The sequence below is a fragment of the Rhododendron vialii genome, chromosome 3a (assembly GCF_030253575.1).
Source record: "Rhododendron vialii isolate Sample 1 chromosome 3a, ASM3025357v1".
NCBI classification, from domain to species: domain Eukaryota; kingdom Viridiplantae; phylum Streptophyta; class Magnoliopsida; order Ericales; family Ericaceae; genus Rhododendron; species Rhododendron vialii.
In genome coordinates this window covers 20,265,648-20,409,826 of record NC_080559.1, presented here as the reverse complement: position 1 = coordinate 20,409,826, position 144,179 = coordinate 20,265,648, and the positions used below count along the sequence as shown (strand labels likewise).

The 144,179-nt window shown below is 46.8% G+C and overlaps 1 long non-coding RNA gene across 1 annotated transcript; it reads right to left on the bottom strand.

Annotated features, from left to right (window-relative positions):
* Positions 1-61,319: 61,319 nt before the first annotated feature.
* On the bottom strand, positions 61,320-62,312 carry LOC131319140 (uncharacterized). Its single transcript, XR_009197904.1, has 3 exons — positions 62,106-62,312; positions 61,858-61,986; positions 61,320-61,819 (listed from the first exon to the last, which is right to left on the bottom strand). It is a non-coding gene; the product is annotated as an uncharacterized LOC131319140 (long non-coding RNA).
* Positions 62,313-144,179: the final 81,867 nt, after the last annotated feature.

Below are 144,179 nucleotides of genomic sequence, written 5' to 3'. Positions count from 1 at the left end.
ATACTGTACGAGTACATCCATACGGTACCAAACCACTCCAAAACGGTGCAATACCGTACGAGTACATCCATACGGTACCAAACCACTCCAAAACGGTGCAATACCGTACGAGTACATCCATACGGTACCAAACCACTCCAAAACGGTGCAATACCGTACGAGTACTTCGTTACGGTACCAAAGCACACCAAAACGGTGCAATACCGTACGAGTACATCAATACGGTACCAAACCACACCAAAACGGTGCAATACCGTACGAGTACATCCATACGGTACCAAACCACACCAAAACGGTGCAATACCGTACGAGTACATCCATACGGTACCAAACCACACCAAAACGGTGCAATACCGTACGAGTACATCCATATGGTACCAAACCACACCAAAACGGTGCAATTCCGTACGAGTACATCCATACGGTACCAAACCACTCTAAAACGGTGCAATACTGTACGAGAACAACCATACGGTACAAAAAACCACACCAAAACGGTGCAATACCGTACGAGTACATCCATACGGTACCAAACCACACCAAAACGGTGCAATTCCGTACGAGTACATCCATACGGTACCAAACCACTCTAAAACGGTGCAATACTGTACGAGAACAACCATACGGTACAAAACCACACCAAAACGGTGCAATACCGTACGAGTACATCCATACGGTACCAAACAACACCAAAACGGTGCAAAACCATACGAGTACATCGATACAGTACCAAACAACACCAAAACGGTGTAATACCGTACGAGTACATCGATACGGTACCAAACCACACCAAAACGGTGCAATACTGTACGAGTACATCCATACGGTACCAAACCACTCCAAAACGGTGCAATACCGTACGAGTACATCCATACGGTACCAAACCACACCAAAACGGTGCAATACCGTACGAGTACATCCATACGGTAGCAAACCACACCAAAACGGTGCAATACCGTAGGAGTACTTCGTTACGCTACGAAACCACACCAAAACGGTGCAATACCGTACGAGTACATCCATACGGTAGCAAACCACACCAAAACGGTGCAACACCTAACGAGTACATCCATACGGTACCAAACCACACCAAAACGGTGCAATACCGTACGAGTACATCCATACGGTACCAAACCACACCAAAACGGTGCAAAACCATACGAGTACATCGATACGGTACCAAACAACACCAAAACGGTGTAATACTGTACGAGAACAACCATACGGTACAAAACCGTACGAGTACATCGATACGGTACCAAACAACACCAAAACGGTGCAATACCGTACGAGTACATCGATACGGTACCAAACCACATCAAAATGGTGCAATACCGTAGGAGTACATCCATACGGTACCAAACCACTCCAAAACGGTGAAATACCGTACGAGTACATCCATACGGTACCAAACCACACCAAAACGGTGCAATACCGTACGAGTACATCCATATGGTACCAAACCACACCAAAACGGTGCAATACCGTACGAGTACTTCGTTACGGTACCAAACCAAACCAAAACGGTGCAATACCTTACAAGTACTTCGTTACGGTACCAAACCACACCAAAACGGTGCAATACCGTACGAGTACATCCATACAGTACCAAACCACACCAAAACGGTGCAATACCATACGAGTACATCCATACGGTACCAAACCACACCAAAACGGTGCAATACCGTACGAGTACATCCATAGGGTACCAAACCACTCCAAAACCAGGAAATACTGTACGAGTACTTCGTTACGGTACCAAACCACACCAAAACGGTGCAATACCGTACGAGTACATCCATACGGTACCCAACCACACCAAAACGGTGCAATACCGTACGAGTACATCCATACGGTACCAAACCACTCAAAAACCAGGCAATACGGTACGAGTACATCCAAACGGTACCAAACCACACCAAAACGGTGCAATACCGTACGAGTACATCCATACGGTACCAAACCACACCAGAACGGTGCAATACCCTACGAGTACATCCATACGGTACCAAACCACACCAAAACGGTGCAATACCGTACGAGTACATCCATAGGGTACAAAACCACTCCAAAACCAGGAAATACTGTACGAGTACTTCGTTACGGTACCAAACCACACCAAAACGGTGCAATACCGTACGAGTACATCCATACGGTACCAAACCACACCAAAACGGTCCAATATCGTACGAGTACTTCGTTACGGTACCAAACAACACCAAAACGGTGCAATACCGTACGAGTACATCCATACAGTACCAAACCACACCAAAACGGTGCAATACCGTACGAGTACATCCATACGGTACCAAACCACACCAAAACGGTGCAATACCGTACGAGTACGTCCATACGGTACCAAACCACCCCAAAACGGTGCAATATCGTACGAGTACTTCGTTACGGTACCAAACAACACCAAAACGGTGCAATACCGTACGAGTACATCCATACGGTACCCAACCACACCAAAACGGTGCAATACCGTACGAGTACATCCATACGGTACCAAACCACTCAAAAACGGTGCAATACCTTACGAGTACATCCATACGGTACCAAACCACACCAAAACGGTGCAATACCGTACGAGTACATCCATAGGGTACCAAACCACTCCAAAACCGGGAAATACTGTACGAGTACTTCGTTACGGTACCAAACCACACCAAAACGGTGCAATACCGTAAGAGTACATCCATACGGTACCAAACCACACCAAAACGGTGGAATACCGTACGAGTACATCCATACGGTACCAAACCACACCAAAACGGTGCAATACCGTACGAGTACATCCATACGGTACCAAACCACACCAAAACGGTGCAATACCGTACGAGTACATCCATACGGTACCAAACCACTCCAAAACGGTGCAATACCGTACGAGTACATCCATACGGTACCAAACCACACAAAAACGGTGCAATACCGTACGAGTACATCCATACGTTACCAAACCACACCAATACGGTGCAATACCGTACGAGTACATCCATACGGTACCAAACCACACCAAAACGGTGCAATACCGTACGAGTACATCCATACGGTAGCAAACCACACCAAAACGGTGCAATACCGTAGGAGTACTTCGTTACGGTACGAAACCACACCAAAACGGTGCAATACCGAACGAGTACATCCATACGGTAGAAAACCACACCAAAACGGTGCAACACCTAACGAGTACATCCATACGGTACCAAACCACACCAAAACGGTGCAATACCGTACGAGTACATCCATACGGTACCAAACCACACCAAAACGGTGCAAAACCATACGAGTACATCGATACGGTACCAAACAACACCAAAACGGTGTAATACCGTACGAGTACATCGATACGGTACCAAACCACACCAAAACGGTGCAATACTGTACGAGTACATCCATACGGTACCAAACCACTCCAAAACGGTGCAATACCGTACGAGTACATCCATACGGTACCAAACCACTCCAAAAGGGTGCAATACCGTACGAGTACATCCATACGGTACCAAACCACTCCAAAACGGTGCAATACCGTACGAGTACGTCCATACGGTACCAAACCACCCCAAAACGGTGCAATACCGTACGAGTACATCCATACGGTACCAAACAACACCAAAACGGTGCAATACCGTACGAGTACATCCATACGGTACCCAACCACACCAAAACGGTGCAATACCGTACGAGTACATCCATACGGTACCAAACCACTCAAAAACGGTGCAATACCTTACGAGTACATCCATACGGTACCAAACCACACCAAAACGGTGCAATACCGTACGAGTACATCCATAGGGTACCAAACCACTCCAAAACCGGGAAATACTGTACGAGTACTTCGTTACGGTACCAAACCACACCAAAACGGTGCAATACCGTACGAGTACATCCATACGGTACCAAACCACACCAAAACGGTGCAATACCGTACGAGTACATCCATACGGTACCAAACCACTCCAAAACGGTGCAATACCGTACGAGTACATCCATACGGTACCAAACGACACCAGAGTACATCCATACGGTACCAAACCACACCAAAACGGTGCAAAACCATACGAGTACATCGATACGGTACCAAACAACACCAAAACGGTGTAATACCGTACGAGTACATCGATACGGTACCAAACCACACCAAAACGGTGCAATACTGTACGAGTACATCCATACGGTACCAAACCACTCCAAAACGGTGCAATACCGTACGAGTACATCCATACGGTACCAAACCACTCCAAAACGGTGCAATACCGTACGAGTACATCCATACGGTACCAAACCACTCCAAAACGGTGCAATACCGTACGAGTACTTCGTTACGGTACCAAAGCACACCAAAACGGTGCAATACCGTACGAGTACATCAATACGGTACCAAACCACACCAAAACGGTGCAATACCGTACGAGTACATCCATACGGTACCAAACCACACCAAAACGGTGCAATACCGTACGAGTACATCCATACGGTACCAAACCACACCAAAACGGTGCAATACCGTACGAGTACATCCATATGGTACCAAACCACACCAAAACGGTGCAATTCCGTACGAGTACATCCATACGGTACCGAACCACTCTAAAACGGTGCAATACTGTACGAGAACAACCATACGGTACAAAACCACACCAAAACGGTGCAATACCGTACGAGTACATCCATACGGTACCAAACCACACCAAAACGGTGCAAAACCATACGAGTACATCGATACAGTACCAAACAACACCAAAACGGTGTAATACCGTACGAGTACATCGATACGGTACCAAACCACACCAAAACGGTGCAATACTGTACGAGTACATCCATACGGTACCAAACCACTCCAAAACGGTGCAATACCGTACGAGTACATCCATACGGTACCAAACCACACCAAAACGGTGCAATACCGTACGAGTACATCCATACGGTAGCAAACCACACCAAAACGGTGCAATACCGTAGGAGTACTTCGTTACGGTACGAAACCACACCAAAACGGTGCAATACCGTACGAGTACATCCATACGGTAGCAAACCACACCAAAACGGTGCAACACCTAACGAGTACATCCATACGGTACCAAACCACACCAAAACGGTGCAATACCGTACGAGTACATCCATACGGTACCAAACCACACCAAAACGGTGCAAAACCATACGAGTACATCGATACGGTACCAAACAACACCAAAACGGTGTAATACTGTACGAGAACAACCATACGGTACAAAACCGTACGAGTACATCGATACGGTACCAAACAACACCAAAACGGTGCAATACCGTACGAGTACATCGATACGGTACCAAACCACATCAAAATGGTGCAATACCGTAGGAGTACATCCATACGGTACCAAACCACTCCAAAACGGTGAAATACCGTACGAGTCTATCCATACGGTACCAAACCACACAAAAACGGTGCAATACCGTACGAGTACATCCATATGGTACCAAACCACACCAAAACGGTGCAATACCGTACGAGTACTTCGTTACGGTACCAAACCAAACCAAAACGGTGCAATACCTTACAAGTACTTCGTTACGGTACCAAACCACACCAAAACGGTGCAATACCGTACGAGTACATCCATACGGTACCAAACCACACCAAAACGGTGCAATACCATACGAGTACATCCATACGGTACCAAACCACACCAAAACGGTGCAATACCGTACGAGTACATCCATAGGGTACCAAACCACTCCAAAACCAGGAAATACTGTACGAGTACTTCGTTACGGTACCAAACCACACCAAAACGGTGCAATACCGTACGAGTACATCCATACGGTACCAAACCACACCAAAACGGTCCAATATCGTACGAGTACTTCGTTACGGTACCAAACAACACCAAAACGGTGCAATACCGTACGAGTACATCCATACGTTACCAAACCACACAAAAACGGTGCAATACCGTACGAGTACATCCATACGTTACCAAACCACACCAATACGGTGCAATACCGTACGAGTACATCCATACGGTACCAAACCACACCAAAACGGTGCAATACCGTACGAGTACATCCATACGGTAGCAAACCACACCAAAACGGTGCAATACCGTAGGAGTACTTCGTTACGGTACGAAACCACACCAAAACGGTGCAATACCGTACGAGTACATCCATACGGTAGCAAACCACACCAAAACGGTGCAACACCTAACGAGTACATCCATACGGTACCAAACCACACCAAAACGGTGCAATACCGTACGAGTACATCCATACGGTACCAAACCACACCAAAACGGTGCAAAACCATACGAGTACATCGATACGGTACCAAACAACACCAAAACGGTGTAATACCGTACGAGTACATCGATACGGTACCAAACCACACCAAAACGGTGCAATACTGTACGAGTACATCCATACGGTACCAAACCACTCCAAAACGGTGCAATACCGTACGAGTACATCCATACGGTACCAAACCACTCCAAAACGGTGCAATACCGTACGAGTACATCCATACGGTACCAAACCACTCCAAAACGGTGCAATACCGTACGAGTACTTCGTTACGGTACCAAAGCACACCAAAACGGTGCAATACCGTACGAGTACATCAATACGGTACCAAACCACACCAAAACGGTGCAATACCGTACGAGTACATCCATACGGTACCAAACCACACCAAAACGGTGCAATACCGTACGAGTACATCCATACGGTACCAAACCACACCAAAACGGTGCAATTCCGTACGAGTACATCCATACGGTACCAAACCACTCTAAAACGGTGCAATACTGTACGAGAACAACCATACGGTACAAAACCACACCAAAACGGTGCAATACCGTACGAGTACATCCATACGGTACCAAACCACACCAAAACGGTGCAAAACCATACGAGTACATCGATACGGTACCAAACAACACCAAAACGGTGTAATACCGTACGAGTACATCGATACGGTACCAAACCACACCAAAACGGTGCAATACTGTACGAGTACATCCATACGGTACCAAACCACTCCAAAACGGTGCAATACCGTACGAGTACATCCATACGGTAGCAAACCACACCAAAACGGTGCAATACCGTAGGAGTACTTCGTTACGGTACGAAACCACACCAAAACGGTGCAATACCGTACGAGTACATCCATACGGTAGCAAACCACACCAAAACGGTGCAACACCTAACGAGTACATCCATACGGTACCAAACCACACCAAAACGGTGCAATACCATACGAGTACATCCATACGGTACCAAACCACACCAAAACGGTGCAATACCGTACGAGTACATCCATAGGGTACCAAACCACTCCAAAACCAGGAAATACTGTACGAGTACTTCGTTACGGTACCAAACCACACCAAAACGGTGCAATACCGTACGAGTACATCCATACGGTACCAAACCACACCAAAACGGTCCAATATCGTACGAGTACTTCGTTACGGTACCAAACAACACCAAAACGGTGCAATACCGTACGAGTACATCCATACGTTACCAAACCACACAAAAACGGTGCAATACCGTACGAGTACATCCATACGTTACCAAACCACACCAATACGGTGCAATACCGTACGAGTACATCCATACGGTACCAAACCACTCCAAAACGGTGCAATACCGTACGAGTACATCGATACGGTGCCAAACAACACCAAAACGGTGCAATATCGTACGAGTACATCGATACGGTACCAAACCACACCAAAACGGTGCAATACCGTACGAGTACATCCATACGGTACCAAACCACTCTAAAACGGTGCAATACGGTACGAGAACAACCATACGGTACAAAACCACACCAAAACGGTGCAATACCGTACGAGTACATCCATACGGTACCAAACCACACCAAAACGGTGCAATACCGTACGAGTACATCCATAAGGTACCAAACCACACCAAAACCAAACCACACCAAAACGGTGCAATACCGTACGAGTACATCCATACGGTACCAAACCACACCAAAACGGTGCAAAACCGTACGAGTACATCGATACGGTACCAAACAACACCAAAACGGTGCAATACCGTACGAGTACATCGATACGGTACCAAACCACATCAAAATGGTGCAATACCGTACGAGTAAATCCATACGGTACCAAACCACACCAAAACGGTGCAATACCGTACGAGTACATCCATACGGTACCAAACCACACCAAAACGGTGCAATACCGTACGAGTACATCCATATGGTACCAAACCACACCAAAACGGTGCAATACCGTACGAGTACTTCGTTACGGTACCAAACCAAACCAAAACGGTGCAATACCTTACGAGTACTTCGTTACGGTACCAAACCACACCAAAACGGTGCAATACCGTACGAGTACATCCATACGGTTCCAAACAATACCAAAACGGTGCAATACGGTACGAGTACACCCACAGGGTACCAAACCACACCAAAACGGTGCAATACCGTACGAGTACTTCGTTACGGTACCAAACCACACCAAAACGGTGCAATACCGTACGAGTACATCCATACGGTACCAAACCACTCCAAAACGATGCAATACCGTACGAGTACATCCATACGGAACCAAACCACACCAAAACGGTGCAAAACCGTACGAGTACATCGATACGGGACCAAACAACACCAAAACGGTGCAATACCTGACAAGTACATCGATACGGTACCAAACCACACCAAAACGGTGCAATACCGTACGAGTAAATCCATACGGTACCAAACCACTCCAAAACGGTGCAATACCGTACGAGTACATCGATACGGTGCCAAACAACACCAAAACGGTGCAATATCGTACGAGTACATCGATACGGTACCAAACCACACCAAAACGGTGCAATACCGTACGAGTACATCCATACGGTACCAAACCACTCTAAAACGGTGCAATACGGTACGAGAACAACCATACGGTACAAAACCACACCAAAACGGTGCAATACCGTACGAGTACATCCATACGGTACCAAACCACACCAAAACGGTGCAATACCGTACGAGTACATCCATAAGGTACCAAACCACACCAAAACCAAACCACACCAAAACGGTGCAATACCGTACGAGTACATCCATACGGTACCAAACCACACCAAAACGGTGCAAAACCGTACGAGTACATCGATACGGTACCAAACAACACCAAAACGGTGCAATACCGTACGAGTTCATCGATACGGTACCAAACCACATCAAAATGGTGCAATACCGTACGAGTAAATCCATACGGTACCAAACCACACCAAAACGGTGCAATACCGTACGAGTACATCCATACGGTACCAAACCACACCAAAACGGTGCAATACCGTACGAGTACATCCATATGGTACCAAACCACACCAAAACGGTGCAATACCGTACGAGTACTTCGTTACGGTACCAAACCAAACCAAAACGGTGCAATACCTTACGAGTACTTCGTTACGGTACCAAACCACACCAAAACGGTGCAATACCGTACGAGTACATCCATACGGTTCCAAACAATACCAAAACGGTGCAATACGGTACGAGAACAACCATACGGTACAAAACCACACCAAAACGGTGCAATACCGTACGAGTACATCCATACGGTACCAAACCACACCAAAACGGTGCAATACCGTACGAGTACATCCATAAGGTACCAAACCACACCAAAACCAAACCACACCAAAACGGTGCAATACCGTACGAGTACATCCATACGGTACCAAACAACACCAAAACGGTGCAAAACCGTACGAGTACATCGATACGGTACCAAACAACACCAAAACGGTGCAATACCGTACGAGTACATCGATACGGTACCAAACCACATCAAAATGGTGCAATACCGTACGAGTACATCCATACGGTACCAAACCACACCAAAACGGTTCAATACCGTACGAGTACATCCATACGGTACCAAACCACTCCAAAACGATGCAATACCGTACGAGTACATCCATACGGTACCAAACCACTCCAAAACGGGGCAATACCGTACGAGTACTTCCATACGGTACCAAACCACACCAAAACGGTGCAATACCGTACGAGTACATCCATACGGTACCAAACCACACCAAAACAGTGCAATACCGTACGAGTACATCCATGCGGTACCAAACCACTCCAAAACGGTGCAATACCGTACGAGTACATCCATACGGTACCAAACCACACCAAAACGTTGCAATACCGTACGAGTACATCCATACAGTGCCAAACCACACCAAAACGGTGCAATACCGTACGAGTACATCCATATGGTACCAAACCACACCAAAACGGTGCAATACCGTACGAGTACTTCGTTACGGTACCAAACCACACCAAAACAGGGCAATACCGTACGAGTACTTCATTACGGTACCAAACCACATCAAAACGGTGCAATACCGTACGAGTACTTCGTTACGGTACCAAAGCACACCAAAACGGTGCAATACCGTACGAGTACATCAATACGGTACCAAACCACACCAAAACGGTGCAATACCGTACGAGTACATCCATACGGTACCAAACCACACCAAAACGTTGCAAAACCGTACGAGTACATCGATACGGTACCAAACAACACCAAAACGGTGCAATACCGTACGAGTACATCGATACGGTACCAAACCACATCAAAATGGTGCAATACCGTAGGAGTACATCCATACGGTACCAAACCACTCCAAAACGGTGAAATACCGTACGAGTACATCCATACGGTACCAAACCACACCAAAACGGTGCAATACCGTACGAGTACATCCATATGGTACCAAACCACACCAAAACGGTGCAATACCGTACGAGTACTTCGTTACGGTACCAAACCAAACCAAAACGGTGCAATACCTTACCAGTACTTCGTTACGGTACCAAACCACACCAAAACGGTGCAATACCGTACGAGTACATCCATACGGTTCCAAACCATACCAAAACGGTGCAATACGGTACGAGTACACCCACAGGGTACCAAACCACACCAAAACGGTGCAATACCGTACGAGTACTTCGTTACGGTACCAAACCACACCAAAACGGTGCAATACCGTACGAGTACATCCATACGGTACCAAACCACTCCAAAACGATGCAATACCGTACGAGTACATCCATACGGTACCAAACCACTCCAAAACGGGGCAATACCGTACGAGTACTTCCATACGGTACCAAACCACACCAAAACGGTGCAATACCGTACGAGTACATCCATACGGTACCAAACAACACCAAAACGGTGCAAAACCATACGAGTACATCGATCCGGTACCAAACAACACCAAAACGGTGTAATACCGTACGAGTACATCGATACGGTACCAAACCACACCAAAACGGTGCAATACTGTACGAGTACATCCATACGGTACCAAACCACTCCAAAACGGTGCAATACCGTACGAGTACATCCATACGGTACCAAACCACTCCAAAACGGTGCAATACCGTACGAGTACATCCATACGGTACCAAACCACTCCAAAACGGTGCAATACCGTACGAGTACTTTGTTACGGTACCAAAGCACACCAAAACGGTGCAATACCGTACGAGTACATCAATACGGTACCAAACCACACCAAAACGGTGCAATACCGTACGAGTACATCGATACGGTACCAAACCACACCAAAACGGTGCAATACCGTACGAGTACATCCATACGGTACCAAACCACTCTAAAACGGTGCAATACGGTACGAGAACAACCATACGGTACAAAACCACACCAAAACGGTGCAATACCGTACGAGTACATCCATACGGTACCAAACCACACCAAAACGGTGCAATACCGTACGAGTACATCCATAAGGTACCAAACCACACCAAAACCAAACCACACCAAAACGGTGCAATACCGTACGAGTACATCCATACGGTACCAAACCACACCAAAACGGTGCAAAACCGTACGAGTACATCGATACGGTACCAAACAACACCAAAACGGTGCAATACCGTACGAGTTCATCGATACGGTACCAAACCACATCAAAATGGTGCAATACCGTACGAGTAAATCCATACGGTACCAAACCACACCAAAACGGTGCAATACCGTACGAGTACATCCATACGGTACCAAACCACACCAAAACGGTGCAATACCGTACGAGTACATCCATATGGTACCAAACCACACCAAAACGGTGCAATACCGTACGAGTACTTCGTTACGGTACCAAACCAAACCAAAACGGTGCAATACCTTACGAGTACTTCGTTACGGTACCAAACCACACCAAAACGGTGCAATACCGTACGAGTACATCCATACGGTTCCAAACAATACCAAAACGGTGCAATACGGTACGAGAACAACCATACGGTACAAAACCACACCAAAACGGTGCAATACCGTACGAGTACATCCATACGGTACCAAACCACACCAAAACGGTGCAATACCGTACGAGTACATCCATAAGGTACCAAACCACACCAAAACCAAACCACACCAAAACGGTGCAATACCGTACGAGTACATCCATACGGTACCAAACAACACCAAAACGGTGCAAAACCGTACGAGTACATCGATACGGTACCAAACAACACCAAAACGGTGCAATACCGTACGAGTACATCGATACGGTACCAAACCACATCAAAATGGTGCAATACCGTACGAGTACATCCATACGGTACCAAACCACACCAAAACGGTTCAATACCGTACGAGTACATCCATACGGTACCAAACCACTCCAAAACGATGCAATACCGTACGAGTACATCCATACGGTACCAAACCACTCCAAAACGGGGCAATACCGTACGAGTACTTCCATACGGTACCAAACCACACCAAAACGGTGCAATACCGTACGAGTACATCCATACGGTACCAAACCACACCAAAACAGTGCAATACCGTACGAGTACATCCATGCGGTACCAAACCACTCCAAAACGGTGCAATACCGTACGAGTACATCCATACGGTACCAAACCACACCAAAACGTTGCAATACCGTACGAGTACATCCATACAGTGCCAAACCACACCAAAACGGTGCAATACCGTACGAGTACATCCATATGGTACCAAACCACACCAAAACGGTGCAATACCGTACGAGTACTTCGTTACGGTACCAAACCACACCAAAACAGGGCAATACCGTACGAGTACTTCATTACGGTACCAAACCACATCAAAACGGTGCAATACCGTACGAGTACTTCGTTACGGTACCAAAGCACACCAAAACGGTGCAATACCGTACGAGTACATCAATACGGTACCAAACCACACCAAAACGGTGCAATACCGTACGAGTACATCCATACGGTACCAAACCACACCAAAACGTTGCAAAACCGTACGAGTACATCGATACGGTACCAAACAACACCAAAACGGTGCAATACCGTACGAGTACATCGATACGGTACCAAACCACATCAAAATGGTGCAATACCGTAGGAGTACATCCATACGGTACCAAACCACTCCAAAACGGTGAAATACCGTACGAGTACATCCATACGGTACCAAACCACACCAAAACGGTGCAATACCGTACGAGTACATCCATATGGTACCAAACCACACCAAAACGGTGCAATACCGTACGAGTACTTCGTTACGGTACCAAACCAAACCAAAACGGTGCAATACCTTACCAGTACTTCGTTACGGTACCAAACCACACCAAAACGGTGCAATACCGTACGAGTACATCCATACGGTTCCAAACCATACCAAAACGGTGCAATACGGTACGAGTACACCCACAGGGTACCAAACCACACCAAAACGGTGCAATACCGTACGAGTACTTCGTTACGGTACCAAACCACACCAAAACGGTGCAATACCGTACGAGTACATCCATACGGTACCAAACCACTCCAAAACGATGCAATACCGTACGAGTACATCCATACGGTACCAAACCACTCCAAAACGGGGCAATACCGTACGAGTACTTCCATACGGTACCAAACCACACCAAAACGGTGCAATACCGTACGAGTACATCCATACGGTACCAAACAACACCAAAACGGTGCAAAACCATACGAGTACATCGATCCGGTACCAAACAACACCAAAACGGTGTAATACCGTACGAGTACATCGATACGGTACCAAACCACACCAAAACGGTGCAATACTGTACGAGTACATCCATACGGTACCAAACCACTCCAAAACGGTGCAATACCGTACGAGTACATCCATACGGTACCAAACCACTCCAAAACGGTGCAATACCGTACGAGTACATCCATACGGTACCAAACCACTCCAAAACGGTGCAATACCGTACGAGTACTTTGTTACGGTACCAAAGCACACCAAAACGGTGCAATACCGTACGAGTACATCAATACGGTACCAAACCACACCAAAACGGTGCAATACCGTACGAGTACATCCATACGGTACCAAACCACACCAAAACGGTGCAATACCGTACGAGTACATCCATACGGTACCAAACCACACCAAAACGGTGCAATTCCGTACGAGTACATCCATACGGTACCAAACCACTCTAAAACGGTGCAATACTGTACGAGAACAACCATACGGTACAAAACCACACCAAAACGGTGCAATACCGTACGAGTACATCCATACGGTACCAAACCACACCAAAACGGTCCAATACCGTACGAGTACACCAAACCACACCAAAACGGTGCAATACCGTACGAGTACTTCGTTACGGTACCAAACCAAACCAAAACGGTGCAATACCTTACGAGTACTTCGTTACGGTACCAAACCACACCAAAACGGTGCAATACCGTACGAGTACATCCATACGGTACCAAACCACACCAAAACAGTCCAATACCGTACGAGTACATCCATACGGTACCAAACCACACCAAAACGTTGCAAAACCGTACGAGTACATCGATACGGTACCAAACAACACCAAAACGGTGCAATACCGTACGAGTACATCGATACGGTACCAAACCACATCAAAATGGTGCAATACCGTAGGAGTACATCCATACGGTACCAAACCACTCCAAAACGGTGAAATACCGTACGAGTACATCCATACGGTACCAAACCACACCAAAACGGTTCAATACCGTACGAGTACATCCATATGGTACCAAACCACACCAAAACGGTGCAATACCGTACGAGTACTTCGTTACGGTACCAAACCAAACCAAAACGGTGCAATACCTTACAAGTACTTCGTTACGGTACCAAACCACACCAAAACGGTGCAATACCGTACGAGTACATCCATACGGTTCCAAACCATACCAAAACGGTGCAATACGGTACGAGTACACCCACAGGGTACCAAACCACACCAAAACGGTGCAATACCGTACGAGTAGTTCGTTACGGTACCAAACCACACCAAAACGGTGCAATTCCGTACGAGTACATCCATACGGTACCAAACCACTCTAAAACGGTGCAATACTGTACGAGAACAACCATACGGTACAAAACCACACCAAAACGGTGCAATACCGTACGAGTACATCCATACGGTACCAAACCACACCAAAACGGTCCAATACCGTACGAGTACACCAAACCACACCAAAACGGTGCAATACCGTACGAGTACTTCGTTACGGTACCAAACCAAACCAAAACGGTGCAATACCTTACGAGTACTTCGTTACGGTACCAAACCACACCAAAACGGTGCAATACCGTACGAGTACATCCATACGGTACCAAACCACACCAAAACGGTCCAATACCGTACGAGTACATCCATACGGTACCAAACCACACCAAAACGTTGCAAAACCGTACGAGTACATCGATACGGTACCAAACAACACCAAAACGGTGCAATACCGTACGAGTACATCGATACGGTACCAAACCACATCAAAATGGTGCAATACCGTAGGAGTACATCCATACGGTACCAAACCACTCCAAAACGGTGAAATACCGTACGAGTACATCCATACGGTACCAAACCACACCAAAACGGTGCAATACCGTACGAGTACATCCATATGGTACCAAACCACACCAAAACGGTGCAATACCGTACGAGTACTTCGTTACGGTACCAAACCAAACCAAAACGGTGCAATACCTTACAAGTACTTCGTTACGGTACCAAACCACACCAAAACGGTGCAATACCGTACGAGTACATCCATACGGTTCCAAACCATACCAAAACGGTGCAATACGGTACGAGTACACCCACAGGGTACCAAACCACACCAAAACGGTGCAATACCGTACGAGTAGTTCGTTACGGTACCAAACCACACCAAAACGGTGCAATTCCGTACGAGTACATCCATACGGTACCAAACCACTCTAAAACGGTGCAATACTGTACGAGAACAACCATACGGTACAAAACCACACCAAAACGGTGCAATACCGTACGAGTACATCCATACGGTACCAAACCACACCAAAACGGTCCAATACCGTACGAGTACACCAAACCACACCAAAACGGTGCAATACCGTACGAGTACTTCGTTACGGTACCAAACCAAACCAAAACGGTGCAATACCTTACGAGTACTTCGTTACGGTACCAAACCACACCAAAACGGTGCAATACCGTACGAGTACATCCATACGGTACCAAACCACACCAAAACGGTCCAATACCGTACGAGTACATCCATACGGTACCAAACCACACCAAAACGTTGCAAAACCGTACGAGTACATCGATACGGTACCAAACAACACCAAAACGGTGCAATACCGTACGAGTACATCGATACGGTACCAAACCACATCAAAATGGTGCAATACCGTAGGAGTACATCCATACGGTACCAAACCACTCCAAAACGGTGAAATACCGTACGAGTACATCCATACGGTACCAAACCACACCAAAACGGTGCAATACCGTACGAGTACATCCATATGGTACCAAACCACACCAAAACGGTGCAATACCGTACGAGTACTTCGTTACGGTACCAAACCAAACCAAAATGGTGCAATACCTTACAAGTACTTCGTTACGGTACCAAACCACACCAAAACGGTGCAATACCGTACGAGTACATCCATACGGTTCCAAACCATACCAAAACGGTGCAATACGGTACGAGTACACCCACAGGGTACCAAACAACACCAAAACGGTGCAATACCGTACGAGTACTTCGTTACGGTACCAAACCACACCAAAACGGTGCAATACCGTACGAGTACATCCATACGGTACCAAACCACTCTAAAACGGTGCAATACTGTACGAGAACAACCATACGGTACAAAATCACACCAAAACGGTGCAATACCGTACGAGTACATCCATACGGTACCAAACCACACCAAAACGGTCCAATACCGTACGAGTACACCAAACCACACCAAAACGGTGCAATACCGTAAGAGTACTTCGTTACGGTACCAAACCAAACCAAAACGGTGCAATACCTTACGAGTACTTCGTTACGGTACCAAACCACACCAAAACGGTGCAATACCGTACGAGTACATCGATACGGTACCAAACCACATCAAAATGGTGCAATACCGTAGGAGTACATCCATACGGTACCAAACCACACCAAAACGGTGCAATACCGTACGAGTACATCCATATGGTACCAAACCACACCAAAACGGTGCAATACCGTACGAGTACTTCGTTACGGTACCAAACCAAACCAAAACGGTGCAATACCTTACAAGTACTTCGTTACGGTACCAAACCACACCAAAACGGTGCAATACCGTACGAGTACATCCATACGGTTCCAAACCATACCAAAACGGTGCAATACGGTACGAGTACACCCACAGGGTACCAAACCACACCAAAACGGTGCAATACCGTACGAGTACTTCGTTACGGTACCAAACCACACCAAAACGGTGCAATACCGTACGAGTACATCCATACGGTACCAAACCACTCCAAAACGATGCAATACCGTACGAGTACATCCATACGGTACCAAACCACTCCAAAACGGGGCAATACCGTACGAGTACTTCCATACGGTACCAAACCACACCAAAACGGTGCAATACCGTACGAGTACATCCATACGGTACCAAACCACACCAAAACGGTGCAAAACCATACGAGTACATCGATACGGTACCAAACAACACCAAAACGGTGTAATACCGTACGAGTACATCGATACGGTACCAAACCACACCAAAACGGTGCAATACTGTACGAGTACATCCATACGGTACCAAACCACTCCAAAACGGTGCAATACCGTACGAGTACATCCATACGGTACCAAACCACTCCAAAACGGTGCAATACCGTACGAGTACATCCATACGGTACATAACCACTCCAAAACGGTGCAATACCGTACGAGTACTTCGTTACGGTACCAAAGCACACCAAAACGGTGCAATACCGTACGAGTACATCAATACGGTACCAAACCACACCAAAACGGTGCAATACCGTACGAGTACATCCATACGGTACCAAACCACACCAAAACGGTGCAATACCGTACGAGTACATCCATACGGTACCAAACCACACCAAAACGGTGCAATTCCGTACGAGTACATCCATACGGTACCAAACCACTCTAAAACGGTGCAATACTGTACGAGAACAACCATACGGTACAAAACCACACCAAAACGGTGCAATACCGTACGAGTACATCCATACGGTACCAAACCACACCAAAACGGTCCAATACCGTACGAGTACACCAAACCACACCAAAACGGGGCAATACCGTACGAGTACTTCGTTACGGTACCAAACCAAACCAAAACGGTGCAATACCTTACGAGTACTTCGTTACGGTACCAAACCACACCAAAACGGTGCAATACCGTACGAGAACATCAATACGGTACCAAACCACACCAAAACGGTCCAATACCGTACGAGTACATCCATACGGTACCAAACCACACCAAAACGTTGCAAAACCGTACGAGTACATCGATACGGTACCAAACAACACCAAAACGGTGCAATACCGTACGACTACATCGATACGGTACCAAACCACATCAAAATGGTGCAATACCGTAGGAGTACATCCATACGGTACCAAACCACTCCAAAACGGTGAAATACCGTACGAGTACATCCATACGGTACCAAACCACACCAAAACGGTGCAATACCGTACGAGTACATCCATATGGTACCAAACCACACCAAAACGGTGCAATACCGTACGAGTACTTCGTTACGGTACCAAACCAAACCAAAACGGTGCAATACCTTACAAGTACTTCGTTACGGTACCAAACCACACCAAAACGGTGCAATACCGTACGAGTACATCCATACGGTTCCAAACCATACCAAAACGGTGCAATACGGTACGAGTACACCCACAGGGTACCAAACCACACCAAAACGGTGCAATACCGTACGAGTACTTCGTTACGGTACCAAACCACACCAAAACGGTGCAATACCGTACGAGTACATCCATACGGTACCAAACCACTCCAAAACGATGCAATACCGTACGAGTACATCCATACGGTACCAAACCACTCCAAAACGGGGCAATACCGTACGAGTACTTCCATACGGTACCAAACCACACCAAAACGGTGCAATACCGTACGAGTACATCCATACGGTACCAAACCACACCAAAACCGTGCAATACCGTACGAGTACATCCATGCGGTACCAAACCACTCCAAAACGGTGCAATACCGTACGAGTACATCCATACGGTACCAAACCACACCAAAACGTTGCAATACCGTACGAGTACATCCATACAGTGCCAAACCACACCAAAACGGTGCAATACCGTACGAGTACATCCATATGGTACCAAACCACACCAAAACGGTGCAATACCGTACGAGTACTTCGTTACGGTACCAAACCACACCAAAACGGTGCAATACCGTACGAGTACATCCATACGGTACCAAACCACTCCAAAACGATGCAATACCGTACGAGTACATCCATACGGTACCAAACCACTCCAAAACGGGGCAATACCGTACGAGTACTTCCATACGGTACCAAACCACACCAAAACGGTGCAATACCGTACGAGTACATCCATACGGTACCAAACCACACCAAAACGGTGCAATACCGTACGAGTACATCCATACGGTACCAAACCACACCAAAACGGTGCAATACCGTACGAGTACATCCATACGGTACCAAACCACACCAAAACGGTCCAATACCGTACGAGTACATCCATAGGGTACCAAACCACACCAAAACGGTGCAATACCGTACGAGTACTTCGTTACGGTACCAAACCAAACCAAAACGGTGCAATACCTTACGAGTACTTCGTTACGGTACCAAACCACACCAAAACGGTGCAATACCGTACAAGTACATCCATACGGTACCAAACCACACCAAAACGGTCCAATACCGTACGAGTACATCCATACGGTACCAAACCACACCAAAACGGTGCAAAACCGTACGAGTACATCGATACGGTACCAAACAACACCAAAACGGTGCAATACCGTACGAGTACATCCATACGGTACCAAACCACACCAAAACGGTGCAATACCGTACGAGTACATCCATACGGTACCAAACCACACCAAAACGGTGCAATACCGTACGAGTACATCCATACGGTACCAAACCACTCCAAAACGATGCAATACCGTACGAGTACATCCATGCGGTTCCAAACCACTCCAAAACGGGGCAATACCGTACGAGTACTTCCATACGGTACCAAACCACACCAAAACGGTGCAATACCGTACGAGTACATCCATACGGTACCAAACCACTCCAAAACGGTGCAATACCGTACGAGTACATCCATACGGTACCAAACCACTCCAAAACGGTGCAATACCGTACGAGTACTTCGTTACAGTACCAAAGCACACCAAAACGGTGCAATACCGTACGAGTACATCAATACGGTACCAAACCACACCAAAACGGCGCAATACCGTACGAGTACATCCATACGGTACCAAACCACACCAAAACGGTGCAATTCCGTACGAGTACATCCATACGGTACCAAACCACACCAAAACGTTGCAATACCGTACGAGTACATCCATACAGTGCCAAACCACACCAAAACGGTGCAATACCGTACGAGTACATCCATATGGTACCAAACCACACCAAAACGGTGCAATACCGTACGAGTACTTCGTTACGGTACCAAACCACACCAAAACAGGGCAATACCGTACGAGTACTTCATTACGGTACCAAACCACATCAAAACGGTGCAATACCGTACGAGTACTTCGTTACGGTACCAAAGCACACCAAAACGGTGCAATACCGTACGAGTACATCAATACGGTACCAAACCACACCAAAACGGTGCAATACCGTACGAGTACATCCATACGGTACCAAACCACACCAAAACGTTGCAAAACCGTACGAGTACATCGATACGGTACCAAACAACACCAAAACGGTGCAATACCGTACGAGTACATCGATACGGTACCAAACCACATCAAAATGGTGCAATACCGTAGGAGTACATCCATACGGTACCAAACCACTCCAAAACGGTGAAATACCGTACGAGTACATCCATACGGTACCAAACCACACCAAAACGGTGCAATACCGTACGAGTACATCCATATGGTACCAAACCACACCAAAACGGTGCAATACCGTACGAGTACTTCGTTACGGTACCAAACCAAACCAAAACGGTGCAATACCTTACCAGTACTTCGTTACGGTACCAAACCACACCAAAACGGTGCAATACCGTACGAGTACATCCATACGGTTCCAAACCATACCAAAACGGTGCAATACGGTACGAGTACACCCACAGGGTACCAAACCACACCAAAACGGTGCAATACCGTACGAGTACTTCGTTACGGTACCAAACCACACCAAAACGGTGCAATACCGTACGAGTACATCCATACGGTACCAAACCACTCCAAAACGATGCAATACCGTACGAGTACATCCATACGGTACCAAACCACTCCAAAACGGGGCAATACCGTACGAGTACTTCCATACGGTACCAAACCACACCAAAACGGTGCAATACCGTACGAGTACATCCATACGGTACCAAACAACACCAAAACGGTGCAAAACCATACGAGTACATCGATCCGGTACCAAACAACACCAAAACGGTGTAATACCGTACGAGTACATCGATACGGTACCAAACCACACCAAAACGGTGCAATACTGTACGAGTACATCCATACGGTACCAAACCACTCCAAAACGGTGCAATACCGTACGAGTACATCCATACGGTACCAAACCACTCCAAAACGGTGCAATACCGTACGAGTACATCCATACGGTACCAAACCACTCCAAAACGGTGCAATACCGTACGAGTACTTTGTTACGGTACCAAAGCACACCAAAACGGTGCAATACCGTACGAGTACATCAATACGGTACCAAACCACACCAAAACGGTGCAATACCGTACGAGTACATCCATACGGTACCAAACCACACCAAAACGGTGCAATACCGTACGAGTACATCCATACGGTACCAAACCACACCAAAACGGTGCAATTCCGTACGAGTACATCCATACGGTACCAAACCACTCTAAAACGGTGCAATACTGTACGAGAACAACCATACGGTACAAAACCACACCAAAACGGTGCAATACCGTACGAGTACATCCATACGGTACCAAACCACACCAAAACGGTCCAATACCGTACGAGTACACCAAACCACACCAAAACGGTGCAATACCGTACGAGTACTTCGTTACGGTACCAAACCAAACCAAAACGGTGCAATACCTTACGAGTACTTCGTTACGGTACCAAACCACACCAAAACGGTGCAATACCGTACGAGTACATCCATACGGTACCAAACCACACCAAAACAGTCCAATACCGTACGAGTACATCCATACGGTACCAAACCACACCAAAACGTTGCAAAACCGTACGAGTACATCGATACGGTACCAAACAACACCAAAACGGTGCAATACCGTACGAGTACATCGATACGGTACCAAACCACATCAAAATGGTGCAATACCGTAGGAGTACATCCATACGGTACCAAACCACTCCAAAACGGTGAAATACCGTACGAGTACATCCATACGGTACCAAACCACACCAAAACGGTTCAATACCGTACGAGTACATCCATATGGTACCAAACCACACCAAAACGGTGCAATACCGTACGAGTACTTCGTTACGGTACCAAACCAAACCAAAACGGTGCAATACCTTACAAGTACTTCGTTACGGTACCAAACCACACCAAAACGGTGCAATACCGTACGAGTACATCCATACGGTTCCAAACCATACCAAAACGGTGCAATACGGTACGAGTACACCCACAGGGTACCAAACCACACCAAAACGGTGCAATACCGTACGAGTAGTTCGTTACGGTACCAAACCACACCAAAACGGTGCAATTCCGTACGAGTACATCCATACGGTACCAAACCACTCTAAAACGGTGCAATACTGTACGAGAACAACCATACGGTACAAAACCACACCAAAACGGTGCAATACCGTACGAGTACATCCATACGGTACCAAACCACACCAAAACGGCGCAATACCGTACGAGTACATCCATACGGTACCAAACCACACCAAAACGGTGCAATTCCGTACGAGTACATCCATACGGTACCAAACCACACCAAAACGTTGCAATACCGTACGAGTACATCCATACAGTGCCAAACCACACCAAAACGGTGCAATACCGTACGAGTACATCCATATGGTACCAAACCACACCAAAACGGTGCAATACCGTACGAGTACTTCGTTACGGTACCAAACCACACCAAAACAGGGCAATACCGTACGAGTACTTCATTACGGTACCAAACCACATCAAAACGGTGCAATACCGTACGAGTACTTCGTTACGGTACCAAAGCACACCAAAACGGTGCAATACCGTACGAGTACATCAATACGGTACCAAACCACACCAAAACGGTGCAATACCGTACGAGTACATCCATACGGTACCAAACCACACCAAAACGTTGCAAAACCGTACGAGTACATCGATACGGTACCAAACAACACCAAAACGGTGCAATACCGTACGAGTACATCGATACGGTACCAAACCACATCAAAATGGTGCAATACCGTAGGAGTACATCCATACGGTACCAAACCACTCCAAAACGGTGAAATACCGTACGAGTACATCCATACGGTACCAAACCACACCAAAACGGTGCAATACCGTACGAGTACATCCATATGGTACCAAACCACACCAAAACGGTGCAATACCGTACGAGTACTTCGTTACAGTACCAAAGCACACCAAAACGGTGCAATACCGTACGAGTACATCAATACGGTACCAAACCACACCAAAACGGCGCAATACCGTACGAGTACATCCATACGGTACCAAACCACACCAAAACGGTGCAATTCCGTACGAGTACATCCATACGGTACCAAACCACACCAAAACGTTGCAATACCGTACGAGTACATCCATACAGTGCCAAACCACACCAAAACGGTGCAATACCGTACGAGTACATCCATATGGTACCAAACCACACCAAAACGGTGCAATACCGTACGAGTACTTCGTTACGGTACCAAACCACACCAAAACAGGGCAATACCGTACGAGTACTTCATTACGGTACCAAACCACATCAAAACGGTGCAATACCGTACGAGTACTTCGTTACGGTACCAAAGCACACCAAAACGGTGCAATACCGTACGAGTACATCAATACGGTACCAAACCACACCAAAACGGTGCAATACCGTACGAGTACATCCATACGGTACCAAACCACACCAAAACGTTGCAAAACCGTACGAGTACATCGATACGGTACCAAACAACACCAAAACGGTGCAATACCGTACGAGTACATCGATACGGTACCAAACCACATCAAAATGGTGCAATACCGTAGGAGTACATCCATACGGTACCAAACCACTCCAAAACGGTGAAATACCGTACGAGTACATCCATACGGTACCAAACCACACCAAAACGGTGCAATACCGTACGAGTACATCCATATGGTACCAAACCACACCAAAACGGTGCAATACCGTACGAGTACTTCGTTACGGTACCAAACCAAACCAAAACGGTGCAATACCTTACCAGTACTTCGTTACGGTACCAAACCACACCAAAACGGTGCAATACCGTACGAGTACATCCATACGGTTCCAAACCATACCAAAACGGTGCAATACGGTACGAGTACACCCACAGGGTACCAAACCACACCAAAACGGTGCAATACCGTACGAGTACTTCGTTACGGTACCAAACCACACCAAAACGGTGCAATACCGTACGAGTACATCCATACGGTACCAAACCACTCCAAAACGATGCAATACCGTACGAGTACATCCATACGGTACCAAACCACTCCAAAACGGGGCAATACCGTACGAGTACTTCCATACGGTACCAAACCACACCAAAACGGTGCAATACCGTACGAGTACATCCATACGGTACCAAACAACACCAAAACGGTGCAAAACCATACGAGTACATCGATCCGGTACCAAACAACACCAAAACGGTGTAATACCGTACGAGTACATCGATACGGTACCAAACCACACCAAAACGGTGCAATACTGTACGAGTACATCCATACGGTACCAAACCACTCCAAAACGGTGCAATACCGTACGAGTACATCCATACGGTACCAAACCACTCCAAAACGGTGCAATACCGTACGAGTACATCCATACGGTACCAAACCACTCCAAAACGGTGCAATACCGTACGAGTACTTTGTTACGGTACCAAAGCACACCAAAACGGTGCAATACCGTACGAGTACATCAATACGGTACCAAACCACACCAAAACGGTGCAATACCGTACGAGTACATCCATACGGTACCAAACCACACCAAAACGGTGCAATACCGTACGAGTACTTCGTTACGGTACCAAAGCACACCAAAACGGTGCAATACCGTACGAGTACATCAATACGGTACCAAACCACACCAAAACGGTGCAAAACCATACGAGTACATCGATACGGTACCAAACAACACCAAAACGGTGTAATACCGTACGAGTACATCGATACGGTACCAAACCACACCAAAACGGTGCAATACTGTACGAGTACATCCATACGGTACCAAACCACTCCAAAACGGTGCAATACCGTACGAGTACATCCATACGGTACCAAACCACTCCAAAACGGTGCAATACCGTACGAGTACATCCATACGGTACATAACCACTCCAAAACGGTGCAATACCGTACGAGTACTTCGTTACGGTACCAAAGCACACCAAAACGGTGCAATACCGTACGAGTACATCAATACGGTACCAAACCACACCAAAACGGTGCAATACCGTACGAGTACATCCATACGGTACCAAACCACACCAAAACGGTGCAATACCGTACGAGTACATCCATACGGTACCAAACCACACCAAAACGGTGCAATTCCGTACGAGTACATCCATACGGTACCAAACCACTCTAAAACGGTGCAATACTGTACGAGAACAACCATACGGTACAAAACCACACCAAAACGGTGCAATACCGTACGAGTACATCCATACGGTACCAAACCACACCAAAACGGTCCAATACCGTACGAGTACACCAAACCACACCAAAACGGTGCAATACCGTACGAGTACTTCGTTACGGTACCAAACCAAACCAAAACGGTGCAATACCTTACGAGTACTTCGTTACGGTACCAAACCACACCAAAACGGTGCAATACCGTACGAGAACATCAATACGGTACCAAACCACACCAAAACGGTCCAATACCGTACGAGTACATCCATACGGTACCAAACCACACCAAAACGTTGCAAAACCGTACGAGTACATCGATACGGTACCAAACAACACCAAAACGGTGCAATACCGTACGACTACATCGATACGGTACCAAACCACATCAAAATGGTGCAATACCGTAGGAGTACATCCATACGGTACCAAACCACTCCAAAACGGTGAAATACCGTACGAGTACATCCATACGGTACCAAACCACACCAAAACGGTGCAATACCGTACGAGTACATCCATATGGTACCAAACCACACCAAAACGGTGCAATACCGTACGAGTACTTCGTTACGGTACCAAACCAAACCAAAACGGTGCAATACCTTACAAGTACTTCGTTACGGTACCAAACCACACCAAAACGGTGCAATACCGTACGAGTACATCCATACGGTTCCAAACCATACCAAAACGGTGCAATACGGTACGAGTACACCCACAGGGTACCAAACCACACCAAAACGGTGCAATACCGTACGAGTACTTCGTTACGGTACCAAACCACACCAAAACGGTGCAATACCGTACGAGTACATCCATACGGTACCAAACCACTCCAAAACGATGCAATACCGTACGAGTACATCCATACGGTACCAAACCACTCCAAAACGGGGCAATACCGTACGAGTACTTCCATACGGTACCAAACCACACCAAAACGGTGCAATACCGTACGAGTACATCCATACGGTACCAAACCACACCAAAACCGTGCAATACCGTACGAGTACATCCATGCGGTACCAAACCACTCCAAAACGGTGCAATACCGTACGAGTACATCCATACGGTACCAAACCACACCAAAACGGTCCAATACCGTACGAGTACATCCATATGGTACCAAACCACACCAAAACGGTCCAATACCGTACGAGTACATCCATATGGTACCAAACCACACCAAAACGGTGCAATACCGTACGAGTACTTCGTTACGGTACCAAACCAAACCAAAACGGTGCAATACCTTACGAGTACTTCGTTACGGTACCAAACCACACCAAAACGGTGCAATACCGTACAAGTACATCCATACGGTACCAAACCACACCAAAACGGTCCAATACCGTACGAGTACATCCATACGGTACCAAACCACACCAAAACGGTGCAAAACCGTACGAGTACATCGATACGGTACCAAACAACACCAAAACGGTGCAATACCGTACGAGTACATCCATACGGTACCAAACCACACCAAAACGGTGCAATACCGTACGAGTACATCCATACGGTACCAAACCACACCAAAACGGTGCAATACCGTACGAGTACATCCATACGGTACCAAACCACTCCAAAACGATGCAATACCGTACGAGTACATCCATGCGGTTCCAAACCACTCCAAAACGGGGCAATACCGTACGAGTACTTCCATACGGTACCAAACCACACCAAAACGGTGCAATACCGTACGAGTACATCCATACGGTACCAAACCACTCCAAAACGGTGCAATACCGTACGAGTACATCCATACGGTACCAAACCACTCCAAAACGGTGCAATACCGTACGAGTACTTCGTTACAGTACCAAAGCACACCAAAACGGTGCAATACCGTACGAGTACATCAATACGGTACCAAACCACACCAAAACGGCGCAATACCGTACGAGTACATCCATACGGTACCAAACCACACCAAAACGGTGCAATTCCGTACGAGTACATCCATACGGTACCAAACCACTCTAAAACGGTGCAATACTGTACGAGAACAACCATACGGTACAAAACCACACCAAAACGGTGCAATACCGTACGAGTACATCCATACGGTACAAAACCACACCAAAACGGTCCAATACCGTACGAGTACATCCATATGGTACCAAACCACACCAAAACGGTGCAATACCGTACGAGTACTTCGTTACGGTACCAAACCAAACCAAAACGGTGCAATACCTTACGAGTACTTCGTTACAGTACCAAACCACACCAAAACGGTGCAATACCGTACGAGTACATCCATACGGTACCAAACCACACCAAAACAGTCCAATACCGTACGAGTACATCCATACGGTACCAAACCACACCAAAACGGTGCAAAACCGTACGAGTACATCCATACGGTACCAAACAACACCAAAACGGTGCAATACCGTACGAGTACATCGATACGGTACCAAACCACATCAAAATGGTGCAATACCGTACGAGTACATCCATACGGTACCAAACCACTCCAAAACGGTGAAATACCGTACGAGTACATCCATACGGTACCAAACCACACCAAAACGGTGCAATACCGTACGAGTACATCCATACGGTACCAAACCACACCAAAACGGTGCAATACCGTACGAGTACATCCATATGGTACTAAACCACACCAAAACGGTGCAATACCGTACGAGTACTTCGTTACGGTACCAAACCAAACCAAAACGGTGCAATACCTTACGAGTACTTCGTTACGGTACCAAACCACACCAAAACGGTGCAATACCGTACGAGTACATCCATACGGTTCCAAACAATACCAAAACGGTGCAATACGGTACGAGTACACCCACAGGGTACCAGACCACACCAAAACGGTGCAATACCGTACGAGTACTTCGTTACGGTACCAAACCACACCAAAACGGTGCAATACCGTACGAGTACATCCATACGGTACCAAACCACTCCAAAACGATGCAATACCGTACGAGTACATCCATACGGTACCAAACCACTCCAAAACGGGGCAATACCGTACGAGTACTTCCATACGGTACCAAACCACACCAAAACGGTGCAATACCGTACGAGTACATCCATACGGTACCAAACCACACCAAAACGGTGCAATACCGTACGAGTACATCCATACGGTACCAAACCACACCAAAACGGTGCAATACCGTACGAGTACATCCATACGGTACCAAACCACTCCAAAACGATGCAATACCGTACGAGTACATCCATGCGGTTCCAAACCACTCCAAAACGGGGCAATACCGTACGAGTACTTCCATACGGTACCAAACCACACCAAAACGGTGCAATACCGTACGAGTACATCCATACGGTACCAAACCACTCCAAAACGGTGCAATACCGTACGAGTACATCCATACAGTACCAAACCACTCCAAAATGGTGCAATACCGTACGAGTACTTCGTTACAGTACCAAAGCACACCAAAACGGTGCAATACCGTACGAGTACATCAATACGGTACCAAACCACACCAAAACGGCGCAATACCGTACGAGTACATCCATACGGTACCAAACCACACCAAAACGGTGCAATACCGTACGAGTACATCCATACGGTACCAAACCACTCTAAAACGGTGCAATACTGTACGAGAACAACCATACGGTACAAAACCACACCAAAACGGTGCAATACCGTACGAGTACATCCATACGGTACAAAACCACACCAAAACGGTCCAATACCGTACGAGTACATCCATATGGTACCAAACCACACCAAAACGGTGCAATACCGTACGAGTACTTCGTTACGGTACCAAACCAAACCAAAACGGTGCAATACCTTACGAGTACTTCGTTACAGTACCAAACCACACCAAAACGGTGCAATACCGTACGAGTACATCCATACGGTACCAAACCACACCAAAACAGTCCAATACCGTACGAGTACATCCATACGGTACCAAACCACACCAAAACGGTGCAAAACCGTACGAGTACATCCATACGGTACCAAACAACACCAAAACGGTGCAATACCGTACGAGTACATCGATACGGTACCAAACCACATCAAAATGGTGCAATACCGTACGAGTACATCCATACGGTACCAAACCACTCCAAAACGGTGAAATACCGTACGAGTACATCCATACGGTACCAAACCACACCAAAACGGTGCAATACCGTACGAGTACATCCATACGGTACCAAACCACACCAAAACGGTGCAATACCGTACGAGTACATCCATATGGTACTAAACCACACCAAAACGGTGCAATACCGTCTGAGTACTTCGTTACGGTACCAAACCAAACCAAAACGGTGCAATACCTTACGAGTACTTCGTTACGGTACCAAACCACACCAAAACGGTGCAATACCGTACGAGTACATCCATACGGTTCCAAACAATACCAAAACGGTGCAATACGGTACGAGTACACCCACAGGGTACCAGACCACACCAAAACGGTGCAATACCGTACGAGTACTTCGTTACGGTACCAAACCACACCAAAACGGTGCAATACCGTACGAGTACATCCATACGGTACCAAACCACTCCAAAACGATGCAATACCGTACGAGTACATCCATACGGTACCAAACCACTCCAAAACGGGGCAATACCGTACGAGTACTTCCATACGGTACCAAACCACACCAAAACGGTGCAATACCGTACGAGTACATCCATACGGTACCAAACCACACCAAAACGGTGCAATACCGTACGAGTACATCCATACGGTACCAAACCACACCAAAACGGTGCAATACCGTACGAGTACATCCATACGGTACCAAACCACTCCAAAACGATGCAATACCGTACGAGTACATCCATGCGGTTCCAAACCACTCCAAAACGGGGCAATACCGTACGAGTACTTCCATACGGTACCAAACCACACCAAAACGGTGCAATACCGTACGAGTACATCCATACGGTACCAAACCACTCCAAAACGGTGCAATACCGTACGAGTACATCCATACGGTACCAAACCACTCCAAAACGGTGCAATACCGTACGAGTACTTCGTTACAGTACCAAAGCACACCAAAACGGTGCAATACCGTACGAGTACATCAATACGGTACCAAACCACACCAAAACGGCGCAATACCGTACGAGTACATCCATACGGTACCAAACCACACCAAAACGGTGCAATACCGTACGAGTACATCCATACGGTACCAAACCACACCAAAACGGTGCAATTCCGTACGAGTACATCCATACGGTACCAAACCACTCTAAAACGGTGCAATACTGTACGAGAACAACCATACGGTACAAAACCACACCAAATCGGTGCAATACCGTACGAGTACATCCATACGGTACCAAACCACACCAAAACGGTCCAATACCGTACGAGTACATCCATATGGTACCAAACCACACCAAAACGGTGCAATACCGTACGAGTACTTCGTTACGGTACCAAACCAAACCAAAACGGTGCAATACCTTACGAGTACTTCGTTACAGTACCAAACCACACCAAAACGGTGCAATACCGTACGAGTACATCCATACGGTACCAAACCACACCAAAACAGTCCAATACCGTACGAGTACATCCATACGGTACCAAACCACACCAAAACGGTGCAAAACCGTACGAGTACATCCATACGGTACCAAACAACACCAAAACGGTGCAATACCGTACGAGTACATCGATACGGTACCAAACCACATCAAAATGGTGCAATACCGTACGAGTACATCCATACGGTACCAAACAGCTCCAAAACGGTGAAATACCGTACGAGTACATCCATACGGTACCAAACCACACCAAAACGGTGCAATACCGTACGAGTACATCCATACGGTACCAAACCACACCAAAACGGTGCAATACCGTACGAGTACATCCATATGGTACTAAACCACACCAAAACGGTGCAATACCGTACGAGTACTTCGTTACGGTACCAAACCACACCAAAACGGTGCAATACCGTACGAGTACATCCATACGGTTCCAAACAATACCAAAACGGTGCAATACGGTACGAGTACACCCACAGGGTACTAGACCACACCAAAACGGTGCAATACCGTACGAGTACTTCGTTACGGTACCAAACCACACCAAAACGGTGCAATACCGTACGAGTACATCCATACGGTACCAAACCACTCCAAAACGATGCAATACCGTACGAGTACATCCATACGGTACCAAACCACTCCAAAACGGGGCAATACCGTACGAGTACTTCCATACGGTACCAAACCACACCAAAACGGTGCAATACCGTACGAGTACATCCATACGGTACCAAACCACACCAAAACGGTGCAATACCGTACGAGTACATCCATACGGTACCAAACCACACCAAAACGGTGCAATACCGTACGAGTACATCCATACGGTACCAAACCACTCCAAAACGATGCAATACCGTACGAGTACATCCATGCGGTTCCAAACCACTCCAAAACGGGGCAATACCGTACGAGTACTTCCATACGGTACCAAACCACACCAAAACGGTGCAATACCGTACGAGTACATCCATACGGTACCAAACCACTCCAAAACGGCGCAATACCGTACGAGTACATCCATACGGTACCAAACCACACCAAAACGGTGCAATACCGTACGAGTACATCCATACGGTACCAAACCACTCCAAAACGATGCAATACCGTACGAGTACATCCATGCGGTTCCAAACCACTCCAAAACGGGGCAATACCGTACGAGTACTTCCATACGGTACCAAACCACACCAAAACGGTGTAATACCGTACGAGTACATCCATACGGTACCAAACCACTCCAAAACGGTGCAATACCGTACGAGTACATCCATACGGTACCAAACCACTCCAAAACGGTGCAATACCGTACGAGTACTTCGTTACAGTACCAAAGCACACCAAAACGGTGCAATACCGTACGAGTACATCAATACGGTACCAAACCACACCAAAACGGCGCAATACCGTACGAGTACATCCATACGGTACCAAACCACACCAAAACGGTGCAATACCGTACGAGTACATCCATACGGTACCAAACCACACCAAAACGGTGCAATTCCGTACGAGTACATCCATACGGTACCAAACCACTCTAAAACGGTGCAATACTGTACGAGAACAACCATACGGTACAAAACCACACCAAAACGGTGCAATACCGTACGAGTACATCCATACGGTACCAAACCACACCAAAACGGTGCAATACCGTACGAGTACATCCATACGGTACCAAACCACACCAAAACGGTGCAATACCGTACGAGTACATCCATACGGTACCAAACCACTCCAAAACGATGCAATACCGTACGAGTACATCCATGCGGTTCCAAACCACTCCAAAACGGGGCAATACCGTACGAGTACTTCCATACGGTACCAAACCACACCAAAACGGTGCAATACCGTACGAGTACATCCATACGGTACCAAACCACTCCAAAACGGTGCAATACCGTACGAGTACATCCATACGGTACCAAACCACTCCAAAACGGTGCAATACCGTACGAGTACTTCGTTACAGTACCAAAGCACACCAAAACGGTGCAATACCGTACGAGTACATCAATACGGTACCAAACCACACCAAAACGGCGCAATACCGTACGAGTACATCCATACGGTACCAAACCACACCAAAACGGTGCAATACCGTACGAGTACATCCATACGGTACCAAACCACACCAAAACGGTGCAATTCCGTACGAGTACATCCATACGGTACCAAACCACTCTAAAACGGTGCAATACTGTACGAGAACAACCATACGGTACAAAACCACACCAAATCGGTGCAATACCGTACGAGTACATCCATACGGTACCAAACCACACCAAAACGGTCCAATACCGTACGAGTACATCCATATGGTACCAAACCACACCAAAACGGTGCAATACCGTACGAGTACTTCGTTACGGTACCAAACCAAACCAAAACGGTGCAATACCTTACGAGTACTTCGTTACAGTACCAAACCACACCAAAACGGTGCAATACCGTACGAGTACATCCATACGGTACCAAACCACACCAAAACAGTCCAATACCGTACGAGTACATCCATACGGTACCAAACCACACCAAAACGGTGCAAAACCGTACGAGTACATCCATACGGTACCAAACAACACCAAAACGGTGCAATACCGTACGAGTACATCGATACGGTACCAAACCACATCAAAATGGTGCAATACCGTACGAGTACATCCATACGGTACCAAACCACTCCAAAACGGTGAAATACCGTACGAGTACATCCATACGGTACCAAACCACACCAAAACGGTGCAATACCGTACGAGTACATCCATACGGTACCAAACCACACCAAAACGGTGCAATACCGTACGAGTACATCCATATGGTACTAAACCACACCAAAACGGTGCAATACCGTACGAGTACTTCGTTACGGTACCAAACCACACCAAAACGGTGCAATACCGTACGAGTACATCCATACGGTTCCAAACAATACCAAAACGGTGCAATACGGTACGAGTACACCCACAGGGTACTAGACCACACCAAAACGGTGCAATACCGTACGAGTACTTCGTTACGGTACCAAACCACACCAAAACGGTGCAATACCGTACGAGTACATCCATACGGTACCAAACCACTCCAAAACGATGCAATACCGTACGAGTACATCCATACGGTACCAAACCACTCCAAAACGGGGCAATACCGTACGAGTACTTCCATACGGTACCAAACCACACCAAAACGGTGCAATACCGTACGAGTACATCCATACGGTACCAAACCACACCAAAACGGTGCAATACCGTACGAGTACATCCATACGGTACCAAACCACACCAAAACGGTGCAATACCGTACGAGTACATCCATACGGTACCAAACCACTCCAAAACGATGCAATACCGTACGAGTACATCCATGCGGTTCCAAACCACTCCAAAACGGGGCAATACCGTACGAGTACTTCCATACGGTACCAAACCACACCAAAACGGTGCAATACCGTACGAGTACATCCATACGGTACCAAACCACTCCAAAACGGCGCAATACCGTACGAGTACATCCATACGGTACCAAACCACACCAAAACGGTGCAATACCGTACGAGTACATCCATACGGTACCAAACCACTCCAAAACGATGCAATACCGTACGAGTACATCCATGCGGTTCCAAACCACTCCAAAACGGGGCAATACCGTACGAGTACTTCCATACGGTACCAAACCACACCAAAACGGTGTAATACCGTACGAGTACATCCATACGGTACCAAACCACTCCAAAACGGTGCAATACCGTACGAGTACATCCATACGGTACCAAACCACTCCAAAACGGTGCAATACCGTACGAGTACTTCGTTACAGTACCAAAGCACACCAAAACGGTGCAATACCGTACGAGTACATCAATACGGTACCAAACCACACCAAAACGGCGCAATACCGTACGAGTACATCCATACGGTACCAAACCACACCAAAACGGTGCAATACCGTACGAGTACATCCATACGGTACCAAACCACACCAAAACGGTGCAATTCCGTACGAGTACATCCATACGGTACCAAACCACTCTAAAACGGTGCAATACTGTACGAGAACAACCATACGGTACAAAACCACACCAAAACGGTGCAATACCGTACGAGTACATCCATACGGTACCAAACCACACCAAAACGGTCCAATACCGTACGAGTACATCCATATGGTACCAAACCACACCAAAACGGTGCAATACCGTACGAGTACTTCGTTACGGTACCAAACCAAACCAAAACGGTGCAATACCTTACGAGTACTTCGTTACAGTACCAAACCACACCAAAACGGTGCAATACCGTACGAGTACATCCATACGGTTCCAAACAATACCAAAACGGTGCAATACGGTACGAGTACACCCACAGGGTACCAGACCACACCAAAACGGTGCAATACCGTACGAGTACTTCGTTACGGTACCAAACCACACCAAAACGGTGCAATACCGTACGAGTACATCCATACGGTACCAAACAACTCCAAAACGATGCAATACCGTACGAGTACATCCATACGGTACCAAACCACTCCAAAACGGGGCAATACCGTACGAGTACTTCCATACGGTACCAAACCACACCAAAACGGTGCAATACCGTACGAGTACATCCATACGGTACCAAACCACACCAAAACGGTGCAATACCGTACGAGTACATCCATACGGTACCAAATACATCCATACGGTACCAAACCACACCAAAACGGTGCAATACCGTACGAGTACATCCATACGGTACCAAACAACTCCAAAACGATGCAATACCGTACGAGTACATCCATGCGGTTCCAAACCACTCCAAAACGGGGCAATACCGTACGAGTACTTCCATACGGTACCAAACCACACCAAAACGGTGCAATACCGTACGAGTACATCCATACGGTACCAAACCACTCCAAAACGGCGCAATACCGTACGAGTACATCCATACGGTACCAAACCACACCAAAACGGTGCAATACCGTACGAGTACATCCATACGGTACCAAACCACACCAAAACGGTGCAATTCCGTACGAGTACATCCATACGGTACCAAACCACTCTAAAACGGTGCAATACTGTACGAGAACAACCATACGGTACAAAACCACACCAAAACGGTGCAATACCGTACGAGTACATCCATACGGTACCAAACCAATCCAAAACGGTCCAATACCGTACGAGTACATCCATATGGTACCAAACCACACCAAAACGGTGCAATACCGTACGAGTACTTCGTTACGGTACCAAACCAAACCAAAACGGTGCAATACCTTACGAGTACTTCGTTACAGTACCAAACCACACCAAAACGGTGCAATACCGTACGAGTACATCCATACGGTACCAAACCACACCAAAACAGTCCAATACCGTACGAGTACATCCATACGGTACCAAACCACACCAAAACGGTGCAAAACCGTACGAGTACATCCATACGGTACCAAACAACACCAAAACGGTGCAATACCGTACGAGTACATCGATACGGTACCAAACCACATCAAAATGGTGCAATACCGTACGAGTACATCCATACGGTACCAAACCACTCCAAAACGGTGAAATACCGTACGAGTACATCCATACGGTACCAAACCACACCAAAACGGTGCAATACCGTACGAGTACATCCATACGGTACCAAACCACACCAAAACGGTGCAATACCGTACGAGTACATCCATATGGTACTAAACCACACCAAAACGGTGCAATACCGTACGAGTACTTCGTTACGGTACCAAACCAAACCAAAACGGTGCAATACCTTACGAGTACTTCGTTACGGTACCAAAACACACCAAAACGGTGCAATACCGTACGAGTACATCCATACGGTTCCAAACAATACCAAAACGGTGCAATACGGTACGAGTACACCCACAGGGTACCAAACCACACCAAAACGGTGCAATACCGTACGAGTACTTCGTTACGGTACCAAACCACACCAAAACGGTGCAATACCGTACGAGTACATCCGTACGGTACCAAACCACTCCAAAACGATGCAATACCGTACGAGTACATCCGTACGGTACCAAACCACTCCAAAACGGGGCAATACCGTACGAGTACTTCCATACGGTACCAAACCACACCAAAACGGTGCAATACCGTACGAGTACATCCATACGGTACCAAACCACACCAAAACGGTGCAATACCGTACGAGTACATCCATACGGTACCAAACCACTCCAAAACGGTGCAGTACCGTACGAGTACATCCATGCGGTTCCAAACCACTCCAAAACGGGGCAATACCGTACGAGTACTTCCATACGGTACCAAACCACACCAAAACGGTGCAATACCGTACGAGTACATCCATACGGTACCAAACCACTCCAAAACGGTGCAATACCGTACGAGTACATCCATACGGTACCAAACCACTCCAAAACGGTGCAATACCGTACGAGTACTTCGTTACAGTACCAAAGCACACCAAAACGGTGCAATACCGTACGAGTACATCAATACGGTACCAAACCACACCAAAACGGCGCAATACCGTACGAGTACATCCATACGGTACCAAACCACACCAAAACGGTGCAATACCGTACGAGTACATCCATACGGTACCAAACCACACCAAAACGGTGCAATTCCGTACGAGTACATCCATACGGTACCAAACCACTCTAAAACGGTGCAATACTGTACGAGAACAACCATACGGTACAAAACCACACCAAAACGGTGCAATACCGTACGAGTACATCCATACGGTACCAAACCACACCAAAACGGTCCAATACCGTACGAGTACACCAAACCACACCAAAACGGTGCAATACCGTACGAGTACTTCGTTACGGTACCAAACCAAACCAAAACGGTGCAATACCTTACGAGTACTTCGTTACAGTACCAAACCACACCAAAACGGTGCAATACCGTACGAGTACATCCATACGGTTCCAAACAATACCAAAACGGTGCAATACGGTACGAGTACACCCACAGGGTACCAGACCACACCAAAACGGTGCAATACCGTACGAGTACTTCGTTACGGTACCAAACCACACCAAAACGGTGCAATACCGTACGAGTACATCCATACGGTACCAAACAACTCCAAAACGATGCAATACCGTACGAGTACATCCATACGGTACCAAACCACTCCAAAACGGTGCAATACCGTACGAGTACTTCCATACGGTACCAAACCACACCAAAACGGTGCAATACCGTACGAGTACATCCATACGGTACCAAACCACACCAAAACGGTGCAATACCGTACGAGTACATCCATACGGTACCAAACCACACCAAAACGGTGCAATACCGTACGAGTACATCCATACGGTACCAAACAACTCCAAAACGATGCAATACCGTACGAGTACATCCATGCGGTTCCAAACCACTCCAAAACGGGGCAATACCGTACGAGTACTTCCATACGGTACCAAACCACACCAAAACGGTGCAATACCGTACGAGTACATCCATACGGTACCAAACCACTCCAAAACGGCGCAATACCGTACGAGTACATCCATACGGTACCAAACCACACCAAAACGGTGCAATACCGTACGAGTACATCCATACGGTACCAAACCACACCAAAACGGTGCAATTCCGTACGAGTACATCCATACGGTACCAAACCACTCTAAAACGGTGCAATACTGTACGAGAACAACCATACGGTACAAAACCACACCAAAACGGTGCAATACCGTACGAGTACATCCATACGGTACCAAACCACACCAAAACGGTCCAATACCGTACGAGTACATCCATATGGTACCAAACCACACCAAAACGGTGCAATACCGTACGAGTACTTCGTTACGGTACCAAACCAAACCAAAACGGTGCAATACCTTACGAGTACTTCGTTACAGTACCAAACCACACCAAAACGGTGCAATACCGTACGAGTACATCCATACGGTACCAAACCACACCAAAACAGTCCAATACCGTACGAGTACATCCATACGGTACCAAACCACACCAAAACGGTGCAAAACCGTACGAGTACATCCATACGGTACCAAACAACACCAAAACGGTGCAATACCGTACGAGTACATCGATACGGTACCAAACCACATCAAAATGGTGCAATACCGTACGAGTACATCCATACGGTACCAAACCACTCCAAAACGGTTAAATACCGTACGAGTACATCCATACGGTACCAAACCACACCAAAACGGTGCAATACCGTACGAGTACATCCATACGGTACCAAACCACACCAAAACGGTGCAATACCGTACGAGTACATCCATATGGTACTAAACCACACCAAAACGGTGCAATACCGTACGAGTACTTCGTTACGGTACCAAACCAAACCAAAACGGTGCAATACCTTACGAGTACTTCGTTACGGTACCAAACCACACCAAAACGGTGCAATACCGTACGAGTACATCCATACGGTTCCAAACAATACCAAAACGGTGCAATACGGTACGAGTACACCCACAGGGTACCAAACCACACCAAAACGGTGCAATACCGTACGAGTACTTCGTTACGGTACCAAACCACACCAAAACGGTGCAATACCGTACGAGTACATCCATACGGTACCAAACCACTCCAAAACGATGCAATACCGTACGAGTACATCCATACGGTACCAAACCACTCCAAAACGGGGCAATACCGTACGAGTACTTCCATACGGTACCAAACCACACCAAAACGGTGCAATACCGTACGAGTACATCCATACGGTACCAAACCACACCAAAACGGTGCAATACCGTACGAGTACATCCATACGGTACCAAACCACACCAAAACGGTGCAATACCGTACGAGTACATCCATACGGTACCAAACCACTCCAAAACGGTGCAGTACCGTACGAGTACATCCATGCGGTTCCAAACCACTCCAAAACGGGGCAATACCGTACGAGTACTTCCATACGGTACCAAACCACACCAAAACGGTGCAATACCGTACGAGTACATCCATACGGTACCAAACCACTCCAAAACGGTGCAATACCGTACGAGTACATCCATACGGTACCAAACCACTCCAAAACGGTGCAATACCGTACGAGTACTTCGTTACAGTACCAAAGCACACCAAAACGGTGCAATACCGTACGAGTACATCAATACGGTACCAAACCACACCAAAACGGCGCAATACCGTACGAGTACATCCATACGGTACCAAACCACACCAAAACGGTGCAATACTGTACGAGTACATCCATACGGTACCAAACCACACCAAAACGGTGCAATTCCGTACGAGTACATCCATACGGTACCAAACCACTCTAAAACGGTGCAATACTGTACGAGAACAACCATACGGTACAAAACCACACCAAAACGGTGCAATACCGTACGAGTACATCCATACGGTACCAAACCACACCAAAACGGTCCAATACCGTACGAGTACACCAAACCACACCAAAACGGTGCAATACCGTACGAGTACTTCGTTACGGTACCAAACCAAACCAAAACGGTGCAATACCTTACGAGTACTTTGTTACAGTACCAAACCACACCAAAACGGTGCAATACCGTACGAGTACATCCATACGGTACCAAACCACACCAAAACAGTCCAATACCGTACGAGTACATCCATACGGTACCAAACCACACAAAAACGGTGCAAAACCGTACGAGTACATCCATACGGTACCAAACAACACCAAAACGGTGCAATACCGTACGAGTACATCGATACGGTACCAAACCACATCAAAATGGTGCAATACCGTACGAGTACATCGATACGGTACCAAACCACTCCAAAACGGTGAAATACCGTACGAGTACATCCATACGGTACCAAACCACACCAAAACGGTGCAATACCGTACGAGTACATCCATACGGTACCAAACCACACCAAAACGGTGCAATACCGTACGAGTACATCCATATGGTACTAAACCACACCAAAACGGTGCAATACCGTACGAGTACTTCGTTACGGTACCAAACCAAACCAAAACGGTGCAATACCTTACGAGTACTTCGTTACGGTACCAAACCACACCAAAACGGTGCAATACCGTACGAGTACATCCATACGGTTCCAAACAATACCAAAACGGTGCAATACGGTACGAGTACACCCACAGGGTACCAGACCACACCAAAACGGTGCAATACCGTACGAGTACTTCGTTACGGTACCAAACCACACCAAAACGGTGCAATACCGTACGAGTACATCCATACGGTACCAAACCACTCCAAAACGATGCAATACCGTACGAGTACATCCATACGGTACCAAACCACTCAAAAACGGGGCAATACCGTACGAGTACTTCCATACGGTACCAAACCACACCAAAACGGTGCAATACCGTACGAGTACATCCATACGGTACCAAACCACACCAAAACGGTGCAATACCGTACGAGTACATCCATACGGTACCAAACCACACCAAAACGGTGCAATACCGTACGAGTACATCCATACGGTACCAAACCACTCCAAAACGATGCAATACCGTACGAGTACATCCATGCGGTTCCAAACCACTCCAAAACGGGGCAATACCGTACGAGTACTTCCATACGGTACCAAACCACACCAAAACGGTGCAATACCGTACGAGTACATCCATACGGTACCAAACCACTCCAAAACGGTGCAATACCGTACGAGTACATCCATACGGTACCAAACCACTCCAAAACGGTGCAATACCGTACGAGTACTTCGTTACAGTACCAAAGCACACCAAAACGGTTCAATACCGTACGAGTACATCAATACGGTACCAAACCACACCAAAACGGCGCAATACCGTACGAGTACATCCATACGGTACCAAACCACACCAAAACGGTGCAATACCGTACGAGTACATCCATACGGTTCCAAACCACACCAAAACGGTGCAATTCCGTACGAGTACATCCATACGGTACCAAACCACTCCAAAACGGTGCAATACCGTACGAGTACTTCGTTACAGTACCAAAGCACACCAAAACGGTGCAATACCGTACGAGTACATCAGTACGGTACCAAACCACACCAAAACGGCGCAATACCGTACGAGTACATCCATACGGTACCAAACCACACCAAAACGGTGCAATACCGTACGAGTACATCGATACGGTACTAAACCACATCAAAATGGTGCAATACCGTACGAGTACATCCATACGGTACCAAACCACTCCAAAACGGTGAAATACCGTACGAGTACATCCATACGGTACCAAACCACACCAAAACGGTGCAATACCGTACGAGTACATCCATACGGTACCAAACCACACCAAAACGGTCCAATACCGTACGAGTACATCCATATGGTACCAAACCACACCAAAACGGTGCAATACCGTACGAGTACTTCGTTACGGTACCAAACCAAACCAAAACGGTGCAATACCTTACGAGTACTTCGTTACAGTACCAAACCACACCAAAACGGTGCAATACCGTACGAGTACATCCATACGGTACCAAACCACACCAAAACAGTCCAATACCGTACGAGTACATCCATACGGTACCAAACCACACCAAAACGGTGCAAAACCGTACGAGTACATCCATACGGTACCAAACAACACCAAAACGGTGCAATACCGTACGAGTACATCGATACGGTACCAAACCACATCAAAATGATGCAATACCGTACGAGTACATCGATACGGTACCAAACCACTCCAAAACGGTGAAATACCGTACGAGTACATCCATACGGTACCAAACCACACCAAAACGGTGCAATACCGTACGAGTACATCCATACGGTACCAAACCACACCAAAACGGTGCAATACCGTACGAGTACATCCATATGGTACTAAACCACACCAAAACGGTGCAATACCGTACGAGTACTTCGTTACGGTACCAAACCAAACCAAAACGGTGCAATACCTTACGAGTACTTCGTTACGGTACCAAACCACACCAAAACGGTGCAATACCGTACGAGTACATCCATACGGTTCCAAACAATACCAAAACGGTGCAATACGGTACGAGTACACCCACAGGGTACCAGACCACACCAAAACGGTGCAATACCGTACGAGTACTTCGTTACGGTACCAAACCACACCAAAACGGTGCAATACCGTACGAGTACATCCATACGGTACCAAACCACTCCAAAAGGATGCAATACCGTACGAGTACATCCATACGGTACCAAACCACTCCAAAACGGGGCAATACCGTACGAGTACTTCCATACGGTACCAAACCACACCAAAACGGTGCAATACCGTACGAGTACATCCATACGGTACCAAACCACACCAAAACGGTGCAATACCGTACGAGTACATCCATACGGTACCAAACCACACCAAAACGGTGCAATACCGTACGAGTACATCCATACGGTACCAAACCACTCCAAAACGATGCAATACCGTACGAGTACATCCATGCGGTTCCAAACCACTCCAAAACGGGGCAATACCGTACGAGTACTTCCATACGGTACCAAACCACACCAAAACGGTGCAATACCGTACGAGTACATCCATACGGTACCAAACCACTCCAAAACGGTGCAATACCGTACGAGTACATCCATACGGTACCAAACCACTCCAAAACGGTGCAATACCGTACGAGTACTTCGTTACAGTACCAAAGCACACCAAAACGGTGCAATACCGTACGAGTACATCAATACGGTACCAAACCACACCAAAACGGCGCAATACCGTACGAGTACATCCATACGGTACCAAACCACACCAAAACGGTGCAATACCGTACGAGTACATCCATACGGTACCAAACCACACCAAAACGGTGCAATTCCGTACGAGTACATCCATACGGTACCAAACCACTCTAAAACGGTGCAATACTGTACGAGAACAACCATACGGTACAAAACCACACCAAAACGGTGCAATACCGTACGAGTACATCCATACGGTACCAAACCACACCAAAACGGTCCAATACCGTACGAGTACATCCATATGGTACCAAACCACACCAAAACGGTGCAATACCGTACGAGTACTTCGTTACGGTACCAAACCAAACCAAAACGGTGCAATACCTTACGAGTACTTGTTACGGTACCAAACCACACCAAAACGGTGCAATACCGTACGAGTACATCCATACGGTACCAAACCACACCAAAACGGTCCATTACCGTACGAGTACATCCATACGGTACCAAACCACACCAAAACGGTGCAAAACCGTACGAGTACATCCATACGGTACCAAACAACACCAAAACGGTGCAATACCGTACGAGTACATCGATACGGTACCAAACCACATCAAAATGGTGCAATACCGTACGAGTACATCCATACGGTACCAAACCACTCCAAAACGGTGAAATACCGTACGAGTACATCCATACGGTACCAAACCACACCAAAACGGTGCAATACCGTACGAGTACATCCATACGGTACCAAACCACACCAAAACGGTCCATTACCGTACGAGTACATCCATACGGTACCAAACCACACCAAAACGGTGCAAAACCGTACGAGTACATCCATATGGTACCAAACCACACCAAAACGGTGCAATACCGTACGAGTACTTCGTTACGGTACCAAACCAAACCAAAACGGTGCAATACCTTACGAGTACTTCGTTACGGTACCAAACCACACCAAAACGGTGCAATACCGTACGAGTACATCCATACGGTACCAAACCACACCAAAACGGTCCATTACCGTACGAGTACATCCATACGGTACCAAACAACACCAAAACGGTGCAATACCGTACGAGTACATCGATACGGTACCAAACCACATCAAAATGGTGCAATACCGTACGAGTACATCCATACGGTACCAAACCACTCCAAAACGGTGAAATACCGTACGAGTACATCCATACGGTACCAAACCACACCAAAACGGTGCAATACCGTACGAGTACATCCATACGGTACCAAACCACACCAAAACGGTGCAATACCGTACGAGTACATCCATATGGTACTAAACCACACCAAAACGGTGCAATACCGTACGAGTACTTCGTTACGGTACCAAACCAAACCAAAACGGTGCAATACCTTACGAGTACTTCGTTACGGTACCAAACCACACCAAAACGGTGCAATACCGTACGAGTACATCCATACGGTTCCAAACCATACCAAAACGGTGCAATACGGTACGAGTACACCCACAGGGTACCAAACCACACCAAAACGGTGCAATACGGTACGAGTACTTCGTTACGGTACCAAACCACACCAAAACGGTGCAATACCGTACGAGTACATCCATACGGTACCAAACCACTCCAAAACGATGCAATACCGTACGAGAACATCCATACGGTACCAAACCACTCCAAAACGGGGCAATACCGTACGAGTACTTCCATACGGTACCAAACCACACCAAAACGGTGCAATACCGTACGAGTACATCCATACGGTACCAAACCACACCAAAACAGTGCAATACCGTACGAGTACATCCATGCGGTACCAAACCACTCCAAAACGGTGCAATACCGTACGAGTACATCCATACGGTACCAAACCACACCAAAACGTTGCAATACTGTACGAGTACATCCATACGGTACCAAACCACACCAAAACGGTGCAATACCGTACGAGTACTTCGTTACGGTACCAAACCACACCAAAACGGGGCAATACCGTACGAGTACTTCATTACGGTACCAAACCACATAAAAACGGTGCAATACCGTACGAGTACATCCATACGGTACCAAACCACACAAAAACGGTGCAATACCGTACGAGCACATCCATACGGTACCAAACCACACCAAAACTGTGCAATACCGTACGAGTACATCCATACGGTACCAAACCACACCAAAACGGTGCAATACCGTACGAGTACATCCATACGGTACCAAACCACACCAAAACGGTGCAATACCGTACGAGTACATCCATACGGTACAAAACCAAACCAAAACGGTGCAACACCGTACGAGTACATCCATACGGTACCAAACCACACCAAAACGGTGCAATACCGTACGACTACATCCATACGGTACCAAACCACTCCAAAACGGTGCAATACCGTACGAGTATATCCATAGGGTACCAAACCACACCAAAACGGTGCAATACCGTACGAGTACTTAGTTACGGTACCAAACGACACCAAAACGGTGCAATACTGTACGAGTACATCCATACGGTACCAAACCACTCCAAAACGGTGCAATACCGTACGAGTACATCCATACGGTTCCAAACCATACCAAAACGGTGCAATACGGTACGAGTACACCCACAGGGTACCAAACCACACCAAAACGGTGCAATACCGTACGAGTACTTCGTTACGGTACCAAACCACACCAAAACGGTGCAATACCGTACGAGTACATCCATACGGTACCAAACCACTCCAAAACGATGCAATACCGTACCAGTACATCCATGCGGTACCAAACCACTCCAAAACGGGGCAATACCGTACGAGTACTTCCATACGGTACCAAACCACACCAAAACGGTGCAATACCGTACGAGTACATCCATACGGTACCAAACCACACCAAAACAGTGCAATACCGTACGAGTACATCCATACGGTACCAAACCACTCCAAAACGGTGCAATACCGTACGAGTACTTCGTTACGGTACCAAAGCACACCAAAACGGTGCAATACCGTACGAGTACATCAATACGGTACCAAACCACACCAAAACGGCGCAATACCGTACGAGTACATCCATACGGTACCAAACCACACCAAAACGGTGCAATACCTTACGAGTACATCCATACGGTACCAAACCACACCAAAACGGTGCAATTCCGTACGAGTACATCCATACGGTACCAAACCACTCTAAAACAGTGCAATACTGTACGAGAACAACCATACGGTACAAAACCACACCAAAACGGTGCAATACCGTACGAGTACATCCATACGGTACCAAACCACACCAAAACGGTCCAATACCGTACGAGTACATCCATATGGTACCAAACCACACCAAAACGGTGCAATACCGTACGAGTACTTCGTTACGGTACCAAACCAAACCAAAACGGTGCAATACCTTACGAGTACTTCGTTACGGTACCAAACCACACCAAAACGGTGCAATACCGTACGAGTACATCCATACGGTACCAAACCACACCAAAACGGTCCAATACCGTACGAGTACATCCATACGGTACCAAACCACACCAAAACGGTGCAAAACCGTACGAGTACATCGATACGGTACCAAACAACACCATAACGGTGCAATACCGTACGAGTACATCGATACGGTAGCAAACCACATCAAAATGGTGCAATACCGTACGAGTACATCCATACGGTACCAAACCACACCAAAAAGGTGCAATACCGTACGAGTACATCCATACGGTACCAAACCACATCAAAACGGTGCAATACCGTACGAGTACATCCATATGGTACCAAACCACACCAAAACGGTGCAGTACCGTACGAGTACTTCGTTACGGTACCAAACCAAACCAAAACGGTGCAATACCTTACGAGTACTTCGTTACGGTACCAAACCACACCAAAACGGTGCAATACCGTACGAGTACTTCGTTACGGTACCAAACCACACCAAAACGGTGCAATACCGTACGAGTACATCCATACGGTACCAAACCACTCCAAAACGATGCAATACCGTACGAGTACATCCATACGGTACCAAACCACTCCAAAACGGGGCAATACCGTACGAGTACTTCCATACGGTACCAAACCAAACCAAAACGGTGCAATACCGTACGAGAACATCCATACGGTACCAAACCACACCAAAACGGTGCAATACCGTACGAGTACATCCATACGGTACCAAACCACACCAAAACGGTGCAATACCGTACGAGTACATCCATACGGTACCAAACCACTCCAAAACGATGCAATACCGTACGAGTACATCCATGCGGTACCAAACCACTCCAAAACGGGGCAATACCGTACGAGTACTTCCATACGGTACCAAACCACACCAAAACGGTGCAATACCGTACGAGTACATCCATACGGTACCAAACCACACCAAAACAGTGCAATACCGTACGAGTATATCCATGTGGTACCAAACCACTCCAAAACGGTGCAATACCGTACGAGTACATCCATACGGTACCAAACCACACCAAAACGTTGCAATACCGTACGAGTACATCCATACGGTACCAAACCACACCAAAACGGTGCAATACCGTACGAGTACATCCATATGGTACCAAACCACACCAAAACGGTGCAATACCGTACGAGTACTTCGTTACGGTACCAAACCACACCAAAACGGTGCAATACCGTACGAGCACATCCATACGGTACCAAACCACACCAAAACGGTGCAATACCGTACGAGTACATCCATACGGTACCAAACCACTCCAAAACGGTGCAATACCGTACGAGTACATCCATACGGTACCAAACCACACCAAAACGGTGCAATACCGTACGAGTACATCCATATGGTACCAAACCACACCAAAACGGTGCAATACCGTACGAGTACTTCGTTACGGTACCAAACCAAACCAAAACGGTGCAATACCTTACGAGTACTTCGTTACGGTACCAAACCACACCAAAACGGTGCAATACCGTACAAGTACGTCCATACGGTACCAAACCACACCAAAACGGTCCAATACCGTACGAGTACATCCATACGGTACCAAACCACACCAAAACGGTGCAAACCCGTACGAGTACATCGATACGGTACCAAACAACACCAAAACGGTGCAATACCGTACGAGTACATCGATACGGTACCAAACCACATCAAAATGGTGCAATACCGTACGAGTACATCCATACGGTACCAAACCACTCCAAAACGGTGAAATACCGTACGAGTACATCCATACGGTACCAAACTACACCAAAACGGTGCAATACCGTACGAGTACTTCGTTACGGTACCAAACCAAACCAAAACAGTGCAATACCTTACGAGTACTTCGTTACGGTACCAAACCACACCAAAACGGTGCAATACCGTACGAGTACATCCATACGGTACCAAACCACACCAAAACGGTCCAATACCGTACGAGTACATCCATACGGTACCAAACCACACCAAAACGGTGCAAAACCGTACGAGTACATCGATACGGGACCAAACAACACCAAAACGGTGCAATACCTGACGAGTACATCGATACGGTACCAAACCACACCAAAACGGTGCAATACCGTACGAGTACATCCATACGGTACCAACCCACTCCAAAACGGTGCAATACCGTACGAGTACATCGATACGGTACCAAACAACACCAAAACGGTGCAATACCGTACGAGTACATCGATACGGTACCAAACCACATCAAAATGGTGCAATACCGTACGAGTACATCCATACGGTACCAAACCACTCCAAAACGGTGAAATACCGTATGAGTACATCCATACGGTACCAAACCACACCAAAACGGTGCAATACCGTACGAGTACATCCATACGGTACCAAACCACACCAAAACGGTGCGATACCGTACGAGTACATCCATATGGTACCAAACCACACCAAAACGGTGCAATACCGTACGAGTACTTCGTTACGGTACCAAACCAAACCAAAACAGTGCAATACCTTACGAGTACTTCGTTACGGTACCAAACCACACCAAAACGGTGCAATACCGTACGAGTACATCCATACGGTACCAAACAACACCAAAACGGTCCAATACCGTACGAGTACATCCATACGGTACCAAACCACACCAAAACGGTGCAAAACCGTACGAGTACATCGATACGGGACCAAACAACACCAAAACGGTGCAATACCTGACGAGTACATCGATACGGTACCAAACCACACCAAAACGGTGCAATACCGTACGAGTACATCCATACGGTACCAAACCACTCCAAAACGGTGCAATACCGTACGAGTACATCCATACGGTACCAAACCACACCAAAACCGTGCAATACCGTACGAGTACATCCATACGGTACCAAACCACTCCAAAACGGAGCAATACCGTACGAGTACATCCATACGGTACCAAACAACACCAAAACGGTGCAATACCGTACGAGTACATCCATCCGGTACCAAACCACACAAAAACAGTGTAATACCGTACAAGTACATCCATGCGGTACCAAACCACTCCAAAACGGTGCAATACCGTACGAGTACATCCATACGGTACCAAACCACACCAAAACTGTGCAATATCGTACGAGTACATCCATACGGTACCAAAACGGTCCAATACCGTACGAGTACATGCATACGGTACCAAACCACACCAAAACGGCGCAATACGGTACGAGTACATCCATAGGGTACCAAACCACACCAAAACGGTGCAATACCGTACGAGTACATCCATATGGTACCAAACCACACCACAACGGTGCAATACCGTACGAGTACATCCATACGGTACAAAACCACTCCAAAACGGAGCAATACCGTACGAGTTCATCCATACGGTACCAAACCACACCAAAACGGTGCAATACGGTACGAGTACATCCATACGGTACCAAACCACACAAAAACGGTCCAAAACCGTACGAGTACATCCATACGGTTCCAAACCACACCAAAACGGTGCAATACCGTACGAGTACATCCATACGGTACCAAACCACACCAAAACGGTGCAATACTGTACGAGTACTTCGTTACAGTACCAAACATCACCAAAACGGTGCAATACCGTACGAGTACATCCATACGGTACCAAACCACACCAAAACGGGGAATTACCGTACGAGTACTTCGTTACGGTACCAAACCACACCAAAACGGTGCAATACCGTACGGGTACATCCATACGGTACCAAACCACACCAAAACGGTGCAATACCGTACGAGTACATCCATACGGTACCAAACCATACGAAAACGGTGCAATACCATACGAGTACTTCTTTACGGTACCAAACCACACCAAAACGGTGCAATACCGTACGAGTACATCCATACGGTACAAAACCACACCAAAACGGTGCAATACCTTACGAGTACATCCATACGGTACCAAAACACTCCAAAACGGTGCAATACCGTATGAGTACATCCATACGGTACCAAACCACACCAAAACGGTGCAATACCGTACGAGTACTTCGTTACGGTACCAAACCATACCAAAACGGTGCAATACCGTACGAGTACATCCATACGGTACAAAACCACGAAAACGGTGCAATACCGTACGAGTACATCCATACGGTACCAAACCATACCAAAACGGTGCAATACCGTACGAGTACATCCATACGGTACCAAACCACACCAAAACGGTGCAATACCGTACGAGTGCATCCATACGGTACCAAACCACACCAAAACGGTGCAATACCGTACGAGTACATCCACAGGGTACCAAACCACACCAAAACGGTGCAATACCGTACGAATACTTCGTTACGGTACCAAACCACACCAAAACGGTGCAATACCGTACGAGTACATCCATACGGTACCAAACCACCCCAAAACGGTACAATACCGTACGAGTACATCCATACGGTACCAAACCACACCAAAACGGTCCAATACCGTACGAGTACATCCATACGGTACCAAACCACACCAAAACGATACAATACCGTACGAGTACTTCGTTACGGTACCAAACCACACCAAAACGGTGCAATACAGTACGAGTACATCCACACGGTACCAAACCACACCAAAACGGTGCAATACCGTACGAGTACATCCATACGGTACCAAACCATACGAAAACGGTGCAATACCATACAAGTACTTCGTTACGGTACCAAACCACACCAAAACGGTGCAATACCGTACGAGTACATCCATACGGTACAAAACCACACCAAAACGGTGCAATACCTTACGAGAACATCCATACGGTTCCAAACCACTCCAAAACGGTGCAATACCGTACGAGTACATCCATACGGTACCAAACCACACCAAAACGGTGCAATACCGTACGAGTACTTCGTGACGGTACAAAACCACACCAAAACGGTGCAATACCTTACGAGTACATCCATACGGTACCAAACCACACCAAAACGGTGCAATACGTACGAGTACATCCATACGGTACCAAACCATACGAAAACGGTGCAATACCGTACGAGTACTTCTTTATGGTACCAAAACACACCAAAACGGTGCAATACCGTACGAGTACATCTATACGGTACAAAACCACACCAAAACGGTGCAATACCTTACGAGTACATCCATATGGTACCAAAACGGTCCAATACCGTACGAGTACATGCATACGGTACCAAACCACACCAAAACGGTGCAATACGGTACGAGTACATCCATAGGGTACCAAATCACACCAAAACGGTGCAATACCGTACGAGTACATCCATACGGTACCAAACCACACCAAAACGGTGCAATACCGTACGAGTACATCCTTACGGTACCAAACCACACCAAAACGGTGCAATACCGTACGAGTACATCCATACGGTACCAAACCACTCGAAAACGGTGCAATACCGTACGAGTACATCCATACGGTACCAAACCACCCCAAAACGGTCCAATACCGTACGAGTACATCCATACGGCACCAAACCACAACAAAACGGTCCAATACCGTTCGAGTACATCCATACAGTACCAAACCACACCAAAACGGTGCAATACCGTACGAGTACTTCGTTACAGTACCAAACAACACCAAAACGGTGCAATACCGTACGAGTACATCCATACGGTACCAAACCACACCAAAACTGTGTAATACCGTACCCACACCAAAACGGGGCAATACCGTACGAGTACTTCGTTACGGTACCAAACCACACCAAAACGGTGCAATACTGTACGAGTACATCCATACGGTACCAAACCACACGAAAACGGTGCATTACCGTACGAGTACATCTGTACGGTACCAAACCACACCAAAACGGTGCAATACCGTACGAGTACATCCATACGGGACCAAACCAAACCAAAACGGTGCAATACCTTACGAGCACATCCATACGGTACCAAACCACACGAAAACGGTGCAATACCGTACGAGTACATCCATACGGTACAAAACCACACCAAAACGGTACACCAAAACGGTGCAATACCGTACGAGTACTTCATTACGGTACCAAACCACACCAAAACGGTGCAATACCGTACGAGTACATCCATACGGTTCCAACCACACCAAAACGGTGCAATACCGTACGAGCACATCCATACGGTACCTAACCACACCAAAACGGTGCAATACTGTACGAGTACTTCGTTACAGTACCAAACATCACCAAAACGGTGCAATACCGTACGAGTACATCCATACGGTACCAAACCACACCAAAACGGGGCAATACCGTACGAGTACTTCGTTACGGTACCAAACCACACCAAAACGGTGCAATACCGTTAGGGTACATCCATACGGTACCAAACCACACCAAAACAGTGCAATACCGTACGAGTACATCCATACGGTACCAAACCATACGAAAACGGTGCAATACCATACGAGTACTTCTTTACGGTACCAAACCACACCAAAACGGTGCAATACTGTACGAGTACATCCATACGGTACAAAAACACACCAAAACGGTGCAATACCTTACGAGTACATCCATACGGTACCAAAACAATCCAAAACGGTGCAATACCGTATGAGTACATCCATACGGTACCAAACCACACCAAAACGGTGCAATACCGTACGAGTACTTCGTTACGGTACCAAACCACACCAAAACGGTTCAATACCGTACGAGTACATCCATAAGGTACAAAACCACGAAAACGGTGCAATACCGTACGAGTACAACCATACGGTACCAAACCATACCAAAACGGTGCAATACCGTACGAGTACTTCTTTACGGTACCAAACCACACCAAAACGGTGCATTACCGTATGACTACATCCATACGGTACAAAACCACACCAAAACGGTGCAATACCGTACGAGTACATCCATACGGTACCAAACCACCCCAAAACGATACAATACCGTACGAGTACATCCATACGGTACCAAACCACACCAAAACGGTCCAATACCGTACGAGTACATCCATACGGTACCAAACCACACCAAAACGGTGCAATACTGTACGAGTACTTCGTTACAGTACCAAACATCACCAAAACGGTGCAATACCGTACGAGTACATCCATACGGTACCAAACCACACCAAAACGGGGCAATACCGTACGAGTACTTCGTTACGGTACCAAACCACACCAAAACGGTGCAATACCGTACGGGTACATCCATACGGTACCAAACCACACCAAAACGGTGCAATACCGTACGAGTATATCCATACGGTACCAAACCATACGAAAACGGTGCAATACCATACGAGTACTTCTTTACGGTACCAAACCACACCAAAACGGTGCAATACCGTACGAGTACATCCATACGTTACAAAACCACACCAAAACGGTGCAATACCTTACGAGTACATCCATACGGTACCAAAACACTCCAAAACGGTCCAATATCGTACGAGTACTTTGTTACGGTACCAAACAACACCAAAACGGTGCAATACCGTACGAGTACATCCATACGGTACCAAACCACCCAAAAACGGTACAATACCGTACGAGTACATCCATACGGTTCCAAACAATACCAAAACGGTGCAATACCGTATGAGTACATCCATACGGTACCAAACCACACCAAAACGGTGCAATACCGTACGAGTACTTCGTTACGGTACCAAACCACACCAAAACGGATCAATACCGTACGAGTACATCCATACGGTACAAAACCACGAAAACGGTGCAATACCGTACGAGTACATCCATACGGTACCAAACCATACCAAAACGGTGCAATACCGTACGAGTACTTCTTTACGGTACCAAACCACACCAAAACGGTGCATTACCGTATGACTACATCCATACGGTACAAAACCACACCAAAACGGTGCAATACCGTACGAGTACATCCATACGGTACCAAACCACCCCAAAACGGTACAATACCGTACGAGTACATCCATACGGTACCAAACCACACCAAAACGGTCCAATACCGTACGAGTACATCCATACGGTACCAAACCACACCAAAACGGTGCAATACTGTACGAGTACTTCGTTACAGTACCAAACATCACCAAAACGGTGCAATACCGTACGAGTACATCCATACGGTACCAAACCACACCAAAACGGGGCAATACCGTACGAGTACTTCGTTACGGTACCAAACCACACCAAAACGGTGCAATACCGTACGGGTACATCCATACGGTACCAAACCACACCAAAACGGTGCAATACCGTACGAGTATATCCATACGGTACCAAACCATACGAAAACGGTGCAATACCATACGAGTACTTCTTTACGGTACCAAACCACACCAAAACGGTGCAATACCGTACGAGTACATCCATACGGTACAAAACCACACCAAAACGGTGCAATACCTTACGAGTACATCCATACGGTACCAAAACACTCCAAAACGGTGCAATACCGTATGAGTACATCCATACGGTACCAAACCACACCAAAACGGTGCAATACCGTACGAGTACTTCGTTACGGTACCAAACCACACCAAAACGGTGCAATACCGTACGAGTACATCCATACGGTACAAAACCACGAAAACGGTGCAATACCGTACGAGTACATCCATACGGTACCAAACCATACCAAAACGGTGCAATACCGTACGAGTACTTCTTTACGGTACCAAACCACACCAAAACGGTGCATTACCGTATGACTACATCAATACGGTACAAAACCACACCAAAACGGTGCAATACCTTACGAGTACATCCATACGGTACCAAACCACTCCAAAACGGTGCAATACCGTACGAGTACATTCATACGGTACCAAACCACACGAAAACGGTGCAATACCGTACGAGTACATCCATACGGTACCAAACCACACCAAAACGGTGCAATACCGTACGAGTACATCCATACGGTACCAAACCACACCAAAACGGTGCAATACCGTACGAGTGCATCCATACGGTACCAAACCACACCAAAACGGTGCAATACCGTACGAGTACATCCATAGGGTACCAAACCACACCAAAACGGTGCAATACCGTACGAATACTTCGTTACGGTACCAAACCACACCAAAACGGTGCAATACCGTACGAGTACATCCATACGGTACCAAACCACACCAAAACGGTGCAATAGCGTACGAGTTCATCCATACGGTACCAAACCACACTAAAACGGTGCAATACCGTACGAGTACAACCATACGATACCAAACCACACCAAAACGGTGCAATACCGTACGAGTACATCCATACGGTACCAAACCACACCAAAACGGTGCAATACCGTACGAATACATCCATACGGTACCTAACCACACCAAAACGGTGCAATACGGTACGAGTACATCCATAGGGTACCAAACCACACCAAAACGGTGCAATACCGTACGAGTACTTCCTTAGGGTACCAAACCACACCAAAACGGTGCAATACCGTACGAGTAGATCCATACGGTACCAAACCACACCAAAACGGTGCAATAGCATACGAGTTCATCCATACGGTACCAAACCACACCAAAACGGTACAATACCGTACGAGTACATCCATATGGTACCAAACCACACCAAAACGGTGCAATACCGTTCCAGTACATCCATACGGTACCAAACCACACCAAAACGGTGCAATAGCATACGAGTACATCCATACGGTACCAAACCACACCAAAACGGTACAATACCGTACGAGTACATCCATACGGTACCAAACCACACCAAAACGGTGCAATACCGTACCAGTACAGCCATACGGTACCAAACCACCCCAAAACGGTGCAATACCGTACGAGTACATCCATACGGTACCAAACCACACCAAAACGGTGCAATACCGTACGAGTACATCCATACGGTACCTAACCACACCAAAACGGTGCAATACTGTACGAGTACATCCATAGGGTACCAAACCACACCAAAACGGTGCAATACCGTACAAGTACTTCGTTACGGTACCAAACCACACCAAAACGGTGCAATACCGTACGGGTACATCCATACGGTACCAAACCACACCAAAACGGTGCAATAGCATACGAGTTCATCCATACGGTACCAAACCACACCAAAACGGTGCAATACCGTACGAGTACAACCATACGATACCAAACCACACCAAAACGGTGCAATACCGTACGAGTACATCCATACGGTACCAAACCACACCAAAACGGTGCAATACCGTACGAATACATCCATACGGTACCTAACCACACCAAAACGGTGCAATACGGTACGAGTACATCCATAGGGTACCAAACCACACCAAAACGGTGCAATACCGTACGAGTACTTCCTTAGGGTACCAAACCACACCAAAACGGTGCAATACCGTACGAGTAGATCCATACGGTACCAAACCACACCAAAACGGTGCAATAGCATACGAGTTCATCCATACGGTACCAAACCACACCAAAACGGTACAATACCGTACGAGTACATCCATACGGTACCAAACCACACCAAAACGGTGCAATATACCGTACCAGTACATCCATACGGTACCAAACCACACCAAAACGGTGCAATAGCATACGAGTTCATCCATACGGTACCAAACCACACCAAAACGGTACAATACCGTACGAGTACATCCATACGGTACCAAACCACACCAAAACGGTGCAATACCGTACCAGTACATCCATACGGTACCAAACCACCCCAAAACGGTGCAATACCGTACGAGTACATCCATACGGTACCAAACCACACCAAAACGGTGCAATACCGTACGAGTACATCCATACGGTACCTAACCACACCAAAACGGTGCAATACTGTACGAGGACATCCATAGGGTACCAAACCACACCAAAACGGTGCAATACCGTACAAGTACTTCGTTACGGTACCAAACCACACCAAAACGGTGCAATACCGTACGGGTACATCCATACGGTACCAAACCACACCAAAACGGTGCAATAGCATACGAGTTCATCCATACGGTACCAAACCACACCAAAACGGTACAATACCGTACGAGTACATCCATACGGTACCAAACCACACCAAAACGGTGCAATACCGTACCAGTACATCCATACGGTACCAAACCACACCAAAACGGTGCAATAGCATACGAGTACATCCATACGGTACCAAACCACACCAAAACGGTACAATACCGTACGAGTACATCCATACGGTACCAAACCACACCAAAACGGTGCAATACCGTACCAGTACATCCATACGGTACCAAACCACCCCAAAACGGTGCAATACCGTACGAGTACATCCATACGGTACCAAACCACACCAAAACGGTGCCATACCGTACGATTACATCCATACGGTACCTAACCACACCAAAACGGTGCAATACCGTACGAGTACATCCATACGGTACCATACTACTCCAAAACGGTGCAATACCGTACGAGTACATGCATACGGTACCAAACCACTCCAAAACGGTGCAATACCGTACGAGTACATCCATACGGTACCAAACCACTCCAAAACGGTGCAATACCGTACGAGTACATCCATACGGTACCAAACCACTCCAAAACGGTGCAATACCGTACAAGTACATCCATACGGTACCAAACCACACCAAAACGGTGCAATACCGTACGAGTACGTCCATACGGTACCAAACCACTCCAAAACGGTGCAATACCGTACGAGTACATCCATACGTTACCCAACCACACCAAAACGGTGCAATACCGTACGAGTACTTCCATACGGTACCAAACCACTCCAAAACGGTGCAATACCGTACGAGTACATCCATACGGGACCAAACCAAACCAAAACGGTGCAATACCGTACGAGTACATCAATACGTAGGGGTGTCAAACGTGCCTGTCGTGCCGTGCCGTGCCATTCTACTTCCGTGCCAACCGTGCTTCGTGTCGTGCCGTGTCGTGCCCATTTACTTCATCGTGCCATGTCGTGCCGTGCCGTGCCGTGCCCGTGCCGTGCTGTAGTGGGCTATTTTGCTTTGTCGGGCCGTGTCGGGCCGTGCCTTTTTTAAATCGTGTCGTGTCGTGCCGTGCCCGATTAATTAATCGTGCCGCATCGTGCCGTGCCTTTTTTTGTCGGGTCGTGTCGTGTCGTGCCTTTTTTGTCGGGTCGTGCTGTGCCGTGCCCCTTTTTGTCGGGTCGGGCCGTGTCGGGTCATGTTTTTTTAAATCGTGTCGTGTCTTGCCGTGTCCGATTAATTAATCATGATGTGCCCTTTTTTATCGTGTCATGCCGTGCCGGCCCGTTTACTTAATCGTGTGTCGTGCCGTGCCTTTTTAAATCGTGTCGGGCCGTGTTGCCATCGATTTTAGCAAGACCCTCTGGTATAATTCCCCACTCTAAACAACCGCTCACCCCCAAGAATTCAAGTCCATAGCATAGCTTCTCATGAAGAGGAACATACGGAGCAAATAACAATCGCGTAAAACATTTTAAAGTACCAGACAATTTCAATCACTCAACGCCAGGAGTCCTGCTTAAATATCCTATCCTGTTTTCACCTAAAATGATTTTGTCATGTGTCATTCAGATAAGCACCATTAAATAGTTGTACTGAAAGTGAAAAGTTCCTAATTCTCGTGGCTGCAACTAACATGGATGACATGGTCCCATCCTGGAAGAACCCAAATACATGGCTTTCCTTACAAGCCAGTGAATGAGCTCGTAGGACTATTCTATCTCTTTCATATGATGTTTCCTCCCCGGCAATCAAAATAAAGATTGAAAGCTATGCATTAGACATGAAACCACAACGGGAAAAATGAAAAAAAAAAAAATTCAGTATCAATTTCTTTGAGGAATAACATCAAAGACTTGGTGCCCAACAACCGCAACATACTTGTTTCAACCCGCAACCGCTTCATTCACCGAGTATTGCAATCACACCCACACAAAAAACCCAACTGTTAAAACAGATCAAACCAACAATTCGGTTAAAAAAAAAGAAGGAAAAAAAGAAACATACAGAAGAGAAGGGCTTTGTCCCATCTTACCGGCTTTGGTACGAGTAGTACAGATCCCATCTTACCGGCTTTGAGGAGCACAGATCAATGGCAATTCTGAATCAAGTCTGATAACGTTTGGATACTGATTGCCATTGTGCACTGCATAAATTGAGCCATAGAACAGAGTTGCGCAAAGTGATACAAGAGCAAGGAGTAAACAACTTGCGGGGTGTTTAATTGAAATGCAGTACCCAATAAGCAAATTTAGATTACTCCAACATTATAAAACAACAAAAAAAATACACTAAGTGCCCAATCCCACAGAGAATATTTACAGAATAGATCCCAACGAGCAGATTTAGATATACACATCATTTCGTTGGGATTGGGGGTCATAAATGGGTCGAACAGTTAATTGTTCGAGTTTGATTTGAAACTTAACGAGCTTCAAAACATGTTCAATTTTAAGCTTGTTTATGCGATGAGCCGATCTTGAACGAGCTTTATCGAGCCATAGACGATCTCGAGTATCTCGGAAATTTTTATACATCACAAGCCAAAGGAGCCGAGTAGTAGCTTTTTTGAGCTTGCTATGAAAGCTTAAATGAGCTTTAGAAAAATGTTCAAGCTTGCTTTATCTATGTACCAAACTGATCTTGAACGAGCTTTTAAGGAACAAGCACCAACTCGAACTCAAGCAGCCTGGGTTTTTTATCAGCCCTAACTAGAACGAAACCAAATTCCAATTCATGATGTATATAAATCTCCACTAAGAACTATCAACTTTACCTCTCGCAAAACCCACAATGGTTCTGAACCTCGGTAGTGACAACGGAAACCCACAATGGTTCTGAACCTCGATAGTGACGACAGAAGAGCCGAAACACCCATTACGGAAATCGCCCCTTTTTTGCATAAAACTGTGGTATTGATACTTGTGTGTTGCAAAGAAGCCATTCCAGCTGCCTTTCCTTCCTTGTATCCACTAATTTTTTGGCCATGGACAGTGGGTAAGCAACCAAACGTATTGGAGAAGATGATATGGAGAGATGCGAAAAAGATAAACCTCTTGTAATTATGCAAAAAATTGTTCGAAATGGTTACCTGGTAGTACTGCAAGAGATGATGAATGATGCAAAGCTGAAGGAAAATGGGGTTTTGAGTGGCCCAACTTGAGCGAGAGAGACGCTGAGAGTGAGAGAGAGAGACGTTGAGAGAGTCAGAGACTCAGAGAGAGGCGTTGAGATGAGAGTGAGAGATACCGAGAGGAGTGAGTGGGCTGCTAGGGCTTGCGCCTCTCATCTCTTTCTATTTATAGTAGCGCGTGATCATATGCAACAGTCGCACCATAATTCATATGCACTTAATAAAGAAAAATTCTCGTAAAATCCTATAATGCACCACTTGAGAGTCGCCCGAGTTGTTTTTTGAAAATCGGAACCGTCTACCTTTTATGTGGGAGTGATTATATTATTCGTGCGAAAAATAAAATAAATTGGTTACCGTTATATACTTGATCGCACATAACAAAAAAAATTCTATTAATAATCTACGTCCCGATGAGAAGGCTTCCAAAACCCGATAGATCCGAAAAATTGCAAAAGTGATTAAAACACCAAGAACAATGAAATTAACAGTATGGATCGTCATACTTGTGTTGCAATCGTGTGGCTAGTATACATTGAACTATAGCGGAATACAATGGTTTAGAACTAGATAAGTTAGATGTATAGATTTGAAAGATAGCTACAGACTCATGTTTTCAAATATTCGATCTAAACCGTTACGATTTAAGATCTTATTAAATTTATCATTCTCCCCAAAATAGGTGATAGTCAGATGTCGGAAACCACGTGATCAGAACACATTCTGTGCTTCCAAAGACATTAAAGTCCTATAATGCACCACTTTAGGGCCACCCGAGTTGTTTTTTGAAAATCGGAACCGTCTACCTTTTCTGTGGGAGTGGTTATATCATTCGTGCAAAAAATGAAGTAAATTGGTTATCGTTATATATTTGATCGCACAGAACAAAAAAAATTCTATTTATAAATTTACGTCCTGATGAGAGGGCTTCCAAAACCTGATAGACCCGAAAATTTGCAAAAGTGATTAAAACACCAAGAACAATGAAATGAACGGTATGGATCGTCATACTTGTGTCGCAATCGTGTGGCTAGCGTATAAGAGGCCCGTTTTTATAAAATAGAATTATATAATATATATTACTTGTTCTAATAATAAACACAAATAGATTGTTGGTTTTGGTGGTTTGAGATGTGTGTCAAGTCCCCAAGAACTTGGGTTTGAACCCCATAGAGATTATTTTTTTAAAAACCAATTTTTTTTAAATTATTATTTTTTCTTATTTATTTTCTATATATATATATATATATATATATATATATATATATTTAAAAATCTTTATAAGATAATACGCATTATATATCAATATATGTGTAGTAATTGGTATATTATCATGTTTGAATTTTGATTCAAAACAAAATTCAAACATGATAATATCTTGATCATATAAAATATTTTAAAAGCTTATTTTACTTAAATAAAAGGAAAAGATTAATAAATTATTGGACTATCAAAAAATACACAGAAATAAACTAAACTATAATATGAAATCCCTTGTTTATTTAATAGCATATATATATTTTTGGTTTTTCCATACCTCGTGTCGTACCCGTGCCGTGCCGTGCCGTGCCTAACTAGAACTGTGTCGTGACTCGTGCCCGTCTAAGACCGTGTCGTGCCGTCCCGTGCCAAGCCAACTTCCGTGCCGTGCCCGTGTTGTTCCCCCTCACTTCCGTGCCCGTACCGTGCCGTGTGCCTATGTCGTGCCGTGCCGTGTCTGGCTAGAACCGTGTCGTGCCGTGTCGTAACTCGTGCCCCATCCCACTTCCGTGCCGTGCTTGTGCCGTGCCCATCTAAGACCGTGTCGTGCCGTGCCGTGCCAGGCCAACTTTCGTGCCGTGCCCGTGTCGTTCCCATTCACTTTCGTGCCCGTGCCGTGCCTCGTGCCCACTAAGACCGTGTCGTTCCCGTGCCGTGCCAGGATTAATCCGTGCCCGTGCCGTGCCGTGCCGCCTTCAAACGTGCCGTGCCCGTGCCGTGCCCGTGCCGGCCCGACCCATTTTACACCTCTATCAATACGGTACCAAACCACACCAAAACGGTGCAATACCGTACGAGTACATCCATACGGTACCAAACCACACCAAAACGGTGCAATACCGTACGAGTACATCCATACGGTACCTAACCACACCAAAACGGTGCAATACTGTACGAGTACATCCATAGGGTACCAAACCACACCAAAACGGTGCAATACCGTACAAGTACTTCGTTACGGTACCAAACCACACCAAAACGGTGCAATACCGTACGGGTACATCCATACGGTACCAAACCACACCAAAACGGTGCAATAGCATACGAGTTCATCCATACGGTACCAAACCACACCAAAACGGTACAATACCGTACGCGTACATCCATACGGTACCAAACCACACCAAAACGGTGCAATACCGTACCAGTACATCCATACGGTACCAAACCACACCAAAACGGTGCAATAGCATACGAGTACATCCATACGTTACCAAACCACACCAAAACGGTACAATACCGTACGAGTACATCCATACGGTACCAAACCACACCAAAACGGTGCAATACCGTACCAGTACATCCATACGGTACCAAACCACCCCAAAACGGTGCAATAACGTACGAGTACATCCATACGGTACCAAACCACACCAAAACGGTGCAATACCGTACGAGTACATCCATACGGTACCAAACCACACCAAAACGGTGCAATACCGTACGAATACATCCATACGGTACCCTACTACTCAAAAACGGTGCAATACCGTACGAGTACATTCATACGGTACCAAACCACATCAAAATGGTGCAATACCGTACGAGTACATCCATACGGTACAAAACCACTCCAAAACGGTGCAATACCGTACGAGTACATCCATACGGTACCAAACCACTCCAAAACGGTGCAATACCGTACGAGTACATCCATACGGTACCAAACCACACCAAAACGGTGCAATACCGTACGAGTACGTCCATACGGTACCAAACCACTCCAAAACGGTGCAATACCGTACGAGTACATCCATACGTTACCAAACCACACCAAAACGGTGCAATACCGTACGAGTACTTCCATACGGTACCAAACCACTCCAAAACGGTGCAATACCGTACGAGTACATCCATACGGGACCAAACCAAACCAAAACGGTGCAATACCGTACGAGTACATCAATACGGTACCAAACCACACCAAAACGGTGCAATACCGTACGAGTACATCCATACGGTACCAAACCACACCAAAACGGTGCAATACCGTACGAGTACATCCGTACGGTACCAAACCACACCAAAATGGTGCAATACCGTACGAGTACTTCATTACGGTACCAAACCACACCAAAACGGTGCAATACCGTACGAGTACATCCATACGGTACCAAACCACACCAAAACGGTGCAATACCGTACGAGTACATCCATACGGTACGAAACCACACCAAAATGGTGCAATACCGTACGAGTACATCCATACGGTATCAAACCACACCAAAATGGTGCAATACCGTACGAGTACATCCATACGGTACCAAACAACACCAAAATGGTGCAATACCGTAAGAGTCCATCCATAGGGTACCAAACCACACCAAAACGGTGCAATACCGTACGAGTACATACCTACGGAACCACACCATAACGGTGCAATACCGTACGAGTACGTCCATAGGGTGCCAAACCACACCAAAACGGGGCAATACCGTACGAGTACTTCGTTACTGTACCAAACCAGACCAAAACGGTGCAATACCGTACGATTAAATCCATACGGTACCAAACCACACCAAAATGGTGCATACCGTACGAGTACATCCATACGGTACCAAACCACACCAAAACAGTGCAATACCGTACGAGTACATTCATACGGTACCAAACCACTCCAAAACGGTGCAATACCGTACGAGTACATCCATACGGTACCAAACCACACCAAAACGGTGCAATACCGTACGAGTACATCCATACGGTACCAAACCACACCAAAACGGTGCAATACCGTACGAATACATCCATACGGTACCCTACTACTCCAAAACGGTGCAATACCGTACGAGTACATTCATACGGTTCCAAACCACATCAAAATGGTGCAATACCGTACGAGTACATCCATACGGTACCAAACCACTCCAAAACGGTGCAATACCGTACGAGTACATCCATACGGTACCAAACCACACCAAAACGGTGCAATACCGTACGAGTACTTCGTTACGGTACCAAACCACACCAAAACGGTGCAATACCGTACGAGTACATCCATACGGTACAAAACCACACCAAAACGGTGCAATACCGTACGAGTACATCCATAGGGTACCAAACCACACCAAAACGGTGCAATACCGTACGAGTACTTCCTTAGGGTACCAAACCACACCAAAACGGTGCAATACCGTACGAGTAGATCCATACGGTAACAAACCACACCAAAACGGTGCAATAGCATACGAGTTCATCCATACGGTACCAAACCACACCAAAACGGTACAAAACCGTACGAGTACATCCATACAGTACCAAACCACACCAAAACGGTGCAATACCGTACCAGTACATCCATACGGTACCAAACCACACCAAAACGGTGCAATAGCATACGAGTACATCCATACGGTACCAAACCACACCAAAACGGTACAATACCGTACGAGTACATCCATACGGTACCAAACCACACCAAAACGGTGCAATACCGTACCAGTACATCCATACGGTACCAAACCACCCCAAACGGTGCAATACCGTACGAGTACATCCATACGGTACCAAACCACACCAAAACGGTGCAATACCGTACGAGTACATCCATACGGTACCTAACCACACCAAAACGGTGCAATACTGTACGAGTACATCCATAGGGTACCAAACCACACCAAAACGGTGCAATACCGTACAAGTACTTCGTTACGGTACCAAACCACACCAAAACGGTGCAATACCGTACGGGTACATCCATACGGTACCAAACCACACCAAAACGGTGCAATAGCATACGAGTTCATCCATACGGTACCAAACCACACCAAAACGGTACAATACCGTACGAGTACATCCATACGGTACCAAACCACACCAAAACGGTGCAATACCGTACCAGTACATCCATACGGTACCAAACCACACCAAAACGGTGCAATAGCATACGAGTACATCCATACGGTACCAAACCACACCAAAACGGTACAATACCGTACGAGTACATCCATACGGTACCAAACCACACCAAAACGGTGCAATACCGTACCAGTACATCCATACGGCACCAAACCACCCCAAAACGGTGCAATACCGTACGAGTACATCCATACGGTACCAAACCACACCAAAACGGTTCAATACCGTACGAGTACATCCATACGGTACCAAACCACCCCAAAACGGTACAATACCGTACGAGTACATCCATACGGTACCAAACCACACCAAAACGGTCCAATACCGTACGAGTACATCCATACGGTACCAAACCACACCAAAACGGTGCAATACCGTACGAGTACTTCGTTACAGTACAAAACATCACCAAAACGGTGCAATACCGTACGAGTACATCCATACGGTACCAAACCACACCAAAACGGGGCAATACCGTACGAGTACTTCGTTACGGTACCAAACCACACCAAAACGGTGCAATACCGTACGGGTACATCCTTACGGTACCAAACCACACCAAAACGGTGCAATACCGTACGAGTACATCCATACGGTACCAAACCATACGAAAACGGTGCAATACCATACGAGTACTTCTTTACGGTACCAAACCACACCAAAACGGTGCAATACCGTACGAGTACATCCATACGGTACAAAACCACACCAAAACGGTGCAATACCTTACGAGTACATCCATACGGTACCAAACCACTCCAAAACGGTGCAATACCGTATGAGTACATCCATACGGTACCAAACCACACCAAAACGGTTCAATACCGTACGAGTACTTCCATACGGTACAAAACCACACCAAAACGGTGCAATACCGTACGAGTACATCCATAGGGTACAAAACCACACCAAAACGGTGCAATACCCTACGAGTACATTCATACGGTACCAAACCACACCAAAACGTTGCAATACCTTACGAGTACATCCATACGGTACCAAACCACTCCAAAACGGTGCAATACCATATGAGTACATCCATACGGTACCAAACCACACCAAAACGGTGCAATAGCGTACGAGTACTTCCATAGGATACCAAACCACACCAAAACGGTGCAATACCGTACGAGTACTTCCATAGGGTACCAAACCACACCAAAACGGTGCAATACCGTACGAATACTTCGTTACGGTACCAAACCACACCAAAACGGTGCAATACCGTACGAGTACATCCATACGGTACCAAACCACACCAAAACGGTGCAATACCGTACGAGTACATCCATACGGTACCAAACCACACCAAAACGGTGCAATACCGTACGAGTACAACCATACGGTACCAAACCACACCAAAACGGTGCAATACCGTACGAGTACTTCGTTACGTTACCAAAGCACACCAAAACGGTGCAATACAGTACGAGTACATCCATACGGTACCACACCACACAAAAACGGTCCAATACCGTACGAGTACATCCATACGGTACCAAACCACACCAAAACGGTGCAATACCGTACGAGTACATCCATACGGTTCCAAATCACACCAAAACGGTCCAATACCGTACGAGTACATCCATACGGAACAAAACCACACCAAAACGGTACAATACCGTGCGAGTACTTCGTTACGGTACCAAACCACACCAAAACGGTGCAATACCGTACGAGTACATCCATACGGTACCAAACCACACCAAAACGGTGCAATACCGTACGAGTACATCCATAGGGTACCAAACCACACCAAAACGGTGCAATATCGTACGAGTACATCCATACGGTACCAAACCACACCAAAACGGTCCAACACCGTACGAGTACATCCATACGGTACCAAACCACACCAAAACGGTGCAATACCGTACGAGTACATCCATACGGTATAGAACCACACCAAAACGGTGCAATACCGTACGAGTACATCCATACGGTACAGAACCACACCAAAACGGTGCAATACCGTACGAGGACATCCATACGGTACCAAACCACAGCAAAACGGTGCAATACCGTACGAGCACATCCATACGGTACCTAACCACTCCAAAACGGTGCAATACCGTACGAGTACATCCATACGGTACCAAACCACACCAAAACGGTCCAATACCGTGCGAGTACATCCATACGGTACCAAACCACACCAAAACGGTGCAATACCGTACGAGTACTTCCATACGGTACGAAACCATACCAAAACGGTGCAATACCGTACGAGTACTTCGTTACGGTACCAAACCACACCAAAACGGCGCAATACCGTACGAGTACATCCATACGGGACCAAACCACTCCAAAACGGTGAACTACCGTACGAGTACATCCATACGGCACCAAACCGCACCAAAACGGTCCAATACCGTACGTGTACATCCATACGGTACCAAACCACACCAAAACGGAGCAATACCGTACAAGTACTTCGTTACAGTACCAAACAACACCAAAACGGTGCAATACCGTACGAGTACATCCATACGGTACCAAACCACACCAAAACGGTGCAATACCGTACGAGTTCTTCGTTACGGTACCAAACGACACCAAAACGGTGCAATACCGTACGAGTACATGCATACGGTACCAAACCACACAAAAACGGTCCAATACCGTACGAGTACATCCATACGGTACCAAACCACACCAAAACGGTGCAATATCGTACGAGTACATCCATACGGTACCAAACCACACCAAAACGGTCCAACACCGTACGAGTACATCCATACGGTACCAAACCACACCAAAACGGTGCAATACCGTACGAGTACATCCATACGGTATAGAACCACACCAAAACGGTGCAATACCGTACGAGTACATCCATACGGTACCAAACCAAACCGAAACGGTGCAATACTGTACGAGTACATCCATACGGTACAAAACAACACCAAAACGGTACAATACCGTACGAGTACTTCGTTACGGTACCAAACCACACCAAAACGGTGCAATACCGTACGAGTACATCCATACGGTACCAAACCACACCAAAACGGTGCAATACCGTACGAGTACATCCATAGGGTACCAAACCGTACCAAACCACACCAAAATGGTGCAATATCGTACGAGTACATCCATACGGAACCAAACCACACCAGAACGGTCGGACACCGTACGAGTACATCCATACGCTACCAAACCACACCAAAACGGTGCAATACCGTACGAGGACATCCATACGGTACCAAACCACTCCAAAACGGTGCACCACCGTACGAGTACATCCATACGGTACCAAACCTCACCAAAATGGTGCAATACCGTACGAGTACTTTCATACGGTACTAAACCACTCCAAATCGGTACAATACCGTACGAGTACTTCGTTACGGTACCAAACCACACCAAAACGGTGCAATACCGTACGAGTACATCCATACGGTACCAAACCACACCAAAACGGTGCAATACCGTACGAGTACATCCATAGGGTACCAAACCTCACCAAAACGGTCCAATACCGTGCGAGTACATTCATACGGTACCAAACCACACCAAAACGGTGCAATACCGTACCAGTACATCCATACGGTACCAAACCACTCCAAAACGGTGCAATACCATACGAGTACATCCATACGGTACCAAACCATACCAAAACGGTGCAATACCGTACGAGTACTTCGTTACGGTACAAAACCACACCAAAACGGTGCGATACCGTACGAGTACATCCATACGGTACCTAACCACTCCAAAACGGTGGAATACCGTACGAGTACATCCATACGGTACCAAACCACACCAAAACGGTGCAATACCGTACGAGTACATCCATACGGTACCAAACCATACCAAAACGGTGCAATACCGTACGAGTACTTCGTTACGGTACCAAACCACACCAAAACGGTGCAATACCGTACGAGTACATCCATACGGTACCAAACCACACCAAAACGGTCCAATACCGTACGAGTATATCCATACGGTACCAAACCACACCAAAACGGTGCAATACCGTACGAGTACATCCCTACGGTACAAAACCACTCCAAAACGGTGCAATACCGTACGAGTACATACATACGGTACCAAACCACACCAAAACGGTCCAATACCGTACGTGTACATCCATACGGTACCAAACCACACCAAAACGGAGCAATACCGTACAAGTACTTCGTTACCGTACCAAACAACACCAAAACTGTGCAATACCATACGAGTACATCCATACGGTACCAAACCACACCAAAACGGTGCAATACCGTACGAGTACTTCGTTACGGTACCAAACCACACCAAAACGGTGCAATACCGTACGAGTACATGCATACGGTACCAAACCACACAAAAACGGTCCAATACCGTACGAGTACATCCATACGGTACCAAACCACACCAAAACGGTCCAATACCGTACGTGTACATCCATACGGTACCAAACCACACCAAAATGGAGCAATACCGTACAAGTACTTCGTTACCGTACCAAACAACACCAAAACTGTGCAATACCGTACGAGTACATCCATACGGTACCAAACCACACCAAAACGGTACAATACCGTACGAGTACTTCGTTACGGTACCAAACCACACCAAAACGGTGCAATACCGTACGAGTACATCCATACGGTACCAAACCACACCAAAACGTTGCAATACCGTACGAGTACTTCGTTACGTTACCAAAGCACACCAAAACGGTGCAATACAGTACGAGTACATCCATACGGTACCACACCACACAAAAACGGTCCAATACCGTACGAGTACATCCATACGGTACCAAACCACACCAAAACGGTGCAATACCGTACGAGTACATCCATACGGTACCAAACCACACCAAAACGGTGCACCAAACCACACCAAAACGGTGCAATACCGTACGAGTACATCCATAGGGTACCAAACCTCACCAAAACGGTCCAATACCGTGCGAGTACATTCATACGGTACCAAACCACACCAAAACGGTGCAATACCGTACCAGTACATCCATACGGTACCAAACCACTCCAAAACGGTGCAATACCATACGAGTACATCCATACGGTACCAAACCATACCAAAACGGTGCAATACCGTACGAGTACTTCGTTACGGTACAAAACCACACCAAAACGGTGCGATACCGTACGAGTACATCCATACGGTACCTAACCACTCCAAAACGGTGGAATACCGTACGAGTACATCCATACGGTACCAAACCACACCAAAACGGTGCAATACCGTACGAGTACATCCATACGGTACCAAACCATACCAAAACGGTGCAATACCGTACGAGTACTTCGTTACGGTACCAAACCACACCAAAACGGTGCAATACCGTACGAGTACATCCATACGGTACCAAACCACACCAAAACGGTCCAATACCGTACGAGTATATCCATACGGTACCAAACCACACCAAAACGGTGCAATACCGTACGAGTACATCCCTACGGTACAAAACCACTCCAAAACGGTGCAATACCGTACGAGTACATACATACGGTACCAAACCACACCAAAACGGTCCAATACCGTACGTGTACATCCATACGGTACCAAACCACACCAAAACGGAGCAATACCGTACAAGTACTTCGTTACCGTACCAAACAACACCAAAACTGTGCAATACCGTACGAGTACATCCATACGGTACCAAACCACACCAAAACGGTGCAATACCGTACGAGTACTTCGTTACGGTACCAAACCACACCAAAACGGTGCAATACCGTACGAGTACATGCATACGGTACCAAACCACACAAAAACGGTCCAATACCGTACGAGTACATCCATACGGTACCAAACCACACCAAAACGGTCCAATACCGTACGTGTACATCCATACGGTACCAAACCACACCAAAACGGAGCAATACCGTACAAGTACTTCGTTACCGTACCAAACAACACCAAAACTGTGCAATACCGTACGAGTACATCCATACGGTACCAAACCACACCAAAACGGTACAATACCGTACGAGTACTTCGTTACGGTACCAAACCACACCAAAACGGTGCAATACCGTACGAGTACATCCATACGGTACCAAACCACACCAAAACGTTGCAATACCGTACGAGTACTTCGTTACGTTACCAAAGCACACCAAAACGGTGCAATACAGTACGAGTACATCCATACGGTACCACACCACACAAAAACGGTCCAATACCGTACGAGTACATCCATACGGTACCAAACCACACCAAAACGGTGCAATACCGTACGAGTACATCCATACGGTTCCAAATCACACCAAAACGGTCCAATACCGTACGAGTACATCCATACGGAACAAAACCACACCAAAACGGTACAATACCGTGCGAGTACTTCGTTACGGTACCAAACCACACCAAAACGGTGCAATACCGTACGAGTACATCCATACGGTACCAAACCACACCAAAACGGTGCAATACCGTACGAGTACATCCATAGGGTACAAAACCACACCAAAACGGTGCAATATCGTACGAGTACATCCATACGGTACCAAACCACACCAAAACGGTCCAACACCGTACGAGTACATCCATACGGTACCAAACCACACCAAAACGGTGCAATACCGTACGAGTACATCCATACGGTATAGAACCACACCAAAACGGTGCAATACCGTACGAGTACATCCATACGGTACAGAACCACACCAAAACGGTGCAATACCGTACGAGGACATCCATACGGTACCAAACCACAGCAAAACGGTGCAATACCGTACGAGCACATCCATACGGTACCAAACCACTCCAAAACGGTGCAATACCGTACGAGTACATCCATACGGTACCAAACCACACCAAAACGGTCCAACACCGTACGAGTACATCCATACGGTACCAAACCACACCAAAACGGTGCAATACCGTACGAGTACTTCGTTACAGTACCAAACAACACCAAACCGGTGCAATACCGTACGAGTACATCCATACGGTTCCAAACCACACCAAAACGGTGCAATACCGTACGAGTACTTCGTTACGGTACCAAACCACACCAAAACGGTGCAATACCGTACGAGTACATCCATACGGTACCAACCCACACCGAAACGGTGCAATACCGTACGAGTACATCCATACGATACCAAACAACTCCAAAACGGTGCAATACCGTACGAGTACATCCATACGGTGCCAAACCACACCAAAACGGTGCAATACCGTACGAGTACATCCATACGGTACCAAACCACTCCAATACGGTGCACCACCGTACGAGTACATCCATACGGTACCAAACCACTCCAAAACGGTCCAATACCGTTCGCGTTCATCCATACGGTACCAAACCACACCAAAACGGTCCAATACCGTACGAGTACATCCATACGGTACCAAACCACACCAAAACGGTGCAATACCGTTCGAGTACATCCATACGGTACCAAACAACTCCAAAACGGTCCAATACCGTACGAGTACATCCATACGGTACCAAACCACACCAAAACGGTGCAATACCGTACCAGTACATCCATACAGAACAAAACCACACCAAAACGGTGCAATACCGTACGAGTACATCCATACGGTACCAAACCACTCCAAAACGGTGCAATACCGTACGAGTACATCCATACGGTACAGAACCACACCAAAACGGTGCAATACCGTACGAGTACATCCATACGGTACCAAACCACACCAAAACGGTCCAATACCGTACGAGTACATCCATACGGTACCAAACCACACCAAAACGGTGCAATACCGTACGAGTACTTCGTTACGCTACCAAACCACACCAAAACGGTGCAATACCGTACGAGTACATCCATACGGTACCAAACCACACCAAAACGGTGCAATACCGTCCCAGTACATCCATACGGAACAAAACCACACCAAAACGGTGCAATACCGTACGAGTACATCCATACGGTACCAAACCACTCCAAAACGGTGCAATACCGTACGAGTACATCCATACGGTACCAAACCATACCAAAACGGGGCAATACCGTACGAGTACATCCATACGGTACCAAACCATACCAAAACGGTGCAATACCGTACCAGTACTTCGTTACGGTACCAAACCACACCAAAACGGTGCAATACCGTACGAGTACATCCATACGGTACCAAACCACACCAAAACGGTGCAATACCGTACGAGTACATCCATAGGGTACCAAACCACACCAAAACGGTGCAATACCGTACGAGTACATCCATACGGTATAGAACCACACCAAAACGGTGCAATACCGTATGAGTACATCCATACGGTACCAAACAACTCCAAAACGGTCCAATACCGTACGAGTACAACCATACGGTACCAAACCACACCAAAACGGTGCAATACCGTACCAGTACATCCATACGGAACAAAACCACACCAAAACGGTGCAATACCGTACGAGTACATCCATACGGTACCAAACCACTCCAAAACGGTGCAATACCGTACGAGTACATCCATACGGTACAGAACCACACCAAAACGGTGCAATACCGTACGAGTACATCCATACGGTACCAAACCACACAAAAACGGTCCAATACCGTACGAGTACATCCATACGGTACCAAACCACACCAAAACGGTGCAATACCGTACGAGTACTTCGTTACGCTACCAAACCACACCAAAACGGTGCAATACCGTACGAGTACATCCATACGGTATCAAACCACACCAAAACGGTGCAATACCGTACGAGTACATCCATACGGTACCAAACAACACCAAAACGGTGCGATACCGTCCCAGTACATCCATACGGAACAAAACCACACCAAAACGGTGCAATACCGTACGAGTACTTTGTTACGGTACCAAACCACACCAAAACGGTGCAATACCGTACGAGTACATCCATACGGTACCAAACCACACCAAAACGGTGCAATACCGTACGAGTACTTTGTTACGGTACCAAACCACACCAAAACGGTGCAATACCGTACGAGTACATCCATAGGGTACCAACCACACCAAAACGGTGCAATACCGTACGAGTACTTCGTTACGGTACCAAACCACACCAAAACGGTGCAATACCGTACGAGTACATCCATACGGTACCAAACCACACCAAAACGGTGCAATACATTACGAGTACATCCTTACGGTACCAAACCACACCAAAACGGTCCAATACCGTACGAGTACATCTTTACGGTACCAAACCACTCCAAAACGGTGCAATACCGTACGAGTACATCCATACGGTACCAAACGACACCAAAACGGTGCAATACCGTACGAGTACATCCATAGGGTACCAAACCACTCCAAAACGGTGCAATACCGTACGAGTAAATCCATACGGTACCAAACCACACCAAAACGGTGCAAAACCGTACGAGTACATCCATACGGTACCAAACCACACCAAAACGGTCCAACACCGTACGAGTACATCCATACGGTACCAAACCACACCAAAACGGTGCAAAACCGTACGGGTACATCCATACGGTACCAAACCACTCCAAAACAGTGCAATACCGTACGAGTACATCCATACGGTACCAAACCACACCAAAACGGTGCAATACCGTACGAGTACATCCATAGGGTACCAAATCTCACCAAAACGGTCTAATACCGTACGAGTACATTCATACGGTACCAAACCACACCAAAACGGTGCAATACCGTACCAGTACATCCATACGGTACCAAACCACTCCAAAACGGTGCAATACCGTACGAGTACATCCATACGGTACCAAACCATACCAAAACGGGGCAATACCGTACGAGTACATCCATACGGTACCAAACCATACCAAAACGGTGCAATACCGTACGAGTACTTCGTTACGGTACCAAACCACACCAAAACGGTGCAATACCGTACGAGTACATCCATACGGTACAAAACCACACCAAAACGGTGCAATACCGTACGAGTACATCCATAGGGTACCAAACCACACCAAAACGGTGCAATACCGTACGACTACATCCATACGGTATAGAACCACACCAAAACGGTGCAATACCGTACGAGTACATCCATACGGTACCAAAAAACTCCAAAACGGTCCAATACCGTACGAGTACATCCATACGGTACCAAACCACACCAAAACGGTGCAATACCGTACCAGTACATCCATACGGAACAAAACCACACCAAAACGGTGCAATACCGTACGAGTACATCCATACGGTACCAAACCATACCAAAACGGTGCAATACCGTACGAGTACTTCGTTACGGTACCAAACCACACCAAAACGGTGCAATACCGTACGAGTACATCCATACGGTACAAAACCACACAAAAACGGTGCAATACCGTACGAGTACATCCATAGGGTACCAAACCACACCATAACGGTGCAATATCGTACGAGTACATCCATACGGTACCAAACCAAACCAAAACGGTCCAACACCGTACGAGTACATCCATACGGTACCAAACCACACCAAAACGGTGCAATACCGTACGACTACATCCATACGGTATAGAACCACACCCAAACGGTGCAATACCGTACGAGTACATCCATACGGTACCAAAAAACTCCAAAACGGTCCAATACCGTACGAGTACATCCATACGGTACCAAACCACACCAAAACGGTGCAATACCGTACCAGTACATCCATACGGAACAAAACCACACCAAAACGGTGCAATACCGTACGAGTACATCCATACGGTACCAAACCACTCCAAAACGGTGCAATACCGTACCAGTATATCCATACGGAACAAAACCACACCAAAACGGTGCAATACCGTACGAGTACATCCATACGGTACCAAACCACTCCAAAACGGTGCAATACCGTACGAGTACATCCATACGGTACCAAACCATACCAAAACGGGGCAATACCGTACGAGTACATCCATACGGTACCAAACCATACCAAAACGGTGCAATACCGTACGAGTACTTCGTTACGGTACCAAACCACACCAAAACGGTGCAATACCGTACGAGTACATCCATACGGTACCAAACCACACCAAAACGGTGCAATACCGTACGAGTACATCCATAGGGTACCAAACCACACCAAAACGGTGCAATATCGTACGAGTACATCCATACGGTACCAAACCACACCAAAACGGTCCAACACCGTACGAGTACATCCATACGGTACCAAACCACACCAAAACGGTGCAATACCGTACGAGTACATCCATACGGTATAGAACCACACCAAAACGGTGCAATACCGTATGAGTACATCCATACGGTACCAAACAACTCCAAAACGGTCCAATACCGTACGAGTACAACCATACGGTACCAAACCACACCAAAACGGTGCAATACCGTACCAGTACATCCATACGGAACAAAACCACACCAAAACGGCGCAATACCGTACGAGTACATCCATACGGTACCAAACCACTCCAAAACGGTGCAATACCGTACGAGTACATCCATACGGTACAGAACCACACCAAAACGGTGCAATACCGTACGAGTACATCCATACGGTACCAAACCACACAAAAACGGTCCAATACCGTACGAGTACATCCATACGGTACCAAACCACACCAAAACGGTGCAATACCGTACGAGTACTTCGTTACGCTACCAAACCACACCAAAACGGTGCAATACCGTACGAGTACATCCATACGGTATCAAACCACACCAAAACGGTGCAATACCGTACGAGTACATCCATACGGTACAAAACCACACCAAAACGGTGCAATACCGTACGAGTACATCCATAGGGTACCAAACCACACCATAACGGTGCAATATCGTACGAGTACATCCATACGGTACCAAACCAAACCAAAACGGTCCAACACCGTACGAGTACATCCATACGGTACCAAACCACACCAAAACGGTGCAATACCGTACGACTACATCCATACGGTATAGAACCACACCAAAACGGTGCAATACCGTACGAGTACATCCATACGGTACCAAAAAACTCCAAAACGGTCCAATACCGTACGAGTACATCCATACGGTACCAAACCACACCAAAACGGTGCAATACCGTACCAGTACATCCATACGGAACAAAACCACACCAAAACGGTGCAATACCGTACGAGTACATCCATACGGTACCAAACCATACCAAAACGGTGCAATACCGTACGAGTACTTCGTTACGGTACCAAACCACACCAAAACGGTGCAATACCGTACGAGTACATCCATACGGTACAAAACCACACCAAAACGGTGCAATACCGTACGAGTACATCCATAGGGTACCAAACCACACCATAACGGTGCAATATCGTACGAGTACATCCATACGGTACCAAACCAAACCAAAACGGTCCAACACCGTACGAGTACATCCATACGGTACCAAACCACACCAAAACGGTGCAATACCGTACGACTACATCCATACGGTATAGAACCACACCCAAACGGTGCAATACCGTACGAGTACATCCATACGGTACCAAAAAACTCCAAAACGGTCCAATACCGTACGAGTACATCCATACGGTACCAAACCACACCAAAACGGTGCAATACCGTACCAGTACATCCATACGGAACAAAACCACACGAAAACGGTGCAATACCGTACGAGTACATCCATACGGTACCAAACCACTCCAAAACGGTGCAATACCGTACCAGTATATCCATACGGAACAAAACCACACCAAAACGGTGCAATACCGTACGAGTACATCCATACGGTACCAAACCACTCCAAAACGGTGCAATACCGTACGAGTACATCCATACGGTACCAAACCATACCAAAACGGGGCAATACCGTACGAGTACATCCATACGGTACCAAACCATACCAAAACGGTGCAATACCGTACGAGTACTTCGTTACGGTACCAAACCACACCAAAACGGTGCAATACCGTACGAGTACATCCATACGGTACCAAACCACACCAAAACGGTGCAATACCGTACGAGTACATCCATAGGGTACCAAACCACACCAAAACGGTGCAATATCGTACGAGTACATCCATACGGTACCAAACCACACCAAAACGGTCCAACACCGTACGAGTACATCCATACGGTACCAAACCACACCAAAACGGTGCAATACCGTACGAGTACATCCATACGGTATAGAACCACACCAAAACGGTGCAATACCGTATGAGTACATCCATACGGTACCAAACAACTCCAAAACGGTCCAATACCGTACGAGTACAACCATACGGTACCAAACCACACCAAAACGGTGCAATACCGTACCAGTACATCCATACGGAACAAAACCACACCAAAACGGCGCAATACCGTACGAGTACATCCATACGGTACCAAACCACTCCAAAACGGTGCAATACCGTACGAGTACATCCATACGGTACAGAACCACACCAAAACGGTGCAATACCGTACGAGTACATCCATACGGTACCAAACCACACAAAAACGGTCCAATACCGTACGAGTACATCCATACGGTACCAAACCACACCAAAACGGTGCAATACCGTACGAGTACTTCGTTACGCTACCAAACCACACCAAAACGGTGCAATACCGTACGAGTACATCCATACGGTATCAAACCACACCAAAACGGTGCAATACCGTACGAGTACATCCATACGGTACAAAACCACACCAAAACGGTGCAATACCGTACGAGTACATCCATAGGGTACCAAACCACACCATAACGGTGCAATATCGTACGAGTACATCCATACGGTACCAAACCAAACCAAAACGGTCCAACACCGTACGAGTACATCCATACGGTACCAAACCACACCAAAACGGTGCAATACCGTACGACTACATCCATACGGTATAGAACCACACCAAAACGGTGCAATACCGTACGAGTACATCCATACGGTACCAAAAAACTCCAAAACGGTCCAATACCGTACGAGTACATCCATACGGTACCAAACCACACCAAAACGGTGCAATACCGTACCAGTACATCCATACGGAACAAAACCACACCAAAACGGTGCAATACCGTACGAGTACATCCATACGGTACCAAACCATACCAAAACGGTGCAATACCGTACGAGTACTTCGTTACGGTACCAAACCACACCAAAACGGTGCAATACCGTACGAGTACATCCATACGGTACAAAACCACACCAAAACGGTGCAATACCGTACGAGTACATCCATAGGGTACCAAACCACACCATAACGGTGCAATATCGTACGAGTACATCCATACGGTACCAAACCAAACCAAAACGGTCCAACACCGTACGAGTACATCCATACGGTACCAAACCACACCAAAACGGTGCAATACCGTACGACTACATCCATACGGTATAGAACCACACCAAAACGGTGCAATACCGTACGAGTACATCCATACGGTACCAAAAAACTCCAAAACGGTCCAATACCGTACGAGTACATCCATACGGTACCAAACCACACCAAAACGGTGCAATACCGTACCAGTACATCCATACGGAACAAAACCACACCAAAACGGTGCAATACCGTACGAGTACATCCATACGGTACCAAACCACTCCAAAACGGTGCAATACCGTACCAGTATATCCATACGGAACAAAACCACACCAAAACGGTGCAATACCGTACGAGTACATCCATACGGTACCAAACCACACAAAAACGGTCCAATACCGTACGAGTACATCCATACGGTACCAAACCACACCAAAACGGTGCAATACCGTACGAGTACTTCGTTACGCTACCAAACCACACCAAAACGGTGCAATACCGTACGAGTACATCCATACGGTATCAAACCACACCAAAACGGTGCAATACCGTACGAGTACATCCATACGGTACAAAACCACACCAAAACGGTGCAATACCGTACGAGTACATCCATAGGGTACCAAACCACACCATAACGGTGCAATATCGTACGAGTACATCCATACGGTACCAAACCAAACCAAAACGGTCCAACACCGTACGAGTACATCCATACGGTACCAAACCACACCAAAACGGTGCAATACCGTACGACTACATCCATACGGTATAGAACCACACCAAAACGGTGCAATACCGTACGAGTACATCCATACGGTACCAAAAAACTCCAAAACGGTCCAATACCGTACGAGTACATCCATACGGTACCAAACCACACCAAAACGGTGCAATACCGTACCAGTACATCCATACGGAACAAAACCACACCAAAACGGTGCAATACCGTACGAGTACATCCATACGGTACCAAACCATACCAAAACGGTGCAATACCGTACGAGTACTTCGTTACGGTACCAAACCACACCAAAACGGTGCAATACCGTACGAGTACATCCATACGGTACAAAACCACACCAAAACGGTGCAATACCGTACGAGTACATCCATAGGGTACCAAACCACACCATAACGGTGCAATATCGTACGAGTACATCCATACGGTACCAAACCAAACCAAAACGGTCCAACACCGTACGAGTACATCCATACGGTACCAAACCACACCAAAACGGTGCAATACCGTACGACTACATCCATACGGTATAGAACCACACCAAAACGGTGCAATACCGTACGAGTACATCCATACGGTACCAAAAAACTCCAAAACGGTCCAATACCGTACGAGTACATCCATACGGTACCAAACCACACCAAAACGGTGCAATACCGTACCAGTACATCCATACGGAACAAAACCACACCAAAACGGTGCAATACCGTACGAGTACATCCATACGGTACCAAACCAATCCAAAACGGTGCAATACCGTACCAGTATATCCATACGGAACAAAACCACACCAAAACGGTGCAATACCGTACGAGTACATCCATACGGTACCAAACCACTCCAAAACGGTGCAATACCGTACGAGTACATCCATACGGTACCAAACCATACCAAAACGGGGCAATACCGTACGAGTACATCCATACGGTACCAAACCATACCAAAACGGTGCGATACCGTACGAGTACTTCGTTACGGTACCAAACCACACCAAAACGGTGCAATACCGTACGAGTACATCCATACGGTACCAAACCACACCAAAACGGTGCAATACCGTACGAGTACATCCATAGGGTACCAAACCACACCAAAACGGTGCAATAACGTACGAGTACATCCATACGGTACCAAACCACACCAAAACGGTCCAACACCGTACGAGTACATCCATACGGTACCAAACCACACCAAAACGGTGCAATACCGTACGAGTACATCCATACGGTATAGAACCACACCAAAACGGTGCAATACCGTATGAGTACATCCATACGGTACCAAACAACTCCAAAACGGTCCAATACCGTACGAGTACAACCATACGGTACCAAACCACACCAAAACGGTGCAATACCGTACCAGTACATCCATACGGAACAAAACCACACCAAAACGGCGCAATACCGTACGAGTACATCCATACGGTACCAAACCACTCCAAAACGGTGCAATACCGTACGAGTACATCCATACGGTACAGAACCACACCAAAACGGTGCAATACCGTACGAGTACATCCATACGGTACCAAACCACACAAAAACGGTCCAATACCGTACGAGTACATCCATACGGTACCAAACCACACCAAAACGGTGCAATACCGTACGAGTACTTCGTTACGCTACCAAACCACACCAAAACGGTGCAATACCGTACGAGTACATCCATACGGTATCAAACCACACCAAAACGGTGCAATACCGTACGAGTACATCCATACGGTACAAAACCACACCAAAACGGTGCAATACCGTACGAGTACATCCATAGGGTACCAAACCACACCATAACGGTGCAATATCGTACGAGTACATCCATACGGTACCAAACCACACCAAAACGGTCCAACACCGTACGAGTACATCCATACGGTACCAAACCACACCAAAACGGTGCAATACCGTACGACTACATCCATACGGTATAGAACCACACCAAAACGGTGCAATACCGTACGAGTACATCCATACGGTACCAAAAAACTCCAAAACGGTCCAATACCGTACGAGTACATCCATACGGTACCAAACCACACCAAAACGGTGCAATACCGTACCAGTACATCCATACGGAACAAAACCACACCAAAACGGTGCAATACCGTACGAGTACATCCATACGGTACCAAACCACTCCAAAACGGTGCAATACCGTACCAGTATATCCATACGGAACAAAACCACACCAAAACGGTGCAATACCGTACGAGTACATCCATACGGTACCAAACCACTCCAAAACGGTGCAATACCGTACGAGTACATCCATACGGTACCAAACCATACCAAAACGGGGCAATACCGTACGAGTACATCCATACGGTACCAAACCATACCAAAACGGTGCAATACCGTACGAGTACTTCGTTACGGTACCAAACCACACCAAAACGGTGCAATACCGTACGAGTACATCCATACGGTACCAAACCACACCAAAACGGTGCAATACCGTACGAGTACATCCATAGGGTACCAAACCACACCAAAACGGTGCAATATCGTACGAGTACATCCATACGGTACCAAACCACACCAAAACGGTCCAACACCGTACGAGTACATCCATACGGTACCAAACCACACCAAAACGGTGCAATACCGTACGAGTACATCCATACGGTATAGAACCACACCAAAACGGTGCAATACCGTATGAGTACATCCATACGGTACCAAACAACTCCAAAACGGTCCAATACCGTACGAGTACATCTTTACGGTACCAAACCACTCCAAAACGGTGCAATACCGTACGAGTACATCCATACGGTTCCAAACCACACCAAAACGGTGCAATACCGTACGAGTACATCCATAGGGTACCAAACCACTCCAAAACGGTGCAATACCGTACGAGTAAATCCATACGGTACCAAACCACACCAAAACAGTGCAAAACCGTACGAGTACATCCATACGGTACCAAACCACACCAAAACGGTCCAACACCGTACGAGTACATCCATACGGTACCAAACCACACCAAAACGGTGCAAAACCGTACGGGTACATCCATACGGTACCAAACCACTCCAAAACAGTGCAATACCGTACGAGTACATCCCTACGGTACCAAACCACACCAAAACGGTGCAATACCGTACGAGTACATCCATAGGGTACCAAACCTCACCAAAACGGTCTAATACCGTACGAGTACATTCATACGGTACCAAACCACACCAAAACGGTGCAATACCGTACCAGTACATCCATACGGTACCAAACCACTCCAAAACGGTGCAATACCGTACGAGTACATCCATACGGTACCAAACCATACCAAAACGGGGCAATACCGTACGAGTACATCCATACGGTACCAAACCATACCAAAACGGTGCAATACCGTACGAGTACTTCGTTACGGTACCAAACCACACCAAAACGGTGCAATACCGTACGAGTACATCCATACGGTACAAAACCACACCAAAACTGTGCAATACCGTACGAGTACATCCATAGGGTACCAAACCACACCAAAACGGTGCAATATCGTACGAGTACATCCATACGGTACCAAACCACACCAAAACGGTCCAACACCGTACGAGTACATCCATACGGTACCAAACCACACCAAAACGGTGCAATACCGTACGACTACATCCATACGGTATAGAACCACACCAAAACGGTGCAATATCGTACGAGTACATCCATACGGTACCAAACAACTCCAAAACGGTCCAATACCGTACGAGTACATCCATACGGTACCAAACCACACCAAAACGGTGCAATACCGTACCAGTACATCCATACGGAACAAAACCACACCAAAACGGTGCAATACCGTACGAGTTCATCCATACGGTACCAAACCACTCCAAAACGGTGCAATACCGTACCAGTATATCCATACGGAACAAAACCATACCAAAACGGTGCAATACCGTACGAGTACATCCATACGGTACCAAACCACTCCTAAACGGTGCAATACCGTACGAGTACATCCATACGGTACCAAACCATACCAAAACGGGGCAATACCGTACGAGTACATCCATACGGTACCAAACCATACCAAAACGGTGCAATACCGTACGAGTACTTCGTTACGGTACCAAACCACACCAAAACGGTGCAATACCGTACCAGTACATCCATACGGTACCAAACCACACCAAAACGGTGCAATACCGTACGAGTACATCCATAGGGTACCAAACCACACCAAAACGGTGCAATATCGTACGAGTACATCCATACGGTACCAAACCACACCAAAACGGTCCAACACCGTACGAGTACATCCATACGGTACCAAACCACACCAAAACGGTGCAATACCGTACGAGTACATCCATACGGTATAGAACCACACCAAAACGGTGCAATACCGTATGAGTACATCCATACGGTACCAAACAACTCCAAAACGGTCCAATACCGTACGAGTACAACCATACGGTACCAAACCACACCAAAACGGTGCAATACCGTACCAGTACATCCATACGGAACAAAACCACACCAAAACGGTGCAATACCGTACGAGTACATCCATACGGTACCAAACCACTCCAAAACGGTGCAATACCGTACGAGTACATCCATACGGTACAGAACCACACCAAAACGGTGCAATACCGTACGAGTACATCCATACGGTACCAAACCACACAAAAACGGTCCAATACCGTACGAGTACATCCATACGGTACCAAACCACACCAAAACGGTGCAATACCGTACGAGTACTTCGTTACGCTACCAAACCACACCAAAACGGTGCAATACCGTACGAGTACATCCATACGGTATCAAACCACACCAAAACGGTGCAATACCGTACGAGTACATCCATACGGTACCAAACCACACCAAAACGGTGCGATACTGTCCCAGTACATCCATACGGAACAAAACCACACCAAAACGGTGCAATACCGTACGAGTACATCCATACGGTACCAAACCACACCAAAACGGTGCAATACCGTACGAGTACATCCATACGGTACCAAACCACACCAAAACGGTGCAATACCGTACGAGTACTTTGTTACGGTACCAAACCACACCAAAACGGTGCAATACCGTACGAGTACATCCATAGGGTACCAACCACACCAAAACGGTGCAATACCGTACGAGTACTTCGTTACGGTACCAAACCACACCAAAACGGTGCAATACCGTACGAGTACATCCATACGGTACCAAACCACACCAAAACGGTGCATTACCGTACGAGTACATCCATACGGTTCCAAATCACACCAAAACGGTCCAATACCGCACGAGTACATCCATATGGTACCAAACCACACCAAAACGGTACAATACCGTACGAGTACTTCGTTACGGTACCAAACCACACCAAAACGGTGCAATACCGTACGAGTACTTCGTCACGGTACCAAACCACACCAAAACGGTGCAATACCGTACGAGTACTTCGTCACGGTACCAAACCATACCAAAACGGTGCAATACCGTACGAGTACATCCATACGGTACCAAACCACACCAAAACGGTGCAATACCGTGCCAGTACATCCATACGGAACAAACCCACACCAAAACGGTGCAATACCGTACGAGTACATCCATACGGTACAAAAGCACACCAAAACGGTGCAATACTGTACGAGTACTTCGTTACGGTACCAAACCACACCAAAACGGTGCAATACCGTACGAGTACATCCATACGGTACCAAACAACACCAAAACGGTGCAATACCGTACGAGTACATCCATAGGGTACCAAACCTCACCGAAACGGTCTAATACCGTACGAGTACATTCATACGGTACCAAACCACACCAAAACGGTGCAATACCGTACCAGTACATCCATACGGTACCAAACCACTCCAAAACGGTGCAATACCGTACGAGTACATCCATACGGTACCAAACCATACCAAAACGGGGCAATACCGTACGAGTACATCCATACGGTACCAAACCATACCAAAACGGTGCAATACCGTACGAGTACTTCGTTACGGTACCAAACCACACCAAAACGGTGCAATACCGTACGAGTACATCCATACGGTACCAAACCACACCAAAACGGTGCAATACCGTACGAGTACATCCATAGGGTAACAAACCACACCAAACGGTGCAATATCGTACGAGTACATCCATACGGTAAAAAACCACACCAAAAAGGTCCAACACCGTACGAGTACATCCATACGGTACCAAACCACACCAAAACGGTGCAATACCGTACGAGTACATCCATACGGTATAGAACCACACCAAAACGGTGCAATACCGTACGAGTACATCCATACGGTACCGAACAACTCCAAAACGGTCCAATACCGTACGAGTACATCCATACGGTACCAAACCACACCAAAACGGTGCAATACCGTACCAGTACATCCATACGGAACAAAACCACACCAAAACGGTGCAATACTGTACGAGTACATCGATACGGTACCAAACCACTCCAAAACGGTGCAATACCGTACCAGTATATCCATACGGAACAAAACCACACCAAAACGGTGCAATACCGTACGAGTACATCCATACCGTACCAAACCACTCCAAAACGGTGCAATACCGTACGAGTACATCCATACGGTACCAAACCATACCAAAACGGGGCAATACCGTACGAGTACATCCATACGGTACCAAACCATACCAAAACGGTGCAATACCGTACGAGTACTTCGTTACGGTACCAAACCACACCAAAACGGTGCAATACCGTACGAGTACATCCATACGGTACCAAACCACACCAAAACGGTGCAATACCGTACGAGTACATCCATAGGGTACCAAACCACACCAAAACGGTGCAATATCGTACGAGTACATCCATACGGTACCAAACCACACCAAAACGGTCCAACACCGTACGAGTACATCCATACGGTACCAAACCACACCAAAACGGTGCAATACCGTACGAGTACATCCATACGGTATAGAACCACACCAAAACGGTGCAATACCGTACGAGTACATCCATAGGGTACCAAACCTCACCAAAACGGTCTAATACCGTACGAGTACATTCATACGGTACCAAACCACACCAAAACGGTGCAATACCGTACCAGTACATCCATACGGTACCAAACCACTCCAAAACGGTGCAATACCGTACGAGTACATCCATACGGTACCAAACCATACCAAAACGGGGCAATACCGTACGAGTACATCCATACGGTACCAAACCATACCAAAACGGTGCAATACCGTACGAGTACTTCGTTACGGTACCAAACCACACCAAAACGGTGCAATACCGTACGAGTACATCCATACGGTACCAAACCACACCAAAACGGTGCAATACCGTACGAGTACATCCATAGGGTACCAACCACACCAAAACGGTGCAATACCGTACGAGTACTTCGTTACGGTACCAAACCACACCAAAACGGTGCAATACCGTGTGAGTACATCCATACGGTACCAAACCACACCAAAACGGTGCAATACATTACGAGTACATCCTTACGGTACCAAACCACACCAAAACGGTCCAATACCGTACGAGTACATCTATACGGTACCAAACCACACCAAAACGGTGCAATACCGTACGAGTACATCCATAGGGTACCAAACCTCACCAAAACGGTCTAATACCGTACGAGTACATTCATACGGTACCAAACCACACCAAAACGGTGCAATACCGTACCAGTACATCCATACGGTACCAAACCACTCCAAAACGGTGCAATACCGTACGAGTACGTCCATACGGTACCAAACCATACCAAAACGGGGCAATACCGTACGGGTACATCCATACGGTACCAAACCACTCCAAAACAGTGCAATACCGTACGAGTACATCCTTACGGTACCAAACCACTCCAAAACGGTGCAATACCGTACGAGTACATCCATACGGTTCCAAACCACACCAAAACGGTGCAATACCGTACGAGTACATCCATAGGGTACCAAACCACTCCAAAACGGTGCAATACCGTACGAGTAAATCCATACGGTACCAAACCACACCAAAACGGTGCAAAACCGTACGAGTACATCCATACGGTACCAAACCACACCAAAACGGTCCAACACCGTACGAGTACGTCCATACGGTACCAAACCACACCAAAACGGTGCAAAACCGTACGGGTACATCCATACGGTACCAAACCACTCCAAAACAGTGCAATACCGTACGAGTACATCCATACGGTACCAAACCACACCAAAACGGTGCAATACCGTACGAGTACATCCATAGGGTACCAAACCTCACCAAAACGGTCTAATACCGTACGAGTACATTCATACGGTACCAAACCACACCAAAACGGTGCAATACCGTACCAGTACATCCATACGGTACCAAACCACTCCAAAACGGTGCAATACCGTACGAGTACGTCCATACGGTACCAAACCATACCAAAACGGGGCAATACCGTACGAGTACATCCATACGGTACCAAACCATACCAAAACGGTGCAATACCGTACGAGTACTTCGTTACGGTACCAAACCACACCAAAACGGTGCAATACCGTACGAGTACATCCATACGGTACCAAACCACACCAAAACGGTGCAATACCGTACGAGTACATCCATAGGGTAACAAACCACACCAAACGGTGCAATATCGTACGAGTACATCCATGCGGTACCAAACCACACCAAAACGGTCCAACACCGTACGAGTACATCCATACGGTACCAAACCACACCAAAACGGTGCAATACCGTACGAGTACATCCATACGGTATAGAACCACACCAAAACGGTGTAATACCGTACGAGTACATCCATACGGTACCAAACAACTCCAAAACGGTCCAATACCGTACGAGTACATCCATACGGTACCAAACCACACCAAAACGGTGCAATACCGTACCAGTACATCCATACGGAACAAAACCACACCAAAACGGTGCAATACTGTACGAGTACATCCATACGGTACCAAACCACTCCAAAACGGTGCAATACCGTACCAGTATATCCATACGGAACAAAACCACACCAAAACGGTGCAATACCGTACGAGTACATCCATACGGTATAGAACCACACCAAAACGGTGCAATACCGTACGAGTACATCCATACGGTACCAAACAACTCCAAAACGGTCCAATACCGTACGAGTACATCCATACGGTACCAAACCACACCAAAACGGTGCAATACCGTACCAGTACATCCATACGGAACAAAACCACACCAAAACGGTGCAATACCGTACGAGTACATCCATACGGTACCAAACAACTCCAAAACGGTGCAATACCGTACCAGTATATCCATACGGAACAAAACCACACCAAAACGGTGCAAAATCCGTACGAGTACATCCATACGGTACCAAACCACTCCAAAACGGTGCAATACCGTACGAGTACATCCATACGGTACCAAACCATACCAAAACGGTGCAATACCGTACGAGTACTTCGTTACGGTACCAAACCACACCAAAACGGTGCAATACCGTACGAGTACATCCATACGGTACCAAAACACACCAAACCACACCAAAACGGTGCAATACCGTACGAGTACATCCATAGGGTACGAAACCACACCAAAACGGTGCAATATCGTACGAGTACATCCATACGGTACCAAACCACACCAAAACGGTCCAACACCGTACGAGTACATCCATACGGTACCAAACCACACCAAAACGGTGCAATACCGTACGAGTACATCCATACGGTATAGAACCACACCAAAACGGTGCAATACCGTATGAGTACATCCATACGGTACCAAACAACTCCAAAACGGTCCAATACCGTACGAGTACATCCATACGGTACCAAACCACACCAAAACGGTCCAACACCGTACGAGTACATCCATACAGTACCAAACCACACCAAAACGGTGCAATACCGTACGAGTACATCCATACGGTACCAAACCACTCCAAAACGGTGCAATACCGTACCAGTATATCCATACGGAACAAAACCACACCAAAACGGTGCAAAATCCGTACGAGTACATCCATACGGTACCAAACCACTCCAAAACGGTGCAATACCGTACGAGTACATCCATACGGTACCAAACCATACCAAAACGGTGCAATACCGTACGAGTACTTCGTTACGGTACCAAACCACACCAAAACGGTGCAATACCGTACGAGTACATCCATACGGTACCAAAACACACCAAACCACACCAAAACGGTGCAATACCGTACGAGTACATCCATAGGGTACGAAACCACACCAAAACGGTGCAATATCGTACGAGTACATCCATACGGTACCAAACCACACCAAAACGGTGCAATACCGTACGAGTACATCCATACGGTATAGAACCACACCAAAACGGTGCAATACCGTACGAGTACATCCATACGGTACCAAACCTCACCAAAACGGTCTAATACCGTACGAGTACATTCATACGGTACCAAACCACACCAAAACGGTGCAATACCGTACCAGTACATCCATACGGTACCAAACCACTCCAAAACGGTGCAATACCGTACGAGTACATCCATACGGTACCAAACCATACCAAAACGGTGCAATACCGTACGAGTACTTCGTTACGGTACCAAACCATACCAAAACGGTGCAATACCGTACGAGTACTTCGTTACGGTACCAAACCACACCAAAACGGTGCAATACCGTACGAGTACATCCATACGGTACCAAACCACACCAAAACGGTGCAATACCGTACGAGTACATCCATACGGTACCAAACCACACCAAAACGGTTCAATACCGTACGAGTACATCCATAGGGTACCAAACCACACCAAAACGGTGCAATATCGTACGAGTACATCCATACGGTACCAAACCACACCAAAACGGTCCAACACCGTACGAGTACATCCATACAGTACCAAACCACACCAATACGGTGCAATACCGTACGAGTACATCCATACGGTATAGAACCACACCAAAACGGTGCAATACCGTACGAGTACATCCATACGGTACCAAACAACTCCAAAACGGTCCAATACCGTACGAGTACATCCATACGGTACCAAACCACACCAAAACGGTGCAATACCGTACCAGTACATCCATACGGAACAAAACCACACCAAAACGGTGCAATACCGTACGAGTACATCCATACGGTACCAAACAACTCCAAAACGGTGCAATACCGTACCAGTATATCCATACGGAACAAAACCACACCAAAACGGTGCAAAATCCGTACGAGTACATCCATACGGTACCAAACCACTCCAAAACGGTGCAATACCGTACGAGTACATCCATACGGTACCAAACCATACCAAAACGGTGCAATACCGTACGAGTACTTCGTTACGGTACCAAACCACACCAAAACGGTGCAATACCGTACGAGTACATCCATACGGTACCAAAACACACCAAACCACACCAAAACGGTGCAATACCGTACGAGTACATCCATAGGGTACGAAACCACACCAAAACGGTGCAATATCGTACGAGTACATCCATACGGTACCAAACCACACCAAAACGGTCCAACACCGTACGAGTACATCCATACGGTACCAAACCACACCAAAACGGTGCAATACCGTACGAGTACATCCATACGGTATAGAACCACACCAAAACGGTGCAATACCGTATGAGTACATCCATACGGTACCAAACAACTCCAAAACGGTCCAATACCGTACGAGTACATCCATACGGTACCAAACCACACCAAAACGGTGCAATACCGTACCAGTACATCCATACGGAACAAAACCACACCAAAACGGTGCAATACCGTACGAGTACATCCATACGGTACCAAACCACTCCAAAACGGTGCAATACCGTACGAGTACATCCATACGGTACAGAACCACACCAAAACGGTGCAATACCGTACGAGTACATCCATACGGTACCAAACCACACCAAAACGGTGCAATACCGTACGAGTACATCCATACGGTACCAAACCACACCAAAACGGTGCAATACCGTACGAGTACATCCATACGGTACCAAACCACACCAAAACGGTGCAATACCGTACGAGTACTTGGTTACGGTACCAAACCACACCAAAACGGTGCAATACCGTACGAGTACATCCATAGGGTACCAACCACACCAAAACGGTGCAATACCGTACGAGTACTTCGTTACGGTACCAAACCACAACAAAACGGTGCAATACCGTACGAGTACATCCATACGGTACCAAACCACACCAAAACGGTGCATTACCGTACGAGTACATCCATACGGTTCCAAATCACACCAAAACGGTCCAATACCGTACGAGTACATCCATATGGTACCAAACCACACCAAAACGGTACAATACCGTACGAGTACTTCGTTACGGTACCAAACCATACCAAAACGGTACAATACCGTACGAGTACTTCGTCACGGTACCAAACCACACCAAAACGGTGCAATACCGTACGAGTACTTCGTCACGGTACCAAACCATACCAAAACGGTGCAATACCGTACGAGTACATCCATACGGTACCAAACCACACCAAAACGGTGCAATACCGTCCCAGTACATCCATACGGAACAAACCCACACCAAAACGGTGCAATACCGTACGAGTACATCCATACGGTACAAAAGCACACCAAAACGGTGCAATACTGTACGAGTACTTCGTTACGGTACCAAACCACACCAAAACGGTGCAATACCGTACGAGTACATCCATACGGTACCAAACCGAAACCAAAACGGTGCAATACCGTACGAGTACATCCATAGGGTACCAAACCACAACAAAACGGTGCAATACCGTACGAGTACTTCGTTACGCTACCAAACCACACCAAAACGGTGCAATACCGTACCAGTACATCCATACGGTACCAAACCACTCCAAAACGGTGCAATACCGTACGAGTACATACATACGGTACCAAACCATACCAAAACGGGGCAATACCGTACGAATACATCCATACGGTACCAAACCATACCAAAACGGTGCAATACCGTACGAGTACTTCGTTACGGTACCAAACCACACCAAAACGGTGCAATACCGTACGAGTACATCCATACGGTACCAAACCACACCAAAACGGTGCAATACCGTACCAGTACATCCCTACGGAACAAAACCACACAAAAACGGTGCAATACCGTACGAGTACATCCATACGGTACCAAACCACTCCAAAACGGTGCAATACCGTACCAGTATATCCATACGGAACAAAACCACACCAAAACGGTGCAATACCGTACGAGTACATCCATACGGTACCAAACCACTCCAAAACGGTGCAATACCGTACGAGTACATCCATACGGTACCAAACCATACCAAAACGGGGCAATACCGTACGAGTACATCCATACGGTACCAAACCATACCAAAACGGTGCAATACCGTACGAGTACTTCGTTACGGTACCAAACCACACCAAAACGGTGCAATACCGTACGAGTACATCCATACGGTACCAAACCACACCAAAACGGTGCAATACCGTACGAGTACATCCATAGGGTACCAAACCACACCAAAACGGTGCAATATCGTACGAGTACATCCATACGGTACCAAACCACACCAAAACGGTCCAACACCGTACGAGTACATCCATACGGTACCAAACCACACCAAAACGGTGCAATACCGTACGAGTACATCCATACGGTACCAAACCACACCAAACCACACCAAAACGGTGCAATACCGTACGAGTACATCCATAGGGTACCAAACCACACCAAAACGGTGCAATATCGTACGAGTACATCCATACGGTACCAAACCACACCAAAACGGTCCAACACCGTACGAGTACATCCATACGGTACCAAACCACACCAAAACGGTGCAATACCGTACGAGTACATCCATACGGTATAGAACCACACCAAAACGGTGCAATACCGTAGGAGTACATCCATATGGTACCAAACAACTCCAAAACGGTCCAATACCGTACGAGTACATCCATACGGTACCAAACCACACCAAAACGGTGCAATACCGTACCAGTACATCCATACGGAACAAAACCACACCAAAACGGTGCAATACCGTACGAGTACATCCATACGGTACCAAACCACTCCAAAACGGTGCAATACCGTACGAGTACATCCATACGGTACAGAACCACACAAAAACGGTGCAATACCGTACGAGTACATCCATACGGTACCAAACCACACCAAAACGGTCCAATACCGTACGAGTACATCCATACGGTACCAAACCACACCAAAACGGTGCAATACCGTCCCAGTACATCCATACGGAACAAAACCACACCAAAACGGTGCAATACCGTACGAGTACATCCATACGGTACCAAACCACACCAAAACGGTGCAATACCGTACGAGTACATCCATACGGTACCAAACCACTCCAAAACGGTGAACTACCGTACGAGTACATCCATACGGCACCAAACCGCACCAAAACGGTCCAATACCGTACGTGTACATCCATACGGTACCAAACCACACCAAAACGGAGCAATACCGTACAAGTACTTCGTTACAGTACCAAACAACACCAAAACGGTGCAATACCGTACGAGTACATCCATACGGTACCAAACCACACCAAAACGGTGCAATACCGTACGAGTACTTCGTTACGGTACTAAACCACACAAAAACGGTCCAATACCGTACGAGTACATCCATACGGTACCAAACCACACCAAAACGGTGCAATACCGTACGAGTACATCCATACGGTACCAAACCACACCAAAACGGTGCAATACCGTACGAGTACATTCATACGGTACTAAACAACTCCAAATCGGTACAATACCGTACGAGTACTTCGTTACGGTACCAAACCACACCAAAACGGTGCAATACCGTACGAGTACATCCATACGGTACCAAACCACACCAAAACGGTGCAATACCGTACGAGTACATTCATACGGTACTAAACCACTCCAAATCGGTACAATACCGTACGAGTACTTCGTTACGGTACCAAACCACACCAAAACGGTGCAATACCGTACCAGTATATCCATACGGTACCAAACCACACCAAAACGGTGCAATACTGTACGAGTACTTCGTTACGGTACCAAAGCACACCAAAACGGTGCAATACAGTACGAGTACATCCATACGGTACCACACCACACAAAAACGGTCCAATACAGTACGAGTACATCCATACGGTACCAAACCACACCAAAACGGTGCAATACCGTCCCAGTACATCCATACGGTACCAAACCACACCAAAACGGTGCAATACCGTACGAGTACATCCATAAGGTACCAAACCACACAAAAACGGTGCAATACCGTACGAGTACATCCATACGGTACCAAACCACACCAAAACGGTGCAATACATTACGAGTACATCCTTACGGTACCAAACCACACCAAAACGGTCCAATACCGTACGAGTAGATCCATACGGTACCAAACCACTCCAAAACGGAGCAATACCGTACAAGCAAATCCATACGGTACCAAACCACACCAAAACGGTGCAATACCGTACGAGTACATCCATACTGTACCAAACCACACCAAAACGGTGCAATACATTACGAGTACATCCTTACGGTACCAAACCACACCAAAACGGTCCAATACAGTACGAGTACATCCATACGGTACCAAACCACTCCAAAACGGCCCAATACCGTGCGAGTACATCCATACGGTACCAAACCACACCAAAACGGTGCAATACCGTAGGAGTACATCCATACGGTACCAAACCACACCAAAACGGTCCAATACCTTACGAGTACGTCCATAGGGTACCAAACCACACCAAAACGGTGCAATACCGTACGAGTACATCCATACGGTACTAAACCACTACAAAACGGTGCAATACCGTCCCAGTACATCCATACGGAACAAAACAACACCAAAACGGTGCAATACCATACGAGTACATCCATACGGTACCAAACCACACAAAAACGGTGCAATACCGTACGAGTACATCCATACGGTACCAAACCACACCAAAACGGTGCAATACATTACGAGTACATCCTTACGGTACCAAACCACACCAAAACGGTGCAATACCGTACGAGTACTTTGTTACGGTACCAAACCACACCAAAACGGTTCAATACCGTACGAGTACATCCATACGGTACCAAACCATACCAAAACGGTGCAATACCGTACGAGTACTTTGTTACGGTACCAAACCACACCAAAACGGGGCAATACCGTACGAGTACATCCATACGGTACCAAACCATACCAAAACGGTGCAATACCGTACGAGTACTTCGTTACGGTACCAAACCACACCAAAACGGTGCAATACCGTACGAGTACATCCATACGGTACCAAAACACACCAAACCACACCAAAACGATGCAATACCGTACGAGTACATCCATAGGGTACGAAACCACACCAAAACGGTGCAATATCGTACGAGTACATCCATACGGTACCAAACCACACCAAAACGGTCCAACACCGTACGAGTACATCCATACGGTACCAAACCACACCAAAACGGTGCAATACCGTACGAGTACATCCATACGGTATAGAACCACACCAAAACGGTGCAATACCGTATGAGTACATCCATACGGTACCAAACAACTCCAAAACGGTCCAATACCGTACGAGTACATCCATACGGTACCAAACCACACCAAAACGGTGCAATACCGTACCAGTACATCCATACGGAACAAAACCACACCAAAACGGTGCAATACCGTACGAGTACATCCATACGGTACCAAACCACTCCAAAACGGTGCAATACCGTACGAGTACATCCATACGGTACAGAACCACACCAAAACGGTGCAATACCGTACGAGTACATCCATACGGTACCAAACCACACCAAAACGGTGCAATACCGTACGAGTACATCCATACGGTACCAAACCACACCAAAACGGTGCAATACCGTACGAGTACATCCATACGGTACCAAACCACACCAAAACGGTGCAATACCGTACGAGTACTTGGTTACGGTACCAAACCACACCAAAACGGTGCAATACCGTACGAGTACATCCATAGGGTACCAACCACACCAAAACGGTGCAATACCGTACGAGTACTTCGTTACGGTACCAAACCACACCAAAACGGTGCAATACCGTACGAGTACATCCATACGGTACCAAACCACACCAAAACGGTGCATTACCGTACGAGTACATCCATACGGTTCCAAATCACACCAAAACGGTCCAATACCGTACGAGTACATCCATATGGTACCAAACCACACCAAAACGGTACAATACCGTACGAGTACTTCGTTACGGTACCAAACCACACCAAAACGGTGCAATACCGTACGAGTACTTCGTCACGGTACCAAACCACACCAAAACGGTTCAATACCGTACGAGTACTACGTCACGGTACCAAACCATACCAAAACGGTGCAATACCGTACGAGTACATCCATACGGTACCAAACCACACCAAAACGGTGCAATACCGTCCCAGTACATCCATACGGAACAAACCCACACCAAAACGGTGCAATACCGTACGAGTACATCCATACGGTACAAAAGCACACCAAAACGGTGCAGTACTGTACGAGTACTTCGTTACGGTACCAAACCACACCAAAACGGTGCAATACCGTACGAGTACATCCATACGGTACCAAACAACACCAAAACGGTGCAATACCGTACGAGTACATCCATAGGGTACCAAACCTCACCAAAACGGTCTAATACCGTACGAGTACATTCATACGGTACCAAACCACACCAAAACGGTGCAATACCGTACCAGTACATCCATACGGTACCAAACCACTCCAAAACGGTGCAATACCGTACGAGTACATACATACGGTACCAAACCACACCAAAACGGGGCAATACCGTACGAGTACATCCATACGGTACCAAACCATACCAAAACGGTGCAATACCGTACGAGTACTTCGTTACGGTACCAAACCACACCAAAACGGTGCAATACCGTACGAGTACATCCATACGGTACCAAACCACACCAAAACGGTGCAATACCGTACCAGTACATCCCTACGGAACAAAACCACACCAAAACGGTGCAATACCGTACGAGTACATCCATACGGTACCAAACCACTCCAAAACGGTGCAATACCGTACCAGTATATCCATACGGAACAAAACCACACCAAAACGGTGCAATACCGTACGAGTACATCCATACGGTACCAAACCACTCCAAAACGGTGCAATACCGTACGAGTACATCCATACGGTACCAAACCATACCAAAACGGGGCAATACCGTACGAGTACATCCATACGGTACCAAACCATACCAAAACGGTGCAATACCGTACGAGTACTTCGTTACGGTACCAAACCACACCAAAACGGTGCAATACCGTACGAGTACATCCATACGGTACCAAACCACACCAAAACGGTGCAATACCGTACGAGTACATCCATAGGGTACCAAACCACACCAAAACGGTGCAATATCGTACGAGTACATCCATACGGTACCAAACCACACCAAAACGGTCCAACACCGTACGAGTACATCCATACGGTACCAAACCACACCAAAACGGTGCAATACCGTACGAGTACATCCATACGGTACCAAACCACACCAAACCACACCAAAACGGTGCAATACCGTACGAGTACATCCATAGGGTACCAAACCACACCAAAACGGTGCAATATCGTACGAGTACATCCATACGGTACCAAACCACACCAAAACTGTCCAACACCGTACGAGTACATCCATACGGTACCAAACCACACCAAAACGGTGCAATACCGTACGAGTACATCCATACGGTATAGAACCACACCAAAACGGTGCAATACCGTATGAGTACATCCATATGGTACCAAACAACTCCAAAACGGTCCAATACCGTACGAGTACATCCATACGGTACCAAACCACACCAAAACGGTGCAATACCGTACCAGTACATCCATACGGAACAAAACCACACCAAAACGGTGCAATACCGTACGAGTACATCCATACGGTACCAAACCACTCCAAAACGGTGCAATACCGTACGAGTACATCCATACGGTACAGAACCACACCAAAACGGTGCAATACCGTACGAGTACATCCATACGGTACCAAACCACACCAAAACGGTCCAATACCGTACGAGTACATCCATACGGTACCAAACCACACCAAAACGGTGCAATACCGTCCCAGTACATCCATAACAAAACCACACCAAAACGGTGCAATACCGTACGAGTACATCCATACGGTACCAAACCACACTAAAACGGTGCAATACCGTACGAGTACATCCATACGGTACCAAACCACACCAAAACGGTGCAATACCGTACGAGTACTTTGTTACGGTACCAAACCACACCAAAACGGTGCAATACCGTACGAGTACATCCATAGGGTACCAACCACACCAAAACGGTGCAATACCGTACGAGTACTTCGTTACGGTACCAAACCACACCAAAACGGTGCAATACCGTACGAGTACATCCATACGGTACCAAACCACACCAAAACGGTGCATTACCGTACGAGTACATCCATACGGTTCCAAATCACACCAAAACGGTCCAATACCGTACGAGTACATCCATATGGTACCAAACAACACCAAAACGGTACAATACCGTACGAGTACTTCGTTACGGTACCAAACCACACCAAAACGGTGCAATACCGTACGAGTACTTCGTCACGGTACCAAACCACACCAAAACGGTGCAATACCGTACGAGTACATCCATACGGTACCAAACAACACCAAAACGGTGCAATACCGTACGAGTACATCCATAGGGTACCAAACCTCACCAAAACGGTCTAATACCGTACGAGTACATTCATACGGTACCAAACCACACCAAAACGGTGCAATACCGTACCAGTACATCCATACGGTACCAAACCACTCCAAAACGGTGCAATACCGTACGAGTACATCCATACGGTACCAAACCATACCAAAACGGGGCAATACCGTACGAGTACATCCATACGGTACCAAACCATACCAAAACGGTGCAATACCGTACGAGTACTTCGTTACGGTACCAAACCACACCAAAACGGTGCAATACCGTACAAGTACATCCATACGGTACCAAACCACAACAAAACGGTGCAATACCGTACCAGTACATCCATACGGAACAAAACCACACCAAAACGGTGCAATACCGTACGAGTACATCCATACGGTACCAAACCACTCCAAAACGGTGCAATACCGTACGAGTACATCCATACGGTACCAAACCATACCAAAACGGGGCAATACCGTACGAGTACATCCATACGGTACCAAACCATACCAAAACGGTGCAATACCGTACGAGTACTTCGTTACGGTACCAAACCACACCAAAACGGTGCAATACCGTACGAGTACATCCATACGGTACCAAACCACACCAAAACGGTGCAATACCGTACGAGTACATCCATAGGGTACCAAACCACACTAAAACGGAAAAATATCGTACGAGTACATCCATACGGTACCAAACCACACCAAAACGGTCCAACACCGTACGAGTACATCCATACGGTACCAAACCACACCAAAACGGTGCAATACCGTACGAGTACATCAATACGGTATAGAACCACACCAAAACGGTGCAATACCGTACGAGTACATCCATAGGGTACCAAACCTCACCAAAACGGTCTAATACCGTACAAGTACATTCATACGGTACCAAACCACACCAAAACGGTGCAATACCGTACCAGTACATCCATACGGTACCAAACCACTCCAAAACGGTGCAAAACCGTACGAGTACATCCATACGGTACCAAACCATACCAAAACGGGGGAATACCGTACGAGTACATCCATACGGTACCAAACCATACCAAAACGGTGCAATACCGTACGAGTACTTCGTTACGGTACCAAACCACACCAAAACGGTGCAATACCGTACGAGTACATCCATACGGTACCAAACCACACCAAAACGGGGCAATACCGTACGAGTACATCCATACGGTACCAAACCATACCAAAACGGTGCAATACCGTACGAGTACTTCGTTACGGTACCAAACCACACCAAAACGGTGCAATACCGTACGAGTACATCCATACGGTACCAAACCACACCAAACAAAACCAAAACGGTGCAATACCGTACGAGTACATCCATAGGGTACCAAACCACACCAAAACGGTGCAATATCGTACGAGTACATCCATACGGTACCAAACCACACCAAAACGGTCCAACACCGTACGAGTACATCCATACGGTACAAAACCACACCAAAACGGTGCAATACCGTACGAGTACATCCATACGGTATAGAACCACACCAAAACGGTGCAATACCGTATGAGTACATCCATACGGTACCAAACAACTCCAAAACGGTCCAATACCGTACGAGTACATCCATACGGTACCAAACCACACCAAAACGGTGCAATACCGTACCAGTACATCCATACGGAACAAAACCACACCAAAACGGTGCAATACCGTACGAGTACATCCATACGGTACCAAACCACTCCAAAACGGTGCAATACCGTACGAGTACATCCATACGGTACAGAACCACACCAAAACGGTGCAATACCGTACGAGTACATCCATACGGTACCAAACCACACCAAAACGGTGCAATACCGTACGAGTACATCCATACGGTACCAAACCACTCCAAAACGGTGCAATACCGTACGAGTACATCCATACGGTACCAAACCATACCAAAACGGTGCAATACCGTACGAGTACATCCATACGGTACGAAACCGAAACCAAAACGGTGCAATACCGTACTAGTACATCCATACGGTACCAAACCGAAACCAAAACGGTGCAATACCGTACGAGTACATCCATACGGTGCCAAACCACTCCAAAACGGCGCAATACCGTACGAGTACTTCGTTACGGTACCAAACGACACCAAAAAGGTGCAATACCGTAAGAGTACATCCATACGGTACCAAACCACACCAAAACGGTGCAATACCGTACGAGTACATCCATACGGTTCCAAATCACCCCAAAACGGTCCAATACCGTACGAGTACATCCATACGGTACCAAACCACACCAAAACGGTGAAATACCGTACGAGTACATCCATACGGTACCAAACCACTCCAAAACGGTGCAATACCGTACGAGTACATCCATACGGTACCAAACCATACCAAAACGGTGCAATACCGTACGAGTACATCCATACGGTACCAAACCACACCAAAACGGTGCAATACCGTACGAGTACATCCATACGGTACCGAACCACACCAAAACGGTGCAATACCGTACGAGTACATCCATAGGGTACCAAACCACAACAAAACGGTGCAATACCGTACGAGTACTTCGTTACGCTACCAAACCACACCAAAACGGTGCAATACCGTACGAGTACATCCATACGGTACGAAACCGAAACCAAAACGGTGCAATACCGTACGAGTACATCCATACGGTACCAAACCACACCGAAACGGTGCAATACCGTACGAGTACATCCATACGGTACCAAACCACTCCAAAACAGGGCAATACCGTACTAGTACATCCATACGGTACCAATCCACACCAAAACAGTGCAATACCGTACGAGTACATCCATACGGTACCAAACCACACCAAAACGGTGCAATACCGTACGAGTACTTCGTTACGGTACCAAACCACACCAAAACGGTGCAATACCGTACGAGTACATCCATAGGGTACCAAACCACTCCAAAACGGTGCAATACCGTACGAGTACATCAATACGGTACCAAACCACACCAAAACGGTGCAATACCGTACGAGTAACTCCATACGGTACCAAACCACACCAAATCGGTCCAATATCGTACTAGTACATCCATACGGTACCAAACCACTCCAAAACAGTGCAATACCGTACGAGTACATCCATACGGTACCAAACCTCACCAAAACGGTGCAATGCCGTACGAGTACATCCATACGGTGCAATACCGTACGAGTACATCCATACGGTACCAAACCACGCCAAAACGGTGCAATACATTACGAGTACATCCTTACGGTACCAAACCACACCAAAACGGTCCAATACCGTACGAGTACATCCATACGGTACCAAACCACTCCAAAACGGCCCAATACCGTGCGAGTACATCCATACGGTACCAAACCACACCAAAATGGCCCAATACCGTGCGAGTACATCCATACGGTACGAAACCACACCAAAACGGTGCAATACCGTACGAGTACATCCATACGGTACCAAACCACACCAAAACGGTGCAATACCGTACGAGTACATCCATACGGTACCAAACCACACCAAAACGGTGCAATACATTACGAGTACATCCTTACGGTACAAAACCACACCAAAACGGTGCAATACATTACGAGTACATCCTTACGGTACCAAACCACACCAAAACGGTCCAATACCGTACGAGTACATCCATACGGTACCAAACCACACCAAAAGGATGCAACACCGTACGAGTACATTCATACAGTACCAAACCACACCAAAACGGTGCAATACCGTACGAGTACATCCATACAGTACCAAACCACACAAAAACGGTCCAATACCGTACGAGTACATCCATAGGGTTCCAAACCACACCAAAACGGTGCAATACCGTACGAGTACGTCGTTACGGTACCAAACCACACCAAAACGGTGCAATACCGTATGAGTACATCCATACGGTACCAAACCACACAAAAACGGTCCAATACCGTACGAGTACGTCCATAGGGTACCAAACCACACCAAAACGGTGCAATACCGTACGAATACATCGTTACGGTACCAAACCACACCAAAACGGTCCAATACCGTACGAGTACATCCATACGGTACAAAACCACACCAAAACGGTGCAATACCGTAGGAGTACATCCATACGGTACCAAACCACACCAAAACGGTGCAATACCGTAGGAGTACATCCATACGGTACCAAACCACACCAAAACGGTCCAATACCGTACGAGTACGTCCATAGGGTACCAAACCACACCAAAACGGTGCAATACTGTACGAGTACATCCTTACGGCACCAAACCACACCAAAACGGTCCAATACCGTACGAGTACATCGATACGGTACAAAACGACACCAAAACGGTGCAATACCGTACGAGTACATCCATACGGTACCAAACCACACCGAAACGGTGCAATACCGTACGAGTACATCCATACGTTACCAAACCACTCCAAAACAGTGCAATACCGTACGAGTACATCCATACGGTACCAATCCACACCAAAACAGTGCAATACCGTATGAGTACATCCATACGGTACCAAACCACACCAAAACGGTGCAATACCATACGAGTACTTCGTTACGGTACCAAACCACACCAAAACGGTGCAATACCGTACGAGTACATCCATAGGGTACCAAACCACTCCAAAACGGTGCAATACCGTACGAGTACATCAATACGGTACCAAACCACACCAAAACGGTGCAATACCGTACGAGTACATCTATACGGTACAAAACCACACCAAAACGGTGCAATACCGTATTAGTACATCCATACGGTACCAAACCACACCAAAACGGTGCAATACCGTAGGAGTACATCCATACGGTACCAAACCACACCAAAACGGTCCAATACCGTACGAGTACGTCCATAGGGTACCAAACCACACCAAAACGGTGCAATACCGTACGAGTACATCCTTACGGTACCAAACCACACCAAAACGGTCCAATACCGTACGAGTACATCCATACGGTACAAAATCACACCAAAACGGTGCAATACCGTACGAGTACATCCATACGGTACCAAACCACACCGAAACGGTGCAATACCGTACGAGTACATCCATACGGTACCAAACCACTACAAAACGGTGCAATACCGTACGAGTACATCCATACGGTACCAAACCTCACCAAAACAATGCAATACCGTACGAGTACATCCATACGGTACCAAACCACACCAAAACGGTGCAATACCGTACGAGTACATCAATACGGTACCAAACCACACCAAAACGGTGCAATACCGTCCCAGTACATCCATACGGAACAAAACCACACCAAAACGGTGCAATACCGTACGAGTACATCCATACGGTACCAAACCACACAAAAACGGTGCAATACCGTACGAGTACATCCATACGGTACCAAACCACACCAAAACGGTGCAATACCGTACGAGTACATCCATACGGTACCAAACCACACCAAAACGGTGCAATACCGTACGAGTACATCCATACGGTACCGAACCATACCAAAACGGTGCAATACCGTACGAGTACATCCATACGGTACCCAACCACACCAAAACGGTGCAATACCGTATGAGTACATCCATAGGGTACCAAACCACATCAAAACGGTGCAATACCGTTCGAGTACATCCATACGGTACCAAACCGAAACCAAAACGGTGCAATACCGTACGAGTACATCCATACGGATCTAAACCACACCAAAACGGTCCAATACCGTACGAGTACATCCATACGGTACCAAACCACACCAAAACGGTGCAATACCGTACAAGTACATCCATACGGTACCAAACCACTCCAAAACGGTGCAATACCGTACTAGTACATCCATACGGTACCAAACCATACCAAAACGGTGCAATACCGTACGAGTACATCCATACGGTACGAAACCGAAACCAAAACGGTGCAATACCGTACTAGTACATCCATACGGTACCAAACCGAAACCAAAACGGTGCAATACCGTACGAGTACATCCATACGGTGCCAAACCACTCCAAAACGGCGCAATACCGTACAAGTACTTCGTTACGGTACCAAACGACACCAAAACGGTGCAATACCGTACGAGTACATCCATACGGTACCAAACCACACCAAAACGGTGCAATACCGTACGAGTACATCCATACGGTTCCAAATCACCCCAAAACGGTCCAATACCGTACGAGTACATCCATACGGTACCAAACCACACCAAAACGGTGCAATACCGTACGAGTACATCCATACGGTACCAAACCACTCCAAAACGGTGCAATACCGTACGAGTACATCCATACGGTACCAAACCATACCAAAACGGTGCAATACCGTACGAGTACATCCATACGGTACCAAACCACACCAAAACGGTGCAATACCGTACGAGTACATCCATACGGTACCGAACCACACCAAAACGGTGCAATACCGTACGAGTACATCCATAGGGTACCAAACCACAACAAAACGGTGCAATACCGTACGAGTACTTCGTTACGCTACCAAACCACACCAAAACGGTGCAATACCGTACGAGTACATCCATACGGTACGAAACCGAAACCAAAACGGTGCAATACCGTACGAGTACATCCATACGGTACCAAACCACTCCAAAACGGTGCAATACCGTACAAGTACTTCGTTACGGTACCAAACAACACCAAAACGGTGCAATACCGTACGAGTACATCCATACGGTACCAAACCACACCAAAACGGTGCAATACCGTACGAGTACATCCATACGGTACCGAACCACACCAAAACGGTGCAATACCGTACGAGTACATCCATACGGTTCCAAACCACACCAAAACGGTGCAATACCGTACGAGTACATCCATACGGTTCCAAATCACACCAAAACGGTCCAATACCGTACGAGTACATCCATAGGGTACCAAACCACACCAAAACGGTGCAATACCGTACGAGGACATCCATACGGTACCAAACCACTCCAAAACGGTGCAATACCGTACGAGTACATCCATACGGTACCCAACCACACCAAAACGGTGCAATACCGTACGAGTACATCCATACGGTACCCAACCACACCAAAACGGTGCAATACCGTACGAGTACATCCATAAGGTACCAAACCACACCAAAACGGTGCAATACCGCACGAGTACTTCGTTACGGTACCAAACCACACCAAAACGGTGCAATACCGTACGAGTACTTCGTTACGGTACCAAACCACACCAAAACGGTGCAATACCGTACGAGTACATCCATACGGTACCAAACCGAAACCAAAACGGTGCAATACCGTACGAGTACATCCATACGGTGCCAAACCACTCCAAAACGGCGCAATACCGTACGAGTACTTCGTTACGGTACCAAACGACACCAAAACGGTGCAATACCGTACGAGTACATCCATACGGTACCAAACCACACCAAAACGGTGCAATACCGTACGAGTACATCCATACGGTTCCAAATCACACCAAAACGGTCCAATACCGTACGAGTACATCCATATGGTACCAAACCACACCAAAACGGTGCAATACCGTACGAGTACATCCATACGGCACCAAACCACTCCAAAACGGTGCAATACCGTACGAGTACATCCATACGGTACCCAACCACACAAAAAACGGTGCAATACCGTACGAGTACATCGATAGGGTACCAAACCACACCAAAACGGTGCAATACCGTACGAGTACTTCGTTACGGTACCAAACCACACCAAAACGGTGCAATACCGTACGAGTACATCCATACGGTACCAAACCGAAACCAAAACAGTGCAATACCGTACGAGTACATCCATACGGTACCAAACCACTCCAAAACGGCGCAATACCGTACGAGTACTTCGTTACGGTACCAAACAACACCAAAACGGTGCAATACCATACGAGTACATCCATACGGTACCAAACCACACCAAAACGGCCCAATACCGTACGAGTACATCCATACGGTACCAAAACGGTGCAATACCGTACGAGTACATCCATACGGTACAAAACCGAAACCAAAACGGTGCAATACCGTACGAGTACATCCATACGGTTCTAAACCACACCAAAACGGTCCAATACCGTACGAGTACATTCATACGGTACCAAACCACACCAAAACGGTGCAATACCGTACGAGTACATCCATACGGTACCAAACCACTCCAAAACGGTGCAGTACCGTACGAGTACATCCATACGGTACCAAACCATACCAAAACGGTGCAATACCGTACGAGTACAACCATACGGTACCAAACCACACCAAAACGGTGCAATACCGTACGAGTACATCCATACGGTACCGAACCACACCAAAACGGTGCAATACCGTACGAGTACATCCATAGGGTACCAAACCACACCAAAACGGTGCAATACCGTACGAGTACTTCGTTACGGTACCAAACCACACCAAAACGGTGCAATACCGTACGAGTACATCCATACGGTACCAAACCGAAACCAAAACGGTGCAATACCGTACGAGTACATCCATACGGTACCAAACCACTCCAAAACAGTGCAATACCGTACAAGTACTTCGTTACGGTACCAAACAACACCAAAACGGTGCAATACCGTACGAGTACATCCATACGGTACCAAACCACACCAAAACGGTCCAATACCGTACGAGTACATCCATACGGTACCACACAACAGCAAAACGGTGCAATACCGTACGAGTACATCCATACGGTACCAAACCACACCAAAACGGTCCAATACCGTACGAGTACATCCATACGGTACCACACAACAGCAAAACGGTGCAATACCGTACGAGTACATCCATACGGTACCAAACCACACCAAAACGGTGCAATACCGTAGGAGTACATCCATACGGTACCAAACAACTCCAAAACGGTGCAATACCGTACGAGTACATCCATACGGTACCAAACAACACCAAAACGGTCCAATACCGTACGAGTACATCCATACGGTACCAAACCTCACCAAAACGGTCCAATATTGTACGAGTACTTCGTTACGGTAGCAAACCACACCAAAACGGTGCAATACCGTACGAGTACATCCATACGGTAGCAAACCACACCAAAACGGTGCAATACCATACGAGTACATCCATACGGTACCAAACAACACCAAAACGGTCCAATACCGTACGAGTACATCCATACGGTACCAAACCACAACAAAACGGTGCAATACCGTACGAGTACATCCATACGGTACCAAACCACTCCAAAACGGTGCAATACCGTACGAGTACATTAATACGGTACCAAACAACACCAAAACGGTGCAATACCGTACGAGTACATCCATACGGTAACAAACCACACCAAAACGGTGCAACACTGTACGAGTACATCCATACGGTACCAAACCACACCAAAACGGTGCAATACCGTACGGGTACATCCATACGGTACCAAACCACTCCAAAACAGTGCAATACCGTACAAGTACTTCGTTACGGTTCCAAACAACACCAAAACGGTGCAATACCGTACGAGTACATCCATAGGGTACCAAACCACACCAAAACGGTGCAATACCGTACGAGTACATCCATACGGTACCAAACCACACCAAAACGGTGAAATACCGTACGAGTACATCCATACGGTACCAAACCACACCAAAACGGTGCAATACCGTACGAGTACATCCATACGGTACCGAACCATACCAAAACGGTGCAATACCGTACGAGTACATCCATACGGTACCCAACCACACCAAAACGGTGCAATACCGTATGAGTACATCCATAGGGTACCAAACCACATCAAAACGGTGCAATACCGTTCGAGTACATCCATACGGTACCAAACCGAAACCAAAACGGTGCAATACCGTACGAGTACATCCATACGGATCTAAACCACACCAAAACGGTCCAATACCGTACGAGTACATCCATACGGTACCAAACCACACCAAAACGGTGCAATACCGTACCAGTACATCCATACGGTACCAAACCACTCCAAAACGGTGCAATACCGTACTAGTACATCCATACGGTACCAAACCATACCAAAACGGTGCAATACCGTACGAGTACATCCATACGGTACGAAACCGAAACCAAAACGGTGCAATACCGTACTAGTACATCCATACGGTACCAAACCGAAACCAAAACGGTGCAATACCGTACGAGTACATCCATACGGTGCCAAACCACTCCAAAACGGCGCAATACCGTACAAGTACTTCGTTACGGTACCAAACGACACCAAAACGGTGCAATACCGTACGAGTACATCCTTACGGTACCAAACCACACCAAAACGGTGCAATACCGTACGAGTACATCCATACGGTTCCAAATCACCCCAAAACGGTCCAATACCGTACGAGTACATCCATACGGTACCAAACCACACCAAAACGGTGCAATACCGTACGAGTACATCCATACGGTACCAAACCACTCCAAAACGGTGCAATACCGTACGAGTACATCCATACGGTACCAAACCATACCAAAACGGTGCAATACCGTACGAGTACATCCATACGGTACCAAACCACACCAAAACGGTGCAATACCGTACGAGTACATCCATACGGTACCGAACCACACCAAAACGGTGCAATACCGTACGAGTACATCCATAGGGTACCAAACCACAACAAAACGGTGCAATACCGTACGAGTACTTCGTTACGCTACCAAACCACACCAAAACGGTGCAATACCGTACGAGTACATCCATACGGTACGAAACCGAAACCAAAACGGTGCAATACCGTACGAGTACATCCATACGGTACCAAACCACTCCAAAACGGTGCAATACCGTACAAGTACTTCGTTACGGTACCAAACAACACCAAAACGGTGCAATACCGTACGAGTACATCCATACGGTACCAAACCACACCAAAACGGTCCAATACCGTACGAGTACATCCATACGGTACCGAACCACACCAAAACGGTGCAATACCGTACGAGTACATCCATAGGGTACCAAACCACAACAAAACGGTGCAATACCGTACGAGTACTTCGTTACGCTACCAAACCACACCAAAACGGTGCAATACCGTACGAGTACATCCTTACGGTACGAAACCGAAACCAAAACGGTGCAATACCGTACGAGTACATCCATACGGTACCAAACCACTCCAAAACGGTGCAATACCGTACAAGTACTTCGTTACGGTACCAAATAACACCAAAACGGTGCAATACCGTACGAGTACATCCATACGGTACCAAACCACACCAAAACGGTCCAATACCGTACGAGTACATCCATACGGTACCACACAACAGCAAAACGGTGCAATACCGTACGAGTACATCCGTACGGTACCAAACCACACCAAAACGGTGCAATACCGTACGAGTACATCCATACGGTACCCAACCACACAAAAAACGGTGCAATACCGTACGAGTACATCCATAGGGTACCAAACCACACCAAAACGGTGCAATACCGTACGAGTACTTCGTTACGGTACCAAACCACACCAAAACGGTGCAATACCGTACGAGTACATCCATACGGTACCAAACCGAAACCAAAACAGTGCAATACCGTAGGAGTACATCCATACGGTACCAAACAACTCCAAAACGGTGCAATACCGTACGAGTACATCCATACGGTACCAAACCACACCAAAACGGTCCAATACCGTACGAGTACATCCATACGGTACCAAACCACACCAAAACGGTCCAATATTGTACGAGTACTTCGTTACGGTAGCAAACCACACCAAAACGGTGCAATACCGTACGAGTACATCCATACGGTACCAAACCACACCAAAACGGTCCAATACCGTACGAGTACATCCATACGGTACCAAACCACACCAAAACGGTGCAATATCTTACGAGTACATCCATACGGTACCAAACCACACCAAAACGGTCCAACACCGTACGAGTACATCCATACGGTACCAAACCACACCAAAACGGTGCAATACCGTACGAGTACATCCATACGGTACCAAACCACTCCAAAACGGTGCAATACCGTACGAGTAAATCCATAGGGTACGAAACCACACCAAAACGGTGCAATACCGTACGAGTACATCCATACGGTACCAAACCACACCAAAACGGTGCAATACCGTACGAGTACATCCATAGGGTACCAAACCACACCAAAACGGTGCAATATCGTACGAGTACATCCATACGGTACCAAACCACACCAAAACGGTCCAACACCGTACGAGTACATCCATACGGTACCAAACCACACCAAAACGGTGCAATACCGTACGAGTACATCCATACGGTACCAAACCACTCCAAAACGGTGCAATACCGTACGAGTAAATCCATAGGGTACCAAACCACACCAAAACGGTGCAATACCGTACGAGTACATCCATACGGTACCAAACCACACCAAAACGGTCCAATACCGTACGAGTACATCCATACGGTACCAAACCACACCAAAACGGTGCAATACATTACGAGTACATCCTTACGGTACCAAACCACACCAAAACGGTCCAATACCGTACGAGTACATCCATACGGTACCAAACCACTCCAAAACGGTGCAATACCGTACGAGTACATCCATACGGTTCCGAACCACACCAAAACGGTGCAATACCGTACGAGTACATCCATACGGTTCCAAATCACACCAAAACGGTCCAATACCATACGAGTACATCCATACGGTACCAAACCACACCAAAACGGTACAATACCGTACAAGTACTTCGTTACGGTACCAAACCACACCAAAACGGTGCAATACCGTACGAGTACATCAATACGGTACCAAACCACACCAAAACGGTCCAATACCGTACGAGTACATCCATACGGTACCAAACCACACCAAAACGGTGCAATACCGTTCGAGTACTTCGTTACCGTACCAAACAACACAAAAACGGTGCAATACCGTACGAGTACATCCATACGGTTCCAAATCACACCAAAACGGTCCAATACCATACGAGTACATCCATACGGTACCAAACCACACCAAAACGGTACAATACCGTACAAGTACTTCGTTACGGTACCAAACCACACCAAAACGGTGCAATACCGTTCGAGTACATCCATACGGTACAAAACCACACCAAAACGGTGCAATACCGTACGAGTACATCCATACGGTACCAAACCACACCAAAACGGAGCAATACCGTACAAGTACTTCGTTACAATACCAAACAACACCAAAACGGTGCAATACCGTACGAGTAGATCCATACGGTACCAAACCACACCAAAACGGCGCAATACCGTACGAGTACTTCGTTACGGTACCAAACCACACCAAAACGGTGCAATACCGTACGAGTACATGCATACGGTACCAAACAACACAAAAACGGTCCAATACCATACGAGTACATCCATACGGCACCAAACCAAACCAAAACGGTGCAATACCGTACGAGTACATCCATACGGTACCCAACCACACCAAAACGGTGCAATACCGTACGAGTACATCCATACGGTACCAAACCACACCAAAACGGTGCAATACATTACGAGTACATCCTTACGGTACCAAACCACACCAAAACGGTTCAATACCGTACGAGTACATCCATACGGTACCAAACCACTCCAAAACGGTGCAATACCGTATGAGTACATCCATACGGTTCCAAACCACACCAAAACGGTGCAATACCGTACGAGTACATCCATACGGTTCCAAATCACACCAAAACGGTCCAATACCATACGAGTACATCCATACAGTACCAAACCACACCAAAACGGTACAATACCGTACAAGTACTTCGTTACGGTACCAAACCACACCAAAACAGTGCAATACCGTACGAGTACATCAATACGGTACCAAACCACACCAAAACGGTCCAATACCGTACGAGTACATCCATACGGTACCAAACCACACCAAAACGGTGCAATACCGTACGAGTACTTCGTTACAGTACCAAACAACACAAAAACGGTGCAATACCGTACGAGTACATCCATACGGTTCCAAATCACACCAAAACGGTCCAATACCATACGAGTACATCCATACGGTACCAAACCACACCAAAACGGTACAATACCGTACGAGTACTTCGTTACGGTACCAAACCACACCAAAACGGTGCAATACCGTACGAGTACATCCATACGGTACAAAACCACACCAAAACGGTGCAATACCGTACGAGTACATCCATACGGTACCAAACCACACCAAAACGGAGCAATACCGTACAAGTACTTCGTTACAGTACCAAACAACACCAAAACGGTGCAATACCGTACGAGTACATCCATACGGTACCAAACCACACCAAAACGGTGCAATACATTACGAGTACATCCTTACGGTACCAAACCACACCAAAACGGTCCAATACCGTACGAGTACATCCATACGGTACCAAACCACACCAAAAGGGTGCAACAACGTACGAGTACATTCATACAGTACCAAACCACACCAAAACGGTGTAATACCGTCCGAGTACATCCATAGGGTACCAAACCACTCCAAAACAGTGCAATACCGTACGAGTAAATCCATACGGTACCAAACCACACCAAAACGGTGCAATACCGTACGAGTACATCCATACGGTACCAAACCACACCAAAACGGTCCAATACCGTACGAGTACATCCATACGGTACCAAACCACACCAAAATGGTGCAATACATTACGAGTACATCCATACGGTACCAAACCACTCCAAAACGGTGCAATACCGTACGAGTACATCCATACGGTTCCAAACCACAACAAAACGGTGCAATACCGTACGAGTACATCCATACGGTTCCAACTCACACCAAAACGGTCCAATACCATACGATTACATCCATACGGTACCAAACCACACAAAAACGGTACAATACCGTACAAGTACTTCGTTACGGTACCAAACCACACCAAAACGGTGCAATACCGTACGAGTACATCAATACGGTACCAAACCACACCAAAACGGTCCAATACCGTACGAGTACATCCATACGGTACCAAACCACACCAAAACGGTGCAATACCGTACGAGTACTTCGTTACAGTACCAAACAACACCAAAACGGTGCAATTCGTACGAGTACATCCATACGGTACCAAACCACACCAAAACGGTGCAATACCGTACGAGCACTTCGTTACGGTACCAAACCACACCAAAAAGGTGCAATACCGTACGAGTACATCCATACGGCACCAACCACACAAAAACGGTCCAATACCGTACGAGTACATCCATACGGTACCAAACCACACCAAAACGGTGCAATACATTACGAGTACATCCTTACGGTACCAAACCACACCAAAACGGTCCAATACCGTACGAGTACATCCATACGGTACAAAACCACTCCAAAACGGTGCAATACCGTACGAGTACATCCATACGGTACCAAACCACACCAAAACGGCCCAATACCGTGCGAGTACATCCATACGGTACCAAACCACACCAAAACGGCCCAATACCGTGCGAGTACATCCATACGGTACGAAACCACACCAAAACGGTGCAATACCGTACGAGTACTTCATTACGGTACCAAACCACACCAAAACGGTGCAATAACGTACGAGTACTTCGTTACGGTACCAAACCACACCAAAACGGTGCAATAACGTACGAGTACATCCATACGGTACCGAACCACACCAAAACGGTACAATACCGTACGAGTAGTTCGTTATGGTACCAAACCACACCAAAACGGTGCAAAACCGTACGAGTACATCCATACGGTACCCAACCACATAAAAACAGTACAATACCGTACGAGTACATCCATACGGTACCTAACCACACCAAAATGGTGCAATACCGTACGAGTACTTCGTTACGGTACCAAACCACTCCAAAACGGTGCAATAACGTACGAGTACATCCATACGGTACCAAACCACACCAAAACGGTTCAATACCGTACGAGTACTTTGTTACGGTACCAAACCACACCAAAACGGTGCAATAACGTACGAGTACATCCATACGGTACTAAACCACAGCAAAACGGTACAATACCGTACGAGTACTTCGTTATGGTACCAAACCACACCAAAACGGTGAAAAACCGTACGAGCACATCCATACGGTAGAAAAGCACACGAAAACAGTACAATACCGTACGAGTACATCCATACGGTACCAAACCACACCAAAACGGTGCAATACCGTACGACTACTTCGTTACGGTACCAAACCACACCAAAACGGTGCAATACCGTACGAGTACATCCATAGGGTACCAAACCACTCCAAAACGGTGCAATACCGTACGAGTACATTAATACGGTACCAAACCACACCAAAACGGTGCAATACCGTACGAGTAACTCCATACGGTACCAAACCACACCAAATCGGTCCAATATCGTACTAGTACATCCATACGGTACCAAACCGAAACCAAAACGGTGCAATACCGTACGAGTGCATCCATACGGTTCTAAACCACACCAAAACGATCCAATACCGTACGAGTACATCAATACGGTACCAAACCACACCAAAACGGTGCAATACCGTACGAGTACTTCGTTACGGTAGCAAACCACACCAAAACGGTGCAATACCGTACAAGTACATCCATACGGTACCAAACCACACCAAAACGGTGCAATACCGTACGAGTACTTCGTTACGGTAGCAAACCACACCAAAACGGAGCAATACCGTACAAGTACATCCATACAGTACCAAACCATACCAAAACGGTGCAATACCGTACGAGTACTTCGTTACGGTAGCAAACCACACCAAAACGTTGGAATACCTTACGAGTACATCCATACGGTACCAAACCACACCAAAAGGGTGAAATACCGTACGAGTACATCCATACGGTACCAAACCACACCAAAACGGTGAGATACCGTTCGAGTACATCCATACGGTACCAAACCACTCCAAAACGGTGCAATACCGTACGAGTACATCCATACAGTACCAAACCACACCAAAACGGTGCAATACCGTACGAGTACATCCATACGGTACCAAACCGAAACCAAAACGGTGCAATACCGTACGAGTACATCCATACGGTTCTAAACCACACCAAAACGGTCCAATACCGTACGAGTACATCCATACGGTACCAAACAACATCAAAAAGGTGCAATACCGTACCAGTACATCCATACGGTACCAAACCATACCAAATTGGTGCAATACCGTACGAGTACATCCATACGTTACCAAACAACTCCAAAACGCTGCAATACCGTACGAGTACATCCATACGGTACCAAACCACACCAAAACGGTGCAATACCGTACGAGTACATCCATACGGTTCCAAATCACACCAAAACGGTCCAATACCGTACGAGTACATCCATATGGTACCAAACCACACCAAAACGGTGCAATACCGTACGAGTACATCCATACGGTGCCAAACCACTCCAAAACGGCGCAATGCCGTACGAGTACTTCGTTACGGTACCAAACGACACCAAAACGGTGCAATACCGTACGAGTACATCCATACGGTACCAAACCACACCAAAACGGTGCAATACCGTACGAGTACATCCATACGGTTCCAAATCACACCAAAACGGTCCAATACCGTACGAGTACATCCATATGGTACCAAACCACACTAAAACGGTGCAATACCGTACGAGTACATCCATACGGTACCAAACCGAAACCAAAACAGTGCAATACCGTACGAGTACATCCATACGGTACCAAACCACTCCAAAACGGTGCAATACCGTACGAGTACATCCATACGGTTCCAAACCACACCAAAACGGTGCAATACCGTACGAGTACATCCATACGGTTCCAAATCACACCAAAACGGTCCAATACCGTACGAGTACATCCATAGGGTACCAAACCACACCAAAACGGTGCAATACCGTACGAGGACATCCATACGGTACCAAACCACTCCAAAACGGTGCAATACCGTACGAGTACATCCATACGGTACCCAACCACACCAAAACGGTGCAATACCGTACGAGTACATCCATACGGTACCCAACCACACCAAAACGGTGCAATACCGTACGAGTACATCCATAGGGTACCAAACCACACCAAAACGGTGCAATACCGCACGAGTACTTCGTTACGGTACCAAACCACACCAAAACGGTGCAATACCGTACGAGTACTTCGTTACGGTACCAAACCACACCAAAACGGTGCAATACCGTACGAGTACATCCATACGGTACCAAACCGAAACCAAAACGGTGCAATACCGTACGAGTACATCCATACGGTGCCAAACCAATCCAAAACGGCGCAATACCGTACGAGTACTTCGTTACGGTACCAAACGACACCAAAACGGTGCAATACCGTACGAGTACATCCATACGGTACCAAACCACACCAAAACGGTGCAATACCGTACGAGTACATCCATACGGTTCCAAATCACACCAAAACGGTCCAATACCGTACGAGTACATCCATATGGTACCAAACCACACCAAAACGGTGCAATACCGTACGAGTACATCCATACGGCACCAAACCACTCCAAAACGGTGCAATACCGTACGAGTACATCCATACGGTACCCAACCACACCAAAACGGTGCAATACCGTACGAGTACATCGATAGGGTACCAAACCACACCAAAACGGTGCAATACCGTACGAGTACTTCGTTACGGTACCAAACCACACCAAAACGGTGCAATACCGTACGAGTACATCCATACGGTACCAAACCGAAACCAAAACAGTGCAATACCGTACGAGTACATCCATACGGTACCAAACCACTCCAAAACGGCGCAATACCGTACGAGTACTTCGTTACGGTACCAAACAACACCAAAACGGTGCAATACCGTACGAGTACATCCATACGGTACCAAACAACACCAAAACGGCCCAATACCGTACGAGTACATCCATACGGTACCAAAACGGTGCAATACCGTACGAGTACATCCATACGGTACAAAACCGAAACCAAAACGGTGCAATACCGTACGAGTACATCCATACGGTTCTAAACCACACCAAAACGGTCCAATACCGTACGAGTACATTCATACGGTACCAAACCACACCAAAACGGTGCAATACCGTACGAGTACATCCATACGGTACCAAACCACTCCAAAACGGTGCAGTACCGTACGAGTACATTCATACGGTACCAAACCATACCAAAACGGTGCAATACCGTACGAGTACAACCATACGGTACCAAACCACACCAAAACGGTGCAATACCGTACGAGTACATCCATACGGTACCGAACCACACCAAAACGGTGCAATACCGTACGAGTACATCCATAGGGTACCAAACCACACCAAAACGGTGCAATACCGTACGAGTACTTCGTTACGGTACCAAACCACACCAAAACGGTGCAATACCGTACGAGTACATCCATACGAGACCAAACCGAAACCAAAACGGTGCAATACCGTACGAGTACATCCATACGGTACCAAACCACTCCAAAACAGTGCAATACCGTACAAGTACTTCGTTACGGTACCAAACAACACCAAAACGGTGCAATACCGTACGAGTACATCCATACAGTACCAAACCACACCAAAACGGTCCAATACCGTACGAGTACATCCATACGGTACCACACAACAGCAAAACGGTGCAATACCGTACGAGTACATCCATACGGTACCCAACCACACCAAAACGGTCCAATACCGTACGAGTACATCCATACGGTACCACACAACAGCAAAACGGTGCAATACCGTACGAGTACATCCATACGGTACCAAACCACACCAAAACGGTGCAATACCGTAGGAGTACATCCATACGGTACCAAACAACTCCAAAACGGTGCAATACCGTACGAGTACATCCATACGGTACCAAACAACACCAAAACGGTCCAATACCGTACGAGTACATCCATACAATACCAAACCACACCAAAACGGTCCAATATTGTACGAGTACTTCGTTACGGTAGCAAACCACACCAAAACGGTGCAATACCGTACGAGTACATCCATACGGTAGCAAACCACACCAAAACGGTGCAATACCATACGAGTACATCCATACGGTACCAAACAACACCAAAACGGTCCAATACCGTACGAGTACATCCATACGGTACCAAACCACAACAAAACGGTGCAATACCGTACGAGTACATCCATACGGTACCAAACCACTCCAAAACGGTGCAATACCGTACGAGTACATCCATACGGTACCAAACCACACCGAAACGGTGCAATACCGTACGAGTACATCCATACGGTACCAAACCACTCCAAAACCGTGCAATACCGTACGAGTACATCCATACGGTACCAAACCACACCAAAACAGTGCAATACCGTACGAGTACATCCATACGGTACCAAACCACACCAAAACGGTGCAATACCGTACGAGTACTTCGTTACGGTACCAAACCACACCAAAACGGTGCAATACCGTACGAGTACATCCATAGGGTACCAAACCACTCCAAAACGGTGCAATACCGTACGAGTACATTAATACGGTACCAAACAACACCAAAACGGTGCAATACCGTACGAGTACATCCATACGGTAACAAACCACACCAAAACGGTGCAACACTGTACGAGTACATCCATACGGTACCAAACCACACCAAAACGGTGCAATACCGTACGAGTACATCCATACGGTACCAAACCACTCCAAAACAGTGCAATACCGTACAAGTACTTCGTTACGGTACCAAACAACACCAAAACGGTGCAATACCGTACGAGTACATCCATACGGTACCAAACCACACCAAAACGGTGCAATACCGTACGAGTACATCCATACGGTACCAAACCACACCAAAACGGTGAAATACCGTACGAGTACATCCATACGGTACCAAACCACACCAAAACGGTGCAATACCGTACGAGTACATCCATACGGTACCGAACCATACCAAAACGGTGCAATACCGTACGAGTACATCCATACGGTACCCAACCACACCAAAACGGTGCAATACCGTATGAGTACATCCATAGGGTACCAAACCACATCAAAACGGTGCAATACCGTTCGAGTACATCCATACGGTACCAAACCGAAACCAAAACGGTGCAATACCGTACGAGTACATCCATACGGATCTAAACCACACCAAAACGGTCCAATACCGTACGAGTACATCCATACGGTACCAAACCACACCAAAACGGTGCAATACCGTACGAGTACATCCATACGGTACCAAACCACTCCAAAACGGTTCAATACCGTACGAGTACATCCATACGGTACCAAACCATACCAAAACGGTGCAATACCGTACGAGTACATCCATACGGTACGAAACCGAAACCAAAACGGTGCAATACCGTACTAGTACATCCATACGGTACCAAACCGAAACCAAAACGGTGCAATACCGTACGAGTACATCCATACGGTGCCAAACCACTCCAAAACGGCGCAATACCGTACGAGTACTTCGTTACGGTACCAAACGACACCAAAACGGTGCAATACCGTAAGAGTACATCCATACGGTACCAAACCACACCAAAACGGTGCAATACCGTACGAGTACATCCATACGGTTCCAAATCACCCCAAAACGGTCCAATACCGTACGAGTACATCCATACGGTACCAAACCACACCAAAACGGTGCAATACCGTACGAGTACATCCATACGGTACCAAACCACTCCAAAACGGTGCAATACCGTACGAGTACATCCATACGGTACCAAACCATACCAAAACGGTGCAATACCGTACGAGTACATCCATACGGTACCAAACCACACCAAAACGGTGCAATACCGTACGAGTACATCCATACGGTACCGAACCACACCAAAACGGTGCAATACCGTACGAGTACATCCATAGGGTACCAAACCACAACAAAACGGTGCAATACCGTACGAGTACTTCGTTACGCTACCAAACCACACCAAAACGGTGCAATACCGTACGAGTACATCCATACGGTACGAAACCGAAACCAAAACGGTGCAATACCGTACGAGTACATCCATACGGTACCAAACCACTCCAAAACGGTGCAATACCGTACAAGTACTTCGTTACGGTACCAAACAACACCAAAACGGTGCAATACCGTACGAGTACATCCATACGGTACCAAACAACACCAAAACGGTGCAATACCGTACGAGTACATCCATACGGTACCGAACCACACCAAAACGGTGCAATACCGTACGAGTACATCCATAGGGTACCAAACCACAACAAAACGGTGCAATACCGTACGAGTACTTCGTTACGCTACCAAACCACACCAAAACGGTGCAATACCGTACGAGTACATCCATACGGTACGAAACCGAAACCAAAACGGTGCAATACCGTACGAGTACATCCATACGGTACCAAACCACTCCAAAACGGTGCAATACCGTACAAGTACTTCGTTACGGTACCAAACAACACCAAAACGGTGCAATACCGTACGAGTACATCCATACGGTACCAAACCACACCAAAACGGTGCAATACCGTACGAGTACATCCATACGGTTCCAAATCACCCCAAAACGGTCCAATACCGTACGAGTACATCCATACGGTACCAAACCACACCAAAACGGTGCAATACCGTACGAGTACATCCATACGGTACCAAACCACTCCAAAACGGTGCAATACCGTACGAGTACATCCAAACGGTACCAAACCATACCAAAACGGTGCAATACCGTACGAGTACATCCATACGGTACCAAACCACACCAAAACGGTGCAATACCGTACGAGTACATCCATACGGTACCGAACCACACCAAAACGGTGCAATACCGTACGAGTACATCCATAGGGTACCAAACCACAACAAAACGGTGCAATACCGTACGAGTACTTCGTTACGCTACCAAACCACACCAAAACGGTGCAATACCGTACGAGTACATCCATACGGTACGAAACCGAAACCAAAACGGTGCAATACCGTACGAGTACATCCATACGGTACCAAACCACTCCAAAACGGTGCAATACCGCACGAGTACTTCGTTACGGTACCAAACCACACCAAAACGGTGCAATACCGTACGAGTACTTCGTTACGGTACCAAACCACACCAAAACGGTGCAATACCGTACGAGTACATCCATACGGTACCAAACCGAAACCAAAACGGTGCAATACCGTACGAGTACATCCATAGGGTACCAAACCACAACAAAACGGTGCAATACCGTACGAGTACTTCGTTACGCTACCAAACCACACCAAAACGGTGCAATACCGTACGAGTACATCCATACGGTACGAAACCGAAACCAAAACGGTGCAATACCGTACGAGTACATCCATACGGTACCAAACCACTCCAAAACGGTGCAATACCGTACAAGTACTTCGTTACGGTACCAAACAACACCAAAACGGTGCAATACCGTACGAGTACATCCATACGGTACCAAACCACACCAAAACGGTCCAATACCGTACGAGTACATCCATACGGTACCACACAACAGCAAAACGGTGCAATACCGTACGAGTACATCCGTACGGTACCAAACCACACCAAAACGGTGCAATACCGTACGAGTACATCCATACGGTACCCAACCACACCAAAACGGTGCAATACCGTACGAGTACATCCATAGGGTACCAAACCACACCAAAACGGTGCAATACCGTACGAGTACTTCGTTACGGTACCAAACCACACCAAAACGGTGCAATACCGTACGAGTACATCCATACGGTACCAAACCGAAACCAAAACAGTGCAATACCGTACGAGTACATCCATACGGTACCAAACCACTCCAAAACGGCGCAATACCGTACGAGTACTTCGTTACGGTACCAAACAACACCAAAACGGTGCAATAGCGTACGAGTACATCCATACGGTACCAAACCACACCAAAACGGCCCAATACCGTACGAGTACATCCATATGGTACCAAAACGGTGCAATACCGTACGAGTACATCCATACGGTACAAAACCGAAACCAAAACGGTGCAATACCGTACGAGTACATCCATACGGTTCTAAACCACACCAAAACGGTCCAATACCGCACGAGTACATTCATACGGTACCAAACCACACCAAAACGGTGCAATACCGTACGAGTACATCCATACGGTACCGAACCACACCAAAACGGTGCAATACCGTACGAGTACATCCATAGGGTACCAAACCACAACAAAACGGTGCAATACCGTACGAGTACTTCGTTACGCTACCAAACCACACCAAAACGGTGCAATACCGTACGAGTACATCCATACGGTACGAAACCGAAACCAAAACGGTGCAATACCGTACGAGTACATCCATACGGTACCAAACCACTCCAAAACGGTGCAATACCGTACAAGTACTTCGTTACGGTACCAAACAACACCAAAACGGTGCAATACCGTACGAGTACATCCATACGGTACAAAACCACACCAAAACGGTCCAATACCGTACGAGTACATCCATACGGTACCACACAACAGCAAAACGGTGCAATACCGTACGAGTACATCCGTACGGTACCAAACCACACCAAAACGGTGCAATACCGTACGAGTACATCCATACGGTACCCAACCACACCAAAACGGTGCAATACCGTACGAGTACATCCATAGGGTACCAAACCACACCAAAACGGTGCAATACCGTACGAGTACTTCGTTACGGTACCAAACCACACCAAAACGGTGCAATACCGTACGAGTACATCCATACGGTACCAAACCGAAACCAAAACAGTGCAATACCGTACGAGTACATCCATACGGTACCAAACCACTCCAAAACGGCGCAATACCGTACGAGTACTTCGTTACGGTACCAAACAACACCAAAACGGTGCAATAGCGTACGAGTACATCCATACGGTACCAAACCACACCAAAACGGCCCAATACCGTACGAGTACATCCATATGGTACCAAAACGGTGCAATACCGTACGAGTACATCCATACGGTACAAAACCGAAACCAAAACGGTGCAATACCGTACGAGTACATCCATACGGTTCTAAACCACACCAAAACGGTCCAATACCGCACGAGTACATTCATACGGTACCAAACCACACCAAAACGGTGCAATACCGTACGAGTACATCCATACTGTACCGAACCACACCAAAACGGTGCAATACCGTACGAGTACATCCATAGGGTACCAAACCACAACAAAACGGTGCAATACCGTACGAGTACTTCGTTACGCTACCAAACCACACCAAAACGGTGCAATACCGTACGAGTACATCCATACGGTACGAAACCGAAACCAAAACGGTGCAATACCGTACGAGTACATCCATACGGTACCAAACCACTCCAAAACGGTGCAATACCGTACAAGTACTTCGTTACGGTACCAAACAACACCAAAACGGTGCAATACCGTACGAGTACATCCATACGGTACAAAACCACACCAAAACGGTCCAATACCGTACGAGTACATCCATACGGTACCACACAACAGCAAAACGGTGCAATACCGTACGAGTACATCCGTACGGTACCAAACCACACCAAAACGGTGCAATACCGTACGAGTACATCCATACGGTACCCAACCACACCAAAACGGTGCAATACCGTACGAGTACATCCATAGGGTACCAAACCACACCAAAACGGTGCAATACCGTACGAGTACTTCGTTACGGTACCAAACCACACCAAAACGGTGCAATACCGTACGAGTACATCCATACGGTACCAAACCGAAACCAAAACAGTGCAATACCGTACGAGTACATCCATACGGTACCAAACCACTCCAAAACGGCGCAATACCGTACGAGTACTTCGTTACGGTACCAAACAACACCAAAACGGTGCAATAGCGTACGAGTACATCCATACGGTACCAAACCACACCAAAACGGCCCAATACCGTACGAGTACATCCATATGGTACCAAAACGGTGCAATACCGTACGAGTACATCCATACGGTACAAAACCGAAACCAAAACGGTGCAATACCGTACGAGTACATCCATACGGTTCTAAACCACACCAAAACGGTCCAATACCGCACGAGTACATTCATACGGTACCAAACCACACCAAAACGGTGCAATACCGTACGAGTACATCCATACGGTACCAAACCACTCCAAAACGGTGCAATACCATACGAGTACATCCATACGGTACCAAACCACTCCAAAACGGTGCAATACCGTACGAGTACAACCATACGGTACCAAACCACACCAAAACGGTGCAATACCGTACGAGTACATCCATACGGTACCGAACCACACCAAAACGGTGCAATACCGTAAGAGTACATCCATAGGGTACCAAACCACAACAAAACGGTGCAATACCGTACGAGTACTTCGTTACGGTACAAAACCACACCAAAACGGTGCAATACCGTACGAGTACATCCATACGGTACGAAACCAAAACCAAAACGGTGCAATACCGTACGAGTACATCCATATGGTACCAAACCACTCCAAAACGGTGCAATACCGTACGAGTACATCCATACGGTACCCAACCACACCAAAACGGTGCAATACCGTACGAGTACATCCATACGGTACCAAACCGAAACCAAAACGGTGCAATACCGTACGAGTACATCCATACGGTACCAAACCACTCCAAAACGGTGCAATACCGTACGAGTACATCCATACGGTACCAAACCAAACCAAAACGATCCAATACCGTACGAGTACATCCATACGGTACCAAACCACACCAAAACGGTGCAATATTGTACGAGTACTTCGTTACGGTAGCAAACCACACCAAAACGGTGCAATACCGTACGAGTACATCCATACGGTACCAAACCACACCAAAACGGTGCAATACCGTACGAGTACATCCATACGGTACCAAACAACTCCAAAGCGGTGCAATACCGTACGAGTACATCCATACGGTACCAAACCACACCAAAACGGTCCAATACCGTACGAGTACATCCATACGGTACCAAACCACTCCAAAACGGTGCAATACCGTACGAGTACATCCATACGGTACCAAACCACACCGAAACGGTGCAATACCGTACGAGTACATCCATACGGTACCAAACCACTCCCAAACAGTGCAATACCGTACGAGTACATCCATACGGTACCAAACCACACCAAAACAGTGCAATACCGTACGAGTACATCCATACGGTACCAAACCACACCAAAACGGTGCAATACCGTACGAGTACTTCGTTACGGTACCAAACCACACCAAAACGGTGCCATACCGTACGAATACATCCATAGGGTACCAAACCACTCCAAAACGGTGCAATACCATACGAGTACATTAATACGGTACCAAACCACACCAAAACGGTGGAATACCGTACGAGTACATCCATACGGTACCAAACCACACCAAAACGGTGCAACACTGTACGAGTACATCCATACGGTACCAAACCACACCAAAACGGTGCAATACCGTACGAGTACATCCATACGGTACCAAACCGCACCAAAACGGTGCAATACCGTATGAGTACATCCATACGGTACCAAACCGAAACCAAAACGGTGCAATACCGTACGAGTACATCCATACGGTTCTAAACCACACAAAAACGATCCAATACCGTACGAGTACATCCTTACGGTACCAAACCACACCAAAACGGTGCAATATTGTACGAGTACTTCGTTACGGTAGCAAACCACACCAAAACGGTGCAATACCGTACGAATACATCCATACGGTACCAAACCACACCAAAACGGTGCAATACCGTACGAGTACATCCATACGGTACCAAACCGAAACCAAAACGGTGCAATACCGTACGAGTACATCCATACGGTTCTAAACCACACCAAAACGGTCAAATACCGTACGAGTACATCCATACGGTACCCAACCACACCAAAACGGTGCAATACCGTACGAGTACATCCATACGGTACCAAACCGAAACCAAAACGGTGCAATACCGTACGAGTACATCCATACGGTACCAAACCACTCCAAAACGGTGCAATACCGTACGAGTACATCCATACGGTACCAAACCATACCAAAACGGTGCAATACCGTACGAGTACATCCATACGGTACCCAACCACACCAAAACGGTGCAATACCGTACGAGTACATCCATAGGGTACCAAACCACATCAAAACGGTGCAATACCGTACGAGTACTTCGTTACGGTACCAAACCACACCAAAACGGTGCAATACCGTACGAGTACATCCATACGGTACCCAACCACACCAACACGGTGCAATACCGTACGAGTACATCCATAGGGTACCAAACCACACCAAAACAGTGCAATACCGCACGAGTACTTCGTTACGGTACCAAACCACACCAAAACGGTGCAATACCGTACGAGTACATCCATACGGTACCAAACAACTCCAAAGCGGTGCAATACCGTACGAGTACATCCATACGGTACCAAACCACACCAAAACGGTCCAATACCGTACGAGTACATCCATACGGTACCAAACCACACCAAAACGGTGCAATACCGTACGAGTACATCCATACGGTACCAAACCACTCCAAAACGGTGCAATACCGTACGAGTACATCCATACGGTTCTAAACCACACCAAAACGGTCCAATACCGTACGAGTACATCCATAGGGTACCTAACAACAGCAAAACGGTGCAATGCCGTACGAGTACATCCATACGGTACCAAACCACACCAAAACGGTGCAATACCGTACGCGTACATCCATACGGTACCAAACCACACCAAAACGGTGCAATACCGTACGAGTACATCCATACGGTACCAAACCACACCAAAACGGTGCAATACCGTACGAGTACATCCATACGGTACCAAACAACTCACAAGCGGTGCAATACCGTACGAGTACATCCATACGGTACCAAACCACACCAAAACGATCCAATACCGTACGAGTACATCCATACGGTACCAAACCACACAAAAACGGTGCAATACCGTACGAGTACATCCATACGGTACCAAACAACTCCAAAACGGTGCAAGACCGTACGAGTACATCCATACGGTACCCAACCACACCAAAACGGTGCAATACCGTACGAGTACATCCATACGGTACCAAACCGAAACCAAAACGGTGCAATACCGTACGAGTACATCCATACGGTACCAAACCACTCCAAAACGGTGCAATACCGTACGAGTACATCCATACGGTACCAAACCAAACCAAAACGATCCAATACCGTACGAGTACATCCATACGGTACCAAACCACACCAAAACGGTGCAATATTGTACGAGTACTTCGTTACGGTAGCAAACCACACCAAAACGGTGCAATACCGTACGAGTACATCCATACGGTACCAAACCACACCAAAACGGTGCAATACCGTACGAGTACATCCATACGGTACCAAACAACTCCAAAGCGGTGCAATACCGTACGAGTACATCCATACGGTACCAAACCACACCAAAACGGTCCAATACCGTACGAGTACATCCATACGGTACCAAACCACTCCAAAACGGTGCAATACCGTACGAGTACATCCATACGGTACCCAACCACACCAAAACGGTGCAATACCGTATGAGTACATCCATAGGGTACCAAACCACATCAAAACGGTGCAATACCGTTCGAGTACATCCATACGGTACCAAACCGAAACCAAAACGGTGCAATACCGTACGAGTACATCCATACGGATCTAAACCACACCAAAACGGTCCAATACCGTACGAGTACATCCATACGGTACCAAACCACACCAAAACGGTGCAATACCGTACGAGTACATCCATACGGTACCAAACCACTCCAAAACGGTGCAATACCGTACGAGTACATCCATACGGTACCAAACCATACCAAAACGGTGCAATACCGTACGAGTACATCCATACGGTACGAAACCGAAACCAAAACGGTGCAATACCGTACTAGTACATCCATACGGTACCAAACCGAAACCAAAACGGTGCAATACCGTACGAGTACATCCATACGGTGCCAAACCACTCCAAAACGGCGCAATACCGTACGAGTACTTCGTTACGGTACCAAACGACACCAAAACGGTGCAATACCGTACGAGTACATCCATACGGTACCAAACCACACCAAAACGGTGCAATACCGTACGAGTACATCCATACGGTTCCAAATCACCCCAAAACGGTCCAATACCGTACGAGTACATCCATACGGTACCAAACCACACCAAAACGGTGCAATACCGTACGAGTACATCCATACGGTACCAAACCACTCCAAAACGGTGCAATACCGTACGAGTACATCCAAACGGTACCAAACCATACCAAAACGGTGCAATACCGTACGAGTACATCCATACGGTACCAAACCACACCAAAACGGTGCAATACCGTACGAGTACATCCATACGGTACCGAACCACACCAAAACGGTGCAATACCGTACGAGTACATCCATAGGGTACCAAACCACAACAAAACGGTGCAATACCGTACGAGTACTTCGTTACGCTACCAAACCACACCAAAACGGTGCAATACCGTACGAGTACATCCATACGGTACGAAACCGAAACCAAAACGGTGCAATACCGTACGAGTACATCCATACGGTACCAAACCACTCCAAAACGGTGCAATACCGCACGAGTACTTCGTTACGGTACCAAACCACACCAAAACGGTGCAATACCGTACGAGTACTTCGTTACGGTACCAAACCACACCAAAACGGTGCAATACCGTACGAGTACATCCATACGGTACCAAACCGAAACCAAAACGGTGCAATACCGTACGAGTACATCCATAGGGTACCAAACCACAACAAAACGGTGCAATACCGTACGAGTACTTCGTTACGCTACCAAACCACACCAAAACGGTGCAATACCGTACGAGTACATCCATACGGTACGAAACCGAAACCAAAACGGTGCAATACCGTACGAGTACATCCATACGGTACCAAACCACTCCAAAACGGTGCAATACCGTACAAGTACTTCGTTACGGTACCAAACAACACCAAAACGGTGCAATACCGTACGAGTACATCCATACGGTACCAAACCACACCAAAACGGTCCAATACCGTACGAGTACATCCATACGGTACCACACAACAGCAAAACGGTGCAATACCGTACGAGTACATCCGTACGGTACCAAACCACACCAAAACGGTGCAATACCGTACGAGTACATCCATACGGTACCCAACCACACCAAAACGGTGCAATACCGTACGAGTACATCCATAGGGTACCAAACCACACCAAAACGGTGCAATACCGTACGAGTACTTCGTTACGGTACCAAACCACACCAAAACGGTGCAATACCGTACGAGTACATCCATACGGTACCAAACCGAAACCAAAACAGTGCAATACCGTACGAGTACATCCATACGGTACCAAACCACTCCAAAACGGCGCAATACCGTACGAGTACTTCGTTACGGTACCAAACAACACCAAAACGGTGCAATAGCGTACGAGTACATCCATACGGTACCAAACCACACCAAAACGGCCCAATACCGTACGAGTACATCCATATGGTACCAAAACGGTGCAATACCGTACGAGTACATCCATACGGTACAAAACCGAAACCAAAACGGTGCAATACCGTACGAGTACATCCATACGGTTCTAAACCACACCAAAACGGTCCAATACCGCACGAGTACATTCATACGGTACCAAACCACACCAAAACGGTGCAATACCGTACGAGTACATCCATACGGTACCGAACCACACCAAAACGGTGCAATACCGTACGAGTACATCCATAGGGTACCAAACCACAACAAAACGGTGCAATACCGTACGAGTACTTCGTTACGCTACCAAACCACACCAAAACGGTGCAATACCGTACGAGTACATCCATACGGTACGAAACCGAAACCAAAACGGTGCAATACCGTACGAGTACATCCATACGGTACCAAACCACTCCAAAACGGTGCAATACCGTACAAGTACTTCGTTACGGTACCAAACAACACCAAAACGGTGCAATACCGTACGAGTACATCCATACGGTACAAAACCACACCAAAACGGTCCAATACCGTACGAGTACATCCATACGGTACCACACAACAGCAAAACGGTGCAATACCGTACGAGTACATCCGTACGGTACCAAACCACACCAAAACGGTGCAATACCGTACGAGTACATCCATACGGTACCCAACCACACCAAAACGGTGCAACACCGTACGAGTACATCCATAGGGTACCAAACCACACCAAAACGGTGCAATACCGTACGAGTACTTCGTTACGGTACCAAACCACACCAAAACTGTGCAATACCGTACGAGTACATCCATACGGTACCAAACCGAAACCAAAACAGTGCAATACCGTACGAGTACATCCATACGGTACCAAACCACTCCAAAACGGCGCAATACCGTACGAGTACTTCGTTACGGTACCAAACAACACCAAAACGGTGCAATAGCGTACGAGTACATCCATACGGTACCAAACCACACCAAAACGGCCCAATACCGTACGAGTACATCCATATGGTACCAAAACGGTGCAATACCGTACGAGTACATCCATACGGTACAAAACCGAAACCAAAACGGTGCAATACCGTACGAGTACATCCATACGGTTCTAAACCACACCAAAACGGTCCAATACCGCACGAGTACATTCATACGGTACCAAACCACACCAAAACGGTGCAATACCGTACGAGTACATCCATACGGTACCGAACCACACCAAAACGGTGCAATACCGTACGAGTACATCCATAGGGTACCAAACCACAACAAAACGGTGCAATACCGTACGAGTACTTCGTTACGCTACCAAACCACACCAAAACGGTGCAATACCGTACGAGTACATCCATACGGTACGAAACCGAAACCAAAACGGTGCAATACCGTACGAGTACATCCATACGGTACCAAACCACTCCAAAACGGTGCAATACCGTACAAGTACTTCGTTACGGTACCAAACAACACCAAAACGGTGCAATACCGTACGAGTACATCCATACGGTACAAAACCACACCAAAACGGTCCAATACCGTACGAGTACATCCATACGGTACCACACAACAGCAAAACGGTGCAATACCGTACGAGTACATCCGTACGGTACCAAACCACACCAAAACGGTTCAATACCGTACGAGTACATCCATACGGTACCCAACCACACCAAAACGGTGCAATACCGTACGAGTACATCCATAGGGTACCAAACCACACCAAAACGGTGCAATACCGTACGAGTACTTCGTTACGGTACCAAACCACACCAAAACGGTGCAATACCGTACGAGTACATCCATACGGTACCAAACCGAAACCAAAACAGTGCAATACCGTACGAGTACATCCATACGGTACCAAACCACTCCAAAACGGCGCAATACCGTACGAGTACTTCGTTACGGTACCAAACAACACCAAAACGGTGCAATAGCGTACGAGTACATCCATACGGTACCAAACCACACCAAAACGGCCCAATACCGTACGAGTACATCCATATGGTACCAAAACGGTGCAATACCGTACGAGTACATCCATACGGTACAAAACCGAAACCAAAACGGTGCAATACCGTACGAGTACATCCATACGGTTCTAAACCACACCAAAACGGTCCAATACCGCACGAGTACATTCATACGGTACCAAACCACACCAAAACGGTGCAATACCGTACGAGTACATCCATACGGTACCAAACCACTCCAAAACGGTGCAATACCATACGAGTACATCCATACGGTACCAAACCACTCCAAAACGGTGCAATACCGTACGAGTACAACCATACGGTACCAAACCACACCAAAACGGTGCAATACCGTACGAGTACATCCATACGGTACCGAACCACACCAAAACGGTGCAATACCGTAAGAGTACATCCATAGGGTACCAAACCACAACAAAACGGTGCAATACCGTACGAGTACTTCGTTACGGTACAAAACCACACCAAAACGGTGCAATACCGTACGAGTACATCCATACGGTACGAAACCAAAACCAAAACGGTGCAATACCGTACGAGTACATCCATATGGTACCAAACCACTCCAAAACGGTGCAATACCGTACGAGTACATCCATACGGTACCCAACCACACCAAAACGGTGCAATACCGTACGAGTACATCCATACGGTACCAAACCGAAACCAAAACGGTGCAATACCGTACGAGTACATCCATACGGTACCAAACCACTCCAAAACGGTGCAATACCGTACGAGTACATCCATACGGTACCAAACCAAACCAAAACGATCCAATACCGTACGAGTACATCCATACGGTACCAAACCACACCAAAACGGTGCAATATTGTACGAGTACTTCGTTACGGTAGCAAACCACACCAAAACGGTGCAATACCGTACGAGTACATCCATACGGTACCAAACCACACCAAAACGGTGCAATACCGTACGAGTACATCCATACGGTACCAAACAACTCCAAAGCGGTGCAATACCGTACGAGTACATCCATACGGTACCAAACCACACCAAAACGGTCCAATACCGTACGAGTACATCCATACGGTACCAAACCACTCCAAAACGGTGCAATACCGTACGAGTACATCCATACGGTACCAAACCACACCGAAACGGTGCAATACCGTACGAGTACATCCATACGGTACCAAACCACTCCCAAACAGTGCAATACCGTACGAGTACATCCATACGGTACCAAACCACACCAAAACAGTGCAATACCGTACGAGTACATCCATACGGTACCAAACCACACCAAAACGGTGCAATACCGTACGAGTACTTCGTTACGGTACCAAACCACACCAAAACGGTGCCATACCGTACGAATACATCCATAGGGTACCAAACCACTCCAAAACGGTGCAATACCATACGAGTACATTAATACGGTACCAAACCACACCAAAACGGTGGAATACCGTACGAGTACATCCATACGGTACCAAACCACACCAAAACGGTGCAACACTGTACGAGTACATCCATACGGTACCAAACCACACCAAAACGGTGCAATACCGTACGAGTACATCCATACGGTACCAAACCGCACCAAAACGGTGCAATACCGTATGAGTACATCCATACGGTACCAAACCGAAACCAAAACGGTGCAATACCGTACGAGTACATCCATACGGTTCTAAACCACACAAAAACGATCCAATACCGTACGAGTACATCCTTACGGTACCAAACCACACCAAAACGGTGCAATATTGTACGAGTACTTCGTTACGGTAGCAAACCACACCAAAACGGTGCAATACCGTACGAATACATCCATACGGTACCAAACCACACCAAAACGGTGCAATACCGTACGAGTACATCCATACGGTACCAAACCGAAACCAAAACGGTGCAATACCGTACGAGTACATCCATACGGTTCTAAACCACACCAAAACGGTCAAATACCGTACGAGTACATCCATACGGTACCCAACCACACTAAAACGGTGCAATACCGTACGAGTACATCCATACGGTACCAAACCGAAACCAAAACGGTGCAATACCGTACGAGTACATCCATACGGTACCAAACCACTCCAAAACGGTGCAATACCGTACGAGTACATCCATACGGTACCAAACCATACCAAAACGGTGCAATACCGTACGAGTACATCCATACGGTACCCAACCACACCAAAACGGTGCAATACCGTACGAGTACATCCATAGGGTACCAAACCACATCAAAACGGTGCAATACCGTACGAGTACTTCGTTACGGTACCAAACCACACCAAAACGGTGCAATACCGTACGAGTACATCCATACGGTACCCAACCACACCAACACGGTGCAATACCGTACGAGTACATCCATAGGGTACCAAACCACACCAAAACAGTGCAATACCGCACGAGTACTTCGTTACGGTACCAAACCACACCAAAACGGTGCAATACCGTACGAGTACATCCATACGGTACCAAACAACTCCAAAGCGGTGCAATACCGTACGAGTACATCCATACGGTACCAAACCACACCAAAACGGTCCAATACCGTACGAGTACATCCATACGGTACCAAACCACACCAAAACGGTGCAATACCGTACGAGTACATCCATACGGTACCAAACCACTCCAAAACGGTGCAATACCGTACGAGTACATCCATACGGTTCTAAACCACACCAAAACGGTCCAATACCGTACGAGTACATCCATAGGGTACCTAACAACAGCAAAACGGTGCAATGCCGTACGAGTACATCCATACGGTACCAAACCACACCAAAACGGTGCAATACCGTACGCGTACATCCATACGGTACCAAACCACACCAAAACGGTGCAATACCGTACGAGTACATCCATACGGTACCAAACCACACCAAAACGGTGCAATACCGTACGAGTACATCCATACGGTACCAAACAACTCACAAGCGGTGCAATACCGTACGAGTACATCCATACGGTACCAAACCACACCAAAACGATCCAATACCGTACGAGTACATCCATACGGTACCAAACCACACAAAAACGGTGCAATACCGTACGAGTACATCCATACGGTACCAAACAACTCCAAAACGGTGCAAGACCGTACGAGTACATCCATACGGTACCAAACCACACCAAAACGGTGCAACACCGTACGAGTACATCCATACGGTACCAAACCACACCAAAACGGTGCAATACCGTAGGAGTACATCCATACGGTACCAAACCACACCAAAACGGTGCAATACCGTACGCGTACATCCATACGGTACCAAACCACACCAAAACGGTGCAATACCGTACGAGTACATCCATACGGTACCAAACAACTCCAAAACGGTGCAATACCGTACGAGTACATCCATACGGTACCAAACCACACCAAAACGGTCCAATACCGTACGAGTACATCCATACGGTACCAAACCACACCAAAACGGTGCAATACCGTACGAGTACGTCCATACGGTACCAAACCACTCCAAAACGGTGCAATACCGTACGAGTACATCCATACGGTTCTAAACCACACCAAAACGGTTCAATACCGTACGAGTACATCCATAGGGTACCAAACAACAGCAAAACGGTGCAATGCCGTACGAGTACATCAATACGGTACCAAACCACACAAAAACGGTGCAATACCGTACGAGTACATCCATACGGTACCAAACAACTCCAAAACGGTGCAATACCATACGAGTACATCCATACGGTACCAAACCACACCAAAACGGTGCAACACCGTACGAGTACATCCATACGGTACCAAACCACACCAAAACGGTGCAATACCGTACGAGTACATCCATACGGTACCAAACCACACCAAAACGGTGCAATACCGTACGCGTACATCCATACGGTACCAAACCACACCAAAACGGTGCAATACCGTACGAGTACATCCATACGGTACCAAACCACACCAAAACGGTGCAATACCGTACGAGTACATCCATACGGTACCAAACCACACCAAAACGGTGCAATACCGTACGAGTACATCCATACGGTACCAAACCGAAACCAAAACGGTGCAATACCGTACGAGTACATCCATACGGTTCTAAACCACACCAAAACGATCCAATACCGTACGAGTACATCCATACGGTACCAAACCACACCAAAACGGTGCAATACCGTACGACTACATCCATACGGTACCAAACCACACCAAAACGGTGCAATACCGTACGAGTACATCCATACGGTACCAAACCGAAACCAAAACGGTGCAATACCGTACGAGTTCATCCATACGGTACCAAACCACACCAAAACGGTGCAATACCGTACGAGTACATCCATACGGTACCAAACCGAAACCAAAACGGTGCAATACCGTACGAGTACATCCATACGGTTCTAAACCACACCAAAACGGTCAAATACCGTACGAGTACATCCATACGGTACCCAACCACACCAAAACGGTGCAATACCGTACGAGTACATCCATACGGTACCAAACCGAAACCAAAACGGTGCAATACCGTACGAGTACATCCATACGGTACCAAACCACTCCAAAACGGTGCAATACCGTACGAGTACATCCATACGGTACCAAACCATACCAAAACGGTGCAATACCGTACGAGTACATCCATACGGTACCCAACCACACCAAAACGGTGCAATACCGTACGAGTACATCCATAGGGTACCAAACCACATCAAAACGGTGCAATACCGTACGAGTACTTCGTTACGGTACCAAACCACACCAAAACGGTGCAATACCGTACGAGTACATCCATACGGTACCCAACCACACCAACACGGTGCAATACCGTACGAGTACATCCATAGGGTACCAAACCACACCAAAACAGTGCAATACCGCACGAGTACTTCGTTACGGTACCAAACCACACCAAAACGGTGCAATACCGTACGAGTACATCCATACGGTACCAAACAACTCCAAAGCGGTGCAATACCGTACGAGTACATCCATACGGTACCAAACCACACCAAAACGGTCCAATACCGTACGAGTACATCCATACGGTACCAAACCACACCAAAACGGTGCAATACCGTACGAGTACATCCATACGGTACCAAACCACTCCAAAACGGTGCAATACCGTACGAGTACATCCATACGGTTCTAAACCACACCAAAACGGTCCAATACCATACGAGTACATCCATAGGGTACCTAACAACAGCAAAACGGTGCAATGCCGTACGAGTACATCCATACGGTACCAAACCACACCAAAACGGTGCAATACCGTACGCGTACATCCATACGGTACCAAACCACACCAAAACGGTGCAATACCGTACGAGTACATCCATACGGTACCAAACCACACCAAAACGGTGCAATACCGTACGAGTACATCCCTACGGTACCAAACAACTCACAAGCGGTGCAATACCGTACGAGTACATCCATACGGTACCAAACCACACCAAAACGATCCAATACCGTACGAGTACATCCATACGGTACCAAACCACACAAAAACGGTGCAATACCGTACGAGTACATCCATACGGTACCAAACAACTCCAAAACGGTGCAAGACCGTACGAGTACATCCATACGGTACCAAACCACACCAAAACGGTGCAACACCGTACGAGTACATCCATACGGTACCAAACCACACCAAAACGGTGCAATACCGTAGGAGTACATCCATACGGTACCAAACCACACCAAAACGGTGCAATACCGTACGCGTACATCCATACGGTACCAAACCACACCAAAACGGTGCAATACCGTACGAGTACATCCATACGGTACCAAACAACTCCAAAACGGTGCAATACCGTACGAGTACATCCATACGGTACCAAACCACACCAAAACGGTCCAATACCGTACGAGTACATCCATACGGTACCAAACCACACCAAAACGGTGCAATACCGTACGAGTACGTCCATACGGTACCAAACCACTCCAAAACGGTGCAATACCGTACGAGTACATCCATACGGTTCTAAACCACACCAAAACGGTTCAATACCGTACGAGTACATCCATAGGGTACCAAACAACAGCAAAACGGTGCAATGCCGTACGAGTACATCAATACGGTACCAAACCACACAAAAACGGTGCAATACCGTACGAGTACATCCATACGGTACCAAACAACTCCAAAACGGTGCAATACCATACGAGTACATCCATACGGTACCAAACCACACCAAAACGGTGCAACACCGTACGAGTACATCCATACGGTACCAAACCACACCAAAACGGTGCAATACCGTACGAGTACATCCATACGGTACCAAACCACACCAAAACGGTGCAATACCGTACGCGTACATCCATACGGTACCAAACCACACCAAAACGGTGCAATACCGTACGAGTACATCCATACGGTACCAAACCACACCAAAACGGTGCAATACCGTACGAGTACATCCATACGGTACCAAACCACACCAAAACGGTGCAATACCGTACGAGTACATCCATACGGTACCAAACCGAAACCAAAACGGTGCAATACCGTACGAGTACATCCATACGGTTCTAAACCACACCAAAACGATCCAATACCGTACGAGTACATCCATACGGTACCAAACCACACCAAAACGGTGCAATACCGTACGACTACATCCATACGGTACCAAACCACACCAAAACGGTGCAATACCGTACGAGTACATCCATACGGTACCAAACCGAAACCAAAACGGTGCAATACCGTACGAGTTCATCCATACGGTACCAAACCACACCAAAACGGTGCAATACCGTACGAGTACATCCATACGGTACCAAACCGAAACCAAAACGGTGCAATACCGTACGAGTACATCCATACGGTTCTAAACCACACCAAAACGGTCAAATACCGTACGAGTACATCCATACGGTACCCAACCACACCAAAACGGTGCAATACCGTACGAGTACATCCATACGGTACCAAACCGAAACCAAAACGGTGCAATACCGTACGAGTACATCCATACGGTACCAAACCACTCCAAAACGGTGCAATACCGTACGAGTACATCCATACGGTACCAAACCAAACCAAAACGGTGCAATACCGTACGAGTACATCCATACGGTACCCAACCACACCAAAACGGTGCAATACCGTACGAGTACATCCATAGGGTACCAAACCACATCAAAACGGTGCAATACCGTACGAGTACTTCGTTACGGTACCAAACCACACCAAAACGGTGCAATACCGTACGAGTACATCCATACGGTACCCAACCACACCAACACGGTGCAATACCGTACGAGTACATCCATAGGGTACCAAACCACACCAAAACAGTGCAATACCGCACGAGTACTTCGTTACGGTACCAAACCACACCAAAACGGTGCAATACCGTACGAGTACATCCATACGGTACCAAACAACTCCAAAGCGGTGCAATACCGTACGAGTACATCCATACGGTACCAAACCACACCAAAACGGTCCAATACCGTACGAGTACATCCATACGGTACCAAACCACACCAAAACGGTGCAATACCGTACGAGTACATCCATACGGTACCAAACAACTCCAAAACGGTGCAATACCGTACGAGTACATCCATACGGTTCTAAACCACACCAAAACGGTCCAATACCGTACGAGTACATCCATAGGGTACCTAACAACAGCAAAACGGTGCAATGCCGTACGAGTACATCCATACGGTACCAAACCACACCAAAACGGTGCAATACCGTACGCGTACATCCATACGGTACCAAACCACACCAAAACGGTGCAATACCGTACGAGTACATCCATACGGTACCAAACCACACCAAAACGGTGCAATACCGTACGAGTACATCCATACGGTACCAAACAACTCACAAGCGGTGCAATACCGTACGAGTACATCCATACGGTACCAAACCACACCAAAACGATCCAATACCGTACGAGTACATCCATACGGTACCAAACCACACAAAAACGGTGCAATACCGTACGAGTACATCCATACGGTACCAAACAACTCCAAAACGGTGCAAGACCGTACGAGTACATCCATACGGTACCAAACCACACCAAAACGGTGCAACACCGTACGAGTACATCCATACGGTACCAAACCACACCAAAACGGTGCAATACCGTAGGAGTACATCCATACGGTACCAAACCACACCAAAACGGTGCAATACCGTACGCGTACATCCATACGGTACCAAACCACACCAAAACGGTGCAATACCGTACGAGTACATCCATACGGTACCAAACAACTCCAAAACGGTGCAATACCGTACGAGTACATCCATACGGTACCAAACCACACCAAAACGGTCCAATACCGTACGAGTACATCCATACGGTACCAAACCACACCAAAACGGTGCAATACCGTACGAGTACGTCCATACGGTACCAAACCACTCCAAAACGGTGCAATACCGTACGAGTACATCCATACGGTTCTAAACCACACCAAAACGGTTCAATACCGTACGAGTACATCCATAGGGTACCAAACAACAGCAAAACGGTGCAATGCCGTACGAGTACATCAATACGGTACCAAACCACACAAAAACGGTGCAATACCGTACGAGTACATCCATACGGTACCAAACAACTCCAAAACGGTGCAATACCATACGAGTACATCATACGGTACCAAACCACACCAAAACGGTGCAACACCGTACGAGTACATCCATACGGTACCAAACCACACCAAAACGGTGCAATACCGTACGAGTACATCCATACGGTACCAAACCACACCAAAACGGTGCAATACCGTACGCGTACATCCATACGGTACCAAACCACACCAAAACGGTGCAATACCGTACGAGTACATCCATACGGTACCAAACCACACCAAAACGGTGCAATACCGTACGAGTACATCCATACGGTACCAAACCACACCAAAACGGTGCAATACCGTACGAGTACATCCATACGGTA